Below are 144,179 nucleotides of genomic sequence, written 5' to 3'. Positions count from 1 at the left end.
TTTGAAGAGTAAGGAGGTAAATATATTATCTGTCATAATTTTTATATTTTTTCCTTAAATTATGTTTATAATGTACTTAAATTTATAAGTAAAGTATATGATTTTTAATGTAGAGTTTCTGAATTTCATGTTACCAACTTTCTCACAAGAAACCCAACAACAGAAATGATTCTAGTGTCTGGCAGATAGCAAATGCTATTTAAGTATTAGCTATAAGAATAATTCTCATTGTGATGATGGAGGAAATTGTGACAGAGAGGTATATGTATATATAATGAACTCAAGGTCACACAGCTGAAACTGTTGAATCTAAGTATAAACTCAAGTGGATAAATTCTTAATTATTAAGACTTACATAAAGTCTTACTTGAGACTCTAAATTCAAGGAGTCCTAGTTCCCTTTAGGGAGAAATGGTACTTAAAAATCAAGATCTCAGGGCGCCTGGGTGGCTCAGTGGGTTAAGCCGCTGCCTTCGGCTCAGGTCATGATCTCAGGGTCCTGGGATCGAGTCCCACATCGGGCTCTCTGCTCAGCAGGGAGCCTGCTTCCCTCTCTCTCTCTCTCTGCCTGCCTCTCTGTCTACTTGTGATCTCTCTCTGTCAAATAAATAAATAAAATCTTTAAGAAAAAAAAAATCAAGATCTCAGCTCAAGAGGTACATATTGCTAATGTTGTGTCATTGCTTCTAGGTTCTTCCAGGATCTTCCAGGTCTTTCTAAAGAGCTAGGACACACACACATTCTCTTGCACAGTTCTTCCTCACTTTCACATTGAATGTTTATATCTTCTTTCTTTCACACGGAGTCTTCTGGTTCTTGAGAATATCAGTATATTTACATATGTGCCCTATTCTGCACCAGACACATGGAAGTTTTGTATTTAACAACAGCCATACTGCAACAGTAAACTAAATACAGTTGACCCTTGAACAACACAGTTTGAAGTGTGCAGATCCACTTGTACACAGGATTTTTTTAAATATAGTTATAGTACTATAAATGTATTTTCAATTCCTAATGATTTTCCCAGTATTTTCTTTCCTCTAGCTTACTTTAAGAGTACAGTATATAATAGATAAAACCTACAAAATATATGTTGATTGACTGTTGATGTTATTGGTAAGGCTTCCAGTCAACAGTAGGCCATTAGTAGTTAAGTGTTTGGGGGAGTCAGTAATTATATGATTTTTGACTATACAGGGGATCAGTGCCCAACACCTCATGTTATTTAAGGGTTGTGTGTAATTCCTTCCTGCTTATTTTTATGCTAAGACTATCTACCACTAAGTATGTTCTGTCAGAGGACTGTGTCCAAAAGTTACTTGAGTTTATTATATTTCTTATATTTGTTACTAATTTGAAATGAAGTTTGGCTTATTTGTTTTTGTTTAGATGCAACTGGAGTGACTATTTTAGCCTTTATAATTTTATTCTTGAATATGTGAAATGCTAATATGGTTCAAAAGTCAAACCCTAAAAAGTTAAACTCAGTGAATTCTCACTCCCAGCACTATCCCATTAATAACATTACTTCCCACTCTCTCTGAATAATGATTTTTTATTATCTTAACTTAGTTTCCTAGTCTCCTTACCACAAAAATAGCAAGTACATACATTGCCTTCTGATCTCTTTTTCTTTCTTACAAAACAGTGGATATGAAACATTATTTACACTTTATATTTTTCACCTAGTATGTCTCAGAAACCATTCCATAGTGGTTTATAGAGATTCCACACACATTTGTTTAGACTTCCATAGAAATACATTATGTTAGGTTTTTTCACTATTTTGTTACACAAATAATAACTCAAGTGAATAAGTTTGTTTATGTGATGTTTTGTATCTGTTGTCATATCTTAAGTTAAACACTAGAAGTGGGATTGTGCCACTTGGCCCTCGCACTAGCAATGTATGAGAAGGTCTCTCTCCCCACAGTTTTGCCAGCAGAGTGTAGCAACAGACTTTTGAATTTTTATGCACTTCATAGGTGAAAAAGGGTATCTTGTGGTAGTTTTAACTTGCATTTCTCTTATAAGATTGAAAATGAGTGTACTTTAATACATTTAAGGATGTTTTGCATATCATTTTTTCTATTAGCTGATCATTAATTTGCCCTTTTTTACTGAAGTATAATTAACATGCTATATCATACTTGTTTTAGGTGTACATCACAGTGGTTTGATATTTTTGTACATGTCAAAAGGATCTCCACGGTAAGTCTAGTTACCTCTGTCAGCATTCAAAATTATTACAATATAATTACTATATTCCTTATGCTGCATATTATGTCCACATGACATATGTATTTTATAACTGGAAGTTTGTACCTCTTAGTTCTTTTCACCTATTTTGTCTGCCCCCCAACCAATAGTTCATTTCCTGTATCTGTAAGCCTGTTTCCGTTTTGTTTTGTTTTGTTTTGATTTGGTTTGGTTTAGATTCCACATATAAGAGAAATAATACAGTATTTGTCCTTCTTTTACTTATTTCACCTAGCATAATGCCCTTTATGTCCATCTGTATCTCTTCATGCTGTCCCAAATGGCAAGATTTCTTTCTCTTTTATGACTGAGTAATATCACACCTTCTTTATCCATTTATCTGTCAGTGGATACTTAGGTGATGCTTTCCTGTCTTGGCTATTGTAAAAAAATTCTGCAATAAACATAGGGGTTTATATATCTCTTTGCATATGTCTCTTTGAATTAGTGTTTCATTTTCTTTGGATAAATACCCATAAGTGGAATTGCTGGATTATATGGTCATTCTATTTTTAATTTTTTGAGGACCCTCCATACTGTTTTCCCAGGTGGCTGCACCAATTTGCATTTCCATCAACAATGTATGAGCACTGCCTTCTCCATATCCTCACCAACACTTGTTATTTCTTGTTTTTGATAATAACCATTCTTACAGGTGTGAAATTGTGGTTTTGATTTTGATTTCCCTGATGGTTAGTGATGTGGAACATCTTTTCATGTGTCTGTTGGCCATCTGTAGGTCTTCTTTGGAAAAGTGTCTACTTAAGTATTCTCCAAAATTCTTAATTTTTTAAAATATTAATTTGTATAAGTTTTTAGTATTTTAAGTATTAAACTCTTATCAGATGTGTGATTTGCAAACATCTTCTTCCATTCAATAGGTTGCTTTTTGCTTCATTGATGAATTTTTTCACTGTGCAAAAGTTATTTAGTTTGATATAATCCCTTTTATTTGTTTTAGCTTTTGTTGCTCTTGCCTGAGAAAATTGGTCGAAAAAAAAAATATCTAGACCAATGTCAGAAAATTTACTGCCTGTGTTTTCTTCTAGGAGTTTTATGGCTTTAGGCCTTATACTCAAGCCTTTAATACATTTTGAATTTATTTTTGTATATGGTATAAGACAGTGGCCTAGTTTCATTCTTTTGCATATTGCTGTCCAGTTTTTCCAGCACCATATGTTGAAGAGACTATCTTTTCCCTATTGTATATTCTTATCTCCTCTGTCATAGAGTAATTAACCATACACACTTGGGGTTATTTCTGTGCTCTCTATTCTCTATGTGTCTGTTTTCATGCTTATATCATTGCTGTTTTGGTTACTATGACTTTATAGTATAATATGAATTCAGGGAGACAAGAGCTTCAACTTTGTTCTTTCTCAAGATTGCTTTAGCTTTTTAGGGTTTTTGTTTATTTGTTTGTTTGTTTTTTGTGGTTCCATACACATTTTATGATTCTTTGTTGTAGTTCTATGGAAAATGCCATTGGTATTTTGATAGAAGGTGAATTTAATCTGTAGATTACTTTGAGTAGTATAAACACTTAAATGATATTAATTCTTCCAGTGCATGAGCATGGTATATCTTTATGGCTTTCATGTTGTCTTCAATTTCTTTCATTAATGTCTTATAGTTTTTAGTGTATGGATCTTTCACCTCTTTTTTTATAGTCCTAACTATTTTATTCTTTTGATACAACTGTAAATAGGATTGTTTCCTTGATTTCCCTTTCTGATAGCTCTTTATTAGTGTATAGAAATGCAACCAATTTCTGTATGTTAATTTTGTATCCTGCAACTTTATTGAGTTTATTTATTAGTTTTAAATGTTTTCAGTGGAAAGTTTATGACTTTATATATATTATATATATATTATTCTGTCATATGCAAATAATGACAACTTTATTTTCTTTTTTTTCTGATTTGGATGACATTTATTTCTTTTTCTTTTCTAACCGCTATGGCTAGGAATTTCAATACTACATTGAATGAAAGTGGCAAGGATGTACATCTTTGTCTCTAATCTTAGGGGAAAAGTTTTCATGTTTTTACCTTTGAGTATAATGCAAGCTGTGGGCTTATAACATATGGCCTTTATTATGTTGAGATACATTCATTCTATATCCACTTTGTTGAGAGTTTTTATCATAAATGGATGTTCAATTTTGTCAAATGCACTTTCTGAATCTATTGGAATAATTGTATAGTTTTTATCCTTTACTTTGTTAATGTGGTAAATCACATTGATTGATTTACAGATGTTGAACCATCCTTGCATCCTTGGAACAAATCCTATGTGATTATGATGTATGATTCTTTTATTGTATTGCTGAATTTGATTTGATAAAATTTTATTGATATTTTTACATCTATGTTCATCAGGGATATTGACCTTTTTTGTTGTTTTCTTTTTTTGTTTGTTTGTTTGTTTTGCTTTGTTTTGTTCAGTGTCTTAGTCTGGTTTTGGTATTGGGGTAATGTTGGCCTTGTAAAATAAGTTTGGAAGTATCCCTTCCTCCTGAATATTTTGAAATAAGTTGAGAATGATAGATAACAACTTTTAAGTGTTTTATAAAATTCATCTGTGAAGCTGTCTCCTTCTGGATTGTTTTGGGGGGAATTTTTAAATTACCAGTTCAATTTCATTACTTATAATCAGTCTATTCAGATTTTCTATTTCTTTGTGATTCAGTCTTAGAAAGTCTTATTTTTATAGCAATTTATACATTTCTTCTATGCTTTCTAATTTGTTGGCATAGTAGTAGTTGTCTCTTTAGATCCTTTGTATTTCTGTGATGTCAATTTTAACTACTTTTTTCATTTCTGATGTTATTTATTTCTAAATAATTTTCTTCTCTTGATGAGTCTGACTAGTTTAATTGAGCATTAATTTGTCCCTTTAATAAATTGAGGATTTGGTCTTTTTATTTTCCAGTTTTTAAGAGTCTGTTATATATTAGTCCTTTATCTCTGATATATGTTACAAATATTTTTTTTCCTGTTTTTCAGTTTTCTTGTGACTTTGTTCATGTTATTTTTCCATATGATAGTTTTCTTTTTCAATGTAATTGAATTTATCAACATTTTCTCTTATTGCATCTGGGTTTTGAGTCATAATTAGGAAGATTTTCCCAACTTAAGTTTATAAAAATGTGTTTTCTTCTAATAATTATATTAACAATGACTATTTAAAAATGGAGCAAGCCTTATTAATAATACAGTTGGCATTTCAAATGTAACTCAGGAATGTCCAAGGAAAACAGGGACTTATAGTCTTTTGTTTATAGGGACTATCTCATTTTAAACTATAGAGTTAACAGGTGTATAATTTGCCTTTTTCTCTTACTTAACTTTAGGTTAAAGTTATAGCTGTTCTGCTTTCTCAGTCTAAAACAATTTATCATTCCCTTATAAATGACAGTACTACACTATTAAGCAAAAGTTTGCTGTATTTTCAGATATTATTATACTGCAGGACAAATATGTATTAAGCATATTCTACCTCCTTAAAGCTTCATTCATTAAAGAAGAGGTGCAGCATGCATTTAGTCTGCCAAGGTTGACCTCCAGATCTTCATTTTTACTTAATCACTAGCAATTATACTCTGTAAAAAGAAATTATTAATCATTTTTAATTTTTCTAAATGGCAGAGATTCTGTATTATTCTTGAAGTTCTTCTATAATTGTCATTGATTAAAAAAAAAAAAGTAAACGTTACCATCCACGTTAGAACCAAATCAATTTCAGTGGAGGGAAGGAAATTAATCCCTAATGTAAGTTTAATTTGTACTGGTCTTACCTATGCTATTTCAATTAATTCTTCAGAAAGCTTAATATAGTTTACATTACCATCCTCATTTAAGGGCAGAAACAGAGATCCAAAAGTTAACTCATCTACCTAAAGGCAGAAAGAAATGAAGTGAGTATATAAACTCAAGAATGCATCACTCCAAAGACTTATTTTTCCACAATACTTTGTGGTTTCAAATGAGAAACAAATTGCTAAGTTTTCTTGGAATTTCTCAGAGTATAGTATTTTTACTTGTTTGACAATCATATGTTAACAATGTAGCTAGCTGTAAGCTCCCGTGCCGCCCAAATTATCACTCTACTTCACACACAATTTAAAGATGAACCCCATATTCCAGTGAAATGAAGCACAGCAAATCACAGAAAATAAATTCCTATGCAGTCATGCTGATAATCCTCCCAGATCAGCTTTCAAGTGGGTGTTGGCTATTCCTGTGTGCAAGGATATATGCCTCCTTCATTTAGATTTTCCCCCCATTTTGTTGTCATCTTTACAAGAGATGTGTGTTCTTGGGATATGGAGTTTCTTTAAAGGTTTTTTCAGTAGACCATTGAGGGATGGATTCGCTTCTTCTCAGGGTCTGAGAAATTAAAGGACATGCATAGCCTCAGGCCCTCATTTTGAAAGCACTATCCATTCCTTATAAAATGACAAAAGCAGCAGCAAAGCCAACCTTTTATTTTCCCACCTTGGACTTCGATCTATTTAGTAATGCCATGACATTTCTATCAGGTTTCCTCCATAAGGCCCTTTCAGAACACAAATAAAAGAATGAATACAGGAGCTGAGCTTTCCCCCATTCAACTTTCAGCTCTGTTAGCTTTCAATACCAGAAATGTATTTAAAACTGGATAAGGTTTGTTAACTCTTATATACCACTGTCACTCATCCAGATAGAAAAGAATAAAACTATATATGTGATAAGATTTGCAATTCAAATCAAACCATTTCACTTTGAAAATATAGAGTGTTGTGGTTTGAGGAAGACAGACAGGGAAGGCAAGAATAAAGTTACAGATTTACCTTTGGTAATAATATAGTTGATGTTCATGAATTAGATATATAAATTTGTATATTCTTTAGCAAATATTATAGTAAAGGTTTTCCAACCAAGTTATATTTTAGAGAAAAAAAATAAGTATATCTCTGAACAAATTCAGATTTTCAAAACCATGAAAGCCAAAGAAAGCTGCTTTAGAAATTTTCAAAATATTTGTGTATTTTAAGTCAGATGTTATAGGCCTCATCCATATTTCATACGCCTTAGGAAATTCCTTAAAGAAGCAGACAAAGAGAACTGAATAGGAATAATTATGATCTTTTAATACTCAAACCACAACAAAACAAGACAAACTCCTTTCATAACAATTCAGCTAAATTTCATTGCCTGTCACTCAGATAGCATTATTTTAATAATTCCATAAGAAGCTTATTCCAATGACTTCAACTTATTTTTAACTTGAAAAATAAACTCAACACTTTTTAAAATAACATTGTCATCAGAATGCATTGGATTAATTTAAAATGAACTTAAGGATTTTTCTGAAATGAAAACATAATAATAAATGCTTCTAAGTTCTGTGCTTTGAGTAGTGATTGTGTGATATATCACAGGTCTTTAGGAAAAAATGTGATAGCAAAGGAAATAATATGAATTCAGCATATGTCTACTGCATAAATGTACTTAGGCAAGTTTCAGTAGTGGAAAATAAGTTCCATCACCCCCACCCCCTATTCATTTAGAGATGAATCAGATAAAAGTAATAGAGAAAAGCTTTGGCACTGTTATGCTACACCTCCGGAATATAAGACCTGACCGATATGGGTGGTCCATAAGCAGTCAGCTTTGTGCTGGTGACTTTTCCCAACTCAACTTGATTTGCCTAGCAGTGGAACACCTGAATCAAGCAGAGCCAATCAGAGTCTTTCTCCCAAAGGTTTGGTGTTTTGATTTGCAGAACAATATCTAGGCTCTGATTTGTGGCTAAAACAGTCCTATGATCCTTCTATGAAACAAACATACAGGAAATTCCACGGCCAAGATCTCTAAAATAACTCGTATTCCAACCCTTTCTGAAGCTTAGTAGATGGGCTCATCTTTGGATTCTGTGAGGTTACTCAATATCCTTTTAATAATTTTCCTAATTATATTACCCCAAATTAGTTTCTGTTAACTGTGAGCCACAGAATCTTAACAGAAAGTCTCCCTGTTTAACCTTTTCCTGGTATACCTCTTTATTTTTAATAGCAAAACTTTATAGAATCTGCATACCTCTCAATATAATGTTTTAGGTGATTATAGAGAAAAAAATATATGTTCATTTCCAAATTATACACATTTTTAAAAATATTTATTTATTTATTTACTTTAGAGAGGGAGTGAGCAAGCAGGGGGGAGCAGTGGAAGGAAAGACAGAAAATCTCAAGCAGACTCCCTGTTGAGTGTAGAGCTAGATGCGGGGCTCAATCTCATAATCCTGAGATCGTGACCTGAACTGAAACCAATAGTCCCATGCTACCCAACTGACCCACCCAGTGCCCCTATGTTTTTAAGAAAATTATGTATAAGAAAAAATTCTAGAATTACCTTCTAAATTTACCTGATAGACTATTAGAGTTACGTGTAGAGATTTTGAGAAGCACATCTAACGTCAAAAATGGAACTGTGCATCTGAAATGTAGCTAGTATTGAGAGAGGTCATTATTCTATATGAAGCTATGTTAATTAATGTTCCAGAAGTAATGTTTTAGGTATTTACCATTCTAATGCAGAACTAACTCCTAGTGTTTTAGTTCCATGTCTGGAAACTGGTTAAAAGTTTTGCCTGATATATGAATTATACATTTTTTTCAGTTAAAAAAAAAAAAGTGGAAAATAGTTTCTATCCTCCACCCCTCTGCCTCCCCCACCCAACCCCCAGTCAGGAATTGCTTAGTAAACTTGAAGAGGAAATTCCCATCCCTGAAGTTGCCTGCAGATACTGGAAGTTTCAGTCTGTTGTATGAGATGACACAAGCACAAAGTTGAAAGTGGTGTGCCCCAAAAGAAAGGTAAAGGATAAAGGTACGACGACTCACAGGAACCACAGGAAATGAGACCTGACATCATGTAAGAGATGTTTGTAGCAAATCAAAAAGGTCAAGAGTTGAGACAAACATTTTGAAGCTTTTTGCATAGAGATGATAAATAAAAGATTGCCAAAAAAAGAGATTTTGTTAGAGAAAAGATAGTGTCCTTTGATAATAATTTTTTTAAAAGGTTTTATTTGTTTATCTGAGAGAGAGAGAGAGAGAGAGAGAGAATGGGCACAATGAGGGCAAGGAGCAGAGGAAGAAGGATGAGCAGACTCTGCACTGAGCTCTGAGCCTGAAATGGGGCTGGATCACATAATCCTGAGATTAAAACCTAATCTGAAATCAAGAGTCAGACACTTAACTGACTAACACACCCAGGAGCCCCAAGATAATGTTTTTTGAGAAGGCTTTTGGATATATTTAGTATTATGATGAGAGCAGGTCTTTCAAATCATATGGTAGCACATGTATGATGTTCAGTTTTCTTAGGAAATGACCAAGACCTTTTATAAAATTCCCCTTCCAATGTTCAGCTGGAAATTAGACTATAATTTTTCAAGAAACTTTTATGATTATTTTTTTCAATTGTGCCTTCTATAAGAAATATGAAGAAATATGAAAAAGAAAGTTTAAGGTCATATAAGGAAGGAATTTGACAATATTTTCCAGAGAAGTTTGAGTCTAGAACATTTTCTTTTCTTTTTTTTTTTTTAATTTTATTTATTTCTTTGACAGAGAGAGAGAGAGGGAACACAAGCAGGTAAAGGGGTGGGAGAGGGAGAAGCAGGCTTCTCACTAAGCAGGGAGCCCAATGTGAGACTTGATCCCAGGACTCTGGGATCATGACCTGAGCCAAAGGCAGACGCTTAACAACTGAGCCACCCAGGGGCCCTCTACTTTCTTAGGGAAACCTATCAATGGAATGCTCACATAAGCAAAAAGATCATTATGACTCATTTTGAAAAGCATAGAGATAAACATAAACCTCTAGACCACTTGAAGTAAAGTAGTTTCCATACCAGAATGACTAGAATGTAATCTGTGAAGAATTTTAACATATCTAAAGAAGGAATATAACAAATAAAAAAAATCTAAAAGAGGAGGTTTATTTAGGAAGAGAACCTTGGAAAATGATTACAGATATAAATATTGGTATGCTCCATCCCTTCTTAAACCTGTCCAGGAAGAAGCTAGCCTGATCATGCCCAAGAATGAAATCCATTCCTGATGGTTCATATCCGTAACTAAAGGACCCATGTATTGCGTTGTTTTAACCTGATGTAATTTAACGTTTTAAATCATATACCAATCTTTCCTAATCATATTTTACAATCACCAAACAGCATTTTGATTTTGATTCATAGCGTTTTGAAATAATAGAAAATATATGTCCCCATTTCCTGCTAATACTAATAATTGGTATTTGACCCCAGTTCCTGACACAGAGATCCAAAACCATTGTAATTTCCTGAGCGATAGGAAACTCCTATCAGAACTCTTAAATCCTTTGCAATTTCTTGGGTGATAGGAACATCTTTGTTGTAATGAGGTAACTCTTGGCAGGCTCCTGGATATGGGCTGGTTACTAGAAAGAACAAAATTAGAAGCCTGGAACTCTCATCCCTCCCTACCTTTCCTCTTCCACCGCTCCTCACCCCCACCTGGACCCCCAGTCCAGAGGGCTGGGAAATGAGTCAACTGTGAGTCAATCATGCGAGATGACATGATAAAGCCTCCTTAAAATCCTAAATGTATGGTGTTTGGAGAGATTCTGGGTTGGTGAAGATATTCACATGCTGGGAAGGTAGTGCATCCCAACTCCAGAGGGACATAAGCTCCTACCCTTGGGACTCTTCCAGAACTTGCCCTTTGTAGCTCTTTATGTGGATGTTTATCTGTGCCCTTTGTCATATCCTTTATAATTTTAAAAGCCAGTAAATATAAGTGTTTTCCTGTTTATAAACCAGTAAATATAAGTGTTTTCTCTGAGCCTTTCTAGCCAATTATCAACCCCAAGGAGGGGTTCATGGAAACCATAATTTATAGCCAGTTGGTCAGAAGTACAAGGGACAACCTGGAATTTGTGACTGAAGCGTGAAGTGGGGGCAGTCTTATGGGACTAAGCCCTTTGCTTGCGGCACCTAATGCTAACTCCAAGGTAGATAGTGTCATCTATACATAGTACTGAACTGAATTGAATTTTAGGACACCAAGCTGATATTAGAATCGGTCAGTGTATGGAAAAGAAAATATATCTGGTCACAGAAGTGTTCTGAATAAATAGTAGAGGAGAAACACAAGAGTTTTTCCTAATAAGCCTATAAGGATAAAAATGGCCTAACTAGGGGTTATAAGGGTCAAATCTTTTAGTAGTTATATTTATTCTTAAAAATGAATGTAGGAGTGACTTGATTATCTGTTTACCATCTTCTACCATTTCAGAGAATTATAAAAATGTAAAATTCTAAAAGATAAAAGAAAATTGTTAGAGTCACATGGAAAGACAATATGGTCTGGAAAATAATACAGCCAAAAATATATAAATGAACAAAAATTCAACCACATGGCCCATGTAGCTGACAGAAGTAAGGATGTAACATCATGGCACAAGGATGTGATCAAAACAAAACAAAGTACAGTCATTTTTATATCAAAAGAGTAAGCAAACTGGTTGTTTGGAATATCTGTTTTTGTTTTATTTGTTTTTCTGTTTCTAAGATCTGGAGTCAATTTCTCTCATGTATTATAATAAAGAGGAAACTCTCATCTGAGAGAACAGGTCTTTTTAGCATCCCTAAAGTAGGTATTCTAGGGAGGAAGTTCATAGGATGCATTCTTCTGAGGTGACTCAGCATAGGTCCTTAGAATAATGTTGGTGCAAGACACAATAAAATGAATCTATAGGGGTGCTTGGGTGGCTCAGTGGGTTAAAGCCTCTGCCTTTGGCTCAGGGTCCTGGGATGGAGCCCCCCCACTCCCCCCCCCCCCCCCCCCCCCCGCATCTGCCTCTCTGCTCAGCAGGGAGCCTGCTTCCTCCTCTCTCTCTGCCTGCCTCTCTGCCTATTTGTGATCTCTGTCAAATAAATAAATAAGATCTTTAAAAAAATGAATCTATAATGATTTGAAAGACTGTTGCCCATATATGTTTTTCTCAGTTTATTCTTGTAAAAAGTATAAAATTTGTATTTCTAGAAAAAATTCTAGAAAGATTCTCTATACTTGTTGTTTTCAACAAAACAGTTGAAATTATAATCTCTGAAAATTAACTAGAGTGAGTCAATACTCTGTTTTTAATTAAATGCACTTAAATTTTTTGATAATGCAGAGTGAAGTTTCCTTTATGAAGACTAAAATCTTAATTTCAGAATTTGATGCAATGTGTTTAAGTTATTATGATTTACTTTTATGGTAGATACTGCTAGTAATCATCAATATTTAGTTTCTTTTTCCTTTTCAGATATAAGTGAAGACGTACTTTCCAGTCCTTTTACAGTTAGGTGGGCAGTGTGACCAGTTTAGGCCGTTGAAATATGAACAAACATATAAGGCACTTCTTGGATAAGGCGGTATAACCACCTGTAGAGTTCTTAGGTTCCTCTCTTCCTTCTTCCTCTACTATAACACAAGTGTTGATTTCAATATTGAAATAGCAAAGTCACTAGGATAGAGTCAAAACATCCTAGATCCTGGTTACTCATAGCAGAAAGCTGCTATGGAGAGTCTAGACCTATGGTGGATTATATGTGAGTGACAAATTTTTATTGTGTTAACCACTAAAATTTGGAAGCTGTATGTCACCGCAACAAAATCTAGCTTTAGCTTGTCAAGACACTTGACTGCTTCTCTTTTAATTATTATTTTAAATAACAGGTACTAAATTGACATTCTTGTTTTGTTCTTTGTATGTTTTACCAAGACACTAAACATTCATTCAGTGCTTTTTGTATGCCAGGCAGTTAACTGAGGAGAAAAAGGTAATTTCTGATTTTGGGTGATCACAACCACCTAAATAGGAAAAAAACAAAACAAAAAACAAAAATACACACACACACACACACACACACGTATATATGTATATTTAAATGTAATTAAAATTCAATTTGGCGAAAAAAATGATAGAGACATGCAAAAATTCATTATGGGAATTCTGAGGAAGGATGACTAATTCTGAGGAAGTAAATGTGGTATCCCTTGCTATTTGAACTTGAAGTTGGCATTTTGTAGACTAGTAGACTCACATTATATATACCGCGTGCCCAAAACAAATAACTATAATATGCAGTAGTGGGTATTCTAAATTATAAGTTGTAAATTCACATAAAACCAAATTCTATTTTTTAAATTTTCATAAAATAAAATAAAAAGCCCACTAAAAGGTTCTGCTCCTAATTTCCATCTGCTGGTGAGGGACAGGTTTCCTCACACCAAACAAGCAATTCTCCAGACACCAGCAGGCTGTCCTACAGTTTGATTCAATTCTGACACTATTTACCTGAAAAGGAATCTGCCCCTTCCTCCACCAACTTCAGATGTGAATTACAAGTCCAGATTGTGACCTGTGCTTCTGACTATCTGGATATAGACTGGAAGTTCCAATGAACCCCTCTTTGGATTCCATTAATTTGCTAGAACAGTTCACAGAACTCAGAGAAACATTTTACCTGCTAGAATACCAATTTATTATAGGAAGATATAGCTCAAGAACAGCCAGATAAAAAACACACAGGGTAAAGTATGGGAAAATGGTGTGGAGCATCCATATGCTTTCAGGGTATGATACTTCCCCCAGATCATCACATGTTCAACAACCCCTAAATCTCTCCAAACCCCATCTTTTTTTGTTTTTATGGACACTTGATTGCACAGGCATGATTGAGTAAATAACTGGCCACTAGAAACCAATACAACTTCTAGCCCCTTCCCCCTCCCCAGAGGTCAAGTGGTTGGGTTGAAAGTTCCAGCCTTCTAACCACATTGTTGGTTCTCCTGACAACCAGCCCCATCCTTAGAGAGGGTCCAAAATTCACTTAACATATTAACATAACAAAAGAAAACTTTCTTGATCTCAACACTTAGGAAATTCTAAGGGTTTAGGAGCTCTGTGCCAGGAACAATGGGTGAAAACCAAATATCTGTTTCACAATATCACAACCACTAAACCTCCTGTATGGGGCTATTTGTGGCCATGCACCTAAGCTCTAATGAAAAGAAGTGTTAACAAAAATGATGTATATAAATTCTGGATTATACCGTTAAAAAAACTTGCTTGTCCACCATTTCTCATTGCAATAGATTAGCATAAAGATACAGTGTTGGTAAGCCATCTTTACCAGGACAATGATAAAATATCATAGGATATGTCAGAGTCACAGATGGAATATGCCTTGGTCCCTAGGTGGAGAAGGTTTGTCCTTACCACCTGAGCTGTTCATCATCTCAGATCCTTATGTAGGATAGCCTGTTCCTCTTCTTCCTTCTTGGGAGTGGGCTTACCCACAGAGAAAATATTATTTGTCCTAATCAGTTAGTCAGGGAAGACCGAGGTTTCCCAGCCTTGCTTATGTAAGCAGGTATAAGCCTGAAGTTCAATATTTAGAAATACTTGCCCACAGCAGTGAGCCCCTCCCTCAAAAAACTAGGTTTTTCATCTATTTAATAAGAATATATGTGGGTTTTCCCTTTCTGAAACTCCAGTTGCAACTTTTGTTAAGTGTGAACATCATTATGATCCTACACCAACAAATATTTCCATCAACCCCATTTTCCTCCTCTGGAAAAGTAAGGGGTGACTTTGAGAAAATAATCAAATGTGAATACATACAATGAAATTGTCAGTGAACATACATATAATTTTTATTACATGTAAAACATACAATATTCAACATATAGAAAATTATGCAACAAACATGAAATTCAGGGCTGATGCTTAGCAGAACTGGAAGACAAAAATGACCCTGACTGGTTGTAATGGAATTCTTTTTTCAGCCCATAGTGTCTGAAGTTACTTTTTTATGACCCCATTAATATTGCTTTGTAATAAGAGTTGAAAGAAGACTTATTCAGTTGATGCCTGTTTGCATTATAGAACCTGATTTGCATAAAAGGATGTAATAGTGCTCCCCACTCCCAATATAAAAGCCATTATTCTATATTAGGAGAGACTTTTCAACTCAAATCTCCAACTAAAAGCACACATTTACATATACAACTCTTTCTATTTTCTTGTTTCACATTTCCCTTACTTCCCGTAAGATAAGAATAATATTTTTCTAGGACTGATGTACTGTAGCTACAGTTCTTTTATATAATACTAAGAATTTCATTTATTAAATATTTGGCTTGGAGTTTTTCAATCATTACCATTTTTGAATCAACAAAAGAATATAGCTATGTTTCCTTCTCAGGTGTTGCATTTGAAGATAGGTTTGTCCTCAGAGCAATAATAGATGTTATAGTTATGGAAATGAGAGATGATGGGGAATAATAAATACTTACTATAATATAAATATGAAGTTTCTGATTATTTTACTCTTTAATACCAGAAACATATTTTTAGGTAGTGCAAAAGAAAACACTATTTTTATTCCCTACAGAATAATGTTACCGTATTTCTTTTCTACTGTAACATGAACAGATAACATAAATGTAACTACTTTACAGTAATATATTATTTTTTGTGTGTGAGGCTGTGCAATATAAAATCCTACTTACATATATTCAGCTGTCTACATTCTTTTCTGAAAGCCATTTATCCAGAGCTCAAAAGCATTTAGTAAGCACTACTATTCCATAGACACTGGCCTGTACACTGAAGATGTAGCTTTGAATAAGAAAGTAGAATTCACATTTCTCCTGGAATTTATTTTCTGAGAGAATATGGGAAGCTAACGAACTTACTACAGATAAGGAAAAATGGTATAAATAAAATAAAACAAGGTTCCAGAGCCAACAGATAGCTATGCTAGGTGAGATAGGCTTAGGAAATACTTTCTGAGGAAGAGATATTTGGGCTGAGACCTGTATGATGAAAGACAGGCAGCTATGAGAAAATCTCTGGGAAATGCATTCCAGGCACAGAGAACAGCGAGTATAAACACTCTTAGGATAAACTTATACCTGTGAGGAAATCAAGGAAGTCCAATAGGGGATGCATCGCAGCTGAAGTGGGGATGATGAGGTCAGATAAATAGGCATGGAGCAGACCAAGGAAGAGAGTTTATATACTATAGATTCTGGATTTTATTCAGTCTCTCAAAGTACATCAGTGGTATGTCCTAAAGTATAGTTTTAAAGTTTCATTCTGGATACTAAGGAGAAATATATAAAAATATGCCAGTAATAAAAGCAAATATTGCATATATGAGAATAGACTTTCACTGTGCTCAATATAGAGGAACAGAAAGTGGTTTTAGCCCATACCTCTAAAACAGTGGAAAAAAACTAGACAAAATGTATGAAACAATGGTTTTCAAGACATTGAACATGAGGTAATGAAGGTCAGTAATCCCTGAGAGGTAATACAGTAAGCTCTATAATTGCTCACGGTGAGTTTACAGTCTCTAGAGAGTTTCCAGGTTGCAGTACAGAAGGGAGAGCAGGAGGCATAGGGGATTCCATGGATTAAGGAGACAGGGCTGAGTCAGGGGGAGAACAAGCTCCTTACAACTAGCAGGGCAGAGTACAGAGGAGCACAAAGCTGGATAGAGAGAAAACTCTCTCTCTCTTGAGGATACACTCAAGGATTCAACAGAGTACAGATCAGTGTATGCAAGAGAGGAGGCTATAGAACCACCTCAAAGGATTTGAAATAACATTAGCCAGCCCTCAAGGGGAACTAAAAACAGTGCTGCTTTGTTGTTGTTGTTGTTTATTTCAAGTTTTTATTCAAATACTAATTAGTTAACATATAGTGTAATATAGGTTTCTGGAGAAAAGTTTAGTGATTCATCATTTACATACAACACCCCGTGCTTATCACAACAAATGCCTCCCTTAATCCCCATCACCCTTTTAGCCCTTCCCCCACCCAACTCCCTTCCAGTAAACCTCAGTTTGTTTTCTATAGTTTAAAAGGAGAGGGGGGCACTATTATCACAGTCAAATAGGAAAACTTCATTTTTAACATGGAGTAGAGTGCTCAGAAAGTGTTCTGTCATACAGTAATTTCCCAGGGCTGTAGCAACAAAATTCCACAGACTGTGTGGTTTAAATAAGAGAAACCTATTGTCTTACAGATCTGTAAGTTTTAAGTCTGAAATCAAGGTGTTGGCAGAGTTGGCTCCTTCTGAGGGTTGTGAGGGAGAATCTGTGCCATATCACCTTCCTAACTTCTGTTACCTCAGGTGTTCCTTGACTCAGAACAGGGGAACAACAATCTCTGCCTTTACTATAACACGGCTATCTTATTCCTATGTGTGTCTGTATCCAAACTTCTCTTTTTTATAATGGTTATCAGTCATATTAGTGCCTACAATAGTGACCTCATTTTCACTTGTTTAAATCTACAAAGACCATTCTTTCCCACTGATGTCACATACCCACAACGATATCTTTTTTAGAAGGGACACAATCAAACCTCACTAAAATGGGAATGATTAGCTTTAGAAGAAATGCTACTCCCGTTCTATATAAAAAAATCTTAAAAGAAATGTCAGAAAGAATCAAACTGTTTCCAAGTACCTTAACTGTGTCTCAGAACAAAATTCAAGAATATGTAAAGGGAAATAAAAAAAAAAAATCTAGCACCAAACAAGGTTAAATTTACAATGTCTGGTGTCCAGTGAAAATTACCAGTCATGAAAAAAATGCAGGAAAATATGAAATACACCAAGGAGAAAAATTAAATATTTGAAACCAACGCAGAGCTGACACAGATATTAGAATTAATAGACAAGAATATTAAAATAGGCATTATAATTTTACTACATAATTATAAGAACCTAGAAGATTGAACATGCTAAGCAGAGAGTTGCAAGATATATATGTGTGGGTGTGTGTGTATATGTATATATTCTTATAGATACATATCTATATCCTTATACATTTTATTCTCTGGAGATTGACTTCATTAATGGCATTTTGTTATTTTTTATTTTGTTTTTGTGTCATTTAGCAATAGATTCTTGGTGCTGTCCTTAGTATGATCACAATGTTTTGTGTGTTCTCAGCACAGAAATATTATGATATATATTCTGTTTGAGTAAATACGTATAGTGTTATTCTTATATATTATGCATTATTATAATGAAGACATTTTGAGCAAAATGGATACTTGATAAAACTATGTGGAGAAAGTTATGATGCCATTTGCTGTCATCAAGTTCTAGATAGTATATAAAACTTCATGATATATGAATATAAGAGATGATATAGCTTCAATAAATCCATAGTAACTTCAGAGAAAATCACTCATCATATATTAACAAACTATATATTTGCTTTTTACATTATAAAATGATATTCATTTTAGAATATATGGAAAAGCTATTTAAACACAGTATCATTATATAAGTTGCATGTTTAGATTATTTTAATTTAATATTATCCCATGAGAATTATTCATACCATCACCATTTAGTTTTCTTTAAAAAAAAAACATTTTATTCATTTACTTACTTGGGAGAGAGAAAGTGCATGCAAGCAGGGTGTGAGAGGATCAGAGGGAGAGGAGAGGATCAGAGGGAGAGGGACAAACAGAATCTGCACTGTGTATGCAGCCTGATATGGGCTGGATCCCACGACCCTGAGATCATGACCTGAGTGGAAGTTAAGAGTCATATGCCCAACCAACTGCCCTCCCCATTTAATTTTCTTTAAAAACATGTTTTCAAATGGTTGCATAATATTTCATTATGTAATCTATATTAAAATAAAATGTTTTTACTATTGGAGATCTTGGAATTTTGGACAATGATTTCTCTTAAACAAGTACTTAAGTCTTTTTTTTTTTAAGTATTTTATTTATTTATTTGACAGAGAGAGGGAAAGAGCACAAGCAGGGGGAACAGCAGGAAGGAGAAGGAGAAGCTGGCGTCCTGCTAAGAAGGGAGCCCGTAGTGGGGCTGGATCCCCGGGTCCTGGGATCTTGACTTGAGCCAAAGGCAGATGCTTAACCATCTGAGCCACCCAGGTTCCCCAAGTCTCTTTATAGAATTATTTTGAGATTGTGCAAAGCACCAAATGTAAAAATCTATCAGTATAAAACAGCATATTGAAGACTATATATAACTACTGCATATTTTTAAAGTATTGACAAATACATTAGCAACATTTGTCTAGTTTATTTGGACAATGCATACTACAGAAAAGTCCCACATAGTAGAGATAATTTTAAGCATTCATTAGATTAATACAGCTACGTTTAACACCATCCTCTGAAAGATAATGTCCTGATCATTTTCAATAAAAAAACACAAAACTTGTTGCATGTGGAAGAAAATAAAAACTAAGGCTTTTAACCTATAACAAGATCTGAGAGCTTGGGCTTAATTTCAGATGTACCATTTTCATTTTATGATGAATTTCTGGGCCATATTCAGACTGTATGATTTGTCAGGGCAAGCTTTACTTGGGTCACCTATCCATCTCTCCTAAGGAACAAATGCATGCCTGGAGCTGTTTCTCACAAGGTATATAGTTCTGTCTTATGACCTTGCTGCAGATCCCAGGGGCCTGCACTGTGTCCTCTTGTTTGCTCTAGGTGCCATAGTGCATCTTTTCCCACCACAGGGATCTATACATGATAGGGTCTGCTCAACTGTTTGGCCCAAGAGCCTGGGCTGTTTGCACTGTATCCTGAACCAGCTCCGGAGCTTTGTACTACTTTGGGACCAGCTCAAATTTGGCAGCCTTCCATTTGACCTAGTATATGGGCTAGGGCAGTATTCCTAGGTATATGATTTCAAGATTCGAAGAAGCCTACTAGGCACCGGGCTTCCTTCTTTGTGCTAGGGGATGTAAGATGCAATAATTTTCCTCTTATTTTGGGGGTATATCTGGGCAAGCCTTGACTATTGCACTCTTAAATTTCACTAAACTGGCATACCTCTGAATCTTCATAGGTCTTAACATTCAATTCATGAAGCATATATGTCTTACCAAGCTCTCTGACATACTAGTCATCTCTTGCTTGTTCTGCCCAGTTGGTATGGTATCATCAATATAACTGATCAGTGGGATACCCTGGCGATATTCAGGTGGTTCAGCTCTCTTTTTACTGTTTAGTGACGGAGGGCAGAGCATTAACACAGCTCTGAGAAAGACTGTAAATATGCTGTGTTTGGCACAACAGCAGCAATTACAGATGCTCCTTGACTAAGCCTGTAGTAGTCTAAAATCATTCTTAAGGATCTCTATAGTTTCTCCAGGGGCCAGACTGGCGAATTAAATGCAGTTATGATTGAGACCATCACCTCTTAATTCTTCATGGCATTAATAGCAGTGTTAATTTCTGCCATCCCACCTGCTTCTCTACCCCTGAGATGCAATATTCCTTTTTATTTACTATCTTGGCTGGGGGAGGGCAGTTTCATGGGTTTCCACTTGGCCTTACCTACTATGATTACTCTTCCCTATAGGCTAAGGATGTGGGGAATTATTCTAATGCAGAGTAGAAGAATTCAAATTTTACCCTTGGGTGTTGTAGAAAAGAACATTTGGTCAGTCCTAGTTGTCCACTGTGACCTGGACTTTAGCTAGGACTCCCTTTATTACAGGGTTCCAATAAACAACCACTTCATGCCATGATGATACCTTAATGTCCACTCACACCTCAGTTCTCCAGCTGTTTCCGTATTCCTCCTACCTCACTGTACAGTGACCTGAGAAAATGGCCATAGCTCCCTTTGAGGGAAGGACTGGGGGAATCATTACAGCCCGAAATTGCTGTGAGGTTCTTTCTTCCAGGGAGGAGGCCCCTTTGTTAATCAATGGGTTCCAGATTTGAAAACTGCCTCAGGGAAATGAACAAGAGCTCCTTACTTTTTATTGAGGCAATTGCCCTCATCTCTCTGCTCCTGCATCTTTGCCTTTTTTGGTTATAGATGCTAAGCAGCGCCCTTTTTGACAGCTCATCTGTTTTGTCCCTGGGGATACTATGCTCTATTAACCATCTCCACAACTCCCTGAAGATAACATCCCCTTGGTGTGTCTCCACTGACCTTGCCTTGCCCTTATTATAATTGCAGCCTCCTGCCTTCTGGTGATTAAATAGTGCCACCTGGCTTCTGCTGGTGGGGAGCATCTTCTGGGTGGAAGTTAATGAGCTCAGCTCTGTGACAGCTGATACTACCTTCAGCCTCAGCCTGCAGAAGCAAGCTGCCAGTGAACTTCTTAACGATCTTCAACTTTGTCACTGTAATGAGGTGTATCTCAGCCCTCACCAGATCATGCCTAAGGCCCAGGTGAATGGTATGTCTTTGGATCCCCCCTATGGATGGGTCAGGTAGGTCTCCTTGCCTTTTACATATGTTCATTCTAGCATATCCATTGTCCTGAGCCCCTTTATTCCTTTCTCTGACATCTGTTAACGTAACTCAGGCATTTCCACTTCACTGAGCACAGGCCTTGTTTTTTCCAAGACTCTGAAAATCACCCTATTAGGGAATTTTCTTCATTCCCTGGGGTGCTAAACTCTGTGTCCCCAAAACAATGAACTCAAGTGAATTCTTTTTTGTCTGTCCCACATTCTAGCCCCCTTAATTAACTATCCTCAAATTCCAAACCTAGGAGTATTTTCTTGGCTCCTGCTTGTACAAAATAACAAATGCTTAAAACTCTTTGGTTATATAGTCTGTTTCACCACTTATGAGGCCCAGCACCTCTCCAGACAGGTTAGGAAGGGTTGTAGCACTGGAGGAAGCCAGAAAAGGTATTAGGAGAAGCTCCTGAGGGGTTTCATCTGTTACATGGCAGGGGGCAGAGAGGTGGGAGGGCGACCTGTACCATCATCAGCGTGGTAGAAATACTAGCTCTTAACAAGAGAAGGGTGGGCCATCTCTGTAAACCTAGGGGGGGTCTGAGGGTTCTGCAGAGCCAACATCCCCAGGTGCATACATCCAAACCTCCCCATCTCATGTTGCAGGTTCCCACATTTTCCCTAGCAAGGCTTTGACCTTTGCATGACACTTCGGCTGAGTCTATTAGCCAGAGTTCTCTAGGGGAACAGAACCAGTAGGACATATATCCATATCTGTCTATATGTGTAGAGAAGTTTATTATGACAAAATCGACTCATGCAATTATGAAAGAAGAGAAGTCCCACCATCTGCTGTCTGCAGGCTGGAGACACAGGAAAGCCGGTTAATTTATTTTGAGTCCTGAGATCCAGGCAAGCCAATGATCTAGATTCCAGTACAGGTATGAAAGCCTGGCACCAGAAAGCTGAGTACAGGGAATCAACATCTCAGCTGAAGCAATTAGGCAGGAAGGGGCAAAATACTCCTTCTTCCATCTTTTGTTCTGTTCAAGCCCGCAACAGATTGAATGATGCCCACTCACACTTGGAAGACAAGTGCTAATCTCTTTCAGGAGCATCCTCACAGACACACCCAGAAATAATGTGTAATCTGTGGCCAATCTAGCTGACATACAAAAGGAATCCTTCATAATTGCATGAGTTGATTTGTGACTATATCTGCATTCATCATATTTCATTGCTTGTGCTGTTAACAGATTATACTCAATCACCACAAATAATCAGCTCACTGCAATGTCTCCTAAACATTCTCCTTAATTCCTCTTCTCCCCCAACCCCAATCTATTCTCAACATAGAAGCCAGAAGGAATCTGTAAAGTCAGATCATGTTCTTCTATCAAATTTCCCTAATATCTTCTCATCTCAGTAGCCAAAGTCTTACAATACTCTATGAGGACTTACACGATGTGATTGTCCATTACATCTCTGAACTCATCCCCTAGGATACTTTTTCTCACTCTGTTTCTGTTGTATTTTCTTCTTTGCATATTCTTGATAATGTCAGGCATCCACCTTAAGAATTAGCACCAGCTGTTTCCTCTGTATGGAATATCCTCCCCCCATAAATCTAACGGACTAATGCCCTTATTCCCTTCAAATATTTGCTCAAATGTCACCTTTCAAAGGGATACACCCTGACACTCCATTCAGAATTGCAACACTACTATCCTCATTAGCTTGTTTCATCTTTTTCCCATAAAGCTTCTCATCCTCTAACATATGACATACTATTAATCGATTATTACTATTCTTTATTTGCTGCCTACTCTCCAGAGAATATAATCTCTAAAGATGACATTTAATATGAAATGTGAATGACAAGAAGAAAATGCATTATAGGTACAAGTGCTAATGTTAAATCCTTAGAGAAAAGTGGGCTAGATGTTTTTGAGGAGCCAAAGAAGGTCAACATAATGGCAATTTAGTAGGACAAGTTTTGCTCAGGAGTGAGAGGGTTCCTAGAATGTGAGATGTTTTCAGGTTTAAGATCAGAACAGTCTCCGGCAGGCCTTGGTCTTGGTCACTGTGATGGGTAGAATTCTAAGATAACCCCCAAGAGTCTCACCCCGTGGTATACATGCACCTTTTCTCAGTTATTCAATCAAGCACTAAAGTAGGTGCTGCTGTGAACTCCCTACTCAGTGGACTCTAAGGAAAAGAGAGTATCTTAGATGGACCTGACCTAGCTAGATGGGCCTTTTAAAAGAATCTAGAGTGATTTCAAGAAGGGCACGTTTTCCTCTGAACCTGAAAGCAAGCAAGCAAGCAGCTATGTTATGAACTGCTTATGTGTGGATAGGAGCTGAGAGTGGCTTCTAGCAGCTGTGAGCAACACTATGTACCAGCCAGCTAGAAATGGGGAATTAAGTCCTAAAATCAAAGAGTCTAAATTCTGCCAACAATTTAAATGAATTTGATAGAGGGCTTAAGCTCCAGATGAGAACACAGCCCTCACTGACACCTTGATTTCAGCCTTGTGAAGACCTGACCAGCGAGCCTCATTATGCCATGCTGAGACCTCTGACCTACTGAATCTGTAAGGTAAGAAATGGATATTATTTTAAGTAGTTAAGTTTGTGATAACTTATTACACTGTAGTAGAAAACTAATACAGTGTCCTGAAGCAAGGAGGAGTTTTTAAGAGAAATTCAGAGGAAAGGCAGGCTCTAGATCATTATAGCTTTTTGTTTTGCTTCCTTTTTTAAGTCAGAAGAAGGAGTTTGATTTTATTCTCAGTGCTATGAGAAGATAAAAGATTATTTTAAAAAGAGAGGTGCAAGATGAAATATTTTTTCTGACATGCCCATGACCCCTGGATCCTTAAAAATACTACTGATGTGGCAGACCCTGAATCTTCATCAAGTTTATCTGTCTCATCTCTGTAATACATATGTCTCAACAAAGCCCCTAGTAGTGGGTCAATGTGATGTTCTGTCCATGTGGTTCAGATCTCTTTGGACTATGTTATGACACACCACTTGGAAGTTGATGCAGCCCTGAGGTAAAACTGTAAATGTATTCTTTTTTTTTTTTTTTTTAAGAGTTTATTTATTTATTTGACAGAGAGAGATCACAAGTAGACAGAGAGGCAGGCAAAGAGAGAGAGGGAAGCAGGCTCCCTGCCGAGCAGAGAGCCCGATGCGGGACTCGATCCCAGGACCCCGGGATCATGACCTGAGCCGAAGTCAGCAGCTTAACCCACTGAGCCACCCAGGTGCCCTGTAAATGTATTCTGTTGTCAGTTCCATGTGATTATGAAGTTTTAGTGAGACTCATTTACTGATAGTGTTATAGATAGCAAAGAATACATTCACCAAATCAGTGGTTATATGCCATGTCCAGAAGACTTTTTAATCTACTCTAGAAAATATACTATACCTGGCAAGGTGTCCGCAGTTGGAGCTATTACTTGGTTAAGTTTGTTGTGATCTATTTTAATTCTATAGTATCTTTCTAATTCATGTAGGGAATAGACTGGTGAACTAGAGGTGTATAGGGACCTACACTCCAGAATTTTTAAAATCCTTAATGGTGATGTGAATTTCTATCACTCTCCTCCTCCTTCAAGGCGATACTGTTTTTGATATATTCTGGCTGAGGGTGGGTTTGGGCAGTTTCAGAAGCTTGCCACTCACTTTCAGTTGTCTGTTAATTGATCTCAGCTTTTTGTTATCTTCTTGCAAAACATACATTCAATTTTATTTTTCTTAATTTTACCGTTTTCTCCATATGTTTCAAATAACTGACAGATTGTGCATTCCTTTCCACTGACATATTATTCTGATTCACAAGTGAATTTTTGAAAACTTGAGCCAATACCTTGTGCCAGGGACTATCCTGTGCTTACCTATCACAGGTGACAAGTCTTTGATGCCTGTTGGTGGCAAATGATCCAGCTCTGAGACCCATCTGATTGCCTGCTTTCTTGGACCACTCTTATTATCAACTGTCACAAGTTGGGTCTATAGTAATCAGACTCTGAGATGAAGTTAAATGTGCAGATGTTTTCTAGGGAACCATCCTAGAAATTAATACTTTTAGAAACTGGGTAAAAGAAGGGTTGGGCAGAGGAAGAAGATGAGCAGTAACAAAGGTCTGACAACTTAACCCTACCCACTCAGAGCTCTGAAGATACAGAGGGCTCTTTAGAATGTCCATCAAAGCAGCTATCGTTGATTACTGCACGTTACCGCTGAGTGAGTCCTCAGGAAGCAGAGGTTTGTTTGATCTTTACATCAGTCATTTTAACGACTCAGCAGTTCAAATGGCTGTGTATTTTTACTCTTTACTCCAGCAGTCATTGGATATAGTTCACTCTGGCAATAATGTGACCTGGGATAAGGCAGCTCTCCATAGCTGAGACAATCTGTAAAAGGGTTGACAACTGAAGAATGTCTACTAATAGCAGTCCCTGCAGCCAGGGCAACAAATTCTTCCATGAAATGGGATTTTGAAAGTATTTCTCCGTACCCATCAAAACAACTGTCATTATCATAGCTTACCAATGAATACTAACTGAGGTTTTTTTGTTTGTTTGTTTTGTTTTCCCCATCTTCACGAATCAGTCATTTTAATGAACAATAAGTATAAAACAAAGAAGGGTTGACTCGGTGATCTTCAGGTCTCAGTCCAACTGGTACAAGGTGTGTTGAGTTATGAGTAACCACACCTTGGTCATTACCACAGGACCCAGCACTTCTAATCCTGATGTGAGGTGTGGTGATGTGTGCAAGGGATGGTTCTCTGTGTGACCTGTTATGCTCATGGCAGTTTCTGATGATAAGCCTGAGTCTCAGGAGCTAGGGAGCCCCTCACTTGAGGTGTCTGAGAACCAGAAGGTTCTACCAAGTGCCTCCTACATAGAGTCTCCTCAGTCAGACTTGGCTTGGGGTCCAGGAGGCTGGGAGAGCAGCTGGTGTGCTTTTCTGCCTTCTTAGTGTGCTTCTGCTGACTCTTGACAAACTTTGTCTTGATTATGAAGCTGAGGCTGCACTTGGCTCATTTGAAGGACCACTTCCTGGTGTGGAGCTGCAGGTGGTTGATCAGGTATAGCACTTCTCACAATCAGGACATTGGAGGAGACACTCACCTATATGCAGGGTGTAGAGGCTTTGGGGAGCCAGAAGCACACAAAGCTCTTCCTGTGATCCTGGGTACCAGTGGCTCTGACCCTTATCAAAATGTGCAGTTGCTTGGCAAGGTGCCCCACCCTGTGTGCAGTGCTTCCTATATTTCATATCCAGGTGCAGTAGTGGGCAGGGGGTGGAGGCGAGAAGGCCTCTGCTCGATAGCCTTGTGGCAAAGAGGATGGCAGAAGGAGTCACCATCAAAGTTTTCCAAAACTGAGCAGCTGTGGGTGTGTGGGCACCACAAGCAGTGGGTGTGGGAGTAGGGGTTTCTCCAGGGGGGCATCTGACTGAGGTAGTTACAACTGTATGGCTTCTGAAAGTCTTATCAGCAAAGCTTTCTGGAGTCAGTGCCATGAGGAGGGCCTCTTTGGGCCCCAGGGGTCACTCTGGTAGCTCAGCTGTGGAGCTTGTCCTGGGGAAGAGGCATGTAGGGGGAAAAGTGACTGTAGCCACTGTGTTCACATGCCTCATTACCTGATTATCCTCTGGCACAAAGTCTCACTACTCTCTACTCACTACTCTCTCACTACTCAGAGGTTCTTTTTCTTCTCAGAAAGTATGCACTTTGGGGGCTTGAGCTATTGCTCACACCCACTACCAGTATCTTTTAGCATATTAATCTCTGCACGGAGTTCTCAATATTCTTGAACCTCTCTCCCATAAAGAAAGGAAATAGCATTCCCCCTAAAACCCAGGTCTTTCAAAGTGGGAGGGGCATAGAAAAGCTGACTGAACTTGATTAGGCACAAGCCTTTAATGTCTGTCTACCACAGCCCTCTCAACACACTGATTCTCTGAGCGGACAGGCTTCATTTTAGCTCATACCTGTATAGTTGGGCATGTGTTCCTATGTGTACTTATGTGTGAGGGTTAAGTGGGTGTTCCATCCATAGCTCATTTTGACATCCTGGCCTCACCCTTCTATCAGCTGAACCAAATCTGCCTGGCTTCTCTCCCTGTCCCCTGATGGAGATTAGGCTCTTATATGGTCTGGTTTTGCAAACTGCTCTCCTGCCATCTCCCCAGTATGTTCATATACCAGTGTATTCTCTCTTGTTTGTTGTAGAGCTAAAACTCTATTTGTGAGTTCAGTGCTTACTATTTTTTTTTAATTATGGCAGTTTGAAATCAAAGACTATGACCAGATACCTGAGTTACATGTTCTCCAATATTTCATGTTAGTTATGAGTCCTAAAGATTTTTTGGCATATATGTAGGCTTGTTTGTCCAGAGTAAAGGCAGGAACACTAGAGGGAACTATTGTCTGATTTCAAAGATTAGGATATTAAAACTGTATTCATATACTAGCCATTAAAATGTATACAAGGCAAACTATTGTTAATCTAAAATACATTTTGAGGATCTGTCATTTCACTGTGATATTGGTAAAACTTTTAACCAAATGAGATGAATGGAAGAGTCTCTGTTCTGTGCTTGGTTGTGATCTACTCTCTTCTCTCTGTCCACTTAACTATTTTTACACTGTGCTAGTTTGTGCCAGAATGGGATATTCAGTGGATCAGATGTTTTATGCTAACTACTAAAGCTTATTTTCTCTGACAGTAACTACCTCAACATTAGATGCAAAGAACAGAATTTTTCTCACCTGAGTTTCTGTTATTCTAATAACATTTATTCCTAATTTGCTAATATAGGTATTTCTGATGGGCTTCAAGAAGATCTATGGCCTATTTCTTCCTTGTAATTTCTCTTCTACTATGAAGTAGAAAAGAGCTCTGGGCATGGGGAAAAAAACACTGAAGCTGTAATTATAAATCTCTATGTAAACAAGAGTTTTTTCCCTTGTTATTAAGTAGATTTGAAAAATAAATATAATACTGATAAAGGGGTGCTCTACAATGATCAAAATAATCCACTATATATGAATAGTTATTGAACTGTAGGGAAGAATCCCCTGGAGTGTTTATTTAAGAAGACATAGTTTTTTTTTGTTTTGTTTTTTTCTTTTAATCTATTTCTCAAGACTCCAATTTAGTAGGATTGGGTGGGGTTCAAGAATTGGTGTTTTTATCAATCATGCAAGATAATTTTGAAGCAAGCGGTGAGCAGTCATCACTTGGAGAGTTATGACAAAAAGCTTTTATGTACATAAATTGGCTGATATTGTTAGAAGAAAGGAATCTTGGCAAACAGCTGTGTATAACATCATAATCTCAAAGATGATAAACTAGAATCTCGGAGTCTTTCACCTTGAAGTCACTGCCAGAACCCAAGCCAATGCTCTTTCCATCATCACCTTGTAACTAGCATGTCATCAAATAGACAAGGTTGGTTTGACAGAAATCAGATTCCAAAACGTTACTGAATTCAGTAAATTTTACTGTGATTCTCATGATAAAGTTGAATCCTTTGCACTTTGATTACTATGTGGTTGTATTGATATAAACAACATCAATTCTTAATTTTCTAAGAGCTACTTTGATAGGCAGAAATATCATTACATGTCTCAGTGCTTTGCATGTGAAAAAGATCTTGTCGTATACATTCTTTAGTACCTCTTGGAGATGTGAATGGAAGTGCCTGACTTGCGACATGAAAGCTTGAGATAATATATAGATGTAAGACTCCAACCACATCAACCCAAATCTATTTGGATTGTATATATCCTCTCCAGAGATTCTAAAGAATTTTTAAAAGATGAAAAGACAATTTATCCCTCTTTTCAACTTATATCCTGGTAGATACTGTGGTTTCTTTGGATAGACACTGAAATATAGTTTTAACATATGGCCCATATGCGTTTCTAATTAAAATGTTCAATGTCAAGTACTAAAGAGTCTTCTTCCCATAAATTACTTTGCATTTTTCTGGTTTTCCAAGCTGAGAATTTTTGGAAAATATCATTTGAGTATGTACTTTCATTGGGGAATCATACTTTTGGCCCAAAGTTCTTATTGATGTTAATTCTTGGCTTATACTAAAAGTAGGAAAGTCTAATTTGCTTTGCAGTACTATTTATGAATCTGGGAGAAAAAATGTAGGCAGTAAACCTTGATGGCATGATAAAGTAGGGAACACAGTAAGCAGAATGCAGTAAAACAATATAAAAAAGGCAAACTGGACTATTTTAGAATTTAAAAAATCATGAAATTATGATTTAGTGTTAAATCTGATTGTTGACTTCCCTATTTAAAATTTGATGTAAAATCTTAACATCCTTCTAATTTAGCTGTGAGTTTGCAACCTTTTATACCTCCTATCTTTTCAATCTGGCGACCTCCAAAGAAAACATACCAACAAAATTCTTATAACTATATAATTCTTTCAGAAAAGTACCCTTTTCTTTCTTTTGTTTACAATTTGTATGCATATAAAAATTGCAGTGGTAACTTTGAGTGTAAATTGTAATGCAAATTCTTGGTAATCATCATAAAAATTTTTGTTTTACTTAAGCAACTGTAGTCCACCAAAGGGAGAGAAGAATGGGAATGGAGCAAGGAGTGACAAGGTTTAGGAATGTGGTAAGAGATCATCTGAAGCATGAAAATGGGGGAGCAAAGGCAGGGCAGTCAGGAAGGAGCAATGGCCCAAAGATGTAGTGAAAACTGTTTCTCATTCATTACTTACAGTAAAATTGAATTTGAAGTTTTAATTTTTTAAAGTTTGTTAATGTCCGCCAATTAAGAGTAACATTAAATTTTTCTCTTGCATCTGACTGAGAATATAGGTGTCTGTCTTAGCTTTGAATTTTGACAAACAGAAACGTGATTCTCTTTCCTCTTCACTTTATCCTATCCTATTCCAGGGGTCAGTTTAAATGCCACTTCCTGAATTCCTAAAATAGGTAATGTTCCCCATTATATATACCTATTGTGCGATATATTTTTGTGGCATAGTTTATCGTATTTCCTTTAAATTAATTGCTTAATGACTGTTCTTTATGCCTAAATTGTAAGTCATCAGAAGGCACTTTACCAAACAGAGTAGGTGATTAATATTTGTTGCATTGTCTCTACGGGGGTGCTCCTCCCTCTTTTCTGAGGACTGCTCTTTCCTACCTGGGCAGATATTTCAAATATTACAATCCTGTAATTCATTTGTTTGTTTCTTTGCGGTGTTTGTTGTTGTTGTTTAGACCAACTTGTTTAAAAAAATGCGTGCTACAGAAATAGTCTTCCTTTTTTAAAAAAGATTTATTTATTAGACAGTGTGTACACACATGTGTGAATGCAGGGAGGGGCAGAGGAAAGGATCTTCAAGCAGACTTCCTGTGAGCAGGGAGCCCATTGCAGGGCTCAATGCCTGGACCCTGAGATCATGACTTGAGCCGAAATCAAGAGAATCAGACACTTAACAGCCTGAGCCACTCAGGTGCTCCCAAAAGGAAAATCTTGGTAGCTTATTATAGGCTGTTACCAAAAAATGCTATAATGCCAGGAAGGGATCTTTGCATGTTGGAAGAGAGTACTCACTTATGGAAGACAAAGAAGAGGGAAGAGGAAGAACTAGAAAGACATAAGAACTGGCTGCATTCATAACCCTAGGAAGGAGCAGTTAAAAAAAAAAAAAAGTATGCTGTTAAAAATGGAGGAGGGAGTCTTGTGCTCTCTTCAGAAAGAAAATACTTCTTGTGGTAATTGATAACTAATTATTTTTGTGATTATACTAGCAAACTTCAAGGAGAAGGAAAGCTTTCTGCCACTATCAAATACAGAAAAGAAAAATAGCTTTCAAATTTACCCCTCATAATACAGACTATTTAGAAAACTTGTCCTGGGCCTATGACTTTGGTACTACAAGTTTAGCCAGGCCTTTTCCCTTCCTTAATTTTGACCCTGACTTGAATTTCCTTAATAATCTCATATTCTTCTTCTTCTTCTTCTTTTTTTTTTTTTCGTTTCTATCATGTTTATCCATTATGTTTATTTATTCCACATTTTCTTTTTAAATTTCTTGGAGAAAATGACACAGATAATTTAATGTTAAATGTTTATATATTTGCTTTGAATTAAGTACAAGTTTTCCTTTTCCCTTTTGCTCATATTGAGTGAGATCCACGACCAAACCAAGTTTTGAAATTGTGTGTAATCTTTCAAAGAAGAGGAACCAAAGTAAAGGCTATTAATCTTGCATACTGAAATCTGAGTGACAAAATGCCCTATTTTCCAAGGTGATAAATTTTTCACCTTTATAACTCTACCTCTAATTATAATTTAAATGGAAAAACCAAATCCTCAAAAATGAAAAATCAAATCAAATGAAATTCATCGTAAAATAAAGGTTGGTGGAACTGTGTCTTTATATTAAGATTCTTTATAAAAATCATACTATTTGTTGACTATTTTTCTCATTTATTTCTGGGGGGGCAATAGTTTTTTCTTTGCATATTACCATGAGGAAAAAAGTACTTTGTAAGATTTCCTTCATTTAACACAATTTTTTAAAATTATGGTTATATTTCATGCCCATAACTCAGCACAATCCTATGGCTCAAAAAAAAAAAAAAAAAAAAAAGAAAAAAGAAAAAGAGAATGGGTGGATAAATGAGTGTATTCAATGGCAGAAAATGTAATGTAAAGTTTTTTTAATTTTTTCAGCTAGAAATATTTTTGAAGTATGAAATTAACTGTTGACCACTGACAAATTTTGACAGTTCCTACTTACTGTATGTGGAAGGAAACTTGCCACAAAAAATACTATAAAATAACCAGGTTATGGAGAAAAAATAATTGAGGCCCAGATTTTGTAAATAATATGTCAAAACTTCCTTGCTTGGTGGATGGCATGGTAGAAAGGAAATGTAACTTGGAGGTAGATAAAACTGAATTTTAATATTCCTCTGCCAATTTCTAGATCTGAAGTTGTAGAAGATACTTAATATTGGTTTCCACATTAGCAAAACTCAGTAATATGTAACTGTTATATCAAATTTAAATGAGAAAATGTGTATAAAACCACATAGTACATTGCCTACAGAGAATAAACCATTTTCCCACATTGCCTGAGTTTAACTACTCTGCTGCCAAAAGGATGAGCAAAAAGGTTTATCTTCTCAGTATACTGAAGAACTTTGTAGGATGAGTATACAGGAGAGATAGGAGAGAACAGTTGTGGTAATAAATTATTTCCTCAACAGTTAGTGTAGGGTCATCTGGGTGGCTCAGTTGGTTAAGCCTTTGCTTTTTGCTCAGGGCATGATCCCAGCATCCTGGGATTGAGCCTTTGGTCCAGCTCTCCGCTCAGTCAGGAGCCTGCTTCTCCCTCTCCCTCTGCCCGCTGCTCTACCTACTTGTGTTCTCTCTCTCTCCATGTCAAACAAATAAGATCTTTAAAAACAAACAAAAAATGATCATTGAGCTCATTTACAGCGACACTCCATAGCCAATAGAGCACTGCTGGTATAGAGCTGCTGCTTGTGCCTCGAGTATGGGGCCCTGCTTGCTTATTAACTTTATGCACCAAGTAAGGACACAAAGCCTGAGGATACCACAGTCTGACTGCTCACACTTCACACTCACCATGTATTTAGAACCACTGAAGTCATCTCCCGATCTGCTTCACCAAACGCATCAACATCAAGTAAAATGTGCTTGATAAATTCAGTGATAATTTGAAAGCTGTGTCGAAAGCACATTTTGCTGAAATGGAAATACTAATAAAACCGTGGACTCAGAAGGAGTCCATTATCCTCCTCACCAAGTTTGCAGAGAAATTGCCTCTCGTTAGTTCCCATTCCCTGGTGGATTCCGGCTATTTTTACAACTGGGTTTAAACAAAGCGTCTAGGACTACCTGCCAAGGAGGAGCAGGCACTGTGTTCAAGGGGTTTGCTCATCACATGAGGTAATGGCACATCTGTTTGGACCATTTGAGCTGAGATAGCAGATGCTGCTGCAAACTGGATATTTGGAGAAACAACAACAAAAATAAAGTGAAAGCTACATTGAAACAGTCCCCCTTCAGTGCAGATGCGCAGGCTGCTGCCAAAGACGTGCAGAGAGCTGTCTGCACATCCCAGCCATGGTGGGGCAGCTCTGATGCATCACAGATCTCTTCAGCTAGTTGGAAGTAGTTGAATTTTTTTTTTAATGTAACAGATTCCTTACAACATTAGAACATTGGAAATGATAGTCTTAACTGGTGTAACTTCTGGCAAATGGCAAAGTGTGCTTTGTGGCTCTGTTCAACAAAAAATGGTTATACAATCCAGGCTAATGTTGAAAATTGCCAGATATCATTCCACCTCTATCTAGTCTTCACGGACCTAACCTCTCTGGGCAGTTCATGTCCTATAGCTGGGTGCTTTTCAAACACACAACAACCTATTTATCATTAGTTTTTAATCTGTCTCTCAGACTGTCCAATGAAGCAATCTGTTCTAGTGGTCAGACTGTGCATTTGGGCTTATTTTTATTTAGTATTTTTATTAGTTAGATCAACTCAAATTGTGTATTTTAAAATACGTTTTTTAGTATAAACTTTTCTTGGGAGCATCAGAGGAGATAGTCAAAATAGGTTTTCATTAATGAGGACTATTTTTGGTGTCTGTAAAAAAACCAGTACTACCAGGCAGCTGCTATGCATAGGGTAACTTTACAACTGTGTTTGCCTTGGTAATCCCTATTGTTACCACTTATCCTGGGATTCTATTGAGCTTGTTACTGTCTCTAGATTTTTCAATCTTAAAGTACTAATTTTATTAAAATAAACTTGGATGGTTTTGGCAAAGAACATTGTTCTTTGAATTTCTGTTACAGTTTCAGCTGGTAATTTTGAAAGGATTGGCAGTAAACAGAGTTCTTATTTTAACATGTATGTAAATGTGAAAGTTGACCAGTCTCCCTGTCTCCCCCACCCCCCAAGGCCCCCATCCTCCTTCCATAGCCCTTTGTAGATATAAAGTAACTAAACTTGTCTTTCCAAAGAAACACGAAATGTTTGCTGATAAAATGAAGTGCTCTCAGCTGTACATGGCTAGAGACAGCTAGCTAACTCTGTGATACTCAGTGGTGGCTAAGAAGTGTTTTTTGTTTGGTGACCTGTTTTTATTTTATTAGGAAGGAAACAACTGAGGACCCCAGCCGCCTGCCAAGCACTCCTGCTGTGAAAACAACAAAAATCCAGTTATCACATCTAATGCTTCCAAGTAGATTCCTTCCTCCTTAGACCACATTGTACTGCTTATTTTTAGCATCACCAAAAATGTGTCATATATTGACAGTGAAGCAGGACATATTCTTATCTAGTACTTCCACATATTCCCCAAATATAGACAACCTGCAGTTCCTTGCTGCTGCAGGAACCCTATAAAGTATGGGGAGGGAACATTTGTTACAAAAAAATATTATAATCAACAAGGTGTAGTCACCCAACACCTTAGAGCTTCCCCTAAGTATGGGGAGCTCCCTCCCCATACTTAGGAGAAAAGGACCCCTTGAACTAATATCCCTTCCCCTTCACAATGATTGAGCCTAGGAAATTTGTCTAATAGCTATAAAAATATGTGCATCTATTGGTGGGTTGGTGGGAGGTAGGCAGTTCCAGAGAAGCCCCTCATTGGTGGGTTGAGGAAGAGATGGATTAAGAAAGGTTGAGGTAGCTAGGGATTTGTGCTCTTGTAGGAAGACTGGAAACCAGACCGTTAGCTGTCATGGTAGCCTTTTAGTCAAGTGTGACCCAGGGTGAGAAAGTTACAACCTGGATGCCATCACAGTGCTTAATCCTTCCCCAGCACAGGGTTGCTATGGTGAGGACTTTGTGTTCATTAAAGTGGTCCATTCTTGAGGCTGGGATCATTGAAGAGCATGAGCAAGGGGGTAAGTGGTCCCATCCAGATGCCTGGGGAGTAAAAGCCAGCACACCCAGTAATAAAGGATCCAAGATAAAGGGCCTGGGCTGCCAAGACACTCAGTATTTAATTTCTAAAAGATATAAGGGCATTCCCTAAGAAGATGAAGATGTGCTATTGCCTAAGAAATCATGAAAGTGTCAGCATGCCAGTAATCATAGTGATGGGAAGTGTTGGAAATTATAGGTTAAGTATATAAGAAATATGTGATAAATGGGGGTTGAGCAGTTCTGTCAAGCTTACAAAGAATACTCTTGAGTATTTTTGTTATAGTCATATGGTTATATGTTGTATAAGGCAAGCCTATAATTGTGTATATGTATGTACATGTCTTTGCATATAACTATGTGTAGTGTGTGTATGTATATGTGTGTGTGTGTGTGTGTATGTATGTATCATAACTTTACAACTGGGTCTGCTCTAATAATCCTTATTTTTGCTAATTATCCTGGTATTTAATTTGTCATTTGTCCTAGATTTTCAGTCTTAATGAAGTATTAATTTGAATTAAAATAGGCTTGCTAACTACCATATTGTTCTTGAGCTTCTGTCATAGCTTCAGCTGGTATAGTACATGAGATGCACAGGCAATAAACAAAGTTCTTATTTTAACATGTAGTTAAATAAATATATATAAGTTGATCAGTCCTCCCCATCCTCCTTTGCAATATGTGTGTATGTATTACTTACTAACATTTTTAATGTTGTCATAAATCCTTTCCACAATAAGATGCTTAAAATCTAAATTCCTGTGTAATGAAAAACTTAATAATGAAATTCAGTTTTTCAAGAAAGTTGATGGTGATTTCTATAACTTGACAAAATATTTGTTGACATTAATCAACCAGTATAGGGGCTACAGTGACAATGCCAAAATCAGGATGCTTCCTAAGAGGCACAAGACAGTGTTTTAAATGTTAGTAATTATTTAGGGAAGATCATAGCAACAATTCAATATGGCCTACTGCAGAGGGTTTATTTATTTATTTATTTATTTTAAAGATTTTATTTATTTAAGATAGAGACCAAGAGAGCAGGAGCAGGAGAGCAAAGAGAGAGGGAGAAGCAGGCTCCCTGCTCAGCCATGTGGGACTTGATCCTAGAAAAATGGGATCATGACTTGAGCCAAAGGCAGACCTTGACTGAGCCCCCCAGGTGCCCCCAGAGATAATATTTAAATAGCATTTTGTCTGTCTGACTTTTGGTGTAGATCAAATGACAATTAAAAAAAAGTATTCATTTTGTATTTAGAGGTTTTTGTTTGCTTTTTGTTTTGTTTTTAGAGAGTGTGTGCATGCAGGAAGTTGGGGGGCAAGGAGAGGGTAGAAGGGGAGAGAGAATCTCAAGCAGTTTCCATGCCCAGCACGGAGCCCATGGTGGAGCTCAATCTCACAACCCTGAGATCATGACCTGAGCCAAAATCAAGAGTTGGTCGCTTAATCCACTGAGCTAGCCAGGTACCCCACTCAAAGTTGTTTTTTATGTGTGGATATACAGAAATTGATGCAAGAGTTGTGAACTCATTAACAGAAGAACTTGCAAAGTTTTTTTTTTTTTTTTTAAGATTTTATTTATTTATTTGAAACAGAGAGAGAGATCACAAGTATGCAGAGAGGCAGGCATAGAGAGAGGAGAAAGCAGGCTCCCCGCTGAGCAGAGAGCCCGATGCGGGCCTCGATCCCAGGACCCTGAGATCATGACCTGAGCCGAAGGCAGAGGCTTAACCCACTGAGCCACCCAGGCGCCCAAGAACTTGCAAAGTTTTAAATCTGCAAAATCAGATCAATAATTCAAACAATAACTTAAATTTTCCCATTCCAAATCATAGAGTCAAATCTCTACTTCTGGAGGACCACTCTACTGACTGATATATGACATTATTATATGTGCTATTATAAATTCAATTAAGGATTTCACATTAGGATAAATTACATGTGTTTGCAATGATAGTGCAAGTATGTAGATGGCAGAGTGAGTATAGCATGTGTAAGAAAATCATGTTCTTAATTGGAAAACTCGGACCTGGTTTCAGTGAACATATAATTTATAATTTTTTAAAACAAGTTGTAATATTCTACCAGTCAGAAAAGGCTTTAGTTGTCAAAATGTATAAATATTATATAAACATTAGGCCAAGACAAAAATATGACAAAAGCTTGGCCTAATGTTTATATAATATTTATGCATTTTGACAACTAAAGCCTTTTCTGACTGGTAGAATATTACAACTTGTTTTAAAAAATTATAAATTATATGTTCACTGATAAATGTTCACTGATAAATTATATGTTCACTTGGTAAGCATAGTTGTTTAAAAAAATGTGGAAGGCTCATCTCTTGTGAAGTAGTAAATGATTCCATCACATTGGAAAAATGTGTTTGCAGTTTCTAATAAGTTAAGCACTTGCCCTCTGACTCAGTAATTCCAATCTAAGTATATATCTAAGAGATATAAATGAATGTAATACGTTCCCTAAAAGACTTACAAAATAATATTTACAGTAGCTTTATTCTTAAAGGCTGAAACTGCAAACAACTTAAATGTCAGTCAAGAGAATGGATAAAAACAAAAATGTGATCCATCATACAAAAAAATTCCTTTCTGCAATTAAAAAAAGATGAGTGCATGATGCAGGTAACAATATGAATGAATGTCACACACATAATCCTGAATGGAGGGAACCAAACATAAAAAAATACATACAGACAGACATAAAAGAGTATGATTTCCTTGTTACGAAGCTCAAGAACAGGTAGCACTAATCTATGGTGATATAAATAATTCAGCAGAGTATCCGCCTTTGGTTTGAAAGGGCAGTTGACTAGGAATAGGCAAAGTGGGTGATGGTAATATTCTATATCTTGATGAGGAGGGTACATATAGGGGATACATATGACAATATTGAGATGTATAATTGATAGTGGCACATTTTCCTGTATGCACATTATTCCTCATGAAAATAAAACATTAAATGCTCGATAAATGTTTGTTATAGTAAAATGTATTTACATCATTTGATAAAAATTCTATAGTTAACACATAATGCTACATTAGTTTTAGGTGTATGACATAGTGATTCAACAAGTCTATATACTATGCAATGATCACTGTAAGTAAAGCTGCCATCTGTCCCCATAGAGTGCCACTACAGTATCATCAGCTGTAGTTCCAGTGTTGTACCTTTTCTCCCTATGACTTATTTCCATAACTGCAAGCCTGTATCTCCCCCTCCCTTTCACCTATTTTGCCTAGCCCTTTCCTCTCTGGCTACCATTAGTTCTCTATATTTATAGGTCTGTTTCTGCCTTTTGTTTATTTGGAGGCTTTATTTTTTAGATTTCACACATAAGTGAAATCACATAGTATTTGTCTTTCTCTGCCTGACTTGTTTCACTTAGCATAATGCCCTCCAAGCCCATCCACATTGTTGCCAATGGCAAGAGCTCAACCTTTTCTATGGGTAATAGTCTGGTAATAGTTGTGTGTGTGTGTGTGCGTGCGTACGCACGTGCATGAGCACACATGCACAAGCATACCACATCTTCTTTATCCATTATCACTGGACACTTGGGTTGCTGTCATATTTTGACTACTGTAAATAATGCTGCAATAAACCTAGGGGTACATATATCTTTTGAATTAGTGTTTTCATTTTCCTTGGGCAAATACCCAGAGGTGGAATTACTGGATCATATGGTAGATCTACTTTTAATTTTTTTAAGATTTTATTTATTTATTTGTTGGAGACAGAGAGACAGAGAAAGAGGGAGAGATGGGCAGCACAGACAGAGGGAGCAGCAGACAGAGGTAGAACAGACACTCTGCTAAGCAAGGAGCCCGATGTAGGACTCCATCCCAGTACTCTGGGATCACAACCTGAGCCAAAGGCAAATGCTTAACTGACTGAGCCATCCAGGCATCTCTATTTTTAAGTTTTTGAGAAAACTGCAAATTGTTGTCCACAGTGGCCGTACCAGTTTACACTCCCACCAATGGTGCATGAGCATTCTTTTTTCTCCACATCCTTGCCAACATTTGTTATTTCTTTTTGATTCCAGCCATTCTGACAGGTGTAAGGTCATATCTCATTATGATTCTGATTTGCATTTTCCTAATGATTAGTGATATTGAGCATCTTTTCATGTATTTCTTGGTTATCTGTGTATCTTTGGGAAAATTTCTACTCAGGTATTCTGCCCATTTTTAATCAGAACATTTGATCTTTTTTTTTTTTTTTTTGGTGCTACATAAGTTCTTTATATTTTTTATATTAACCCCTTATTGGATCTATCATTTACAAATGTCTTCTCCCATTCAGTAGGTTGCCTTTTTGTTTTCTGGTTTTTTTTTTTTTTTTTTTTTTTTTTTTTTTTTTTTTTTTTTGTGGTTTCTTTCACTGTGCAAAATCTTTTTATTTTGGTGTAGTCCCAATTGTTTATTTTTGCTTTGTGTCCCTTGCCTGAGGAGACATACCTAGAAAAATGTGCTAAGGCCCCTGTCAAGTAAATTACTGCCTATGTTTCCTTCTGAAAGTTTTGTGGTTTCATGTCTCACATTTAGGTCTTTAATCCATTTTGAGTTTATTTTTGTGTGTGGTATAAGAAAGTAGTCCAGTTTTATTCTTTTGTGTGTGGCTGTCCAGTTTTCCCAGCACCACTTATTGAAGGAACTATCTTTTCTCTATTGTATATTCTTGTCTAGAAGTAATATATTCTTCAACTAGTAGTGACATCATTAATGGTAAGTGGCTATGAAACTTATTAAAATACATAAACATATTAAAGAGATAACTAATTTTCTTATTTTGATTAAAATAAAAATAGGTTTTTAAAATCTTACTTTAGTGTGCATAGATACATGCACCCTTAATTTGGAATTAGTTTTAAAATAAGACTATTTTTAACACCAACAATATAGTAAATACCTTCTCAATATTTCAAAAGTGCATAATATTAATTTTTAAAAAGTCTCATTTTACTCTTTTTTTTTGAGTCCTACTGTATATTTTATTTATTTTTTTTAATTTTTTATTTTTTCAGCATAACAGTATTCATTATTTTTGCACCACACCCAGTGCTCCATGCAATCCGTGCCCTCTACAATACCCACCACCTGGTGCCCCCAACCTCCCACCCCCCCACCCCTTCAAAATTCTCAGATCGTTTTTCAGAGTCCATAGTCTCTCATGGTTCACCTCCCCTTCCAATTTCCCTCAACTCCCTTCTCCTCTCCATCTCCCCTTGTCCTCCATGCTATTTGTTATGCTCCACAAATTAAAAAGTCTCATTTTACTCTTAAAAGTATCCTGCACTTTTAAGTGGACAGTAAATTATATAGTTACCTTATTTTTATATATCATCATTTGAAATGTCTAGATTCCATGAGATAAATATATATTCTACTTGTTAGAAAATTAATGCTCACAGAGGATAAATAACTTGCCAAAAGCTGTAAGGTATTTGTTGTCAGTTGGAGTAGGGGTGGTGGGGAATATTGACTCTACTAAACCTTGATCACTGTGTTCCTTCAAACTGCATGCTTACTTGATTGATTAATGAACTTTCCAAGAGGCATTTATTTAAGAACGACAAGATGCTCTTCCCTACCCTAGGCTGCAGAGCTACAAAAGTACCAAAATATAAGTGTTTCCTAGGAGAAGCTCGGAGTCTAGGGAGGGAGACATAGAGTAACTTACAAGATGAGGGTTTTGTGCTCCAGGTATGGACAAAGATTATGGGTACACATTAGAAGAGCTGTCTAATATTTGTGGAAAATAGGGTTTGGAAAATAAGTGATGTTTAAGTGATATATTTTTGTCTCCACATTATTTTCTTTTTTACAGTGAGATATAACATAGAAATTAAAGATCGCATTAAAAATGTATGTACACTTAAAAGATAATTATAGAGAAAATACCTAACTACCACTGAAGTTAATGAATCCCAAAAGTCTTTAGGATCCCAACCCTTATATTGACTCCCACAAAAATCATTTTGTTTTTAAAATAGTTTTAACATCTATGTATACCTCACTAAAAATATGGCTTTCCTTTGCCTGCTTTTGAACATTTCTTAGATGGAATTGTATAGTGATAGTGTCCTTTTGTTAGACATTGCCATGCCCTTTGGGAAAGACATGGGGAAATACCTACTAATTTCACCTTGTAACCCTGGAACAATCTGAAGGGCAACAAAGGAATATCTTCTCACCACCTTCAGATGAAGGTTGAAATGAGAGAAACACAGTATTACTATGAATTATCACCATTACCATCCATGAGTATTTGTTGGAATTGTATCAGGCCCTAATGAAGAGACACCTTGTAGTGTAGATAATATGCAGGCTTGGCTCAAAATAGATGGTTGTATATTGTGGAGAAATTCACCATTTTAATTTCCAAAGGATTTACTTCTAGGTACAGCTGCCTTAGTAACACTAAGAGACACCTAATGCTAACTAACTATGCATAAACATTTTTAAGAGTTTTAAATTTTATAACTAGGTAAACCAGTGTGAAATTTTGAGGTAAGAGAAGGTTTTTGGTTAGTCCATGAAATGTTGTTTTTTTGTTGTTTTTTTTTTTGGCCAGAATAGAGCAAACTGAACATCTTTTCTCTTTTCATTGTGAATAGCAGAGCCCTTGTTACCTCTCGGTGTTTATAAGTCTGAAGGTACAGAAATACAGAGTGGGAGATAATTAGCCAGGCCAAGTCAAATCAGAACAGAGTTAATGCCTTCAGTGCATGTGTTCAAGGATCTCTATTAACTTTTCATAAGTTAAGAATATACCGACATATATACATACAGGCTTGACTGACTACATGTAAAACTATACTTGTATTTGATATTTGATTGACTTTATTAGAATTCTTATAATTGCCTCACTCAGACTTAACAAGGGTATCCATCAACTCAGTAGATACTCTGTCTTTCTAAGAACATTGCAGAATTTTATGATAGAAATTTTAATTTTAAAATGCCATTGTTAAAATTTTTCTGGGACCTTGGAAAGACCCTAACTACAGTGGACAAATTGCCGTATGTGTTAAAAAAAAAAAAAATCTTTGCTAGAAATTAAGTATGTGTGAATCTAAAAGACAAGCAGAAGTATACTCAGCTTATGAAGGAATGTTATGCATGTCAGCTAAGAAGAAAATAACAAATAATGTATGTGTTATTGTTTAAATAATTACTGGCATTGGAGTTTCTCACATCTGCCTAGTTCACAAGGGAAAGATAGGATCTTGTAAAAGCCATAAAATTAACATAAAATGTGATTTTATGAATAATTTCTTCTTTAGAAGACTTATTTCAGTCAGAGCTGAAACACGATATGGGACTACTCTGAAGATATGAAGGGATTCTTAAGATCATCAACCAAAAATAAGATATCCTCAACATTTAACCATAATGTGTTTTCTTTTTGGTTTCTTTTATGCACACTACTTGGACATCTAAATGGAGCAGGAATTCCATTCTCTTAGAAATATAAAGTTCCTGTTACACAGCTGCCTCCATTAGGACCTTGAGTTGGCCTGTGTATTCCCAACAACTGTTTTCATTTGTTTTTCACTGTGATCCAGCTGAACGTAATTGTATCAAATAATGGGTGACCTAAAAAAAAAATCACTATGCAATTTTCAGAGAGTGCCCAAGAGAACAAAACTATAGATAAGAACTACAATATAATTTCAAAAATGGTTTTCTGGAATGCTTTGCCTTTCATATCTGGGAGCCTTGTTAGAATTTGGGAGCTCACCTTTCTCTATCACCAGTCTTCATGTGCTTATTGTTTGATCAACTGATTGGTAAACATCATACCTTACATGAATTTGTATGTTCTGGCAAAATGTGTTCTTTTTAAACTTCAAAGTATTGTCATTACTGTCACTATAATGCATTGGTTCCTTGATTCCATATTTCTAACTCCTCAGCTCCACCCCACCTCAACACACACTTTTTTTTTTTTGTAATTGTCAACATATACATTTAGCCGTATCATATGTGTGTGTGTGTGTTTATCCTTTGAATGATAACTGCAGTCCTTGAAATCATCCAGTTAGCATATAGTAGTAACAAAATTACAAAACATCTGCAAAACAAAGTTTTCTATTTCATTATCATTTAAATCTTAAACTATGATAACAAGGCAATTTATATTATACTTTCCCCTACTAAGCTCTTGTTTCCTTCCCTACTATTACTTATTCCTGGAAATGTTTTGCCCCAAAGTACAAAAATATATTATGAAATTACCTCAGTGGTATACAGCCAACAAATTAATATATGCAAATTGAGAACTACCTAACCAGGTAAGGGAAAGTGGTATGAATTTCAGAAGAGGTAAGAGCCATAACATTGGTTTGAGTTGTGATTCCACTATTTACCAGTGCCTACCTCATATGTTTTAAGGTTAAAATAGGATAATCAGCTCATACTCCAAATTTTTGTTTACCACCCCAAATTCCTTATGCACCTAGGCATGAGAAAAGCCTGCTTTTAAAAAAAGATAGCTGCATTTTAAGATTTGCCTTTGAAATCCTTTAGTAAAGTTTACTAAAATGAATTCCAAGTGTACCCAAAAATACAATGAGGCAAAAATATAAAGAGGTTGTCAATCCTTTTTCCCTCAGTTAGAACAAGGTATTTATTATTAACACAAATGCAAACCATTGTGTTACTACTTTTAAAAACCTATTTCTAAACTTTCCCCTCTCCCATATTGAGCAAAGCCAATAAATAAAAAGTTCCTAGTTAACAGATCTCAGTGTGCGTGACAAAGATTGTCAAAGTATGTGAACCAGCCCTACTACAATGGTGTAACCACTCTATAGGTATTGTTGCTTGACCTTGCTTACAAAGAAAGTCCATTCCTAAGAGAAAAAGAACCTCTTATATTTACTGCTCAAGACTGGACTTGGAAAGATATTTGAAATGAAATGTGTATGGAAAAAAAGTAAATTATCATTATCTTTGGTCATTTTTAAGGCATAGGAAAATCAAATCCCATTCTGGAAAGGATTAAATCCCGATTGGAAAGTGACTGAAAATAATACAATTAAAGATTAAAAAAAACCCAAACTTCTAAAGATGGAAAAATAGGTAATTGATTAAATAGAGGCAAAGAGGAATGAAGCAAAAGGAAAATATCATGAAGTCAGGAGTGAGGCATGATGGTCATTGGCATCATCCAAAAAATAGTTTTGGCTCTTCCATAGGTATATGGTAGGATTGCATTTTTCATACTTCCTTGAAGTTAGTTATGGACAGATGAATTAATTTGGTCAATGAAATATGAATACAAGTAACATGTGTTGTTTGAGAGAAAGCTTTAAGAACCACTGAGTATTTTTCCATTCTTTCTTTCCTTCTGTCATGGTGACCAACAATTGTGATGCTGAATGTTCTATGATTCTATTTCTAAAATGAAGATACCTAGTTGTAGACCTGCAGCATGAATGGAAAACAAACTTTTGCTCATTTAAGCCACTGTGATTTGAGATTTTTACCATAGCAAAATCTAGCCTAACCTAATACATAGGGTTTTATACAAAATCCATGGCATGAAATCCTTTTATGACTTAATAGAGATGGTTTAAAAAAAATTGACTCTGTGTTTTCTACCCCACTTATCAGCAGCAGTTGGGTCCTTGTGGTCATAAGTGACCCAATTCCATAAATCTCATTCTTAGGATCTGCTTCCAAGAACCACTTCTAGTAATAATTGTGGTAGGCTTGGTAGTCCCAGAAGCTGGCCATGAGATGAGAGTTTGGATGAAAGACAGCTTTTTGGGGTAGTTTGTCCCAGAAGGCATTTGTAGAGGGGTGGGGGAAATGAGGTAGTTTAGGGATGATATCCAATACTGTGAGCACTCAAAGATCCATCTGTCTGGGTCCTTCTGTTGAAACTGTTCTGAGTGCAACTCAAAATTTTTCTTCCCGAGAACTGTAGAAGCTGAGGTATTCATCTACCAATGTCTTACTGTAATTGGCTGAGAACTGCTCTTGGGTATTGTCTCCTTGGCATTGTGAAGGCTAGTAAAGATTGGTTTTCAGAAAAAGCCCTCAGAATCACAAGTTCTTCACCTAGGAAGGTGAAGGCTTAGAGTATAGATTGATCATAGATTGGATATGGGCCATGTACCAAAGTTAGTGTATATTTCTGATAATATTTATTTCTAATATTTTTTAAATTTTAAATCAACACTCTGAAAAATTGTGTTGCAGCTATGGCTCTTTGATTCTGTTTTGTGTTTTTGTGTGTGATTGTCTAGAGGGTAAGTTATAATTCTTCAGCCCCACATTCAAGGCACCTCACAACCTGGACTCAATCTATCAACCTAAAATTATCTCCCATTTTTGGTATATATTTCTTATTCTAAATAATCTGTTATTTTACTAAGCCAGTTTCTTCATGGCTGTTAGTATCATTCCCTGTAATGAATGAAATGGCCTGCCCATATTTATCAGCTTGCCCAAAGTCCATGGATTTTTTTTAAGATCTTCCTGTGAATATTCAGACCCATAGTTGAACGTGAATATTCAGACCCATAGTTGAACATCTCTTATTTTCTGAAATTTAAATTCTGGGTTATATATTTTACCCATTTGAGTACCTAGTGGCAAATTAGAACTTTTATAACCTTTTCTTTTAAAATGATTATACATGCCTGGAAACCAAAGAGAACATTTTATTTCTTTTGATTTTCTCCTAATGTCTTGCCTAGCTTTGTAGCCCAATAAGAACATAATATGTAGAAGAATAATTGAATGAATAAGTGATAGCATGATTTAGAGGTTTCTGAGGGCCATTGACTTTCCTAAATCCATAAGCAGCTCCCTAATTTTTTGACTGAAATAGCCAGTTATATTTTTCTTTGATTAAAAAAAAATACCAACTGTGTCTGTATCTCATAATTACATAGGGAGCTTAAAAAACAAAAACAAAAACAAAAAACTACCACTACCACTACCACTACCAATTAGTAGTGGCCTCATCCTTGAACTATTGAATCAGGGATGGAGAAATTTAGGAATCTGTAAAATGGGGATAACAGTACATATCAAAAATTTGGAGGACACAGTTAATCAATGGTGATTGCTATTTCAGTTTTAATGTTACAAATGCCAAACTAACTCTCTTTAAGCAAAGCTTAGAAATACCCACATTTTACAACCTTTACAGACATTTCTTATGATACAACATTTAAGAACCTTTATACCGGGGGGAGGGGGAGGAGTCAAGATGGCGGAGAAGTAGCAGGCTGAGACTACTTCGGGTAGCGGGAGATCAGCTAAATAGCTTATCTAAAGATTGCAAACACCTACAAATCCAACGGGAGATTGAAGAGAAGAAGAACAGCAATTCCAGAAACAGAAAATCAACCACTTTCTGCAAGGTAGGACTGGCGGAGAAGTGAATCCAAAGCGACGGGAAGATCGAACGCGGGGGGAGGGGCCGGCTCCCGGCGAGGGCGGAGCAACGGAGCAAAATCAGGACTTTTAAAAGTCTGTTCCGCTGAGGGACATCGCTCCAGAGGCTTAACTGGGGTGAAGCCCAGGCGGGGTAAGCGCGGCCTCAGGTCCCGCAGGGTCGCAGAAGGATCGGGGGTGTCTCAGTGTCGCAGAGCTTACCGGTATTAGAACGGGGAAGCCGGCTGCAGAGACAGAGCCGAGGAGTGACTCTCAGCTCAGGGTTGCCTTGAACCGGTCGCAGGCTCGGTCAGCTCGGAGCACGGCCGGAGGCCAGGGTGACGGGAGTCATTTGGCGCTGTTCTCTGAGGGCGCACTGAGGAGTGGGGCCCCGGGCTCTCGGCTCCTCCGGGCTGGAGACCGGGAGGCCGCCATCTTTATTCCCGTCCTCCGGACTCTACGGAAAGTGCTCAGGGAACAAAAGCTCCCGAAAGCGAACCCGAGCGGATGACTCAGCGCGGCCCCGGGTAAGGGCGGTGCAACTCCGCCTGGGGCAAAGACGCTTGAGAATCACTACAACAGGCCCCTCCCCCAGAAGATCAACGGGAAACCCAGCCAGGACCAAGTTCACCTACCAAGGAGAACGGCGGAATTCCAGAGGAGAAGAAAGCAAAGCACAGAACTCATGGCTTTCTCCCCATGATTTTTTAGCCTTGCAGTTAATTTAATTTTTTTTTCTTTTTCAATTTTTTTTCTTTTTCTCTTCTTCTGCTAAATTTTTTTTAACTTTTACCGTTTTCTTTTTTTTAACGTTTTTTAAATAGTTTATCTAATATATATATATTTTTCCTCTTTTTATATTTTTTCTTTATCGGCTTTCTTTTTTTTAATAGTTTTTTTTTTCTTTCTTTCTGAACCCCCTTTTATCCCCTTTCTCCCCCCTCACAATTCAGGATCTCTTCTGATTTGGCTAAAGCATATTTTCCTGGGGTTGTTGCCACCCTTTTAGTATTTTACTTGCTCCTTCATAAACTCTTATCTGGACAAAATGACAAGGCGGAAAAATTACAACAAAAAAAAGAACAAGAGGCAATACCAAAGGCTAGGGACCTAATCAATACAGACATTGGTAATATGTCAGATATAGAGTTCAGAATGACGATTCTCAAGGTTCTAGCCGGGCTTGAAAAAGGCATGGAAGATATTAAAGCAACCCTCTCGGGAGATATAAAAGCGCTTTCTGGAGAAATAAAAGAACTAAAATCTAACCAAGTTGAAATCAAGCTATTAATGAGGTGCATTCAAAAATGGAGGCTCTCACTGCTAGGATAAATGAGGCAGAAGAAAGAATCAGCGATGTAGAAGACCAAATGACAGAGAATAAAGAAGCTGAGCAAAAGAGGGACAAACAGCTACTGGACCACGAGGGGAGAATTCGAGAGATAAGTGACACCATAAGACGAAACAACATTAGAATAATTGGGATTCCAGAAGAAGAGGAAACAGAGGGGAGCAGAAGGTATATTGGAGAGAATTATTGGAGAGAATTTCCCCAATATGGCAAAGGGAACAAGCATCAAAATCCAGGAGGTTCAGAGAACCCCCCTCAAAATCAATAAGAATAGGTCCACACCCCGTCACCTAATAGTAAAATTGACAAGTCTTAGTGACAAAGAAAAGATCCTGAAAGCAGCCCGGGAAAAGAAGTCTGTAACGTACAATGGTAAAAATATTAGATTGGCAGCAGACTTATCCACAGAGACCTGGCAGGCCAGAAAGAGCTGGCATGATATATTCAGAGTACTAAATGAGAAAAACATGCAGCCAAGAATACTATATCCAGCTAGGCTATCATTGAAAATAGACGGAGAGATTAAAAGCTTCCAGGACAAACAAAAACTGAAAGAATTTGCAAATACCAAACCAGCTCTACAGGAAATATTGAAAGTGGTCCTCTAAGCAAAGAGAGACCCTCAAAGTAGTAGATCAGAAAGAAACAGAGACAATATACAATAACAGTCACCTTACAGGCAATACAATGGCACTAAATTCATATCTCTCAATACTTACCCTGAATGTTAATGGGCTAAATGCCCCAATCAAAAGACACAGGGTATCAGAATGGATAAAAAAACAAAAACCATCTATATGTTGCCTACAAGAAACTCATCTTACACCCGAAGACACCTCCAGGTTTAAAGTGAGGGGGTGGAAAAGAATTTACCATGCTAATGGACATCAGAAGAAAGCAGGAGTGGCAATCCTTATATCAGATCAATTAGATTTTAAGCCAAAGATTATAATAAGAGATGAGGAAGGACACTATATCATACTCAAAGGAACTATCCAACAAGAAGATCTAACAATTTTAAATATCTATGCCCCTAACGTGGGAGCAGCCAACTATATAAACCAATTAATAACAAAATCAAAGAAACACATCGACAAGAATACAATAATAGTAGGGGATTTTAACACTCCCCTCACTGAAATGGACAGATCATCCAAGCAAAAGATCAACAAGGAAATCAAGGCCTTAAATGACACACTGGACCAGATGGACATCACAGATATATTCAGAACATTTCATCCCAAAGCAACAGAATACACATTCTTCTCTAGTGCACATGGAACATTCTCCAGAATAGATCACATTCTTGGTCCTAAATCAAGTCTCAACCGGTATCAAAAGATTGGGATCATTCCCTGCATATTTTCAGACCACAATGCTCTAAAGCTAGAACTCAATAACAAGAGGAAATTTGGAAAGAACCCAAATACATGGAGACTAAACAGCATCCTTCTAAAGAATGAATGGGTCAACCAGGAAATCAAAGAAGAATTGAAAAAATTTATGGAAACAAATGATAATGAAAACACAACAGTTCAGAATCTGTGGGACACAACAAAGGCAGTCCTGAGAGGAAAATATATAGCGGTACAAGCCTTTCTCAAGAAACAAGAAAGGTCTCAGGTACACAACCTAACCCTACACCTAAAGGAGCTGGAGAAAGAACAAGGAAGAAACCCTAAACCCAGCAGGAGAAGAGAAATCATAAAGATCAGAGCAGAAATCAATGAAATAGAAACCAAAAAAACAATAGAACAAATCAACGAAACTAGGAGCTGGTTCTTTGAAAGAATTAATAAGATTGATAAACCCCTGGCCAGACTTATCAAAAAGAAAAGAGAGAGGACCCAAATAAATAAAATCATGAATGAAAGAGGAGAGATCACAACGAACACCAAAGAAATACAGACAATTATAAGAACATACTATGAGCAACTCTACGCCAACAAATTTGACAATCTGGAAGAAATGGATGCATTCCTAGAGACATATAAACTACCACAACTGAACCAGGAAGAAATAGCCTGAACAGACCCATAACCAGTAAGGAGATTGAAACAGTCATCAAAAATCTCCAAACAAACAAAAGCCCAGGGCCAGACGGCTTCCTGGGGGAATTCTACCAAACATTTAAAGAAGAACTAATTCCTATTCTCCTGAAACTGTTCCAAAAAATAGCAATAGAAGGAAAACTTCCAAACTCATTTTATGAGGCCAGCATCACCTTGATCCAAAAACCAGACAAGGATCCCAACAAAAAAGAGAACTACAGACCAATATCCTTGATGAACACAGATGCAAAAATTCTCGCCAAAATACTAGCCAATAGGATTCAACAGTACGTTAAAAGGATTATTCACCACGACCAAGTGGGATTTATTCCAGGGCTGCAAGGCTGGTTCAACATCCGCAAATCAATCAATGTGATACAACACATTAATAAAAGAAAGAACAAGAACCATATGATACTCTCCATAGATGCTGAAAAAGCATTTGACAAAGTACAGCATCCCTTCCTGATCAAAACTCTTCAAAGTGTAGGGATAGACGGCACATACCTCAATATTATCAAAGCCATCTATGAAAAACCCACCGCAAATATCATTCTCAGTGGAGAAAAACTGAAAGCTTTTCCGCTAAGGTCAGGAACACGACAGGGATGTCCTTTATCACCACTGCTATTCAACATAGTACTAGAAGTCCTAGCCTCAGCAATCAGACAACAAAAGGAAATTAAAGGCATCCAAATCGGCAAAGAAGAAGTCAAACTTTCACTCTTCGCAGATGATATGATACTCTATGTGGAAAACCCAAAAGACTCCACTCCAAAACTGCTAGAACTTGTACAGGAATTCAGTAAAGTGTCAGGATATAAAATCAATGCACAGAAATCAGTTGCATTTCTCTACACCAACAACAAGACAGAAGAAAGAGAAATTAAGGAGTCCATCCCATTTTCAATTGCACCCAAAACTATAAGATACCTAGGAATAAACCTAACCAAAGAGACTAAGAATCTATACTCAGAAAACTATAAAGTACTCATGAAAGAAATTGAGGAAGACACAAAGAAATGGAAAAATGTTCCATGCTCCTGGATTGGAAGAATAAATATTGTGAAAATGTCTATGCTACCTAAAGCAATCTACACATTTAATGCAATTCCTATCAAAGTACCATCCATTTTTTTCAAAGAAATGGAACAAATAATCCTAAAATTTATATGGAACCAGAAAAGACCTCGAATAGCCAAAGGAATATTGAAAAAGAAAGCCAAAGTTGGTGTCATCACAATTCCGGACTTCAAGCTCTATTACAAAGCTGTCATCATCAAGACAGCATGGTACTGGCACAAAAACAGACACATAGATCAATGGAACAGAATAGAGAGCCCAGAAATGGACCCTCAACTCTATGGTCAACTAATCTTTGACAAAGCAGGAAAGAATGTCCAATGGAACAAAGACAGCCTCTTCAATAAATGGTGTTGGGAAAATTGGACAGCCACATGCAGAAAAATGAAATTGGATCATTTCCTTACACCACACACGAAAATAGACTCAAAATGGATGAAGGATCTCAATGTGAGAAAGGAATCCATCAAAATCCTCGAGGAGAACACAGGCAGCAACCTCTTCGACGTCAGCCGCAGCAACATCTTCCTAGGAATATCACCAAAGGCAAGGGAAGCAAGGGCAAAAATGAACTTTTGGGATTTTATCAAGATCAAAAGCTTTTGCACAGCAAAGGAAACAGTGAACAAAACCAAAAGACAACTGACAGAATGGGAGAAGATATTTGCAAATGACATATCAGATAAAGGGCTAGTGTCCAAAATCTATAAAGAACTTAGCAAACTCAACACCCAAAGAACAAATAATCCAATCAAGAAATGGGCAGAGGACATGAACAGACATTTCTGCAAAGAAGACATCCAGATGGCCAACAGACACATGAAAAAGTGCTCCATATCACTCGGCATCAGGGAAATACAAATCAAAACCACCATGAGATATCACCTCACACCAGTCAGAATGGCTAAAATTAACAAGTCAGGAAATGACAGATGCTGGCGAGGATGCGGAGAAAGGGGAACCCTCCTACACTGTTGGTGGGGATGCAAGCTGGTGCAACCACTCTGGAAAACAGCATGGAGGTTCCTCAAAATGTTGAAAATAGAACTACCCTATGACCCTGCAATTGCACTGCTGGGTATTTACCCTAAAGATACAAACATAGTGATCCGAAGGGGCACATGCACCCGAATGTTTATAGCAGCAATGTCTACAATAGCCAAACTATGGAAAGAACCTAGATGTCCATCTACAGACGAATGGATAAAGAAGATGCGGTATATATACACAATGGAATACTATGCAGCCATCAAAATAAATGTAATCTTGCCATTTGCGACGACGTAGATGGAACTAGAGGGTATCATGCTTAGCGAAATAAGTCAATCGGAGAAAGACAACTATCATATGATCTCCCTGATATGAGGGAGAGGAGATGCATCATGGGGGGTCGAGGGGGTAGGAGAAGAGTAAATGAAACAAGATGGGATTGGAGGGAGACAAACCATAAGTGACTCTTAATCTCACAAAACAAACTGAGGGTTGATGGGGGGAGGGGGTTGGGAGAGGGGGTGGGGTTATCGATATCGGGGAGGGTATGTGCTATGGTGAGTGTTGTGAAGTGTGTAAACCTGGCGATTCGCAGACCTGTACCCCTGGGGATAAAAATATATGTTTATAAAGCTGTAAAAAAAAAAAAAAAAGAAAGAAAGGATGAATCCCCAAGTTTTGTAGCAACATGGACGGGACTGGAAGAGATTATGCTGAGTGAAATAAGTCAAGCAGAGAGAGTCAATTATCATATGGTTTCACTTATTTGTGGAGCATAACAAATAGCATGGAGGACAAGGGGAGATGGAGAGGAGAAGGGAGTTGAGGGAAATTGGAAGGGGAGGTGAACCATGAGAGACTATGGACTCTGAAAAACGATCTGAGAATTTTGAAGGGGTGGGGGGTGGGAGGTTGGGGGCACCAGGTGGTGGGTATTGTAGAGGGCACGGATTGCATGGAGCACTGGGTGTGGTGCAAAAATAATGAATACTGTTATGCTGAAAAAAATAAAAAAATTAAAAAAAAAAAAAAAGAACCTTTATACCATACCTGAGCACATGTTATTGAACACTGTAAGGATTGTTTTTCTTGACTTGTCTTTTGTGGAGTTTTATGTTACCTCTTCTGTTAAACGTTCTTAATCCTAACCATCAACTTAATTTTATTTCCCTCAAAGAAAGTAAATTTCATCTTCCTCCCTGCCCATCTCATACTCCATATGCCTTTCTTATAATAATTCTCAGTGTATTTTGCTGCATGGTGTCTTTCTCAGCATTGCATCATAAATCCCTGAAGTGCAGTAAGAAAGTTTTCTTTATTATCCATCTTCATATACAATTCCTAGAATATGGCCACTTAAATCTTTAATCCCACTCAGTTTCCTCACTCCTAGAACATAAAAAGCTAGAAAAAGCCAACATTAGCTCTCCTCCACTCATTTCCTCTATCTTCAAATATACACCACTTAATCTCTTTATTCTAATTGTTCATGTATTAAGGAAGAAAAGTTGAGATGATTCCAAATGAAATAATTTATTTTACTGTAGATTCTACTCCTTCCTGGCAATCTTAGATTTTTGCCACATCAGAAATAGTGTTTTTTATACCTAAAATATTTTTTATTTTTTTCATTGTATTCCTTCATATATTTCCTTTCTCTAAACATTTCAAATATGATCACATTTCTCTCTCTCACACACACACAGACACACACATAGACTTTATAGACCACGGATGGCCCTTGCATTTCTTTCAAAGTTCTTTCCAAACTTTTTTTCTGTCTTCAAATTAACTAATATTCTTGATTACACTTCTTGTATTTATTCCAGAGCCCCAGTTCTCATTAGATTGTAGCTATTTAACTTCACATTTAAATTATTTAAAATTATATGAAATTAAAAATTCAGCTTATCAGTCATACTGTTTTTCAAATGCTTAATAGCTAAATGTGGCCAGTGACTGCTATATTGGACAGTGCAGATAGAGAATTTCCATTATCACAGAAGATTCTTAGAAAGCATTGAGTAAGACCAATTTTTATGTGACATTTCATGAATGAAAAATTTGCCCTTAAGGTGAAATATGCATTTATTATTGAATACAGACTACATTGTTCTAGAATTAATTTTCCAGAAACATATTTTCACAAATATGAAAACATTCATATTACATCAAATTTATTTAAACAAGGAAGAATATTTGTGTATGTGTTTCTTTATGTAGGAGCACATTGTGGAAAATCTCATTGTAAAACTTCTAAAATGTATTATTAAGCAATTATTTTGAAATCCGAAAAGGGACAATTGTAGAAAACAAAATTGAAATGATTAAAGGTAATGATATGTAAAGGTAAGGTATGTAATGCTCACATAGTGGAAGGTAAACTTGGTATAATTGTTTGTTAGAATGTTTCTAGAATTCCTGATTATTTGAAAAAAAAAAATACAAAGGACTACCTAAAGAACAGGACTCAATTTCCCTTGCCATATGATATCAATGTAGTAATGTTTTTTTAAATAAAACATTAAATAAAAGAAGGCCTGACATTTTTGAAGAGTAAATTATATTATTGAAAATATTAGTCCTTTGAAAAATCTAAAGGTTATATTAATAAATTATGCACGTTCTTCAATTAAGTTTGACATGGCATAAGACACATGTATAATTGATGTTCATTAAGATTAAAACAAAATGTAAATATCAAACCTTCGAACACTGGGTATTCAGTCTCCTCGGGCATTAAGCTCAAGTAAATCCCATTACTTTTTAATGTCCTTTTACAAAAGATTGTATTATGTGTTTTTGTCAAATCATGTTCCTGTGTTTGAAAAAGCCTGTATCACATCTAGCCACTATATAGGCCACATATATACCACAAGTTTTGCCAATATTAGTGGTAATGTAAGTGAATGATTGGCTCTGTTTAACCCAAATCTCATTAATATGTTATATTAATAATTAATATTATATTAGCTAACTATTTAATAATTTAAAGTATACTACTAATGAAGTAGAAATGTTAGATGGGGTTTTGGTGGAATAAAAATGAGAGGAAAGCAGAGCTTCCACAAGATAGGTTAAAAAAAAAAAAAGATAGGTTAAAAAAATACAATAGCAGAAGATGGATCTCTTAAACTATTTTCTGAGAAAATATATTTTTTTAATTCCTTATGTTATGGATGATTTACTTTTATAAAGGAACTTTAAGAATAGGCTATTTCATTCCCCAGCGTTTTACAATTCTGTCTCATGTTTTGGTATGTGTGAATGTTTTCTAGTTGCAAATATCAGAGGTCACCTCAAGCCAGTTTAAACAGACCAACAAAGAAATCTTTAAGGATGTTAAGTTTTTGTTTGTGAAGTTTTTAAGTGAAATTTAAATACAGAAATGCAACCTGGCATTACTGACCGGACATAGAGCTAGGGACCAGAACAAAACCCCATATGGAGTGTAAAATGTACACCCCCTGATTCTCATCTATGTCCTTTCTCTCACTGATGCTTAATTTTCTCCCTACAGTTGAGTTTTCTCTGTTACTTGATTCACATGGCAGAAAATGGCTAACCCCAGATCCCAAGTTATTAGATCTCCACCATTCAAGAGATCGGCCTGTTAAATATCCTACTTAAACTTCCTGGTTATTTAATCTCTCATGAGTGAGTCACCAATCCATCTTTCAGGACAGGAGATATCTTGAAGGGAGTTTGGACTATCTACCTAAAGTGTGATATAGTTTCTTACTTAAATGCCTTTGTTTACTAGCCAGCCCTAACTGGCTATTGGGAAGCTGTAGCCTTCCTTATTTTATAAGTAAAGGAATAGCATATGGGCATCAGACTAGGACATTGAAGCACCTAATATTTTGATCTTTAAGTCTCCTTAATGCCCAAGAAGATAGGTCAAAGTGGGCTAGAGCATGTAAGCTATCTGACCCTCTCAGATATGCTCACTCTGAGATATACTTCTAATTGGTTTGTACAGTCACTTGTGAAACTTGCCACAAGATATCTGAGTACAGAAGAAGGTTGATTCATTAAAAGAGAGGATGGACTAATTCAGTTTACAACTTCTGCTAAAGATTTTTCAGAAATTCCTGGGATTCAGTCCTGGGGCTGACTCCCTGCTCAGCAGAGAGTTTCCTTCTCCCTCTCGCTCTGCCTGATGCCCCCACACCCCCACCCTCGGCTTCTGCCCTCTCTCTCTGTATCAAATAAATAACATCTTAAAAAAAAAAAGATTTTTCAGAAATTGTTCTTCCAGTGTTCAGTCTTTATCCTTCCAAACATACTGGCTTGAGTTACATTTTGCTTCAATTGTGTTTCATCTGTGCAAATGAAAAACTGATCATCAGTGATTAGACAAACTTGGTGGAATTTGGCTGGATTCCAAGCAGCCATTTTTAGGCCAATATGCAACAGCACATGCATATCACTCTGGGTTTCATTGGAGAACAGATCAGATTTCTTATTTGCTCATTAGTTTTTGGTGCAAACTATTTTGAAACCGGGCAGAGATTTCTATTCTAAGCTATTTTTAATTAAAATATGTTTCTGTACCCCTTCTGTCTATTTAAACATACCTTCTAACCTTTTACTACCTGAATCTGGAAAACAGGCCATAAAACATTAAATATGAGAAAGCTGGGAAATGTAACACACTATAAATGCATGAAGGTAGGAGTTCAAAATGTGTGGACATAAAGATTTTATTTCTTTACATAAGGTTTAAATGAAGAGTCTGTTGTATAAATCTTTGCTTTTAAAGTGGACTATCATTCTGAAGAAAGAAGAAAGGAATGTTTGATTATTAAGAAGAAAACATTATACCTTAAGAATAATTTAAAAGAATGGCTACTCACACATAGCTTGAAACTCTCCATTTTTCCCCCAGGGACAGTGCAAGTGTAGTAAATATTTTCAAAACTATTGTAATAATATTTAAGTTATCTGAGAGTTATACATCTTATATGAATTATTTTGTTAGGGCGTTTTGTTCACCATTTTATGTTTTACAATGTGTATTAAGACATAATTTAAGTTTTCTCTTCTATAAGTTTTATGTTTCATTATCATCTTGTATTTGTAAATGAGGAACCTATGACTAGGAGAGGAAAAAATGTCTTACAAGAGGCCACACAGACAGAATGTCTCCTGTCACCAAACTTATTTAACTTGATTAAACAGTGCCATGATGTTTTAAATGACAGAATCCTGAGTTATTATTACTATATGTGCATCTGAAAGAACTTTAACATTAACTAAAATATTTTATGATGTTTTCATAAAACTGTAGCACTTCCAGTGATAATAGTAGTATTGAGAAAACACTAACTGATAGCATATTAGAAAAATACTCCAGGATCATGTGCCACCTATGATTCATGCTGGACCGTGCACAGAACTAAAAACCAAGGTGCAGAAGCCCAAGAAGCCAAAACCAAACAAACTAATGTAAGCAGGTTAGAAAATTGATGCTAATTGATGAGCTGGATTTAACTGTGCATGCATTTGAATGAGCATCTAAATACAGCCTTTCAAAGGAAAGACTTAAGTTTGAGATCACAGAACTATTTCAGGAAATTCAGGTGAAATATATTTATACAAATCTATCACACACAGTAAAGTAGATAACGATAGATGAAAGAAGGATTTGCAATAAGTAAATCATCCCCAAAGCCCTAGCATTTCTCTTATGTATGGATATACACCATTTAGGACAGTAAAACATGGTTTTTAAAATCAAATATAAAGAAGAATGTACTTACAATTTGGTTTAGATTTTTCCCTCCGACTCTTGGGTGAGCCCACTGACTACACTAAAAAGAGGATTAATCGCATCTTCTAGTGAAAATCTAGTGAAAAGCTCACAACAGTTTTCCAGATAATAGCCTATGATTGACCAGAGGAGCAGGACTGGCCTGCCGGCTTGTGAAATCTAAGTATCTCCTGCGTCAAATTAGAAACCACTATCTGCTCACAGATGTATAAATAAAATGAGGTTTGTAAAATCATTTTATGCACCTCAAAGCACTATACAAATTGAAGCTATTGTTTTTAGTTAACTGTGATATGGCAATATATTAGAAATTAAGTTTTTCTAGTGATCTCTTCAAGAATATATCATTATAATCTCATGAATAAATGCAATAATTTTTAGTTATTCATTCTGAGTCCACTAAGTATTCTTATTTTTTGGTCTTTAAGAGGTTTTTATTTTTGCAATTGCCAGTCTAAAAACTATGCCACCAATATAATTAAAAATAAATGAATATATGTCATACTGTTTTTACAATAATGTTCACTTTAAATGTGTCTTTGTCTCAGAAACTTGTGATTCTTTTTTAATTTAGCAAGCTATCACAGAAGTCACTAGTGACAGTGCTTTCCCTAAAATGTTAGCTTAAACATGAGCTTTTTCATGGCCCTCTATATTATCACTGTCTATACTGTACTCATACATCTATTTCACCTTTCCATTTTCACTAAGTTTCCAAGTTTAGATATATTTTCATACAAGGTGGTTTTATTTGAATTTTCTTCATAACAGTTAAGCTCTGTAAATAAAATGAATCATGAACATACACAATAAGTGTCACATTTGATGTTGCCATTTTAAGGACAACTTTCCCTGAGGAAATTTGCTAGTCATTGATGAAAGATACTAGTAGAAATTATGATAGTAATAACATTTACATTATACATTGATTCTCCAAAACTCGGGATTGTCTCAAAATAACTGTTTTCTTCCATAATTTCTTTCAAATGCATGACAGACTGATAGGTGATGGGAGGAGTGTATAAGGTCTAGAAGGCAACAGAGGCTTTTTAAATATGACAGTACCTTTAAAATATGGTCAAATTACTAGATAAAATGTAACTATATCAGTTGTGGCTTTAAAATTCTAGATAAAACAATAAATATTTGAACCTAAGGTCTAAGTTCTTTTTTTTTTTTAAAGATTTTATTTATTTATTTGACAGAGAGAAATCACAAGTAGGCAGAGAGGCAGGCAGAGAGAGAGAGGAGGAAGCAGGCTTCCCGCTGAGCAGAAAGCCCGATGTGGGGCTCGAACCCAGGACCTGGGATCATGACCTGAGCCGAAGGCAGCGGCTTAACCCACTGAGCCACCCAGGCGCCCTAAGGTCTAAGTTCTTAATTTTAATCATTAAAAAAATCTCCCCTAGTTAATCAGAAAGTGTCTTGTCCATAGCAGGTGCTCAATAAATGTGGGAGGAACTAATTCTCTTCACCAATAACCAGAACAAATTCAGGATTATTAACTAGCCCCACTGAACTGCCCACTAGATGGCAGTACCACACAGAGAAGAATTTGGAATTTTCTTGGCAGAAAAACTGTATTTATGCCAAAACCTGTTTTGTTGTGTTTTTTACAACAACAAAAAGCTTTAAGAATTTTGAAGCTCAAACCACTTCAGCTTTCAATTTTTTGTTGTAATTTGTTAGTTTTTGTTTTAATTTTTAAGTAGTTTTGACAATTAAAAAATTATAATCTCCCTGGAAAATAGCATATTCTTGGGTTCATGTCACTTGCAGGAAATCATTGCATGTGGCAACACTTCCAGGGAGAGAGAAAGTGTGAGCAAACCAAACACTGAAGGAACTTTCCTAGTTCGTCATGATGCAACTACTTGTAGTGGGGTTATTCTGTTAAAGGCAAGCATATTGGAAATATATGAAGCACAGAGAGCATTATGGTTGCCATCAGTCATAACCAGTATCCATGATGGAAGGAAGCCCAGACAAGTGATATTGAACAGAACATCGTAATTCACTTTTAGTATTCAATAAATCTTGATAAAAAGACATTAACCCCAATATGTGGCATTGTAGTTAAAGTGTATCATAGTTAAAGTTGAGGATCTATCTAGGGATAGAAGAAAATTATTCATGGCCCGTATTTATCATTTCAAATTTAGCTTTCTAAAAGCAAATAAATATGAGAAAAGAATTGTGCTTTTTTAAAATAAGTTAGATGTGATACTTAAATATGTTAGTGGTTTAAATTTTTTTCTTATGTTTTCCAAAGGTTAATAACTGAGACAATTTGTAAATTTACTCAAACTTACTTTATATATTTTTTTCCACACTTACTTTTGAGTGGCACCAGGGACTAGCATTAGAGGTTAATCACCAGCTAATGTTTGAGCCTAGTTGATTTGCCACCATTGCATATCAGCACAACTTTCTAATTCTTTGTATTAGTTATCTATTGCCTCATAACAAACTACTCTAAAACTAAGCTGAGTAAAACACCAAACTTTATTATTTCAAAATATCTGTGGGTTAGGAAATAGCATGACTTAGTTAGCTGCCTCTGTCTCAGTCTTGTATGAAGCTGCAATCAAGGTATTTATAGAGGTCATTCATGTGTCTAGGGACAGTCCTCAGGTCCTTACTGGTTAATTGGCCTGAGACATCCGTGTGAACATCTCTGTAGGACCATTTACCGTATAACAACCTACCCCATAGATTGGATTCTAAGACATGGCTATACTGATAGAAAGTGAGCAAGCAAGATAGATATCCTGGTTGTTTTATAGCCCTATCTAAAAAATGGCATCCCATCACTTTTGCCTTATTTTATGCTTTAGAAGAGAATCACTAGGTCTAGCCCACTCTTCAAAGACAGAGATTATATAAGGCATTAATTACCAGTAGGCAGAGATCCTCGAGGGCCATTTTAGAAGCTTTCTATGATTTACTGATTTTGCGACAACTGTCAGAATCATAAAGTGTGCATTTCTTCTGAAAAAAGATCCTTACAAATACAATGAGTAATACATTACATCAGTAATAGTGATGAAGATGAAAATTTTAAAATGTTGGACAATTAAACAGTGAAATGCCAAATAATATGGTGGTCATGATTTATGAGATTACTATTAGTAAAGAAAAAGAAATAAGGTATATAAAGTTATTTCAGTGAATAGTGTAGAAAGCACAGCATTTGCTAATCATGAGAAATATTCATGGTTAGAGAAACTTGAAAATAGTTGATTTTGGGTAAGATTAAACACTGAAAATGTATTAATCAATTACATGGACCAATTAGAATCCTTCCAGACTATCAACATGATCTGATTTGTACTTTGCAAAATTTGTCACACCTTAAGGAAATGACACTAATGTCATTTAAGGGATTTTTGAAATTATTATAAATTAAAATAATAAATATTTAACTTTATTATTAATATTTAAATAGACATGTTTTTATAGACAGTACATTTCTTATTTTAGCAGTGTAAGATTTTGTTTAAAAGAGAAGGGTTTCTCTTTAACATATCCCAAATAACACTTTTATCATGTATGTATCTCCTCAAAGTATCTTTCTTATTACTTTATTAAATTGGAAAAATGAATTTAAAATTTCAGGTCAATTTCTTCCATAAATTGCATATTGTAATACAAGAAAGTATGACAATAGATATTTATAACTTAAAATTCAAAGATCTTGTTTTTAAAAGGCAAAATCCATATAAATGATACATGAATATATATTTTCTTTGTTGGTACCAGGAAAGTAAACTTTAGAAATTTTTTTCTCCACTCAGAAAAACAGAATATGCAACTGAACATAAAAAATAGGGTACAAAATATTACAAAATATGATATTTTGTAATATCAAAAACCTCTCATCTCAAAGTATACTAATACTGTAGTATATTTGAACATAATTTGTATTATTAAAATGAAAATAAGTTAATGATGGAAACACTGGTAATTTTGAAAACACTAAAATTTATTAAATATTTGTAGTGTTCCCAGAACATTAAATACTTACTTCACTTACTTTCTATGCAAAGTCATTGGGAAGACTAAATGAGATCACTAATGATCATCCCACCTCAGTTTTACGAACAGGGAAAATGATACTCAGAGTCATGAAGTGGCTTTATCCGAGGTCACTAGTTAGGATTAAAAACTCAAGTCTTACTCAAAAAACTTGAGCTCTTTCATGGTTTCATGGTTTTGAATTTGTCAAAACTTTTTTTTTTTTAAAGATTTTATTTATTTATTTGACAGAGAGAAAGAACGCAAGTAGGCAGAGAGGCAGGCAGAGAGAGAGAGGGGGAAGCAGGCTCCCTGCTGAGCAGAGAGCCCGATGTGAGGCTGGATCCCAGGACCCTGAGATCATGATCAGAGCTGAAGGCAGAGGCTTTAACCCACTGAGCCACCCAAGAGCCCGTAAATGTGTCAAAAATTCTTAACAAACATCATTTACTCTTTACAAATTTGAATCAGGATATTAGCCGCTTAATCGCAGTGAAAAAGTTATGTACAAAATAAAATGATCTAAATGGAGTTTGGATGGATAAACACTCAGCTTCTTCCTCAAATTTTGTAAAAAATTGATTTGTACCTACAATGAAATCTTCAGCCTTTCTTTGAAAGACATATACAAAGAAAATAATAGAATAAGGAACTGCTTTGGCCTATAGAAATTTTAAACATAAAAATCATAATAATGTAAGAAACCCCTCTGGACCTACCCAACTTCAACAACTATGGATATTATACTATTGTTGTTTCATTTATAGCCTTCACCCACTTGAATATTATTTTTATAGTTTTTTTAAAAGACTTTTTTACTTATTTGAGAGAGCACAAGCAGGGGTAGGGGCAGAGGGAGAGAGACAAGCAGACTCCAGGCTGTGTGTGGAGACAAAGGTGGAGCTCCAGGTAGGGCTGAGGCAGGGCTGAGTCCCATGACTCAGGAGATCATGACCTGAGCCAAAGTCAGATGTTTAACTAATTGAGCCACCCAGGCATGCCTTATTTCTGTAGTTTCTAAGGTGATATGTATGTCCAATGCCATGGGACACATAAATCTATTGAGACCTAGAACTTTTCCACCACCTGGAAGTTTTCTTCATCTCCTTGCCCAGTCTGTTCCTTTCCCGCTGCTTTCTAATTACTTCTCCCCCAGAATATCTTTATTCATTCTAGCACTTCATATAAATGGAATTATAGAGATTGTGCTCTTTTGTAGCTGGTTTCTTTCTCCTGGTATAAAGTCTATGAATTTTATCAGTATCTTTTCCTCCTCTCTACTACAATTTTATCCAACTTTATGGACAAATAGTTGAATAGCATTGTGTAAGCTTAAGGTGTACAATGCCATGATTTGATATAGTTATAAATTGCAAAATGAATACCAAGATAAGGTCATTTAACAAGATATCCATCACCTCATGTAGTTACCTTTTTTGTGTGTGATGAGAATGTTTAATATCTACTCTTTTAGCAATTTATCTACTCTTAATTTTATCAAATGGAACCTTACACAGAGCAGATGGTTTTTTTTTTATTTTTTTTTTAATTTTATTTTTTATAAACATATAATATATTTTTATCCCCAGGGGTACAGGTCTGTGAATCACCAGGTTTACACACTTCACAGCACTCACCATAGCACATACCCTCCCCAGTGTCCATAATCCCACCCCTCTACCAATCCCCCTCCCCCCATCAACCCTCAGTTTGTTTTGTGAGAAGAGCAGATGTTTTAACACTAATGAAGTCTAATTTATGATTTTTTCTCTTTTATGACTGCTGCTTTCCTTAAGAAATAATTGCCTAGTCCAGATTTAAAGATATTTTCCTGTGTTTCCTTCTAGTTTTACAGTTTCAGCTTTTACATTTAGGTCCAATCCATCACAAGCTAATTTTTTCTTGCAAAGTGTGATGTAAGGGACTTTCCCCATTTTGAATTACTTTGATGTTTTGTTAAAAATTAATCAATCATATTAGTGTTCATAGTTTGGGACTCTGCATTCTGTTCCATGTGTCTTGTCTGTCTTTTTTGCCAGTAGTACATTTTTCTTTTTTACATAGCCTTCTAGCAAACATTAAAATCAGGTAGTATACTTTTATAATTTTAAAATAATTTTCTTTAAAAAATTATTTTGGTTATACTTGGCTATTTCTATTTTCATATCAATTATAGAACTTTTTAAATTTCTTTAAAAATGCTGCTTGGGTTGGGCGCCTGGGTGGCTCAGTGGGTTAAGCCGCTGCCTTCGGCTCAGGTCATGATCTCAGGGTCCTGGGATCGAGTCCCACATCAGGCTCTCTGCTCAGCAGGGAGCCTGCTTCCCTCTCTCTCTCTCTCTCTCTCCCTGCCTCTCTGTCTACTTGTGATCTCTCTCTGTCAAATAAATAAATAAATAAATCTAAAAAAAAAATGCTACTTGGGGGCTCCTGGATGGCTCAGTCAGTTAAGCATCAAACTCTTGATTTCAGCTCAGTTCATGATCTCAGGGATGTGAGATGGAGCACCATGTTGGGCTCCATGCTGGGCATGGAGCTTGCTAAGGATTGTCTCCCTTCCTCTCTTTCTGACTCTCCCCCCATCTAAAAATGCTTCTTGGAATTTACTATAGTTAATATGTGACATAGATATTCAACTAATGTTGAATATTTCATTTGCATAACTTTTTAAACCTTATTTCTGACATCAGTGAACTTATTTCTGTATGTTCAAAATCAATTTATTAGGTGCTGTCACATCTATTAAACTTAAAGACAGTGATCCAAATAAGGCATATTATGTGAATTTATTGTTTATATCTGAATACTTCAAATTTCATAATAGTTTTAGAGATAATTGAAATGAACATATTCGTCAAAAGCAAGCTGCATATTATTCAACACATTTTAGAACTCCCTTTCATCAAACTTATATACAATTTTCAATAATGATGGAAAAGCCACCATTATATATATAAAGATCTGCTTGAGCACAATGAAGTCTTGAGTGTTTCCTATAAAATATGTATGGATTTAAAATCAATTGTTTGTAAAGAACTCAGTTCCATTGATGATTTCTGTTGGAACATTATCCAAACTGATATTGAAGTGATATATCTTTAAAGTGGTTATTTCTTATATGATACCTACAGAAATTATGCTTCTATTTTACATGAGAAATTATGCTGAAATTCATGTGCCTATAATAGAAGCTGATAGGATGATAGAAATAGAGACAAACTTTAAATACAATTATAAATTAAAGTCTCCTTCTGGAAGGAGACTTTTTTTCTGAAAAAAGTCTCCTTTCAGAAGAACACAGACCTTCCATTCATGGGAGAGAGTCTATGAAACTGTTTGACGTCATCAACCAAAAATGCTCAAATTCAGGAGTTGAATGAGAAATCTTGCATTCATCTGTCTCTGCTTTTTCACCTGCTTTCTCTATTAGCTGCTGCTTCTTCTTTCCTAAACTCTTAATGTTAAGTGTCCCATGGTTCAGTCCCTGGATTCTCATTTGTATTTTCACCCATTCCCCTGACTTTAAATACTATCTTTATGCCAGTAACTCCGTGTTTCAATTTACTTATTTCGTTTTATTTTATGTTACTGTATCTTACTGGTTGTTTTAAGTGTACAATATTCATTGTAGCTTATCACAGTTTACTTTTGAATAGGATACCACCTCACATATGGTGTAAGAAACAGCCATACTCTTCCATTTATCCTTTCCTGTCCTTTATATTATTGGTGCCAGACGTTTTACACTTCATATGTTAAAAAATACACAAGTGATTCTTAATTTACCCTACACTATACATTATCTTTACAGAGATTTAAACATGTGAGAAAAAGTCTTTTGCAGGTACCCATATATTTGTCATTTCTAGCAGACTTCTTTCCTCTGTATGAATCCAGATTTCCATGTGGTATTATATTCTGTCAGATATTATATATCTAAATAACTTCTTTAACATCTTTCTTTAAAACAGTCTACTCTAGTAAGTTATCTCAACTTTTGTCTAGAAGTATTTAATCTTAATTTTTGCTTTTTGCTGAATATAGATTTCTAATTTGATAGTGTTTTCCTTTTTTTTTTTTTTTCCCATTTATTCATTCTTTTATTCTTTTGGTCAGTACAAGTTTTCTTGAATACTGATACTGAACCAGCATTAGGAGTAGAGAGATATGTATCCTTTTAATTATATAAAGATGTGCCTTTTTATTTTTTTCTAGCAAGAAGACTGTAATTTTTATCTTTGTTCTCTAGTGTGTCTATTCTGTGGTGGGTTAACAGGCATCCATATCCTTGGTTCTCAATGCTTTGATTGTGACATGCCTTAGAGTTGCTTTCATTAAGTGTATTCTGCTTGGATATTTTGTGCCTTTTGAAACTGCAGGTTTAAATTCTTCTTCAAATTAGAAAGGTGTAGGTCTTCATTTCTTTAAATATTTTCTGTTGTCTTGTCCTAGAAGTTCAGTTATAGGTTAGTTACATTACACTTGATACTGGCCCACAGGTCTCTGATATACTATTTATGTCCTATTTAATCTTTTTATCCTCTCTGAGAATTATCTTGAATAGTTGTTATGACTGTGTCTTTAAGTTCACTGGTCTCTCTCTCTCTCTTTTTTTTAAGATCTTATTTATTTATTTGACAGAGATTACAAGCAGGCAGAGAGGCAGGCAGAGAGAGAGGAGGAAGCAGGCTCCCCGCGGAGCAGAGAGCCCAATGTGGGCTCAATCCCAGGACCCTGGGATCATGACCTGAGCTGAAAGCAGAGGCTTTAACCCACTGAGCCACCCAGGCACCCCAAGTTCACTGGTCTTTCCTTCTGCAATGTCTAATCTGCTATTAATTACATTCAGTGTATTTTTCACATGAGTTATTTTTCATCTCCATAAGTTTCATTTGGGCTTTTTAAATGTCTTTCCTTTATCATCATGTATGTAATTTATTCAATCTTCTTGATCATAAGGATCATATTTATAACTGCTATCTTGTAAAGTCATTTTCTCCTAATTATAATTTCTTTGTCATTTCTGGTTTTGTTTTGATTGGTTGAGTTTTTTCCTCTGAGGTATGTTTCTGTGTGTGAAAGATAATTTTTAATTGCATGCGAAACATTGTAAATGTGGGATGTTGGGTATTGGATTTTACTATTTCTTTAAATGATTTTAGATTTTTTTTTTTTCTGGAAAGCAGTTAAGTTACTTGAGATTAATTTGTCCCTATTATAACTTGTCTCTTATCTTCATTAAGATGAACCTAAAACATTCTTAGCTGGAAGTTAATATACCCAAGCTATTAAGATGGTACCCTTCACAGAACCCTTCTTCATGCCCCATGAATTGGAAGATCTTTCTATTCTCCTTTTTTTTGTTGTTTTTAAAGAAATTATTTTAAGCAATCTCCACACCCAATATGGGGCATGAACTCCCCAAGATCAGGGGTTGCATGCTCCACTGACTGAGCCAGCCAGGTGCCCCAAGAGCTTTCTATTCTGATTGGTGTCAAAACAAGTTATTCTCCACCCTATTGAACTCCTAGAATTATTCAGCTTATTTTCCAGTGGTTCTTTTCCCACCTTGGGTAGTTTTCTTATATGCAAATTAGGTTTGATTGGACTCCTCTGCAGATTTTTGGAACTCTTGCTGTCATTGTGACTCCCTCTCCTGTCACACAAATCCTTTTCTTTTACACCTCTGATCTCTTCTTCTACTCAGTGAGACCACTGGGCAACATTCGGATTCTCCTTTCTCAGAAACTGCCTCCAAGAAATGAACTTTGGCTTCTTATTCCTTTGGATAGCTTTCTGTGTGAGAAACAATAGGATTCTTAAGATAATTCTCAACTTTGTTAGGTGTAATATTCAAAAGAGGACCATAGATTATTCAAGAGTTACTAGCTATTGGCCATAGAAGGTAGGAAAAAAGGAATATAGATTGAAATTATATTTGTAAAAATTTTGCATGTGTAGTGATGGTAATAATCTCTTGATAGGTATTTGGAATACACAAATGCGTAGACTGAAACTTAGCAAATGTACAGCTTAGATTTCTGCAATTTACTGTTATGTAAATTTTATATAAAGTGAAAAACTATAAATAATATTAAATTACATGTAATAATATGCTGAAACATTTAATAGCTAGTTACAGATACCTGCAATTTAATTTGCAACAAAAAATAAGATTGATGAATGGATAGACAGATGAAAAAGCATGTGATAAAACAAGTGTAGTAAAATGTTAATGACAAAACATAGGGGATGAATTTGAGGATGTTCCCTCTAAAATTCTTTTCATTTTGTTATGTTTTGGAAATTTTTTTCATAAGGACATGTTAAATAAACTGAATATACACCTATTTCTTGCATGGAAAAATATGGCAAAACAGCATAAGAGATAAAATACCAGGAGCTAAGAAGGAAGGAACCAGACAAAGATTTCCTGGCATGTTTCTTTTATTTTAAAATATTTCACAGATCTATGAAGTGAAAATTAGCCAAGACTCAGGGGAAAATTTGTGGGTGTCTGCGGGTGTTTGCAGGAACTTATGAATACAACTGAACATCTGCAAAAATATTTTCTATTCACTGTATACCATTCACAGATATATTTTCAATGGGTAAGACAATTTGCAAAAACTAGTATGAAGGGAAATTCTTGGCACCTAAGTGCTTTAGTCTCTTTTGAATACAATATGGTTAAATGATTCTACTTACTGTATTTCAAAATGTGTTGGTACAGTGTAATGCATACTTTTCCTTCCGGGATTATGCAATGTAAAGAGATGGCTAAAAGAAATGAGTCATGCTTTGTCAGAAATAACAAATAAATGATAGAACTTAACTTTGCATATTTATTATTTTTATCTGAATATCCCAGAAAATTTTATTTAAAAAGTTTTATTTGTACAGAATCTTCTATAATTATAGATGGTAGTGGTTATCAGTTCTGAACAAGTTTACTTAATTGTGAGTTCTGGCTCTGTACTTACCAGCTAGAAATCTTTTTTATGCCTTCAGTTTTTTTTACCTATAAAACATATGTAGTAATAATAGTAATCTCCTAGATTGTTTTGAGGAATAAGCATTCATAGTAGAGCCTGAGACATAGTGAGTGCTCAAGACATGTCGTTAACATTATGAAACCAAGGCTTACAGCTAGAAGAGCTTGATCAGATAATCTCTTCACATATTTAGAGATCATCCAGCTGAAACAGACTCAAAATTCTAGTTCTTCTGACTACTCTAACCATGGAAAGTATTATATTAAAACGAGACCCACAAGATCTTGAAGAATGAATAAATAAAAGCTAAATCGGTGTCAGGTTGCTTAAAGGAGTCCCAAAGAGTTCTAAAATACGACTTCTTAAAATAATTCCAGGACCCCCTCCATGATATTGTTGGCTAACTACTTTGGGATGGGGTTTGAATTTCACTATGTTCTTTACTACCTCTAGGTTTCCTTGCTCTGAGGCAATCTAGGGAAGAGTTATGTGGAGAACAATGAAATAATGTTCCAAAAGAGCAAATAACTAATGAGGAAATAATGAGTGAGTAAAAATTATTAGTTTATTTCAATGTGAGTATTGTGATGATTACATTTTCCCAATCTATATACTGCACTTTATGTTTTTAAAAATATGTCAACCTTATAAGACATTGATTCCTTATAGTAAAACAAAATGTTATTTAAACACATGTATATCCCACCTGTTGAGATTTATTAATTATGAGTATAGCTTCTGAGGCAAAATTCATGCTATTGTGAAAAGTTTCCTTAATATTACTCTCTTCCCTGATATTGTGTGCATAAAATACCATTGCAATACTACATTGATTAGCAAGAGCCAATCCATACCCATCTCATAAACATAGTCAGCTGCCTTTGAGATTTCTTTGGAAAACAGTAATCAAAAGAGGATTGGAAAGAATAAAATCTTGACTCACGGAATCATTAAAATTAGGCCTGGTGTTGGCCTAACACCATCTTTGACTTATATGGGTCACATATGCATGGGTAGTGTCTTTGTACACTTCCTCTTTTGGAAGGGAAATTAAGACTCAGTTTGTATGGACACACGTTCTGTAGAGTTTTGACACAGAAATCTAATAGAACCTGCGCTTGGTGAGTGCTTTACTCATTTGTTAGTTACATTTATGCTGTAACTCTTTCCCCCACTCCCATATTGAGTCTGGGTTATCATTTTTGGATACTGAAGAAGTATCTCTTAGAGTTATAAGAAACACATTTTTTTTTTTAAACTCAGCAGGGATTTCTATTTAAGAATGTAAGGCAATAGGAAAGAAAATGTCATCATGAGTTTTTGGGTACATTACTAATCATCTAATTGAATTTTAATGGGGAGAGGAAAAAGCCTAGGGGTTATAATGAAAGCATTTTTTCACTCATTTATATTTATCATTCAAATGAGGTCTAGTAATAATATGCAGCAAAAAGTCTGAGTCATTCTTAGCTTCTGGAAGGATTAGAACAGCCACAGTTATTATCCCACTAACCCTTTATGTCACGTCCATCACAATACCAAGCAATCTATGTTCAAATGTATCTATTAAGTCACTATCAAAATGATATGAAAGTTTAGGCATACTACATCTTGTAAACACTAATTTTGAGGTTATTTTGTCCCACAAAAGAAATTTTGATCTCTTATCATGAAAAAATTCTGAAATAAAACTGCTTAGGATATGACAGTTTATATAATATGCACTTTTTCAAAAGCTAATAAAATAATAGTATAATTCCTAACAAAACACTGAGTTTACAGAAAAATTATTAGGTAATTTTTTGCCCCTATTATAAGAAAATATATTTTTAAGTGATACTTATTAAAAATATTGCAAAGGCAGTTAACTATTATAGGTTGTATTACAGTTTACTGTATATTCTATGATAATCCTGGCAGGAGGAACCTTTTCCCCACCACACTGAGGTAAGACTCAGCCACTGATGCTTTGACCAAAAATGGTGAATGGAGGTTATGTGTGTCTTCTGAGTAGAAGCTTTTAGAGCTAACATGTAGTTCATCATGACTCTTTCCCTTGTGATATGAGGACTGGATGTTTCAGAAGATCCTGGTCTGGGTGCTAGGGTCTCTGCATTAGGATTAAAAAAAAGAGAGCAATGTCTACCCAAGTCAAGTGGGCAAAAAAGAAATACTTTTTTTTTTTTTTTTTTTTTTTTTTAGAGAGAGAGATTACAAGTAGGCAGAGAGGCAGGCAGAGAGAGAGGGGGGAAGCAGGCTCCCTGATGAGCAGAGAGCCCGATGCGGGGCTCGATCCCAGGACCCTGAGATCACGACCTGGGCCAAAGGCAGAGGCTCAACCCACTGAGCTACCCAGGCGCCCCAAGAAACTACATTTTTTAAGTGATTGAGATTTTGACCTTTTTTTGTTATCACAATATCATTAAGTCTATGATTAATATACATAACTAATACACAAAATATATTCAGCTATACCAAACACATCTATGTGATTTTATAATACAGTGATAGTTTTAACATTATGAAATTACATAGGTTAGAAAATTATATCAGTGAGGCCAAAGTCATGGAAAGTCAACTTAACAGAATTAGTTGATTTTATGTAAGCATGATAGAATCTCTATTATAGGACAATATACTTGTCTTTTATGCCTAGATGGTCATAGAGCAAATTTGATGTACTGGTCACAAGATGACAAAATGAGAATGCGTACTTATCTCTCTGAAAACTTTAAATCTACAACATAAATAAAAACCAATACTTTGATATTGGTGAGCTAACTTAAGAAAAAGCTAGATGTAAATTATCAGAGGAACGAGTTGAAACCAAGAGTTGGACACTTAACCAACTGAGTCCCCCAGGCAGTCCCCTGTGCCTTTCAAAGAAATGAATTCATTATACCTATAGTAAAGTGAGCATCTTGGGATGCCACTTACTCCCAGGAAGCATAGTTACCAGTGTTTAGATCTTATATAATAGATTTATTTTTAACATTCCTATTTACTTGAATCATGGGGAAAAGTATTTTTTTTTTTTAAGATTTTATTTTTAAGTTGTTTCTATACTCAGTCTGGAGCTTGAACTCATTACCCTGAGAGCAAGAGACACATGCTCTACCAGCTAGCCAGCCAGGTGCCCAGGAGACACCCTTTTCTGTCCACCTTATATTCCATTTTTTTTAGTGTAACATTCACAAACTCATTTCTGTTTTTGTTTGTTTGTTTTTTTAACTCTACAGGTACATATTATTGAGTTCCTATAATTCTATCAGTGAGAAAACCATATACTCCCAGAATAGAGACTGTATTTCCCCTTTTGTCTGTGCTGACGATATTACCCTTAGTTACTCTGGAGGCAGTGAGCTCTGAATTTTAAGGAGAAGGTCACCTCTAAAGTATTTGGCTTAGATGAAGTCATTGAACGGTCTCTGGCATGATCAAGCTATTATCCTCCAGCAAGGGAGGAGGGATTGCCTGTGGTGGAATAATAAGAGTAAATATAGGGGCTCAGAGCTCTATTGTATCACATACATATGTACTTTTTGGGTCTCAGGAGTCTACCTATTTCTTCTCAAGGCCCTGATTTTATCATAGAAGACTATTTAAGGTTGTACATTCAGTTCCATTTGTACTTTTGTCACCCTTAAGATTAAATTATTTGCCAGATTTTTAGCATCTGGATTTAGCATCCATTTTCTGAGTTGGTAATGGTCTAACTTTGGCTGGTGGTCATTCTCCTTCTTCAGTGCTTCTGGCAGTTAGCAAGACCAGCCAACTCCACAAAAGTTTTTAATAAATGTATGTCCATACTTTCAAATACTAATATTATATGAATCAGTGCTATTACTTTAAGCTATATTTCATCCCAATCTACTGCAAGATAAAATTAGTCTTAATAATTGTAGTATTTCAACATGACAGGAGTTGTCATCATCCCATTTGTTTGTTTGGGTTCTTTGTTGCTTTCTGCCTATTGAATAATATATTTCTAGAATACCATTACAAGCAACTATTTTCTGTGTCTACTTTGTTATTCAAAGCAGAGCTTAAAAAATACTTTGGATGCAAGTAGTATATCTGGAAGGTTATCCTAGAAAGCAGAAGTGAGAGGAACAGGAGATTAAGAAAGGAGGAAAAGATATATAAGAGTTTATTTTCAGTTCTGTTCTGGTGGCAAGAGACCTCAATTCTACTGGAATTTCCTGAAAATGGTCCAGAATATCTCCCAGAAACCTCACTAAATTACAGAAGACATGACCATTTATCTGGTGGCTTCAATATCCTATTGGTTGAGGCATTCCCCTGGAAACATGGATTTTCCCCATATGTTGGCAGTGCTATCCAAGATGATATATTTGTAGGTAATACGACTATAAATTCATATAGATTTCCTTAATCACGAAGTTGGTGTAAAAAATTTAAATATGGTACAATATTAAAAAGTAACTTATTGGTGTTTCATTTGAAAAATAAACTGAATTTTCATTTATTAAATTGAAATAAAATTATTTGATTTATAAACACACTAAATATTCAGTTTTAGGATAATAATTAACATCAGTAGGATAATAGCTAGCTATTTTATAATGACTTTACCAGCTTATTCCTGCCCTATCAGGATGTGACAGAACTGGATTTTTCTGTTCTCAATCTCCTTTTGTCTTTCTGGTTTTTTGAATGAACATGGACTTAAAAAAAACAGATTTTATTTATTTATTTGAGACAGAGTGCATGAGCAGGAGGGAGAGGCATAGAGGGAGAGAGAAGCAGGCTCCCCACTGAGCAGGGAGCCTGATGCATGGCTCAGTCCCAGGATCCTGAGATCATGACCTGAACCAAAGGCAGATGTTTAACCAACCGAGCCACGCAGGTCCCCCTAAACAAGGACTTTACTTTAATAGAAGTATTTATCCTTTGCTTTCCCTTGGCAAGACATAAATATTGTGTTCTTTAACCTATTATAATTTTCCACTCCTGCCTTCCTAGAATGAAGCCTGTTTCAAGTCTGTCTGGACTTGAACTCTGTACAAGAAGAAGGAAACAGACCAAAGAGAGAACATATTTCTGTATATCAATTTGAGGCTTCCATTTATGTATGAATGACAACCCAGTGTATACAGAAAAGCTTGGACCTTCTTCTGGGTCTTGTGTGCTTGTGATATACTCACCTTAAGATTATCCCCCCCGGGGCACCTGGGTGGCTCAGTGGGTTAAGCCTCTGTCTTCGGCTCAGGTCATGATCTCAGGGTCCTGGGATCGAGCCCCACATCAGGCTCTCTGCTCAGCAGGGAGCCTGCTTCCTCCTCTCTCTCTGCCTGCCTCTCTGCCGCTTGTGATCTCTGTCTGTCAAATAAATTAAAAAAATCTTTAAAAAAATTAAAAAAAAAAGATTATTCCCCCTCCCCCAGGTAAGAACTGTACCTGTATATCTTTTCAGAATTTATATCACATAATGTATTTGGAACGTTACCTTTCAGGATTTTGATATTGGTATGATTGTGTTGCATGCCTAAATCAACATTCAGTGTAGAAACAAGCTAGATACCCTCCCTACATCATCCCACCCAAACTGTCACTGGAATGATTTCTAAGACTAGGAATTAGTCGATGGTAAACAGATGTGGTATAGGAATAACCTCTCATAAGGTTGATATAAGAAAAATACCATGGGGATGGATGTGTTAAACAGACTAGAACCCTTGAAGTGGTTGGATAAGGGAAAGTGAGCTAAAGTTAAAAATGCATTATTTCAATCAGAGCATTTGGACTATGTGGTACTATTTGAATTTATATGGTGACCCACAGTAAATATGTAGTTCAATCTATCCAGGGACTGTTGTCTATGAAAAAATGTTTTTCTGCACTGAATAATCTGAAATTTTAATGTACAGTTGGATTGCTGCAATTTTGGGGAAATATATGAGGAATATTGCATATTGATGGGATGATCTTTGCCAACATGAAAATCTAATGCACTATCACAATGATGATTTGATTGGGCAAGTAGTCAACCTGTGCTGGATGTTAACATATTGCATGGAAGGAAAACCTGCCCTTTCTTTTTTTTAAGGTTCCCTGACAGGCGTCATAATTAAATTGACATAAGCCAGATTAACAGGACAAAAATAAATTTTTATTTTGTATATAAAGGAGTTCATAGAAATCTGAGACTTAAAGAAGGGACCAAAGCAAGTAGCTTTTATATCTTTTAGATAATTTGTGAAGAATTGGAGAAATACGTTGGGAATTTGGGAAGCAAATTAGTAAAGAATGTTTGTTTATACAGTCTTCTTGGCCCTGAATTTCCTATCTCTGGTGATAAAGATGCCTCTTCCAACAGGTGCAGGAAGGATACCCTTCACATAGTGAATTTATTTCATGCTTTCAGAGGGACAAAGGAGTGGGTCAGAGGTCCACTTGCACTGACTGTTCCTTAACTAATTTTAATTCAAAATAATTAATATGCCAAAGTGGGATATTTGGGGGCACCCTGCCCTGAATCCTATCACCCTATCAATATCAAAAACTCAAATCTTATTTAAGCATATGGAACCTGTGAGAGGGGAGAAAAAAAATTCAAATAAAAAATTAAACACAGAAAAGAATTTTTCCTTCTTCCTTTCTTTTTCTTTCTTCCTCTCTCTTTTAAGAAAAGAAGTTTTCAAAGATAATTGTCAGGATCAGAAAGCTAATAGATGTTGTTGAAAGAGTGTGCTAGATCTAAGAGATTTTGTCCAGAGTTGTTTCACAAATTGAAATCAGTTTTGTCTGTGTTTATGGTTCTCATGGGATGGAATCCAGCAAGCCCAGGAAGTCAATCACAGACTTTCCTCACTAATTAGGAACATAAAGAGGAGAATACAGCATACTAAGGTAAGATAAATTAAAGGAGAAGCTACAGGGAAGGAGAAAAGTTTGAGTGGGAAGTGGATTTTGAAAATGAGAGGTATGTCTTCTTTGGAGAAGTGTCTGCTCATGTCTTCTGCCCATTTTTTTGACGTGATTATCTGTTTTGTGTGTGTTGAGTTTGAGGAGTTCTTTTTAGATCTTGGATATCATCATTAGCCATCAGGGAGATTCAAATCAAAACCACACTGAGATACCACTTTACACCAGTTAGAATGGCCAAAATTAACAAGAAAATAAACAACAAGTGTTAGAGAAGATGTAGAGAAAGGGGAGCCCTTCCTCACTGTTGGTGGGAATACTAGTTGGTGCAGCCACTTTGGAAAACAGTGTGGAGATTCCTTCAGAAATTAAAAATAGAGTACCCTATGACTCTGCAATTGCACTACTGGGTATTTACCCCAAAGATACTGATGTAGTGAAAAGAAGGTCCACCTGTACCCCAATGTTCATAGCAGCAATGGCCACAGTCGCCCAAATGTGGAAAAAAACCAAGATGCTCTTCAATGGACTGGTGAATGGATAAAGAAGGATAAAGAAGATATGGTCCACATATACAATGGAGTATTTTGGCTCCATCAGAAAGGCTGAATACTCAACTTTTGCATCAACATGGATGGGACTGGAAGAGATTATGCCGAGTGAAATAAGTCAAGCAGAGAAAGTGAATTATCATATGGTTTCACTTACTTGTGGAGAATAAGGAATAACATGGAAGACATTGGGAGATGGAGAGAAATGAGCAGGGGGAATCAGAGTGGGGAGACAAACCATGAAAGACTGTGGACTCTGAGAAACAAACTGAGGGTTTTGGGGGGGAGAGGGGTGGGGAGTTGGGTGAGTCTGGTGGTGGGTGTTACAGAGGGCATGTATTGCATGGAGCACTTGGTGTGGTGCATAAACAGTGAATCTTGGAACACTGAAAAAGAAAATAAAAAACCAAAAGACAAAATTATAAAAAAAGAAAATGAGAAGTAGATTGAACCTTTGAATATAATTCTATAGAAAACAGTAAGAGCTAATTATATAAGGAAACATATTAAAGAGCTTTTGATCAATTAAATTTTATCTTAGTATCAGGATCCATTAACATTTCTACTTATGTTGATATATAAGAAATTTGAAAAATATTAAATGTAGGTTAGAGGACTTTATTAGTTAAGATCCTGGCAGGAAACAAAAGGCATATTTAGCCTCATTTAAAGAGGTTTGGGAAGGGCTAAGGGAACCACTAAGGGATGTTGAGATAGCAAGGAAATAGGAACAGTGGAAAACCATTACTGCAACTAAGACAAAAGTAATAATACAAGAAAACAGGGTTACCAGAGCCTATGAAACCTCAAGCCATTGAAGGGAACACTCATGATGTCTCTGACCTCCTGTTCTCTTATCTTCTGCCAAAACTTTCATTGGCTGACCCCAATTTGAAGTCAGAGGGCAGTGAAACTAAGTATTCTTTGTGTTCACACTTGTCATCTCAAGTCACAAAGCAGCAATTACCCCCATGCTAAAAAAAAAAAAAAAAAAAAAAAAAAAGAAAAGAAAGAAAAAAAGAAAAGAAAAGAAAAAGAAGGAGTGGGGAATGAATTAGAGGAGAAAATGAAAAATAAGTATTATAATGAGATGGAACAAAAGGGATCAAGATTGGTGGAAATACTTCTCCAAATACTAGGATCCTCAAATGTTTTCCTATTTCCTAATGTTAAGAGTCACAGTGGGGTCTATGGAAGAAATATTACTAGATAAGGCTGACTAGAAAATCATCTTTTTTGGGGCGCCTGGGTGGCTCAGTGGGTTAAAGGCTCTGCGTTTAGCTCGGGTCATGATCTGAGGGTCCTGGGATCGAGCCCCACATCGGGCTCTCTGCTCAGCAGGGAGCCTGCTTCCTCTTCTCTCTCTCTGCCTGCCTCCCTGCCTACTTATGATCTCTGTCTGTCAAAAAAATAAATAAACAAATAAATAAATAAATAAATAAGAAAATCATATTTTTCTTTCTAGGTTTAACCTGTTGGAGAGAAAAAATGCCTCAGGGCATTATCTTGAGCTTCACTTTCTTCTAGATACCAATGGAAAGGGTGTTTGGGGAATCTGATATATTTTGAAATCTTGGTATATTTAGAAAATAGTCTAGAGAACTTTGGGGAAAAAAAAACATTAAAATGTATCCTTATGTTAACAATTTGCCTTAAAGAAGTAAGGTTGAAATCTTTGGTTGACAAGTTCTGTTGCACTGCTCTGATATTTTTGTAGAATATACTCTTTCTTGACAGCAGGTAAAATCAAATTTAGAAATTTCTTCCACTACTCTCTTTGGTCTACCAAATACAGACAACTAAAGATCTTTTTGAGGTCTCGTATGTGGTACAGGGTGTTCCATACATCAAACCTCTCACAATTTTGTTTTTGAGATGTCACTAGAATCTCAGTCTGGCTTTGTCAGGGAAATCCTTGGTAGGTCCACTGGGACTGTTGATACTGGAGATGTGAGAGAAGCAGGCCTGAAATAATTACTAATAATTATTACTAATAATTCCCTAATAACTAGGGAAGCAAGTTCTCAAAGTATTCTGTATCTCAATTCGAATTTCACTTCAAGTGTGTGTGTGTGTTTGTGTGTGTGTGTGTGTGTGTGTGTGTGTGTGTGTGTGTGTGTGTTGGTATAATATAAAATAAATACAGTATTTGTTTTTTTTTAACCTGTTCCCAGCTCAGAAGTTCTAAAATGCCTGAGATCTTCTCAGTGCTGAGTGTGTTTTGTATGCTAATGAGATGCCTGTGGTTTCTGGCAGGAGCTGGTCACCAAAAGACCAAGCCTTAATCAGTGGATTAGCGCTTTCAGCCTCACCTTCTGACCTCCAGGGAAGGGAGAGGGACTGGAATTGAGGCTAACAACCTATTGACAATGATTTAATTAGTCATGGCCATATCATGAAACCTCCAGAAAAGCACTAAAGATTAGGGTTCAAAGGGATTCTGAGTTGGTGAACATATAAAGGGTGATATGCTCTGAGAAGACATAAAATTTCTGTACCCCTCCCTTCCTTCACATATCTTGTCCTATACATCTTTTCCATTTGGCTATTCCTGTATTGTATCCTTTATAATTAATGAGTACATGTAAGTGATTCAGCGAGTCACTCTAGTGAATTATAGAACTTTAGAAAGTTTGTGGAAACTCCTGATTTATAGCTAGTTGGTGGGAAGTACAGGTGTCTCTCCATTCTTCCTTACCACTTTTGACTGGTACCTGAAGTGGGGGTAGCCTTGTAGGACTGATCCTTTAACCTGTGGGGTCTATGCTAATTTTGCGCATTTATGTCAGAATTGAAATTAATTGTTGGATGCCCAGTTGGTGTCAGATAATCACACAATTTGGTGTTAGAAAAAAAAAAAGACATCATATATGTAAACAATTATTGAGATATACACTTAAATCAATGCACTTCACATATTTAATGTTTGTACTGTACTTAAACTAAAAATTTCTTTTTTTTTTTTAAACTTTATTTTTTTTTTTAAAGATTTTATTTATTTATCAGAGAGAGAGAGGAAGAGAGAGCGAGCATAGGCATACAGAGTGGCAGGCAGAGGCAGAGGGAGAAGCAGGCTCCCTGCCGAGCAAGGAGCCCGATGTGGGACTCGATCCCAGGACCCTGGGATCATGACCTGAGCCGAAGGCAGCTGCTTAACCAACTGAGCCACCCAGGCGTCCCAAACTAAAAATTTCTTTAAGAAGCTTGGATCCTAGCTGGGATCCCTTACAGTACCCCTTATGGTAGTTTTTGCAAATGTGCATGAACTTTTAAATTACTCACTGACACCAAGAAGAATCTTAGGATCCATGTAATTTTACTAGAACTCTGGGCAATATAGACTTACAGTCTTTATTATCAGGATTTATTTGAGAAATAAGCTATAGACTTTTTTTTTAAATGAATTTTATCATTGAAGTAAACTCTTGATAGGTAAATTCCTTGATTGTACCTTCCTTTCATCTTCACTAGTATTTTCTCTTCTTCATCTCTAAATGTTGGTGTCTCTGGGTTTTGACCCTGGTCTTTTATTCTCTATATAATCTTAATGTGGGTAAAAGTTTACATCATATCTATATGGTGATGATTCTCAGATTTGTTTTATAATCCTGAATACTCCACTGAACTACATACTTATATATTTCCTATTCTGCATCTCCATTTAGATGTCTAATAAATATTCAATACATCCGAAACAGAGCTCTGTATGACCCATTGATAAGCCTATTATTCCTCTTTTACATTTTAGCAAATGGTGGCAACACTTGTTGCTCTGGAAAAATCCTAGAAACCAGTGTTTTTTTTTCCCTCTCATTTTATTGTAACTGTATAAAATGTAAGTTCTATAACTATCTTCAAAATATGTTAATCTTCAAAAGATGACCACATTTATTATCTTCGATTCTTCTTTTTTTTTAATTTTTTTTAATTTTATTTTTTATAAACATATATTTTTATCCCCAGGGGTACAGGTCTGTGAATCGCCAGGTTTACACACTTCACAGCACTCACCATAGCACATACCCTCCCCAATGTCCATAATCCCAACCCCCCTCCCCCCATCAACCCTCAGTTTGTTTTGTGAGATTAAGAGTCACTTATGGTTTGTCTCCCTCCCAATCCCATCTTGTTTCATTTACTCTTCTTCTACCCCCTTAACCCCCCTTGTTGCATCTTCGATTCTTCTATGTCTGATGGCACTAGTCCAAGCCATCATCATTTCTCTTTTTCTTTTCTTTTCTTTTTCTTTCTTTCTTTTTTTTTTTTTTTTGTGGTAGAAGATTTGGGAGATTTTTTTTTTTATTAATCATTTTTTAAAATTTATTTTCAACATAACAGTATTCATTGTTTTTGTACCACACCCAGTGCTCCATGCAATTCGTGCCCTCTCTAATACCCACCACCTGGTTCCTCCAACCTCCCACCCCCCCACCTCTTCAAACCCTTCAGATTGTTTTTCAGAGTCCATAGTCTCTCATTGTTCACCTCCCCTTCCAATTTCCCCCAACTCCCTTCTCCTAAATCCCCATGTCCCCATGCTATTTGTTATGTTCCACAAATAAGTGAAACCATATGATAATTGACTCTCTCTGCTTGACTTATTTCACTCAGCATCATCTCTTCCAGTCCCGTCCATGTTGCTACAAAAGTTGGGTATTCATCCTTTCTGATGGAGGCATAATACTCCATAGTGTATATGGACCACATCTTTTGCTTTTCTAAGAAAACATGACTTTTGTGCCTCCAGTCTTGCCCTCCACAGGCAATTTTTCTCAAAGCAATAAAAATAGATTTTTAAAAACATACACTAATTTCGACATTCACTTGGTTTACACACTTCTAATTAGCTTAGCAACTCACTCAGAATAAGATGCAGACTGACCAATGAGATCTTCATGCCCCTCTCACTACAATTGTCTCCTGACTTTTCAACTCAGTTACTACATTCTAGCTACAATATCTTTCTACTCATCTTGCAAGTTTGTACTCACTTCAAGATGTTCTTCCTGCTCTTTGCTCATTATGCTTTATTGTCCTATCTTAACACTGTTCACATTCCATTTCATCCAGAATTTTGCTTTTTTAAAATATTTTCATAAGTTTTTTATTAACATATAATGTATTATTTGTTTCAAGGGTACAGGTCTGTATATCATCAGTCTAACACAATTCACAACATTCACCATAGCACATACCCTTCCCAGTGTCCATCGCCCAGCCACCTTATCCCTCCTCCCACCTCAGTTTGAGTCGTGAGATTAAGAGTCTCATGGTTTTTCTCCCTCCCTGATCCCATCTTGTTTCATTTTTCCTTCCCTTCCCTTCACAACACCCCACCCAGCCTCACAAATTCCTCATATCAGAGAGATCATATGATAATTGTCTTTCTCTGATTCACTTATTTCACTTAGCCTAATCCATCTAGTTCTATCCACATCATTGCAAATGGCAAGACTTTTTTTTTTTTGATGGCTGCATAGTATTACATATATATATATATATATGTATATATATACACACATTTATTTTACATATATGTGTGTATATATGTAAAATGTGCAGGATATATACACACACACATATATATGTATGTATGTATGTATATGTGTATACATATATATGTGTGTGTGTATATATATATATATCCTGCACATTTTCTTTATCCACTTCATTTCTTTCTTATCCATTCCATTTCTTTTTTTTTTTTAAGATTTTATTTATCTACTTGACAGAGAGAGATCACAAGTAGATGGAGAGGCAGGCAGTGAGAGAGAGAGGGAAGCAGGATCTCTGCCGAGCAGAGAACGCGATGCAGGACTCGATCCCAGGACCCTGAGATCATGACCCGAGCCGAAGGCAGCGGCTCAACCCACTGAGCCACCCAGGCGCCCATTATCCATTCCATTTCTTTATCCATTCATCTCTTGATGGACATCTAGGCTCTTTTCATAGTTTGTCTATTGTGGACACTGATGCTATAAACATTCAGATGCCTGTGTCCCTTCGGATCACTACGTTTGTATCTTTAGGGTAAATACCCAGTAGTGCGATTGCTAGGTCATAGGGTAACTCTATTTTCAAATTTTTGAGGATCCTCCATACTGTTTTCCAGAGTGGCTGCACCAGCTTAGATTCCCACCAACAGTGTAGGAGGGTTCCCCTTTCTCCACAACCTCACCAACACCTGTCGTTTCCTGACTTGTTGATTTCAGCCATTCCGACTGGTGTGAGGTGGTATCTCATTGTGGTTTTGATTTGTATTTCCCTGGTGCTGAGCGATATTGAGCATTTTTTCACGTGTCTGTTGGCCATGTGAATGTCTTCTTTGCAAAAATATCTGTTCATGTCCTCTGCCCATTTCTTGATTGGATTATTTGTTCTTTGGGTGTTGAGTTTGATAAGTTCTTTATAGATTTTGGATACTAGCCCTTTATCTGATATGTCATTTGTGAATATCTTCCATTCTGTCAGTTGTGTTTTGGTTTTGTTGACTGTTTCCTTTGCTGTGCAAAAGCTTTTGATATTGATGAAGTCCCAATAGCTCATTTTTACCCTTTCTTCCCTTGCCTTTGGCTATGATTCTAGGAAGAAGTTGCTGCAGCCAAGGTTGAAGAGGTTGCTTTCTGTGTTCTTCTCAATAATTTTTTTTTAAAGATTCTATTTATTTATTTGACAGACAGAGATCACAAGTAGACAGAGAGGCAGGCAGAGAGAGAGGGAAGCAGGCTCCCTGCTGAGCAGAGAGCCCGATGTGGGACTCGATCCCAGGACCCTGAGATCATGACCTGAGCCGAAGGCAGCGGCTTAACCCACTGAGCCACCCAGGTGCCCTCTCCTCAAGAATTTTGATGGATTCCTGTCTCACATTGAGGTCATTTATCCATTTGGAGTCTATTTTTGTGTTTGGTATAAAGAAATGGTCCAGTTTCATTCTTCTGCAAGTGGCTGTCCCAATTTTCCCAATACCATTTGTTCAAGAGGCTGTCTTTTTTCCATTGGACATCCTTTCCTGCTTTGTCAAAGATCAGTTGACCATAGAGTTGGGGGTCTATTTTTGGCTCTCTGTTCTGTTCCATTGATCTATGTGTCTGTTTTTGTGCCAGTACCATACTGTCTTGATGATGACAGCTTTGTAACAGAGCTTGAAGTCTAGAATTGTGATGCCACCAACTTTGGCTTTCTTTTTCAACATTCCTCTGGCTATTCAAGGTCTTTTCTGGTTCCATAAAAGTTTTAGGGTTATTTGTTCCATTTCTTTGGAAAAAATTGATGGTATTTTGATAGGGATTGCATTAAATGTGTAGATTGCTTTAGGTACCATAGACATTTCACAATATTTATTCTCCCAATCCATGAACATGGAATACTTTTCCATTTCTTAGTGTCTTCTTCAATTTTTTTCATGAGTACTTCATAGTTTTCTGAGTACAAATTCTTTGCTTCCTCAGTTATGTTTATTCCTAGGTATCTTATGGTTTGGGGTGCAATTGTAAATGGCATTGACTCCTTAATTTCTCTTTCTTTTGTCTTGGTGGTGTATAGAAATGCAACTGATTTCTGTGCATTGATCTTATATCCTGACACTTTACTGAATTCATGTATGAGTTCTAGCAGTTTTGGAGTGGAATCTTGGGTTTTTCACATAAAGTATATTATCATCTGCAAAGAGTGAGAGTTTGTCTTCTTCTTTGCTGATTCAAATGCCCTTTACTTCCTCTTGTTGTATGATTGCTGAGGCTAGTGATCTCTCTTTTTTCATTCATGATTTTATTAATTAGGTCCTTTCTCTTTTCTTTTTGATAAGTCTGGCCAGGGGTTTATCAATCTTATTAATTCTTTCAAAGAACCAGCTCCTGGTTTCATTGATCTGTTCTACTGTTCTTTTGGTTTCTATTTCATTGAATTTTACTCTGATCTTTATTATTTCACTTCTTCTGCTGGGTTTAGGTTTTATTTGTTGTTCTTTCCCCAGATCCTTTAGGTGTAGGGTTAGGTTGTGTATTTGAGACCTTTCTTGTTTCTTGAGAACAGCTTGTATTGCTATATAATTTCCTCTCAGGACTGCCTTTGCTGTATCCCACAGATTGTGAACACTTGTGTTTTCATTTTCATTTGTTTCCATGAATTTTTTCAGTTCTTACTTAATTTCCTGGTTGACCCATTCATTCTTTAGTAGGATGCTCTTTAGTCTCCCTTCTTTCCAACTTTCCTCTTGTGAGTGAGTTCTAGTTTCAGAGCACTGTGGTCTGAAAACATGCCAGGAATGATCCCAATCTTTTGGTCCCAGTTGAGATCTGATTTGTGGCCCAGGATGTGATCTATTCTGGAGAATGTTCCATGTGCACTAGAGAACAATGTGTATTCTGTTGTTTTGGGATGGAATGTTCTAAATATATCTGTGATGTCCATCTGGTCCAACGTATCATTTAAAGCCTTTATTTCCTTGTTGATCTTTCCTAGATGATCTGTCCTTTTCAGTAAGAGGGGTGTTAAAGTCCCCTACTATTATTGTATTATTGTCAATGTATTTCTCTGATTTTGTTATTAATTAGTTTATATAATTGGCTGCTCCCATATTGGGGGCATAGATATTTAAAATTGTTAGATCTTTTTTTTTTTTAAAGATTTTATTTATTTATTTGACAGAGAGATCACAAGCAGATGGAGAGGCAGGCAGAGAGAGAGAGAGAGAGGGAAGCAGGCTCCCTGCTGAGCAGAGAGCCCGATGCGGGCCTCGATCCCAGGACCCTAAGATCATGACCTGAGCCGAAGGCAGCGGCTTAACCCACTGAGCCACCCAGGCGCCCAAAATTGTTAGATCTTCTTGTTGGACAGACCCTTTATGTATGATACAGTGTCCTTCCTCATCTCTTATTATAGTCTTTGTCTTAAAATCTAATTTATCTGATAGAAGGATTGCTACCCCAGCTTTCTTTGATGTCCATTAGCATAGCATATTGTCTTCCACCCCCTCACTTTCAATCTGGAGGTGTCTTTGTGTCTAAAATGAGTTTCTTGTAGACAGCATATCAATGGGTCTTGTTGTTGTTGTTTTTTTCTAATATCCACTGACACTCTGTGTCCTTTGATTGGGGCATTTAGCCCATTTACATTCAGAGTAACTACTGAAAGATATGAATTTAATGTCATTATATTTCCTGTAAGGTGACTATTATTGTATATTGTTTCTGTTCCTTCCTGGTATGTTACTTTTAGGCTCTCTCTCCCTTTCAACATTTCCTGTAAGGCTGCTTTGGTGTTTGCAAATTCTTTTAGTTTTTGTTTGTCTTGGAAGGTTTTTATCTTTCCTTCTATTTTCAATGACACACTAGCTGGGTATAGTATTTTTGGCTGCATATTTTTCCTCATTTAGTGCTCTGAATATATCATGCTAGTCCTTTCTGGCCTGCTATGTCTCTGTGGTTAAGTCTGCTGTCAATCTAATATTTATAACATTGTATGTGAGAAACCTCTTGTCCAGAGCTGCTTTCAGGATTTTCTCCTTGTCACTGAAACTTGTATGTTTTACTATTAGATGATGGGGTATTGTCCTATTTTTATTGATTTTGAGGGGGGATTCTATGCCTCCTGGATTTTGATGCTTGTTCCCTTCCCCAAATTAGGGAAATTCTGTATTATAATTTGCTCCAATATGCCTTCTGCCTTTCTCTGTCTTTTTTCTTCTTCTGGGGTCCCAATTATTCTAATATTGTTTCATCTTATGGTATCACTTATCTCTCGAATTCTCCCCTTGTGCTCCAGTAGTTGGTTGTCTCTCTTTTGCTTAGCTTCTTTATTCCCCATCATTTGATCTTCTATATCACTAATTCTCTCTTCTGCCACATTTATCCTAGAACTAAGAGCCTCCATTTTTTATTGCTCTTCATTAATAGCTTTTTTTATTTCAACTTGGTTAGATTTTAGTTCTTTTATTTCTCCAGAAAGGGATTTTATTTCTCCAGAAAAGAACTCTCTTGTATCTTCTATGCTTTTTTCAATCCCAGGTAGTACATTGATAATCATCATTCTGAAATCTGATTCTGACATCTTACTAATGTCCATATTGATTAGGTCGCTAGGTGTCGGTACAGTCTCTTGTTATTTTTTTGAAGTGAGTTTTTTCACTTTGTCATTTGTTTGAAATAAGAATAAGTGAATGAGAGAACAAAATACTAAAAGGTTAGCAATGACCCCAGAGAAATATAAACTAACTGAAAGAAGAGACCTGAAACTGGGGGGACAAGAAAGGAGAAAAAAAATTATATATACACATATAAAAAAATTATATATACACACATATATAACCACATATATGTAACATATATATTGAATATAATGTGTTATATAATATAATATATAACATATATATAACATATGTATATATATACATATATATACATATATACATATAATATATATAACATATATATATACATATATATAATATAATGTGTTATATATAATATATAACATATAATATATAACAATATAATAATAATATAATATAATGTGTTATATTCAATATATATGTTATATATTATATTCATTATATATATACATTTATTTATATACATTATAATGTATATAATATACATTAGTATATACAATATATAATGTACATATATATACACACACAAAAATATATAATGTATAAAATATAATGTATATATGATTAGACTGGTGAATAGAACAGAGCCACAAACTTGATTTTGGATGTATTTTGGCCTGTTAGAAGAAACTGCCTTGAAAGAAAAAAAAAAAAAAATATATATATATATATATATATATATATATATACACATAAAATAAGGGTAAACATGATGAAGAAATGGAATATGACTGTAAAGATGAAAATTAAAAAAGATTCTGGGGTGCCTAGGTGGCTCAGTGGGTTAGGCCTCTGCCTTCAGCTCAGGTCATGATCTCAGGGACCTGGGATCAAGTCCCACATCGTGCTCTCTTCTATGCAGGGAGTCTGCTTCCTCCTCCTCTCTCTCTCTCTCTCTGCCTGCCTCTCTGCCTACTTGTGATCTCTCTCTGTCAAATAAATAAATTCTTTAAAAAAAAAGATTCTAAAAAAGGAATTGATAAGAAGTTATTTGAAAAAAGAAGATAAGAAGTTGGTTGAGAAAAGAAAAAAAAATAAGGAAATAAAGGAGAGAATGTGATCAGGCTGGAGACTAGAACAAAGCCATATGCTAGCTTTAGGGTATATTTTGATTTTTTAGAAGTACTATATCCCAAAATTTTAAAGAAAGATAAATTTATATGTATACAAAAAATTAGGTTATATACAGTGAAGGGATAGAATATGACTATTAACAATGAAAATTAATAAAGATTTTTAAAAAGGTATTGAGAAAATAAAATAGTTTAAAAAGGTTAAAATATGAAAGAGGAAAATTTAAAAATAGAATAAGAAAAAAATAAAATAAAAAAATTAACTTTAAAGACTAAAGAATCATGGGGAAAATGCCATGAATTCTATGTGGTGGATTCCCCTAGCTCTGGAACCTGCAGTTCTCATTTATCATTGAACTTGGTCTTGGCTGGATGTTCTTGTTGGTCTTCTTGGGGAGGGGTATGTTGCAGTGATTCTCAAATGTCTTTGCCCAAGATGGAATTGCACTGCCCTCGCCAGGGGCCAGGCTAAGTAATCTGCTTTGTTTTGCTTTCTGTAGCTTTTGTTTCCTGAACGCCTTCTGTACAGCTTTGGAGGAGGAGAATGAAGACAGCATCTTCCCAATCTTCAGCCCCATTGGAGCCAAGAGCTTGAGGCCCCCTCCTCAGTGCACCCTCAGAGAAAAGCAGTCAATCATACCTATTTCCCTGGTCTTCAGCCACACTCTGTGCTCACCCAGTCTATGGCCAAGCATTTCTGTTTCTGGTGCACGACCCCATTTGTACTTTCCAAATCCAGCAGATTCCTGCAGCATGCTCCTGCACTGCTTCTCCTGGAGGAGGAAGGGGGTCTCCCTGGATCTGCCAATTGTGGGTTCCTCTTCAAAGAGCAAGTGACCCAGCTGTGCCTCAGATCATGGTTTAAGGTAACCCCAAGTTGAGAGCTCTCTTCTCAGCTCTGTCTCTGCAGCTGGCTTCCCTGCTCCAATACCTAGGTGCTCTGCCACACTCAGGCACCCCCGGTTTTTTTGTCACCCCATGTGTCCTGAGTCCACTGTCCCTGCGAGGACTTCACCCTCTGCTGAGCCTCTGAAGTGATGTTGCTCAGTGGAGCAAACTTCTAAAATTTCCAATTTTGTGCTCTGCTGCTCTCTCACTGGTCGGGAGCCAGCCTCTTCCCCCATGGTCTCTCTTCCTGTGTATCACCGTGGATTCACTTCTCCACATGTCCTACCTTCCAGAAAATGGTCACTTTTCTGTTCCTAGAAATGCTGCTATTCTTCTCTTCGGTCTCCTGTTAAGTTTGTACTTATTCAGAATGGTTTGATAGCTATCAAGCTGAATTCCTGGGACCTGACAATATTTAGGTCTCCTATTCCTCCACCATCTTGCCAACCCAGAATTTTGCTTTAATGTTCCCTTTACTGACCAACCATTGTGATAACTTCTATCATTCTCTAATCTCCCTTGCATTTTTTTAAAGATTTTATTCATTTGAGAAAGAGAGCATACATGAGTGGGGAGTGCAAAAGGGGAGGAAGAAGCAGGCTCCCTGCTTAGCTGGTAGCAGGACATGGGGCTTGATCCCAGGACTCTAAGATCATGAACCAAACCAACATCAGACACTTAACTGACCAAGCTACCCAGGTGCCCCTCACTTCTTTTTTATACCATGTAACAAAACTAGATATTTTTGTTTTTATATATATATTTTTCACTTTTCTGTTTGTATGACTCTAAGCCAGAGAGGACAAGGGATTTGTCTGATTTTCCACTGAATCTCTAGAAATTAAAAAAAAAATGCTTATGTGTAGAAACTCAATATATGTTTGCAGAAGTAATCAATGAAGTTCAGGGAGATTGTATAGAATGATAAAAACTCCTCACTATATCCATACAGAAACCAAAGGGATGACTTTAAAACCTCTTTAGTTATTAGGGTTTTGGTATTAATTAGAGTTAAGAATCTGAAATGGTTTCTTGGATATTCTAGCTTCTTAGATGCAGGCATTTCTAGTGAGGAGGTGTTAGACATGTTGCATAAAACATATACAGGGGTGCCTGGGTGGCTCAGTGGTTTAAAGCCTCTGCCTTTGGCTCAGGTCATGATCCCAGGGTCCTGGGATCAAGCCCCGCACTGGTCTCTTTGCTCAGCAGGGAGCCTGCTTCCTCCTCTCTCTCTCTGCCTGCTTCTCTGCTTACTTGTGATCTCTGTCTCTGTCAAATAAATAAATGAAATATTTTAAAAGAAGAGTGGAAATAATACATGAGACTGAAGAAAAAGGCATTAAATATTTGGAAAATATGTATGGAGAATAGTTGACACAAATCTCTGCTTACAGTCTACCCCTCAGACAGAAAAAAGACAAAATGAAAAAACAGAGAAACTAGAGTGTTTTTCTTGTTGTTTATGTTTTAGGTTCCACATATAAGTGATATCATGAAATTGGTCTTTTTCAGTTTATTTCACCTAGCATAACACCCTCTAGATCCATCCATGTGTTGTAAATGGCAAGATTTCATTGTTTTTATGGATCATATTCCATTATGTGTATATACAAATCATTTGGACACCTAGGCTGCTTCCATGTCTTTGCTATTGTAAATATTGCTGCTATAAATGATAGAGGTGTATGTAGCTTTTTCAGTGTTGTTTTCTTCAGGTAAATACCCAGAATTAGAATTACTAGATTATATGGTACTTCTAGTTTGAGTTTTTTGAGGAACCTCCATACTGTTTTTCATATTATACATACCTACATAATTTCAGTATACATTTTCACCAATAGTGCAAGAGCTTTCTCTTCATTTCCTTACCAACACTATTCCTTATGTTCTTATTTTAGCCATTATGATATATGTGAGGCAATATCTAATTGTGGTTTTGATTTATAGTCCCCTAATTAATGATGTTGAACTTCTTTTCATATGTCTCTTGGCCATCTGCAGGTCTTCTTTGGAAAAATGTCATTCAGGTCTTTTGCCCATTTTTTAATTTCATTTTTTAATTATTTGGACTCTTTCTTTATTTCTTTCTCTCTTTCTTCCTTTTTTTTTTTTTTTTTTTTTTGGATGTTGAGTTGTAAATATAAAGAACAAATTGGTGGTTGCCAAGGGGAGGAATGTGGGATGGGTGAAATGAGTGAAAGGGATTAAGAGGTACAGACTTCCAATTATAAAATAAATAAATCATGGGGATGAAAAGCACAGCATAGGTGATATATTGAATAATATTTTAATGTACTGATGTGAGCATTTTACATATAATTCTTGAGATATTATTTTGTACAACTAAGACAAATTTAATATGTATCAACTATACCTCACTTAAAGATTTAAAACAATTACTCTCCAAAAAAAGTGAGACTAATCTAAACTAAATCCAAAGAGAAATGCTTCTTCATTTAAATTTAATGAATATTTTGGCAAAATCTAGGTGACTATTTAAAAGTTCAGGTTCTCTTATTTTGGGATCTGGCAATGTTGTGGGAAGGTTTTTATACACTCACAGCAGTAGTGATGTCCACCAGCAAACAAATCATACCTACATAAACATTTATTTTTATTACTTTGTTATTAAACATGAATGAACAACCTAGGATAGCCATTCATTTTAAGAAAGCAGGAACATAAAAGAGAATGATAGAAATAATAGAAAAATATGACATTGGGGAAGTAAATATTTTAGGGAGAGAAGAGACTATTAAGATAACAGCAAAACAGCAGACAAAAATTCTTACAAATAAAATATTTCTGGCATGCCTGGTGGCTCAGTGGTAAAGTGTCTGCCTTCAGTTCAGGTCATGGTTTCAAGGTCCCAAGATTGAGCCCCATGTTAGGCTCCCTTCTCAGCCAGGGAATCTGCTTTTCCTTCTCTCTCTGCCCCTTCCCCCACTCATGCTATCTCTTTCTCTCTCTCTCAAATAAATAAATAAAATATTAAAAACAAAATAAAACCCAAATTTTCCCTAATAAGTCTAATTAATCTGAGAGATTTTTCCTTTAAAAATATAGAATAGAATAAAAGAGATCAGAGAATAAGGCAAATTTCATGGAAATTAAATGCATGAATGTTGCAATTAAACGAAATAAACCACAAGCAACTTAAACAATAAGAAATTGATAGATCAAGTCACCAACTTTATGAAGAGTAGGGCAGAAAGATGCAGTAAATATGAGAGAAAATATAAAACATGGATATGATTAATTCATGAGGTCTGTTGGTTCACAGCCCTCCAGGAAGTCCCATGATGTAATCTGAAATTGGCCTCTTAGAGGGCAGGGAGAGGCCAAAGAAAGAAGTGTGTCACTCCAGGTTGTTAGGTAGCTGTTTTAGTGAGCAAGGAAACCTACCTATGAGTCTTGTCTTGGGCAACAGAGGGACAAATGGATCCCTACAACCCTCTAAATCTTAAAAGTTAAATCTTAAAATCTTAGAAAGAACTCTTAACTGGGTTCAGTCTGGCATATGATGCAGGTGTTAACACCACATCCTTATCTCAAGGCTATGTCTATGGAGTAGTTCCTGGGAGTGGGGAAAGCAAGTGAAAACCACATCCCAAAGGCAGGTAGGGGGTGAAGAGCTTCTGGGTGCCCAGATCCAGTTCACAGGTCAATCAGTGGTCACATCTTTTTGATGACTTTCCCTAACAAGTCCAAAATTAGAATAGCAGGAGTTCCAAAAAGAATAAATAAAATGGAGAAGGGTGCCCCATTTTATATTCCCACCATTAGTATGAAAGGGTTCCAAATTCTCCACGTCACCTAAAGGTATCTTTAAAAAAATTATTCTGACAGCTATGAAGTGATGATATCTCATTATGGTTTTGAAATGCAATTTCCTGATGATTAGCAATGCTTAGTACTTTTTCATATACCTGTTGGTCATTTGTATGTCTTTGGGGAAAAATATATTCAAATCCTTTGCCTATTTTAAATTTGTTTGTTTGTTTGTTTTTGTTTTATTTTGTTTTTGCTATTGAGTTGCAGAAGTTCTTTTTGTATTTTTTTTCTTTAAAATAATTTATTAGTTTCTGCACAAAATACAAGAATCACAAGGGCAGTACCTATGACCCTTTAGCTATTCTTCCCAGATATGCATAAGGCAATACCTTTGTACAGCAACAGGCTTGGCCCCCAACATCTCATACCCTAACAGCTGAAGAATATAGCCCTAACCAAATAAATATTTAGACATATCCCATTCACAGTGCAGGGTTCCCCTCCAATCATATTTCAGATATCTTTTGCAAATAGTGAAACTGTACTAGTTGTTCCAACCGCAGATTTCTCAAAACTCTCATGAATGAGTAGTCACAAGCAATTAGGTTTCAAAGCTCTTAGAGCTGGTTAAACTTTTTAGAAGTCCTTTCTTAACAACAGGTACTAAGACCCTTTCTGTGTTTCTAGCATTCTAAGCCCCAGTTGGCCTATAGGTACCTGGACAGCAGGCCCTGGAAGTCCCCCATATCCTAGGGCAGATGGAGGAAGTGTGATGCCTCCATTTTTTCCCCCAAGATTGCTATGGCTATCTAAGTCTTCTGTGGTAAAAATGCCATTGGAATTTTGATGGTAATAGCATCAAATCTGTGGATTGCTTTGGGGAGTATGGGCATTTTAACAATATTTAAGACTTTCAATCCAGGAACACAGGATGTCTTTCCATTTATTTTTGTGTCTTTAATTTTTTTCATCAAAGTAGTTTTCAGCATACGAGTCTTTTATTCTTTGCTTATGTTCTTTCTTGAGTATTATATTCTTTTTGATGCTATTATATTACAATATTTCTTTCTTTTTTGAATAGTTCATTGTTTGTGTATAGAACACAAGTGATTTTCATACATAAGTTTGTGTTCTGCAACCTTACTGAATTAGTTCATTTGCTATAACAGTTTTTTTTGGTACAGTCTTTAGAATTATGTATAAGTAAAATGATGTCACCTATAAGCAGATAATTTTATTTCTTCCTTCCTGATTTGAATGCCTTCTATTTCTTTTTCTTGCCTCATTATTCTAGCTTGGACTTACATTTGTACTTTTGAAATACTAGAAGCATCTTTATGTGTTAGATAAGATTTCATTTTAGCAGATTTTTTAAAAAGAGTCTATATTAAATGAAAATGCACTTTGATTCAAGGGGGGAAAATTAAAAACCCAAAACTTCTTTCAGTTTATTCAAAATAAAAATACACATAGATTATGCAAATATAGGATTACCATTTCTGTCATGTAAATTGATCCATTATGTTCTATATAAATTTTTTGGTCAAATGAGCATGACTTAAAATGAAGAGTATCTTGAGATGAGATTGCAAGATATTTTTTATCCTCAGTAATCAGTAATCAGGTATGAATATTTCTTATATTTTCCATATTTAAACACTTAAATAGTAGATTATGATGAAAGAAATTGTATAGCATATGCCTGAGAATTATATAAATGAATGATGGTAACAAGTAACAGCGTGGCTAGAGGTGTTCAGACTGACATGAACACGCTCACCTGATCACAGAACTTAGATGTGTCTGCTCTGCATCTTTTCATCTGCCCTCAAGTGATTCTTACGTGGATGGAAATAACATTGATAAAATTTGTTTTTAATTGTTAGAAAAATAAATATTGAAAATGGAGAGCTGGGGTGCCTGAGTGGCTCAGTTGGTTAAGTGTCTGCCTTCTGCTCAGGTCATGATCCCAGGGTCCTGGGGTTGAGCTCTGCATTGAGCTCCCTGATCAATGGGGAGTCTGCTTCTCCCTCTCCTTCTGCCTGCTCTTCCTTCTGCTGTGCTCTCTCCTGTCAAATAAATAAAATCTTAAAAAAAAAAAAGGAGAGCTGCTCCATGTTCATAGCCAGTCTGTGAATCCTGAACACTAGAAGTGAAAAAATCCAGTCACTGTAAAGATTTTAGAGAAACCATTTTCCTTTATCTATCAAAGATGCTGATAGTCTTCACACATACATCATTGTGATTAATTTATTAGCATAGATTGTATTACTCAATATCTCATCTTTTATTGGCTAAATTATCTGAGATATTATTTTAAACTTAATTGTGATCTTTGAAAACCTTTGGTATTTATTCAGGCTCCACACATCCTGAGATTGGGCTTCCACTGGGATGATATGTGGCAGTTGTGGTGCCTCAGGTCTTATTCTGTCATTCTTTATTCCAATCCTGATGGAATTGGAATAAAGTGCAGCCCAGGCCACCCCCTCCGTGTCCCTCCATTGAGATCCACACTTACTTCCCACTCCCCATACACATATAGTTCACCCTGTAGACTCCAATTGCACCCTATTTATCTTTCTGGGAAACCCCACACTCTGGCTACCTGGACCACTTCCTGCCCAGGCCCTCTGGACATCTCTTATGATATTCAAAAGAAAGAAAATCCAACACTAAGTCCAATGTGTTCATTAAACTTAATAGCAGTAATCACTTCATTATATGTGTGTGTGTGTGTATGATACATGATATGTGCATATATCATATATATATATATTTACTATATTTTAAATTTATTTTTATATCATTATTTTTAAAGTTCAGAATTTATAATATGTGGGTCAGAGCTTTTCCCAAAATCAAGTTTACAAATTTTCAGTTGGCCTATGAGGCTGATAAAGATACTTTTTGTTCAGTTTGATTTCTGAGCAGACTTCATTCAAGTTCTCAGTGGTCATCTGATCAAATGGAATTAGGTTCTTCCTCTTCCTCAGCTCTTTTTAATCCTGGACTTTCAGGGAGACAAAAACTCAGCACAACTTTTCATATCTTCTTTTTCTTCAGCATCCACCTGGACAGTGTATTTATTCTCTGACACAGGAAACTCCAGGACACTAAACTAAAAGACCTACTTTAAAGAAAAAAAGGCAAAGATAGGACTGTGCTTCTAGATTTTCTTTGGCCTTTCTTCAAACTAAGGAAGAAAAAGGAAGAAGCAGCTATGTAGGCTGTAGCTTTACTGAAACTATAAAACCATTTAATGGCATTTTTATCAAATTGAAAGAGATCATTCTTAACTCTTGAAAATGTTAGAAATAGCTTTTCATTCTTTAAATTCTTCTTGGCAGCATATTTCAATGTTTCTTGTTCGGTGTTTTGTTATTTTTCACAAATACACAACTAATGAATATTTTTTCAGTTAAGTTCTAGTGAATGTTAGCCACCTACAACTCTTAGAAACTGCCAAAGGTGACAAGGAAAGTTATTCAGGATGTGTTTTATGAGAAAGCCTGTTACTTTTATCATGAATATATAAATGTTAGCACAGAACTTAAGTTTGGCTTTATAATATTAAAAAATGATTAGTTCATGTTTATGCTGATAGGAAGAATGAAATAACAATTGAGCCAAATATAATTTATGAATGTTATAATGGGATCTTGATAGTGAATTTTTGATGACTTTGGTCATAATAGCTGTATTTGTCCAGTAATTATTCTTAGAAGCTTTTAAGTACTTCACAGAAAAGATTTCACTCATCTTTATAATATCCATTTTCTAAGAGGATATCTGAGTGGAGATATAAGGCAAGAATGCAAGTTTCTTAGTAAATCAAAAGAGAAGCAAGGAGAGTTACATATATTCCAAGTGACCCATCATAACAGTACAGCTGTGTCCCTGAATGTAACATGTGCATGGAAACAGTTTGCCACATGCTTTTAGAATTCTTCAAAAGATTATACCAAGCATTAATATTGCCAAAGGCCCCAGGCATTGGCAAAAGCTCTCTCCATTTGTTATCCCATATGTGATATTGTTTGTGTCTTGGTATGTTTAAAACTGGAAAATTTTGTTTATGGGATTTTTAATGTGTATGCATGATTTTAAGCAAGTATTTTGCATTCTGTTACTTAGAATAGCCTGTAAATATCCAAATAGATATAAGAAGTTTGAAGTTGGGGCGCCTGGGTGGCTCAGTGGGTTAAGCCGCTGCCTTCGGCTCAGGTCATGATCTCAGGTCATGGGATCGAGTCCCGCATCGGGCTCTCTGCTCAGCAAGAAGCCTGCTTCCCTCTCTCTCTCTGCCTGCCTCTCTGTATACTTGTGATCTCTCTGTCAAATAAATAAATAAAATCTTTAAAAAAAAAAAAAAAGAAGTTTGAAGTTTACAAAAACGTTCCAAATATTACAGTTACCTTTAAAAGAGAATCAAATTTACAAGCTTTAGGATGAAGAGCAGGATCCTTTCCCCTAATGGTTTATTTATTAAAGGACCTGGAAATGTTCTTGTGTGACACACGAATAGAAACATAATATATTGACATTGGATACAAATTCCTTAAGAAGCACTAAATAAGAGCTTTATTCATTCACCTATTCAGCAAATTTTCAACTCCTACAAGGTACTGTGAAAATCAGTAATTCAATTTTCAGATCTTAAGTGCTCTAAGAAATAGAGCTAGTAAAACATCACTGTTTTTCAACAGAAACATTAAAAATTTTCGACAGGTTGAGGACTACTAGTCAGGTCTTCTTTTTTTTTTTTTTTTTAAAAGACTGCTTGAGCTAGTCTTTAGCTTTTTTTTTTTTTTAAAGATTTTATTTATTTATTTGACAGAGAGAGATCACAAGTAGACAAAGAGGCAGGCAGAGAGGGAAGCAGGCTCCCTGCTGAGCAAAGAGCCCGATGCAGGACTCGATCCCAGGACCCTGAGATCATGACCTGAGCCAAAGGCAGCGGCTTAACCCACTGAGCCACCCAGGCGCCCGCTAGTCAGGTCTTCTGTAGGATGTTGTTCAGTTGGGATTTGTCTGATTTTTTCTCTGGATTAGACTGGGGTTATGGGTTTTAGGGGAGACTACAGAGGTACAGTGTCATTCTCAACAAATATATTAAGAGTATATACTATCAGTATGATTTATCACTGTCTATGTTAGCTATCATCACTTAGCTGGAGGTAGTGTTTGTTAAGTTTACCACAGTAAGTTAGTCTTTTTTTTTTTATTAATTTTTTATTTTTTCAGCATAACAGTATTCATTATTTTTGCACCACAACCAGTGCTCCATGCAATCCGTGCCCTCTACCATACCCACCACCTGGTGCCCCCAACCTCCCACCCCCCACCCCTTCAAAATTCTCAGATCGTTTTTCAGAGTCCATAGTCTCTCATGGTTCACCTCCCCTTCCAATTTCCCTCAACTCCCTTCTCCTCTCCATCTCCCCTTGTCCTCCATGCTATTTGTTATGCTCCACAAATAAGTGAAACCATATGATAATTGACTCTCTCTGCTTGACTTATTTCACTCAGCATCATCTCTTCCAGTCCCGTCCATGTTGCTACAAAACTTGGGTATTCATCCTTTCTTTTTTCTTTTTCTTTTTTTTTTTACAGCTTTATAAACATATATTTTTATCCCCAGGGGTACAGGTCTGCGAATCGCCAGGTTTACACACTTCACAGCACTCACCATAGCACATACCCTCCCCAATATCCATAACCCCACCCCCCTCTCCCAACCCCCTCCCCCCATCAACCCTCAGTTTGTTTTGTGAATTAAGAGTCACTTATGGTTTGTCTCCCTCCCAATCCCATCTTGTTTCATTTACTCTTCTCCTACCCCCTCAACCCCCCATGTTGCATCTCCTCTCCCTCATATCAGGGAGATCATATGATAGTTGTCTTTCTCCGATTGACTTATTTCGCTAAGCATGATACCCTCTAGTTCCATCCACGTCGTCGCAAATGGCAAGATTTCATTTCTTTTGATGGCTGCAAAGAACAAAGAATCCAATCAAGAAATGGGCAGAGGACATGAACAGACATTTCTGCAAAGAAGACATCCAGATGGCCAACAGACACATGAAAAAGTGCTCCATATCACTCGGCATCAGGGAAATACAAATCAAAACCACAATGAGATATCACCTCACACCAGTCAGAATGGCTAAAATGAACAAGTCAGGAAATGACAGATGCTGGCGAGGATGCGGAGAAAGGGGAACCCTCCTACACTGTTGGTGGGAATGCAAGCTGGTGCAACCACTCTGGAAAACAGCATGGAGGTTCCTCAAAATGTTGAAAATAGAACTACCCTATGACCCAGCAATTGCACTGCTGGGTATTTACCCTAAAGATACAAACGTAGTGATCCGAAGGGGCACGTGCACCCGAGTGTTTATAGCAGCAATGTCTACAATAGCCAAACTATGGAAAGAACCTAGATGTCCATCCACAGACGAATGGATAAAGAAGATGTGGTATATATACACAATGGAATACTATGTAAGTTAGTCTTTTTATCCCCTTATCTTTTCCTAGTCCTTTTTGAAAAAGCACTTTCTGGAGTGATAAGGAGTTATGTTCTTCCTACTTGAGGGTAGAATACCTATACAAATTAGTAGAAAATTCTGTATAGGAGATATATTGATTGTCCCTTATTTATTCAATCATTTATTTATATCATTATAGCCTCATGGCAAGGAAAGTCTGAGAAATTTTCAGTCAAGAGAACTCTAAGAAGACATGACAACTAAATGTGATGTGATATCCTGGATAGGATCCTGTAAAAGAAAAAGCATGCTAGAGAAAAACTGGGTATCTAAATAAAGTATGGATTTTAGTTATTTATAATGTATCAGTATTGGTTCATTAATTATGATGTATATCAAGTATACCATACTCATATAAGATGTTAATATTAGGGGCAACTGGATAAATCTTTGTATCATCTTTGCAATAATTCTGAAATCTAAAGCTGTTCAAAATTTAAAATCTTGTTAAATAAAAATTATCAAGAACTGGGAATCAAAGTCATGCAGTTTTAGTGGAAATGTGAATCACCATTCTGTCAGTAACTATCAAAATGTTAATATGCACATATTCTTTTGTACATAAGACTCGTTTCTAGAAATCTGTTAAGTAGAAACAAAAGCAAAATGCAAGTGTGCCATTGCATCATTTTTTGGTAATAGTCATAACAAAATATAAAAAACAAAACAATTTAAAACAGTCTGCCTAATTATTCAGCAAGGAGTAATGGTTGAAGGAACTGTGATACAGAATGTAGCCATTCTCTGCACAAATCCATTCTCTGGAAAATATAATGAAATAATATATGTATATATCTTATTTTAAAATAACCGAATAATTTTTAAGGAATCTCCACGGTTTTCCAAAGTGGCTGCACCAACTTGCATTCCCACCAACAGTGTAAGAGAGTTTCCCTTTCTCCACATCCTCTCCAACACTTGCCATTTCCTGTCCTGACAATTTTGGCCATTCTAACTGGTCTAAGATTGGTATTTTTTTTTTAAATTTTTTTTTTAAATTTTTTTTTAAGATTTTTATTTATTTATTTGACAGAGAGAGATCACAAGTAGACGGAGAGGCAGGCAGAGAGAGAGAGATAGGGAAGCAGGCTCCCTGCCGAGCAGAGAGCCCGATGCGGGACTCGATCCCAACACCCTGAGATCATGACCTGAGCCGAAGACAGCGGCTTAACCCACTGAGCCACCCAGGCGCCCTAAGATTGGTATCTTAATGAGGTTTTGATTTGAATCTCCCTGATGGCTAATGATGATGAACATTTTTTCATGTGTCTGTTAGCCATTTGTATGTCTTCTTTGGAGAACTGTCTGTTCATGTCTTCTGCCATTTTTTGACATGATTATCTATTTTTTTAGTGTTGAGTTTGAGGAGTTCTTTATAGATCTTGGATATCAGCCCTTTGTCTGTAGTGTCATTTGTGAATATCTTCTTCCATTCCATGGGTTGCCTCTTTTGTTGACTATTTCCTTTGCTGTGCAGAAGCTTTTTATCTTGACGAAGTCCTATGACCCTGCAATTGCACTACTGGGTATTTACCCCAAAGATACAGATGTAGTGAAAAGAAGAGCCATCTGTACCTCAATGTTCATGGCAGCAATGGCCATGGTTGCTAAACTGTGGGAGCCAGGATGCCCTTCAGCAGACGAATGGATAAAGAAGATATGGTCCTTATATACAATGGAATATTACACCTCCATCAGAAAGAATGAATACCCAACTTTTGCATCAACATAGATGGGACTTGAGGAGATTATGCTGAGTGAAATAAATTAAGCAGAGAAAGTGAATTATCATATAGTTTCACGTACTTGTGGAACATAAGGAATAACATGGAGAACATTAGGAGAAGGAAAGGAAAAGTGAATTGGGGTAAATCAGAGGGGGAGATAAAGCATGGGAGACTATGGACTCTGAGAAACAGACTGGGGGTTTTGAAAGGGAGGGGGCTGAGAGGATGGGTTAGCCTGGTGGTGGGTATTAAGGAGGGTACATATTGCATGGAGTACTGGGTGTGGTGCATAAGCAATGAATCTTGGAACACTGAAAAAATAAAAAATTTAAAAAACCCTTAAAGTAAAATAAAATAAAATAAAATAACCAAAAAGAAGAAGGTGTTATTATGGAATCCTACAAACTGAACTATTACCAGTAGTTACTTGAGAAAAGTATAATTGGAGGGGTGCCTGGGTGGCTCAGTGGGTTAAGCCGCTGCCTTCGGCTCAGGTCATGATCTCAGGGTCCTGGGATCGAGCCCTGCGTTGGGCTCTCTGCTCAGCAGGAAGCCTGTTCCTCCTCTCTCTCTGCCTGCCTCTCTGCCTGCTTGTGATCTCTCTCTCTGTCAAATAAATAAATAAATAAATAAATCTTTAAAAAAAAAGAAAAGTATAATTGGAGTGGGTATTATTAATATTTATATTAACATCTCTTTTTTTGTTTGAATTTGAACAGTCCTCATTGATTTCTTTTGTAATAAATATATAACTTTTTTAAGAAGCGAAGGATTCCTTCATTTACAGATACTTTATTGTTTTTATAGCAGTTATACTATAATTTTTAATATACCTCTAGTCAAACTCAGTTCAAATTATCATAATTTAATTAATTGGAAATTATAAAATAATTCTAGGGCCCCTATTTAAATTTAAGGGAATTAGGTGTGATTTAGATATTAACTTTTTCACTCATTTAATAGTTCTCTAGTATGTGCCTCCTGTGTTCCTGTTATTAATGCTTGCCTGGGATTGAAAGGTGAATAGAATATCACACTTTCAAGGCTTGTGTAGTTGGGGAGATAGATGACTAATCAATAAAACACTATAGTAAATGATCACCTTTACTTTTAAAAGTTCTGTAAGTAATATTGAAAATGAGGTAGGATGCTATGATTGTAAGACACTTAGTTTAATAGGAAGAAGTTTGGAGATATGTAGAATGAATTAAATTTATAAAGTTAAGAAAGGTTCACATCTCAGAAATCTAAATTGCTGTGTCTTGAATGGCCATCAAGTTTTATCTCCGCTTTTAAATGACAGTGGTTTTCTGCAGAAAGCATTGAGAGGGATGCTTACACTGAGTATATCCTCAAAGGCACCCAATTTGATAGGAGTGACAGGCTTTCTGCATATTTACCTGACATTCAGAGGTTTTTCAATGTAGTTCTGATTTTTATCCAGTACTGTTTAATAAGCTATTAGACTTTAATTATCACCTATATTGTTAATTCAAGATGATTATTTTCCTCCTTTAAGAGGTATAAAAAACTAATTAAAATAACTTATGAGGAAGGTAGAGGGAATTTATAGGCATGTATGTATATGTGTTCACATGCTTTAAGAAGTTTTTTGATTGAGAATAGTAAACTAAATTTGGATAACTCAGCTCAATAGTTTAAACCACAAACACTTTGAAATGTAGATTACAAAGGAGTATAAACCAAAACAAATAAAAAAGCACAACTCTCAAATATAATAATCAGTCAGGCCTGTACTCATCAGAGAAATGACCATTAACTGTACATGTAACATGTAGCAATTTTGACCCTTCTGTATTCAGAATATATAATGAAAGAATGTCAAAGTATATTACTACATTTATTCACAAGGATCATTTTATGGTTCTGGAATGTAATCAACTGGTGCCTAAAAGACATACATAGTGATGGCTAAGAATTAGGCCACTAATACATAATTAGGAAAAATCTGATGATGGCTGTAGATGGTGTATAGGATATTATGAAATGTAATACACAACTAGAAGATGTACAAGTGCAAATTCTTTGTTATCTAGAAACCAACTAAGTAGGATGTAAATTATCTATGTCTCTAAATATGGTAAAGGATGTTTCTGCATACATTACTATGTGTGTGTACAGAAACAGATGCAGACATTCTCTTTATGAGAGAGACTTTTTTTCAAAAATATACCTGTGAGGCAGAGATTTATTGGCCAATATGTATTAAGCCTCGTGCTCTTTTAAGATTTATTTATTTTATTTTATTTTTTAAGATTTTATTCATTTATTTGACAGACAAGTAGGCAGAGAGGCAGGCAAAGAGAGAGCGTGGAAGAGGCAGGCTACCCGCTGAGCAGAGAACCTGATGCGGGGCTCAATCCCAGGACACTGGGATCATGACCTGAGCGGAAGGCAGAGGCTTTAACCCACTGAGCCACCCAGGTGCCCCAATTTATTTATTTTAGAAAGAGAGAGAAAACAAACAAAAGGAGGGACAGAAGGAAAAATAGATAATTCTCAAGCAGACTCCCTGTTGAATACAGAGCCCAATGTAGGGCCTGATCCCAAGACTTGACATCACAACCTGAGCTGAAATCAAGAGTCAGATGCCAACAAACTGACCCATGCAGGCACCTCAAGACTTATACTCTTTTTTTTTTTTAAGATTTTATTTATTTATTTGACAGAGAGAGAGAGAGATCACAAGTAGGCAGAGAGGCAGGCAGAGAGAGAGAGGGGGAAGCAGGCTCCCTGCTGAACAGAGAGCCTGATGTGGGGCTTGATCCCAGGACCCTGAGACCATGACCTGAGCCTAAGGCAGAGGCTTAACCCTCTGAGCCACCCGGCACCCCCCAAGACTCATACTCTTAAGCAAGAATGCAAGATGTAACGAATGATAACCCAAGACTCAAAGGATTAACTGGACTCTGTTATTCAAAAGGAGAGGAGGTAGATTTTATATATTTTAATAAAAATAAGTTATAAGTAATTAATCTAAAATCCTTATTTCTTTAAAAATTACATAATCTAAGTCCTTTGAAAGTTTAATTGTAGACTCCATTAAAAAAAATCTTTAAAATAGTAACACATTTCTTCTGTTACAGAAAAATAAATGGGTTAATATTCTAATCTAATATTGTTAGAAACAAAAATTTTTACATTGATGGTAATTAGCCAATTGTCCAGCTAGTCAAATATTTAATAATGAAATAAAAATACAGCTAATTTATTTTGTATGTCCTGAAAACAAAAGCACATATGAAAAATTGAATAAAGGAGGAAAAAATGAATGTTTACCACGTGTCAGTTCAAAAGGTGTTAATATTTATTACATGTAAACAGTGTAAACATTTATGTTAATAGCTATTTACAATGTTTATTAATATGCATTAACAATAATGATGTAAGTTACATAAAAATTATATATATAAACATCACATGATGATTTACTGGAGACATTATCAAATCTTCATGAATAAAACCAGGTGAATAGAAACTGTTTTGTATACTTACATTAGTGTGTCTCTTTCAAGTATTAAATGACATGAGCTAATGATTTGAATAACATCCCAAAATAGAAGTCATGTAATTTTATTTTCTTGAGCTATTTTTCCCATGAATTTGTCGATTTTCTCACAAAAACATCTGATTAGAGACAGATGATAGATGGATAGGAAGGTAGGTAGGTAGATAGATAATCTTGGGTATATAGTTATTTTATTCCCAGACTTTATTCAAAGTTATCTTTTATTTCTGGCTGCCATAAAATTTCTATGCATTTTGATTTCTCCAATTACAATATTGGAGATCACACTAGCAGATTAATTTATCTTTTTAGAGAAATCCCTCTAGAGACCTTTCCAAATCCATCTATCCTATTCTCAAAGAGGATTAAGGCAACAGTCATTCAGGATTGTTTTTCACCAGAGAAGAGTCTAGTAGCAACTGAGATTCAGAGATCTTCCTGAGAGATCTCAGGGTTATTTCCATGTGGTAGCTTTTATGTTCTGGTTTCCTATCATAAGCAGTCCATGCTTTTTCCTGGCTGATGAATGTTTTCATTACCTTATTAATTACCTCTTTCCTTGTACATTGGCATTTGCCTTCTTATATTTTAGTGTATTTAATCTTTGATATTCTGCCCGGGTTTTTATGCTTCATTGTTGCCTTGGGATTGCCATGCTACCTAGCCCAGTGCTGGTCTATTGAGTGTGTCAGTGATAAAAATGCACAGGTAGGCAACCTAACATAACCTTAAGGCATTTTGTGGACAAAATTAGTAAAGCGATTATTTTTTATTGTTTTTGTTATGTTTGCTTCTTTCGATCCTATAGAATGGAATAATGCTGCTTAGATTTATATCTAAATTTTAATTTATGAAGTCTGCCACTAAATTATTCAGAGCAGTCCCAGAATATGTTTGGATATATTCCATTTTTTAAAAAATCAATGATTTTTCTGAGAAAAAATCATGTGTTATGGTACATAATGTGTATATTTTAATATTTAATCATAGTAAAAATGTACATCATTGGAAGAAGAGTGGGTAAAATAGCATGAAAAGTGGAAGAACTCTAGAAAATTGAGAGTTTTTTTTTTTTTTTTTTTTTTGGTTGGCAGACATGAAAGCAGGATTGTCAGGAAAATGAAGTGAAGCTAGAATTTAGGACAATGATGCAATGCTAATTAGTGAGTTTTACATAGATAGAAAGAAATGGGAAAGAGGACAGGGTACCCATAATTGTGCTTTGTTTAACTTAGCCATTTGGTTAGCCAGAGCTTTTACAACTAGTTCTTTTATAGCATGATATCTTTATGCAACTGTCCTTTTCTTTTTTTGGATTTGGTTGCTTTTGTACACGTTTCAAATGTTTTTGATCAAATGTATATACAGCCCAATGTGTTTTCCGTGAAAGCACTGCCCTTTGACTAAGGAGAGCCTTAAATTAGCTTTCACCAAGAATAAAGGTAAGGGAAGAGGGATGGGAGGATGATAGGAGACAGGATGCTGGCTATGTCTTCAACAGTTTAAAAGAGATTTGAAGTGAGATGACATGACCATTGAAAGCCTGTTGGCTGCTCAAAGAAAGTGCCTCTGCATAGTAGAAAGATTAGTAAAATACCAAAGATTCATGTGTAGCATGGTTATAATCGCTACTCCTTTTTTCCCCAGTTGGATGAAGTAAAAAGTGAAGTTCCTGCACAAATTCAGTGCCCTTGTCTCATTGAATGCTGGCAGTGACCTGCACAGATAGGATTTCACATTCATACATACAAACGGGCTGGTCTCCCCTGTTATCCTAGTGTTCCATGGTTATGATCTAAGCCCTTCTGCTTCTCCCACAACATAAACCTTTCTTCTTTGGAAAAAAAAAATAAAATAAAAGGGGCTGAGCTAGTGGGGGTAGAATATATTACTTCATTCTGTTTGAGGCCTTCTGATGACTCAAGATTAACTAGACCACTGAATAATCTCATTTAGCTAAACAGGCATGCAGCTCAAATTGGATCATTCTGTTTTGTTCAGCACAGGAAGAGATAGGAACAAAACACTTAGAAAGTACAAGTAGTATTAATTGAAATAATAATCATTAAAACAATCTCAACAGGATAATCTAATGTTTTTTTGTTAAACTTGGGACTCTGATAATAAGAAGAAAGGAATTTTATTTGTAAATTTGAATTTTATATTATCCTTGTGGGTGATATTATATTATATTATATATAATGTAATTTTATAAGATATTCATAATGTCTGTATTTGATAATTGCATATTTGCGCAACATAGCAAAGGGAAAGAATAATATGATCAATTCATCTTTGACAAAGCAGGCAGGAATATCCAATGTGAAAGACTCTTCAACAAATGGTGTTGGGAAAACTGGTCAGTTTCATGCAAAAGAATGAAACTGGACTACTTTCTTACACCATGCACAAAAATAAACTGAAAATGGATTAAAGACTTAAATGTGAGTCCTGGAACCATAAAAATCCCAGAAGAGAGCAAAGGCAATAACTTCTCTGACATTGGTTGTAGCAACTATTTTCTAGAGATGTTTCCTGGGGCAAAGGAAATAGAAATAGACTATTCGTACTTCATCAAAACAAAAACCTTCTGCACAGCAAAGGAAACAATCAACAAAACTAAAAGGCAAACTACAGAATGGGAGACAATATTTGTAAATGACTTATCTGATAAAGGGTCAGTATCCAAAATATATAAAGAACTTATAACTCAATACCCAAAAAACAAATAATCCAATTAAAAAATGGGCAGAAGACTAATAGACATTTCTACAAAGAAGACATCCAGGTGGCTAACAAACACATGAAAAGATGCTCAACATCACTCATCATAGGGAAAATGCAAATCAAAATCACAATGAGATATCACCTCACACCTTTCAGAATGGCCAAAAAACAAAGCAAAACAAAACAAAACAAAAAAAAACCCCACAAGAAACAAGAACTTTTATCAAGGATAAGGTTGACTTTAATTAATTAAATATATGTATTGTAAGGGCTAAGACAACCACTAAATTTTCCTAAAAGAATGATAAGTCCAAAGGAGTGATAAAATAGAATAATGAATATTGTTCAATTAAGCCAAAAGAAAAAAAAAATTAAAACAGGAAAAAAATGAAGAGATGGAACAAATAGGAAACAGCTATATAGATGATCAATTTTAGCCATATATATCAAAATGATTTTAAGTCTTAATGGCCTAAACATACAAATTAAGAGGCAGAGATTGTCATATTGTATTAAAATAAGAGCTCAAACTATACAATGTACACACAAAACTGTCTTCAAATATGAAGGTATAAATAGGGTAAAAGTTAAGAGGATGGCAAAAACTATACCATGCAAACCCCAGCCAAAAACAAAACTAGAATACCTATATTAAAATCAAATAAAATACAATTCAGAACAAGGAATAAAAATAGGGATGAATAGGGTCACTGAATAATAATAAAGGAGTCAATTTTTCCAAGACACGACTTAACAATTGTCAGTGATTTTCACCTAACATCAGAAATTCAAAGTATATCAAAAGGAAAGACAGAACTGGAAAAAAAAAAACTGAAATATACACAGTTGTAGAGGATTTGACACTCCAGTATCATTAGCTGATAGAACAAATACATAGAAAGTTAGTAAGCATGTAGAAAACCTGAATAACGCTATTAATCATTTGACCTAATTTAAGATTTATATAACACTACATACCCAACAAAACAGAAAATGGCTTATTCTCAAATGCATGTTGAACTTTCAGCAAGATAGACTGTATTCTGGTCCATAAAACAAATCTCAAATGAAAAAAATATGTAAAATATGTTTATAGTAGAAAACTGAATTTGATTAGAAATTGGTAACAAAATATGTATCTGAAAAATTGCTGGATATTTGGAAATTAAAAAACACACTCCTAAATACATAGATCAAATAGGAAGATTCAAGGGAATTTAAATAATGAAAATAAAATTTCAACATGAAAATTTAGGAGAATGAAAATAAAAATTCGACATATGAAAATTTGGGAGGCAGAGTTAATGTAATAGACCAGTGATTTAAACTTCCAGTTTTAAGGACTGCTTTGCTTAAATTACAAATGTATGGGGATTTGTTTTGTTTTGTTTATTTTTGTTGCAGTTCAGGGATGTTATCATATTCTCTGTGATTTAAGTGTAATTACTGAGAATCGTATTATGAACCAACATATTTCAATTATATATCTGTATGCATTTGAAAGAAACATATACTTTTCATTTATTTGATTAACTGGGTCAAATGTAATTATCATGCTATTTATTCTATATACTTACTGCTTTATTGCCTGCTTATTCTACCACTTAATAAGTAGTTTATTAAATATCCATGATGACATATTTAGTTATTTCTTCTTTGACACTATTTTGGGGCAATGCACTTGTCCTTCTCAAGTTCAAAATTAGACATTTCAAGGTCTATTCTCACAGTTTTCCTCATTAGATCCTCAAATTCATGCTACTTCATGCTTTTGAGTTATTGACATTATTCTGTGATAGATTTTTGAGGAGGAAGGCAGCAACTCTAGTTCTTGTCAGAGACTAGAAGTGAAGTCCATATGTTTATTTTTATGCATTTCCCAAGAACTCATAATTAGTTATGTTACATATAACTATACACACATATATGTGTGTGTATTTATGTATATGCACACAGAAGTATTGGCATGGAGTTTTATGTGTATAACATACTATCCTGGCTTATGTTATTTTTCATAAAACAATGTTACTTTTTAACCTTTATTTGGTGTCCTGCTGAATGTTTTTATAGGAAAACTAACGAAATATAAGACCGAATTTTCAAAGACTATCACTTAAACTTGTGATTGGCTCAATGCCTTTCCATAAGTAGATGTTTCCTTGAATTGTGAAGCAATAATTGGACACTGGAGAGCTATTATTTGTGGAGCCTCTAAGTAAATTTTGTTTTAATGCAAAGCCAAAATGGAGTGCTGGTAAAGGGTATCTGGAAATACGGCTCAGTGTTTGTAGTGGTTTTGTATGGAAAACACATTTCCTTTGCACTAGGACATAGCATCTAAAAAGTTGGCGATCTGTATAATCCTTGATACTTCTGGATAATGTCATAATCAGAGATAAAGGAACATAAGTGCATTAACATCTCCAAAGCAGAGCACTGTTTCTTACCTTTTAAAGTTTATTTTTCTGACATTTTATTGTATAAGATTTTATTGCAGTGTAAAGCCCATATTTAGGAGGAATAATTTAGGGAATATATTACCAGTTGTGGACTTTTTCAGAAAAATTTGAAACAAAGTTACTAACTGATTTAGAATTGGGAATTTTATATGTTGTGGCTACTTCCCCTTTCCTAGCAAAATAGTTTGGAAATACATCAGGATGATATCTGAAGAATGATGCTGAGGTCAGTGCACTGTGGTGTGTCCTTTCTGGATGCCTGACAGTAAATTTTAGGGATCTGAGGGTCTGAAAAATGTTCAAAAATAAAGGTGATAAGAGACAAAGTTAGTGTGTTGGAAATGTTTCAACAAGAACTTGTCAGGATGTGGTTCTAAAGATGGAAAACAGAGGGAAAAATACACAAGGCCTGCACAGGGTTGTTTTTTGTTGTTGTTGTTGTTGTTTGTAAACATGTGTGCATTCAGTGTCTTTTTTGTTTTGTTTTGTTTGTTTTTTTAAGCATGATTTCTTGGTTGGCTGTGAATTCCAAAACATTTTCAAAAGATTTCCACTTAGGGGCGCCTGGGTGGCTCAGTGGGTTAAGCTGCTGCCTTCGGCTCAGGTCATGATCCCAGGGTCCTGGGATCGAGTCCCACATCGGGCTCACTGCTCAGAAGGGAGCCTGCTTCCTTTCCTGCCTCTCTGCCTACTTGTGATCTCTCTCTGTCAAATAAATAAATAAATCTTAAAAAAAAAAAGATTTCCACTTATCTTGTTTTTACATATATAATATATATTATAATATAATAAAATAATAATAAAATAATAAAATTATATATGATTATATATAATATATATTATATATCTATATCTATATCTATATCTATATCTATATCTATATCTGTATTTCCCAGAAACATATCACTAAAATTTTCCTTACACTGCTCATCCCAAGATGTGAGCACCGGGTGTTATACACAACTAATGAATCATTGAGCACTACAACAAAAACTTATGATGTATTATATGCTGGCTAACTGAACATAATAAAAAAAATTCCTCATAGTTGGTACTTTTTTAATGTGCTTTCTGTGTTTTACTTGAAAAACTTTATCTCATTGTATTTTGGGCAGCTAGGGATTGAAATCCTGTCTTCTATGCTTTAAAGCCTATCTGAGGTTGGTAAAAAACATCTGGACAGTTTTATTACTTTATTTTCTCTCATCTTCTCTTTCCTACTTGTCTTACCTCCAGGATGTTCAAATTAAATACCTGGTGCTAAGGTTTCTTTTATGCTCAAATTTAACAAAATATTTTTTTTTTCCTGTAGACTTGTGTGTCACTAGCAAATAGTAACAGTAGATTCATTTTTAGCATTGTTATGTCAATATGGATTTTTTTGAAGATTTTATTTATTTATTAGAGATGAGAGAGAGCATGAGCTGTGGAAGAGGGAGATAGAGAGGGAGAGGCAGACTCCCTATTACAGGGAGCCTGATTCAGGGCTCAATCCCAGGACTCTGGGATCATGACCTGAGCCAAAGGCAGACACTTAACTGACTGAGCCACCCACTCATCCCATCCATATGGCTCTATTTAAAAAGTGGGTATAGGAGGTGAACCATGAGAGACTATGGACTCTGAAAAACAATCTGAGGGGTTTGAAGAGGCGGCGGGTGAGAGGTTGGGGGAACCAGGTGGTGGGTATTAGAGAGGGCACGGATTGCATGGAGCACTGGGTGTGGTGCAAAAACAAGGAATACTGTTATGCTGAAAATTAAAAAAAAAATTGGAAAACAAACAAAGCAAAACAAAACTATAATTTAGTGTTTGCTCATCTATTTAGACATAGTAAATAAGACCTATGAAAATCGACATAGTTTCAATGCATTTTTCCATCCAGATGTGTCTATTCTCTCTTTTTTTTAAGGCTTCTCATTTGATGGCACTTCAATAAAGGTCATCACTCAGTTAAAAAAAAAAAAAAGTGGGTATAGTCATTGGTAGGACAGCTTTGGTAAATTAGTGGGAACTCTCTTTTTTTAAAATTATTTTTTAAAGATTTTATTTATTTATTTGACAGACAGATCACAAGTAGGCAGAGAGGCAGGCAGAGAGAGAGTAGGAAGCAGGCCCCCTGCTGAGCAGAGAGCCCAATGCTGGGCTCGATCCCAGGATCCTGGGATCATGACCTGAGCTGAAGGCAGAGGCTCCTGGGATCATGACCTGAGCTGAAGGCAGAGGCTTTAACCCACTGAGCCACCCAGGTGCCCCTAGAAACTCTCTTTTATTCACTGATATTAACTAGTGAGATACATGTTTTTCACTGATTACTTGGAGCCTTTTTGTATATATCTAAACTCTCCAAAAGGGGCAAAGGGGTTACATGCTTAATAAATGTGACAAATATGCATATTTCGGATCATAAAACAAATGTTTTTGTATAAAGTTGCTCACTAGAGATACTGACACAAATTTCTTCAGTTTTTGCTACACTAGAAATAAAAGCCCCAAATTATGACCAACTGCCCAATTCCTGGGACCATGTTATGTGTAGTGTGATTAGTGTAAAGCCTCTCTTTCTTTCATACATGCTGGGAGTTATAGAAAAAATGGTGCTTTTTCCTTTGCAACTTTATATTTATTTATTTATTTTAAAGATTTTATTTATTTGCCAGAGAGAGTGTGCATGAGAGAGGGAGAGTTAAGAGTGCACAAGCAGGGGGAGCAGCAGGCAGAGGGAGAAGCGGACTCCCTGCTGAGCAGGGAGCCAGATGAAGGACTAGATCCCAGGATCCTGGGATCATGACCTGAGTCAAAGGCAGACACTTAACTGACTGAGCCACCCAGGTGCCCTGTTACTCTTTTTCAAGACTGCTTCGATTGGGTCTTTTGTTGTTCCATACGAGTTTTAGTATTATTTGTTCTAGTTCTGTGAAAAATGTTGTTGGTATCTTGATAGGGATTGGAATAAACCTGTAGATTGCTTTGGGTATTATGGACATTTTAACAGTATTTGTTCTTCCAGTACATGAGCATGGACTATATTTCCATTTGTTTGTGTCATCTTCAATTTCTTTCATCAGTGTTTTGTAGTTTTTGGCATGTAGATCTTTTATCTTCTTTGTTGGGTTATTCCTAAGTATTTATTATTTCAGTGCAATTATAAATGGGATTACTTTTCTCTTAATTTCTCTTTCTGTTCCTTCATTATTAGTGTATACAAATGCAAACCACTTTCTGTCTACTGATTTTGTATCTTCTGATTTTTGCGTCATTTCATCTGCAAATAGTGAGCTTTACTTCTTTCTTATTAATTTGGATACTTTTATTTCCTTTTGTTGTCTGATTGCTATGGCTAGAGCTCCCATTACTATGCTGAATGAAAGTGGTGAGAATGGACACCCTTATCCTATCCTGATCTTAGAGGGAAAGCTCTCATTTTTCCCTCATTGAGGATGATGTTAGCTGTGGGTTTTCATATATGACCTTTATTATGTTAATGTATGTTCCCTCTAACCCTACTTTGTTGAAGGTTTTTTTTTTTATTTATTTTCAGCATAACAGTATTCATTGTTTTTTCATCACACCCAGTGCTCCATGTAATCCGTGCACTCTCTAATACCCACCACCTGGTTCCCCCAACCTTCCACCCCCCACTCCTTCAAAACCCCTCAGATTGTTTTTCAGAGTCCATAGTCTCTCATGGATCACCTCCCCTTCCAATTTCCCCCAACTCCCTTCTCCTCTCTAACTCCCCTTGTCCTCCATGCTATTTGTTATGCTCCACAAATAAGTGAAACCATATGATAATTGACTCTCTCTGCTTGACTTATTTCACTCAGCATAATCTCTTCCAGTCCCGTCCATGTTGCTACAAAAGTTGGGTATTCATCCTTTCTGATGGAGGCATAATACTCCACAGTATATATGACCACATCTTCTTTATCCATTCATCTGTTGAAGGGCATCTTGGTTCTTTCCACAGTTTGGCGACTGTGGCCATTGCTGCTATAAACATTGGGGTACAGATGGCCCTTCTTTTCACTACATCTGTATCTTTGGGGTAAATACCCAGTAGTGCAATTGCAGGGTCATAGGGAAGCTCTATTTTTAATTTATTGAGGAATCTCCACACTGTTCTCCAAAGAGGCTGCACCAACTTGCATTCCCACCAAGAGTGTAAGAGGGTTCCCCTTTCTCCACATCCCCTCCAACACATGTTGTTTCCTGTCTTGCTAATTTTGGCCATTCTAACTGGTGTAAGGTGATATCTCAATGTGGCTTTAATTTGAATCTCCCTGATGGCTAGTGATGATGAACATTTTTTCATGTGTCTGGTAGCCATTTGTATGTCTTCATTGGAGAAGTGTCTATTCATATCTTCTGCCCATTTTTTGATATGATTATCTGTTTTGTGTGTGTTAAGTTTGAGGAGGTCTTTATAGATCCTAGATATCAGTCTTTTGTCTGTACTATCATTTGCAAATATCTTCTCCCATTCCGTGGGTTGCCTCTTTGTTTTCTTGACTGTTTCCTTTGCTGTGCAGAAGCTTTTGATTTTGATGAAGTCCCAAAAGTTTATTTTCGCTTTAGTTTCCTTTGCCTTTGGAGACATATCTTGAAAGAAGTTGCTGTGGCTGATATCGAAGAGATTACTGCCTATGTTCTCCTCTAGGATTCTGATGGATTCTTGTCTTATGTTGAGGTCTTTTATCCATTTTGAGTTTATCTTTGTGTACAGAGTAAAAGAATGGTCGAGTTTCATTCTTCTACATATAGCTGCCCAGTTTTCCCAGCACCATTTATTGAAGAGACTGTCTTTTTTCCACGGTATATTTTTTCCTGTTTTGTTGAAGATTATTTGACCATAGAGTTGAGGGTCCATATCTGGGCTCTCTACTCTGTTCCACTGGTATATGTCTCTGTTTTTATGCCAGTACCATGCTGTCTTGGTAATCACAGCTTTTTTTTTTTTTTTTTTTTTTTTTTTTTATAAACATATAATATATTTTTATCCCAGGGGTACAGGTCTGTGAATCGACAGGTTTACACACTTCACAGCACTCACCATAGTACATACCCTCCCCAATGTCCATAAACACAGCCCCCTCTCCCAACCCCCCTCCCCCCATCAACCCTCAGTTTGTTTGTGAGATTAAGAGTCACTTATGGTTTGTCTCCCTCCCAATCCCATCTTGTTTCATTTACTCTTCTCCTACCCCCTTAACCCCCCATGTTGCATCTCCTCTCCCTCATATCAGGGAGATATATCAGGGAGATAGTTGTCTTTCTCCAATTGACTTATTTCGCTAAGCATGATACCTTCTAGTTCCATCCAAGTCGTCGCAAATGGCAAGATTTCATTTCTTTTGATGGCTGCATAGTATTCCATTGTGTATATATACCACATTTTCTTTATCCATTCATCTGTGGATGGACATCTAGGTTCTTTCCATAGTTTGGCTATTGTAGACATTGCTGCTATAAACATTTGGGTGCACGTGCCCCTTCGGATCACTACGTTTGTATCTTTAGGGTCAATACTCAGTAGTGCAATTGCTGGGTCCTAGGGTAGCTCTATTTTCAACATTTTGAGGAATCTCCATGCTGTTTTCCAGAGTGGTTGCACCAGCTTGCATCCCCACCAACAGCGTAGGAGGGTTCCCCATTCTCCGCATCCTTGCCAGCATCTGTCATTTCCTGACTTGTTAATTTTAGCCATTCTGACTGGTGTGAGGTGATCTCTCATTGTGGTTTTGATTTGTATTTCCCTGATGCCGAGTGATGTGGAGCACTTTTTCATATGTCTGTTGGCCATCTGGATGTCTTCTTTGCAGAAATGTCTGTTCATGTCTTTTGCCCATTTCTTGATTGGATTATTTGTTCTTTGGGTGTTGGGTTTGCTAAGTTCTTTATAGATTTTGGACACAAGCCCTTTATCAGATATGTCATTTGCAAATATCTTCTCCCATTCTGTCAGTTGTCTTTTGGTTTTGTTAACTGTTTCCTTTGCTGTGCAAAAGCTTTTGATCTTGATAAAATCCCAGTAGTTCATTTTTGCCCTTGCTTCCCTTGCCTTTGGCGATGTTCCTAGGAAGATGTTGCTGCAGCTGAGGTCGAAGAGGTTGCTGCCTGTGTTCTCCTCAAGGATTTTGATGGATTTCTTTCTCACATTGAGGTCCTTCATCCATTTGGAGTCTATTTTCATGTGTGGTGTAAGGAAATGATCCAATTTCATTTTTCTGCATGTGGCTGTCCAATTTTCCCAACACCATTTATTGAAGAGGCTGTCTGTTTTCCATTGGACATTCTTTCCTGCTTTGTCAAAGATTAGTTGACCATAGAGTTGAGGGTCCATTTCTGGGCTCTCTATTCTGTTCCATTGATCTATGTGTCTGTTTTTGTGCCAGTACCATGCTGTCTTGATGATGACAGCTTTGTAATAGAGCTTGAAGTCCGGAATTGGGATGCCACCAACTTTGGCTTTCTTTTTCAATATTCCTTTGGCTATTCGAGGTCTTTTCTGGTTCCATATAAATTTTAGGATTATTTGTTCCATTTCTTTGAAAAAAATGGATGGTACTTTGATAGGAACTGCATTAAATGTGTAGATTGCTTTAGGTAGCATAGACATTTTCAATATTTATTCTTCCAATCCAGGAGCATGGAACATTTTTCCATTTCTTTGTGTCTTCCTCAATTTCTTTCATGAGTACTTTATAGTTTTCTGTGTATAGATTCTTAGTCTCTTTGGTTAGGTTTATTCTTAGGTATCTTATAGTTTTGGGTGCAATTGTAAATGGGATGGATTCCTTAATTTCTCTTTCTTCTGTCTTGTTGTTGGTGGAGAGAAATGCAACTGATTTCTGTGCATTGATTTTATATCCTGACACTTTACTGAATTCCTGTACAAGTTCTAGCAGTTTTGGAGTGGAGTCTTTTGGGTTTTCCACATATAGTATCATATCATCTGTGAAGAATGATAGTTTGACTTCTTCTTTGCCGATATGGATGCCTTTAATTTCCTTTTGTTGTCTGATTGCTGAGGCTAGGACTTCTAGTACTATGTTGAATAGCAGTGGTGATAACGGACATCCCTACTGTGTTCCTGACCTTAGCGGAAAAGCTTTCAGTTTTTCTCCATTGAGAATGATATTTGCTGTGGGTTTTTCATAGATGGCTTTGATAATATTGAGGAATGTGCCGTCTATCCCTACACTTTGAAGAGTTTTGATCAGGAAGGGATGCTGTACTTTGTCAAATGCTTTTTCAGCGTCTATTGAGTGTATCATATGGTTCATGTTCTTTCTTTTATTAATGTGTTGTATCACATTGATTGATTTGTGGATGTTGAACCAGACTTGCAGCCCTGGAATAAATCCCACTTGGTCGTGGTGAATAATCCTTTTAAATTACTGTTGAATCCTATTGGCTAGTATTTTGTTGAGAATTTTTGCATCAGTGTTCATCAAGGATATTGGTCTGTAGTTCTCTTTTTTGATGGGATCCTTGTCTGGTTTTGGGATCAAGGTGATGCTGGCCTCATAAAATGAGTTTGGAAGTTTTCCTTCCATTTCTATTTTTTGGAACAGTTCAGGAGAATAGGAATTAGTTCTTCTTTAAATGTTTGGTAGAATTCCCCCAGGAAGCCATCTGGCCCTGGGCTTATGTTTGTTTGGAGATTTTTGATGACTGTTTCAATCTCCTTACTGGTTATGGGTCTGTTCAGGCTTTCTATTTCTTCCTGGTTCAGTTGTGGTAGTTTAAATGTCTCTAGGAATGCAACCATTTCTTCAGATTGTCAAATTTGTTGGCGTAGAGTTGCTCATAGTATGTTCTTATAATTGCTTGTATTTCTTTGGTGTTCATTGTGATCTCTCCTCTTTCATTCATGATTTTATTTATTTGGGTCCTTTCCCTTTTCTTTTTGATGAGTCTGCCCAGGGGTTTATCAGTCTTGTTAATTCTTTCAAAGAAACAGCTCCTAGTTTCATTGATTTGTTCTATTGTTTTTTTTTTTTTTTTTTTTTGGTTTCTATTTCATTGATTTCTGCTCTGATCTTTATGATTTCTCTTCTCCTGCTGGGTTTAGGGTTTCTTTCTTGTTCTTTCTCCAGCTCCTTTAGGTGTAGGGTTAGGTTGTGTACCTGAGACCTTTCTTGTTTCTTGAGAAAGGCTTGTACCGCTATATAGTTTCCTCTCAGGACTGCCTTTGTTGTGTCCCACAGATTTTGAACCATTGTGTTTTCATTATCATTTGTTTACATGAATTTTTTCAATTCTTCTTTAATTTCCTGGTTGACCCATTCATTCTTTGGAAGGATGCTGTTTAGTCTCCATGTATTTGCGTTCTTTCCAAATTTCCTCCTGTGATTGAGTTCTAGCTACAGAGCATTGTGGTCTGAAAATATGCAGGGAATGATCCCAATCTTTTCATACCGGTTGAGACCTGATTTAGGACCGAGGATGCGATCTATTCTGGAGAATGTTCCATGTGCACTAGAGAAGAATGTGTATTCTGTTGCTTTGGGATGAAATGTTCTGAATATATCTGTGATGTCCATCTGGTCCAGTGTGTCATTTAAGGCCTTTATTTCCTTGTTGATCTTTTGCTTGGATGATCTGTCCATTTCAGAGGGGAGTGTTAAAGTCCCCTATGATTATTGTATTATTATTGTATTATTCTTTGATTTTGTTATTAATTGGTTTATATAGTTGGCTGCTCCCACGTTAGGGGCATAGATATTTAAAATTGTTAGATCTTCTTGTTGGACAGATCCTTTGAGTATGATATAGTGTCCTTCCTCATCTCTTATTATAGGCTTTGGCTTAAAATCTAATTGATCTGATATAAGGATTGCCACTTCTGCTTCCTTCAGATGTCCATTAGCATGGTAAATTCTTTTCCACCCCCTCACTTTAAATCTGGAGGTGTCTTCAGGTTTAAGATGATTTTCTTGTAGGCAACATATAGATGGGTTTTGTTTTTTTATCCATTCTGTTACCCTGTGTCTTTTGATTAGGACATTTAGCCCAATAACATTCAGGGTAACTATTGAGAGATTTGAATTTAGTGCCATTGTATTGCCTGTAAGGTGACTGTGACTGTATATTGTCTCTGTTCCTTTCTGATCTACTACTTTTAGGGTCTCTCTTTGCTTAGAGGACCCCTTTCAATATTTTCTGTAGAGCTGGTTTGGTGTTTGCAAATTCTTTCAGTTTTTGTTTGTCCTGGAAACTTTTAATCTCTCCTTCTATTTTCAATGATAGCCTAGCTGGATATAGTATTCTTGGCTGCATGTTTTTCTCCTTGAGTGCTCTGAATATATCATGCCAGCTCTTTCTGGCCTGCCAGGTCTCTGTGGATAAGTCTGCTGCCAATCTAATATTTTTACCATTGTATGTTACAGACTTCTTTTCCCGGGCTGCTTTCTGGATTTTCTCTTTGTCACTAAGACTTAGGTGACAGGGTGTGGACCTATTCTTATTGATTTTGAGGGGGGTTCTCTGCACCTCCTGGATTTTGATGCTTGTTCCCTTTGCCATATTGGGGAAATTCTCTCCAATAATTCTCTCCAATATACCTTCTGCTCCCCTCTCTCTTTCTTCTTCTTTTGGAATCCCAATTATTCTAATGTTGTTTCGTCTTATGGTGTCACTTATCTCTTGAATTCTGCCCTCGTGGTCCAGTGGCTGTTTGTCCCTCTTTTGCTCAGCTTCTTTATTCTCTGTCATTTGGTCTTCCATATCGCTAATTCTCTCTTCTGCCTCATTTATCCTAGCAATGAGAGCCTCCATTTTTTATTGCACCTCATTAATAACTTTTTTGATTTCAACGTGGTTAGATTTTAGTTCTTTTATTTCTCCAGAAAGGGCTTTTATATCTCCCAAGAGGGTTTCTCTAATATCCTCCATGCCTTTTTTGAGCCTGGCTAGAACCTTGAGAATCTTCATTCTGAACTCTAGATCTGACATATTACCAATGTCTGTATTGATTATGTACCTAGCCTTTGGTACTTACTGCCTCTTGTTCTTTTTTTTGTGGTGAATTTTTCTGCCTTGTCATTTTGTCCAGATAAGAGTATATGAAGGAGCAAGTAAAATACTAAAAGGGTGGCAAAGACCCCAGGAAAATATGGTTTAACCAAATAAGAAGAGATCCCAGATCGTGAGGGGGGAGAAAGGGGATAAAATGAGGTTCAGCAAAAAAAAAGAAACAATTATAAAAAGAAAATGAATAAAGAAAAAAAAATATATATATATATTAGATAAACTAGTTTAAAAACGTTAAAAAAAGAAAAGGGTAAAATTAAAAAAAATTTAGCAGAAGAAGAGAGGAAAAAAAATTGAAAAATAATTTAATTAATTGCAAGTTTAAGAAACATGAGGAGAAAGCCATGAGTTCCGTGTTTTGCTTTCTCCTCCTCTGGAATTCTGCTGCTCTCCTTGGTATTGAAACTGCCCTCCTTGGTAGGTGAACTTGGTCCTGGCTGGATTTCTTGTTGATCTTCTGGGGGAGGGGCCTGTTGTAGTGATTCTCAAGTGTCTTTGCCCCAGGCGGAGTTGCACTGCCCTTACCTGGGCCGGTTTGAGTAATCCGCTCGGGTTTGCTTTCAGGAGCTTTTGTTCCCTGAGCACTTTCCGTCGAGTAGTGGAGGACGGGAATGAAGATGGCGGCCTCCCAGTCTCTGAGCCGGAGGATCTGAGAGCTCGGGGCCCCACTCCTCAGTGAGCCTCGGAGAACAGCGCCCATTTACTCCCGTCTCCCTGGCTTCCGCCCACGCTCCAAGCTCATGGAGCCTGTGACTGGTTCAAGGTAACCCCAAGCTGTGAGCTCACTCCTCGGCTCTGTCTCTGTAGCCAGCTTCCCCGTTCTAATACCTGCAAGCTCTGGGACACTCAGACACCCCTGATCCTTCTGTGACCCTGTGGGACCTGAGGCCACACTGACCCCACATGGGCTTACCCTGGTTTAGCCTCTGGAGCAATGTCCCTCTGTGGAACAGACTTTTAAAGGTCCCGATTTTGTGCTTTGTTGCTCTGCCTCTTGCCGGGAGCCGGCCCCTCCCCCCACAATCTATCTTCCCATAGCTTTGGATTCACTTCCCCACCAGTCCTACCTTTCAGAAAGTGGTTGATTTTCTGTTTCTAGTATTGCTGTTCTTCTTCTCTTCGATCTCCCATTGGATTTGTAGGTGTTTGCAATCTTTAGATAAGTTATCTAGCTGATCTCCTGCTACCTGAAGTAGTCTCAGCCTGCTACTTCTCCGCCATCTTGACTCCTCCCCCCATTTTCATTTTATCAATATCACAGACATAAACTCAAAAAGGAGAGCCATTTTGACCCCTGTGTTCCCAGCCTTATGCCTTACTTGTCACCAATGGATTCATTATTCTTTTCATTTGCTTATTTCACTGTTTCATGCATTTACCTTCTTTTCCACTCCTATTCACAGGGGAGGACTTCACAAATGGATATTTGCACTACAGAATACATTTCTGACTTCCAGGTTTTTTTTTTTTTTTAATGTCGATAAAGTATATTGTTAGCTGAATCTGAAAGCCATGTTATCTTCATAGCATTATTCTCTATAAGAACAATTATACATCCCTTTCTCCCCTTTCTGTAATGAGTTAAAACTCACTGAAATCATCATGATCCACCATAATCCAGCTCTACACATTCAATATTATTTTCCCCAAAAGATCATGTAGACTTGCATCTAAGTAGGAGATCTGATATCTTTATTTTTTTAAAAGATTTATTGATTTTTTTTTGAGATAGAGAGAGCAGGTAAGCAGGGGGAGGAGCAGAGCAAGAAAGATAAGCAGACTCTTCATTGAGTGCAGAACCCCTCTCGGGCTTCACTGCATGACCCATGAGATCATGGCCTGAGATCATTTCAATCATGAGTTGGAAGCTTAACCTACTTAACCCAGGTGCCCCTTATATCTTTACTTATTATTTTTAAACTCATAGAGTATCAGGAAATATGCCTGTTAGCATCTTTTCCAACACTACAGAACCTAAAGAAAAACATCTATAAATAAATTACAATCCTTTCTTTTAAGATTTGATTTTTAAGTAATCTCTACACCCAATGTGGGGCTTGAAAACATAGCCCTGAAATCAGGATTTGAATGCTCTACTGAGTGAGCTAGCCAAGCACCCCAAAATTACAGTTCTTTTTTGAAAATTTTTACTCCTATTTATCAAATACCAGTTCAGGTAGTGACTATATTGAGTTAAAAATATAAAGTAACTTTAGCCATCATTTAGTTGGTGTCATACATTCAAAATACACAGATTCAAAAGTATTAATTTCCTAGTATGTGTCAGGCACTATTCTAATCACTAGAAATATAAAGGTAAAGAAGACATACCAAAGTATAGTTTCCTGTTGCCATCTACTCTATCAAAGACTGAGCCTTGAAATAGATTGCTGATTTCATATGTGTGTGTTTTCATGTATATATACACACATACAAATATATATATGTCACATACATATATTTTTTTCTTGAGTCTAAAAAGAAATTTCTCAAAGGACAGGTTTTTTGTTTTGTTTTTAGTTTATTTCATCCATTTTACTGACCGTGTACATTTCATTTACCAAGATCAGCATTTTTTCATAAAAAAATCATCAGTTGTCTCTTTACTTAATTCCATATGTTGAAATCATAAGTGCATATTACTTTTAAATTCTTCATTCTTATTAACTATTCTTTATAAAATTGTCATAACAACTAAAGTATTGTGCATTAGTTACATGACTTGAAATATATAACAGGAAGATGTAAATGAATTCAAACACATAAATGGAAGCTGCTCTAGACTGGCACAAAAAAATAAGAATTTGAATCTATGTCAACATTAAATTTCATTTGGATTTCTAAATTCATTATGGAGAAAGATATAATACTTATTCAAATAACTTGTTTGGGAGATATTCTTCCTTATCCTATTCCCATTTGGAATAAAACCAAATACAGTACTCATCCCAACCATTATGGAATCCTCACACATTTTTAAACTTAAACTGCTTCCAAGCTGATCCATCCACTCTTGGCCATCCATTTCAGGTTCTGTGACTCCTATCCAGATCTTTTTCCCTGGCCACTTACTTTGTGGACTGAGCTAAAATTTTAAAAATTCAATTTATTAAATAGATTTTACTTTAGTTCTCTCTGCTTCTTGGTACCAAAGAAAATAATTTTACCTCTCTCTCCCAAATTAAACACAGTCAGAGTCTTACCCTATCTTTGCTCCCCAAGAGGGCAAGACACTCACACAATTGATGAAGATCCTGTTGGTATGAAACCAGAAGAGCCTCCCAGGTAAAGTCTGAAACTGACCCCTGTATACAGAGGACAAGTAGAGACTGAGGAAAGAATCAGACCACTCCAAGCTGGTATGTGGCAGGTTTAATGAGCAAGAGAACTTGTCTGTGGCAGGATAGACACAGACAGGCTGATCTCCATAACTGCCTGCCAGAATCATTTTTTTTTTAAGATTTTATTTATTTGACAGAGAAAGAGAGTACAAGCAGGGGGAGCAGCTGAGGGAGAGGGAGAAGCAGACTCCCCCTGAACAAAGAGCCAGATGTAGGGCTCCATCCCCAGACCCCGATATCAAGACTCTTGCTTAAGGCAGATGCTTAACTGATTGAGCCACCTGGGCACCCCTGCCTGTCAGAATCTTAAAAATTTATATAGGGAACTTGTCTAGGTTCAGTTATGTATGTCATACACATGTCTTAATAACATATTGCTTTCTTAAGGCTCCATCCTTGAAATTGATTCCCACTATGAGAATGGTGGGCAGATCATAATTTTCTAGGGCATGGGAGGAGGTAAAGAACTTCTGGGTCCAGCCTGAGGGTTAACTTGTGTCATGTCCTCTCCATAATATCCTTTACTAGATAGCAAAAAGATTAATTTTATACTTCATAAGGGAATCATTGCATTCTTAATTTACTGGATATGCCTCTTACAATTAAGTAATTAGAAAAGTATTATTAAGTACAAAGGAAACTTATCAAATCCTTATTAACTTTTTCATTCAATGTAGACCTTTCAAGAAGTCTGTATTTTTTTTAAAGATTTTATTTATTTATTTGATAGACAAAGATTACAAGTATGCAGAGAGGCAGGCAGAGAGAGAGAGGGGAAAGCAGCCTCCCTGCTGAGCAGAGAGCCTGATGCGGGGCTCCATCCCAGGACCCTGAAACCATGACCTGAGCCAAAGGCAAAGGCTTAACCCACTGAGCCACCCAGGTGCCCCAAGAAGTCTGTATTTTTTAAATCACAGATGTTTTTGACATAAATGTGGACATTGATAATGTCGATAGAAGTGACAAAACCATATAATGCTCTCTAGGATCTATTTATTCAACTGAAGAAAAACAAAACAAAACAAAATAATTAGTCAAACCATAGGAAAGAATATCTAAATAATTATAATCTTATGACTCTAGTTCAATATTAGTTAATATTTTCAGTCTTTTAAAGTATTTCTAAATGTTACCAAATTTTATTTAGAGTTAAATTATAGCCCTCAATAAAGATTCATTGATACTTTTATGTAGGCTGAGGACACTAAAACACAGAAAAATGTTCTAAATTATAAGCAAGTTTATAATCTAATCTGGGAAGTAGAACATATATTTTTTTAAAAAAGTAAAACCACCAAAAGGACTATTCATCATGTCCATGATGATTTTAAAAACAAATGATAGAGCTATTCCTAGAGCAAGCATTGTAGAGGGTTCATCTGGGCAGAAAAAGAAAGACCTCATTTAGATTTTGAAATGAGCCTTGAAGGAACAATTATCCACAGATTTTTTTAAGAGAGAGAGAGAGAGAGAGAGAGAGAGAGAGAGAGAGAATTTTAAGTAGTAGAAACTGCTCTGTATAATAGCTAAATCTTTGAGATGCTAATCAAAACAGACTTGAACATCACTAATTTATGAGTTGAGTTCTCCCTCTCTACTAATTTGAATATATATTTTGAAAATATGAGTTGACCATCTCAGTTTTACCCAGATGGGTCTCATTTCATCAGATCAGTGTCTATCCTGACATATATTGTTGAGTTATCTGCTTTACTGAAGCAGAAACGTAACAAAAATTTCAAATTGTTTCTGTTATTTTAAACTCTTAGAATCCATTGAATACAGAGGAAGTAAATGAAGCTTGATGTTTAAGTTTAAAAAAACAAAACTGGCTGTTTGATATCTCATTTTCTGATGCTACCTCTCTCTTTCATTGTCATTATATAATGACTCATTCCTTTCCACTTCCCTTCAGGGCTTTTAGTAAGCTTGATGAACATAAGAAGGTTGACAGAAGTAAAAAAAAAAATTTTTTTTTTTTGATAAAAGTGATGTGCTTATACAATATTATAATGTGGGATACGTGTACTTCTTGAAGAAAATTCATAAGAAACTAGTCAAATCTCAGGCTGATTTTCAATCTGAACAGTCAATGCTAATGCTATGCTTGAAATATCTGTCATAATCAAACAGTGGGAATCAGGAATAAGATTGAAAATAGTCATTAAATTACACAGTAGTATGTGGTTATGACTTAAAATAACTACTATTAGTTCATTCCAAGTCTACGTTTAAAAAATTCTTTAATCATCTAAGTTCTCACATTAACTCCTAATTTCTGAACAGTGTTGGATAAGAGGTTAAGAAAAATACATGCTGACAAAATTGAAGCATCCTCTATATATGATGTAACTTGCAAGATAAAAAGAAGATAAATACAATGTTTTTTGGGGGGTAGTGATGGGAATTTCTATAATTAGAGCTCATGGTTGTATAACTCTATGAATATACTAAAACCCTTCAAACTATAAACTTTAAAAAGAATGAATTTGGTAATACATTAATTGTATTTCATTAAAGCTATTAGAGAAGAAGACAGAAGGAAAAGGAGAAGAAAAATAAAAAGAAGAATGACCACCACCACTAGTATATCCAGTTTCTGGTTAATTTTAAATGATGAGCCTAACATAAGGATACCACAACCTGTCTGGGTCCAATTACAAAGTTTCACCACTATGATGTCTTTCCCCCCTCTTAGTCACATTTAATCCCTAATGAAGAAGTATTTTATTGGGTTAGTTGATTACTATCTATAGGAGTAGCTCTTGCTAGATACAAGGGATATGGCCTACAAGTAAGAATAAAAAATGAAAAAGACCAAAAGCAAGTCTAAAAACAAAACAAAACAAAACAAAAAAACAATCTGCTGATACTCTTAGGGCAACAAACTATGGCCTAAATCCAGACTGCCATCTGTTTTTGCAAATAAAGTTTTATTGGAACATGGCCAGAGTCATCTCTCTCTGAATTACTTAACTACTTTTGTACTACAGTTCCATAGGTCAGTAATTAGGGCACAGACTTCATGGCCCACAAAGCTTACATATTTCTATTTATCCCTTACAGAAAAAGTTTGCCAATTCTTGGTATAATTATTTGAAGCAGTTTATACTGAATAAAATATACTTATTTTTTACATAAATTGTCATATCTTCATAACGCATACTCAGTTCTTGTCATTTTTTTTCTAAATCCTTTCTAAAGGACTTGGGACTTTTCATTTATCAGTTAGTGGCTTAACAAGAAGTTAACGAGTAAATAGCAACAAAATCCCAATTATCCTAAAGTTCATTATTTATAATTCAACTTTTCTTCATTTTGCTTCAAATAATGTCTAAGCAATGCTTAAAATTTTGAACTATACTCAGTTACACTCTCTCAAGGTTGTATCCCTCCAGTGTCCTCTCCAGTAACTGTAAGGCTTCCATAACCTCAACTATAAGCATTCTCCCCTGACTGGAGTGCCCATCCCCACACTCTCTCCCTCCCAAGACTCTACCCCAGCAGTCCCCAACCTCCCCAGTCCCAACCTCTGACTCACTCAGATTTCAGGATATCTTACATATTCATACCCCCTTACCATCCTGCTAACCCTTGAAGACATTGTTGGGATCTAGTCTGAAGTTTCCACAAGCCCATTTGGAAGTATAGCAGAACAAAAGTATTAAGTGCCTTTCTGTTTCATATGGAGGATGTGTGAAAATGATGCCACTTTGATTGACCAGGTTAACAACAGAGTAACCAGGTTACTGATGTTTTTTCTTCATAGAAGTTTTTAGTTCTTGTTTAGTTAACATGGAAGCTGAATTTAGAGAAAATATCACTATCTCAGATCGAGAGAGGGAACAGAAGAGGAAGTACTTGTTCAAGGTCTCACTGCCAGGAAATGGCAGAGTAGGTGCAAGGACTTCCTAGATCAGCACGAAGTTTTCTCTGACGTACAGTTTTTATTAAATTCTTTATTTAGGATTTTGTAATCACAATTTAAAAGTTACTTGTTCTTACCTCTTTCAAATGAAAATAAAATTATCACTCTATATAATTTTGTTTATCACTCTACAGGCAATCTTAATTTATAAAGCAACTTCAAAACTTAGTTTATTACCATATTCTCAAAATGACTCTCCAAAAGCTATTATCTACCTACTTTTAGGTTCTATTTTAAATATGATATATTTATACATCACTTGACATTTTACATAGAAATACACAAAATTTTTCAAACACTGAGACATTCCCTTTGCATCTAGAGAAAGTTTTTGCTCTTATAGTCAATTTGTATATAACCCTGTCTTTTTGTTCCTCTGAGGGAGGAAAAAAAAAAAAGCTAGTTAGCTTCTTATAAAAAAATTAAAACTCTTTTGCACAGAAAATATTAGGTAAATGTATTTTAAACTAAACTACTCACATATTTTACTTAGTATGTTACTGTACATTTTGTAATCAGTATTTTAGTGTTTCTTATTTGTATTAGCAATTTTTCAGATATGTTTTTAAATTCACAGAAGTTCTATTAACCTTTTGTGAAAGGTTAATTGAGGGAAGAATATCTATTCACAATAATATTCACTTGAGTCAAGAAGTTTGAAGGAAGAAAATGACATAATAAATAATGTTCTTTGAAGAAAAATACTGCATGAAGTCTATGATGTATTTGATCGCAATTGGATTAATTGGGTTTTAACAGTGATTTCCCTGAGTTCAAATGTAGCTCAAAAATTAAGGAGTCTGTTGCTTGAATAATCTAGTATTTAAAAAATCTTTTTTTGTCAGTTTTCAGAAATGGAAAAGAAACCTAATTTATAGTGATCAGACATGAGCTCTGTTTGGGACTATATTGGTGCACAGCTATCTTGTAATTTAAAATCCTGGTTTGTACACATTTTGAAGACCAATTAGGCAAATATATAGAGTTCACATAAAGTGTTATAAGAATTTATTTGTTATATGATGCTTTAACATGGCCACAATAACAAAGTGTATGCATAGATGACTACTGCAATTGTTTTAGGCATGTTAATTTTTCTTTCATAACTTACACTGAAAAAATACACATACACACATACATGCACACACACACACGGGACATATGTAAACACATGATGTATACATGTATACATTTATAAGAGAAAGTTTTTCAAATGATCTGAGTAAATGTAATTTAGATGACACAATGCAATTTTATTTTTATTTATTTATTTATTTATTTTTATTTTATTTTTTTTAAAGATTTTATTTATTTATTTGACAGACAGAGATTACAAGCAGGCAGAGAGACAGTCAGAGAGAGGAGGAAGCAGGCTCCCTGCTGAGCAGAGAGCCCAACGTGGGGCTCGATCCCAGGACCCTGGGATCATGACCTGAGCTGAAGGCAGAGGCTTTAACCCACTGAGCCACCCAGGCGCCCCCACAATGCAATTTTAAAACAGAAAGAGAACAAAGGCAAAGAAAGGAGCCCCAGCATATCACTTGGTATATATAATGCAATTTGAAGATATTTAATTTTCTAAATCATTCAAAACACATGATCAACTAGAGAGCTGCTAGAGATTTTCCAATGTATTATTTTCTGTTTCCAAATATTCCAAACCTTTTCAACTATTTTTATCACAATGATTTTTAAAAATTATAGTGATAACAATTAGTGTTTACTGAGAACATGCAATGTGTTAGACTTAAGTAAATCACATACATTTTCTGATTTTACTTTCAAAGCAAATCTTAGATGCAAATAATTTTGGCATCCCATTTAAAGATGGGCAAACTGCACTACATAGAAAAGATACATAATTTTCGTGCTGGGACAGAATTATAAAATCTTTTCTAGAAATGTGAGGTGGATAAGGGAGGAGGAAGATATAGGGCTAGATACTTTCAAAGAGAATGTATAAATGCAAGACAGGCATGGAAACCCATGGTAATTTAGGTATTTTATTTGATGTGATTTGGGGAATGGATAAGTTCATAAACACACATAACAGAATTATGCATTAGGGTTTCTTAGAAGTTAAGAGATATTTTTTTTTCATCTCTTTCACATCATCATTCCCACACATACTTCATTTTCCAGTAAAGTAAGTAAGGCAACTAAAATTTGGGAAAACTGTCTAAGATCATGCAAATGACCACCTGCACATCTGTGTGGGAACATACTTTTCCTGCCTGCCCTGGCAGTTCTTTAAAGTACTTTAGTTTAGGCCTAGAAATCAATCAGGTCTGAAACATCTTCAAGGCAAGCACCAATCAGCAGATTCCCCATCAACCTAAAAAAGCACCTGGGAGATCCACATTGTCACAGAATTATATAAGTCATTTGGAAATGTGTTTTAATGAGGTGCTTGTCCTATGGGAAGAAGGCTTGATTCTAATTAAAGATGAAGTCAAGATATTTTTTTGCAGTTTCATTTAATGATGATTTGGGGAGGTCTTTTCAATTATAAAACCTACATGACTCTGCAACTGGACAAACTTTAGGCAGAATTTGCAGTATTAAAAATATGTTCTTAAATGGATATTAAGGAAATTTTTATCTTACTTTGTGAGAAGAGTGTTCTCAAACAGAAAGTTTTAGTGTTGATAGAAACATGCATTCTAAATTTATCAAATTACTGGAATTTGGAGATTTAAAGATCCAAACCACTGAGTTGTTACAATGGCTGATAAATGATAGCTGAAGAAGTCACTTTAGAATCTCTTCCATTGAAGTAGAAGCTTGAGCTGTGCAAATGTACAAAAATATTTATCTGACTCTCTTACCCTGCTTCTATATTTACCCTAGAAATGGCTTTTCAAAATTTATACTATTCTAGAGCCAAAGATGATTTTAAGATAATGAGTTCAAAAAGTTTCAAGTTCATTTCTAACTTTAGAAGCTATTATATTTGTACCATTAGTAAAATATTTTTCTCTGGAAAAAGCAGCCCTGCTTTCATAATGTCCTTAACTTTAATAATTATTGAAATGTATAATATTCTAGAAAATGTGGGTCTTTTGTTATACCTCCCCTATATCATGACACACATTTTCAATTTTGTTATTGAAAAAAAAAAAAGAATTAAGAAAAAGCTCCAGAGAATATCTAATTATCATACAGGTAATTTTACTAGATTAATATCAGTCCCATGCCAATTCTGTAATTCTTAACTCCATAAAGTATCTGGGCCAATTTTAACACTTATCTAACAGACACATGAAAAAATGCTCAATATCACTCACCATCAGGGAAATACAGATCAGAACCACAATGAGATACCATGTCACACCAGTCAGAATGGCTAAAATTAACAACGCAGGAAACAACAGATGTTGGTAAGGATATGGAGAAAAGGGAAACCTCTTACACTGTTGGTGGGAATTCTGGAAAACAGTATGCAGGTACCTCAAAAAGTTAAAAATAGAACTACCCTACAACCCACCAATTGCACTACTAGGTATTTATCCAAAAGATACAAACATAATGGTTCAAAGGGGCACATGCACCTTGTATTTATAACAGCAATGTCCACAATAACCAACCTATGGAAAGAACCCAGATATCCATGAACAGATGAATGGATAAAGAAAATGTGATATCAGAAAGAATTAAATCTGTCCATTTGCAATGACATGGATGGAACTAGAGGGTATTATGCTGAGTGAAGTAAGTCAGTCAAAGAAAGACAAATACCATATAATTTCATTCATATGTGGAATTTAAGAAATAAAACAAATATAGGGGAAAGGAAGGAAAAATAAAATAAGATAAAAACAGAGAGAGGCAAACTATAAGAGGTTCTTAACTATAGGGAACAAACTGAGAATTGCTAGAGGGGAGGATGGTGGGGTATGAGGTAATTAGGTGATGGGCATTAAGGAGGGCACTTGATGTAATGAACACTGAGTGTTATAAGCAACTGATAAATCATTAATAATATACTATATGTTAACTAACTTGAATTTAAATTAAAAAATAATTTATGAAAAAATGGAGTCTCTCAATAATTCATTTCAAAATTATAGCACATATGCTGCTGATTGAACATCTACTAATTGCCAAGCAGCAGACACTGTGACAGCCATTGGAGAAAGAGAAGTATCTATGACTCAGTTCCTCTACTCAAGGAGTTTAAAACCTAGTGAAGGCTTATAAAGAAATAACTGTAATTTTCATTAAAGTATCATACTCCTAGAGGGTCACAAGAAGATATTTATAAATTTTAATAAGGGAAATTAGGGAAAGCTTCTTAGAAGCAATGTGTAACACAAAAACTGAGTAGGATTTTTCAGGAAGAACAAAAGACAAAAATACAGACACAATAGGGTAGGTAATTTCTTATGGCTTTTTAATTCAATGTGTTTATGGGAGTACAGTATAACAACAAACTAAATTTTAAAATGGTGGGGCACAAATCATACTAATAAATATGTACGTCACTCTCTGAGTAGTAGGAATATAAAGATGACAGGACAAAATTAGATTGCCTCTGTAGAAAGATAAGCACTGAAATGAGAAGATTGCTTCTGGTGTTTTAGGGAAATCTGCAGAAAGAGAATCTAATGTAAAGGCCCATGGAGATGAAAAGAATGAGATCTGAGTTTGACTTGTTAAGTTTGGCTTCACGGGTGTGAGGAGTTCAACATAGCATGGTATATGGATGAAATAATTTTATTTTTTTCAATAATTGCTACCAAAGCTTTGTTAAATACCCTACTTTGCTGGGTAGAAAGGAAAATTATGCTACCAATCAATGACATTTAAGTCTATTCCAATAACTCTCCTGTCATTTCTAGCTTAAAATTTCAAAACTTCATTTAGGCCATTCAAAATGTCTTCTCAAAGAGCCCATGTCAAAATGTCAGCAAATACAATGAATGAGCTGTTATCTGCAGAAACACCTGGGGACGGGGAATATTTCTTGGCACCTTGAAGGTAAACTTTCTCAGTTATAGTAGAGTGTAATGCTATTCTTTGATGTGACCTATCAAAAGGCAATTGCATGCATACTGATGATTTTAGATAATAGGATTTTCAGATATGGAATAAAAATATATGCATTTAAAATTACAAATAAAATTATAAGTTAAAAAATAAAAGTTATGAAGGAATATGAGAAAATTTGAAGGAGACCAGACTGATTTCTATAAATGAAGCAAAGTTAACTAGAAACTTGATTCAATGTATATATTAATTAAGGTTTAATAAGAAATGGAGAATGACTATAACTGCTGGTAAATAGAAATTTATTATAGGAAGTATATCCTATACAAATATGGAAGGTGCCAGGGAAGTGAAAGTCTGCAAGTTGATGTTTAATGACAAAGCATTACCTGAAGTACAAGTGAGTTCCCAGGAAACCCAAACATTAAGCATATCCAGGCACTAAGTTGGAGACACAAAATGGGAGACCACAGAGTAAATTCCCACGTCTTGTGATTCTATAGTTAAGCATCTTTTGGTGGCTGGCCTTGCATCAGTGTTAGCAGGGCCAGTATCTGGGAAAACAAACTGTACAATAAAAAGAAAACAAACTGGGACCCACTATCTACTTACATGTCTATCTGAGACTTATCTGACCATGTAACTTAACTGACCATGTAACTGAGAATGATGGCCACTGCTTGACTTCCACTCTTCCAATGTCCTTCATGCATGTTTCTTTTTTGGCTAGCTCTAATTCATACCACAAAATCTGGCTATGCCAACTTTAAAGCATTTTTATAATCCTCTTTTAACCATATGTAAATCTGCAAAATAGGTGTCATCAAAATTATGGTTCCACCTACTTTTCTGCAATTCTCTGTCCTCAAACATGAATACACTAACACTTAGGTAAAAGAGATTACAAAGTTTCTCACTTCATCCACCTTGAGGAAGGCCATTCTTCTAGCTGAATCACCCTCCTTCTTTGATAGTCTATAACTCAAATACTGAGATATGTTAGCTGCTCTTAACATATTTTATGTAGATAGTGAAAGAATGAGAGATAAAAAAAGAAAAAAAAACTAGGTAATACCCACACACATGTATTCACATCAAGAAAATAAATAACTATAAAACTTGTTTTTTCCCCCTACAACTGGTCACATGATCGTAAGTACTATTTAAACATTGTTCTCTTTATCATCAGAAAGTATCTGATGGAGGGGTGCCTGGGTGGCTCAGTGGGTTAAAGCCTCTGCTTTCAGCTTAGGTCATGATCCCAGGGTCCTGGGATCGAGCCCCACATCAGGCTCTCTGTTCTGCTTCCCCCTCTCTCTCTGCCTGCCTCTCTGCCTACTTGTGATCTCTGTCTGTCAAATAAATAAATAAAATCTTAAAAAAAAAGAAAGAAAGCATCTGATGGGCTAATGATTCATTGCTTGTTACATTTATCCAAAGCTTCATTCTTTTTTTTTTTTAAGCTTTATTTATTTATTTGGGGGATGGGTAGAGGGCGAGTGAGTCTTATGCAGATTCCATGTAGATTGTGAAGCCTAATGAGGGGCTCAATCTCACAACCCTGAGATCACAACCTGAGGCAAAACCAAGAGTCAGACACTTAACCAACTGCACAACCCAGGCACTCCCAAACCTTCATTCTTGAAGTCTGCACCAGCAACAGTCTCATCTCTATCTGGTTGTTTTTATTTTTCTATTGAAACTTATCACATAATAAATATCACATGATAAAAATATGGATGAACTAAGAGGTCTCCCAAAAAGTCCCTTGTGTTCCAGACTCAGTCCTCCTTGTCACCAGAAATGAAACTGGATGTATTAACAACCCACTCTGTCCTTGATAATCAGGATCACCTCTTCTAAAAAGTAACTTTCTTTTTTGTTTATTGGTTCAGTGGCATGATAAACCCAAAGTGGTTAGGTGGCAGTTTCAGTTTATAATTTAGTGGAACTATTGCTTTGTCCCTTTGTGAATGTCCCTTGAAAACTAACACTTGTAAACTATCATAACTCAAAGATACAAACCCAGGAAACCAAATTTTTGCTAGGAAACATTAGGGGTAATTGTGATAGAATTATTCCCTTTTCCTGGTCCCATAAATCCTGGTTTTGAAAAAAACAGTGTCATATTTATTTGCTCATTTAGAAGATAGGCCACATTTTAAAGGACATTATCTCAAACAACATAAAGCTTTTCACCTGAAGTCATATACTGTGTCTTCAAGAGGCAATTAAACTATTCTATCGGGCTAACTGCTTTAGGTGATGAGGAACATAAGCCAGTGAATTACAAGAGTATGAGCTCATTTCTAAAATTCATTTACTTTAAAATAAGTTCCCTGATCAGAAGCAATGCTCTGTGGTTATAAACAAAGATTTTTTAAGTTCATGATTGGTAATTTTGGCAGAAGTATTGTGAGAAGAAAAGCTATATCCATTATCCATAGTAACTGTCTACTTCAGTGAGAATAAGACACTGTCCCTTTTATCATAGAGGTGTTCCAGTGTAATCAACCTGCCACACATAGTGGGATCAACTTTGATCACTTTTGATGGCATATGGGCACTCAGCTATGTTTTTTTTTTGTTGTTTGTTTTGTTTTTTTGGTATTATTATTATTATTATTATTATTATTTTTTGCCTTGTTGAGTAAAGATCCATGTTTCTGAACCAGTATAATAAACTCAAGAAATAAGCTTACTTAATATGACCATTAAGCAAGAACAAGGGTGGCTAAAGCAAGAGTCAGACTGACATCCCCTGGACAGCTCATCTTAATGAGCTGATCAGTAAGAGTCTTTTCAACTGTTCTGAAAAGCATTTTGCTTCATGAAATAAAATTACATTTAACCTTGCCCATTTAAAAAAGACCATCCACAATTACCTTCCTCAGACTACCTTGTCACTAATTTTCCAATTGTGTTTTTCCTGTCTTCAACCATCCAGCCAAATCATTACCTACTGCCAATAAATCACTTAAGTCTGTATTTTTGTCTGTCTCTCATTACAAATGAAATAAACAATAGATCCTTTACTCAAAACTTTGCCATTCTGACAGTTTCTTTCACTACTTCTTTTGGGGCCACCCGTGAGGCAACAGTGCAGAATTTACCCAATTTAAGGCGAAGCCAGCATAACTATGCAGAACCATCATTAAACTGTGCCTGATTTTTTTTTTCTCCTTTCTCAGCCAACTAGTCGTAGGGAAGTTTCCATGAAGCTATATACATTGATGGAGGAGACAGTGAAGCAGGAGATATAATGAGGAACATGGTAGGAAACACACTTGTTCACATAATTTACTTAGGGTTTTTGGTTCTGCTCAAAGCTAATCTCATTTATGTCACCCCATACGCATGCCCAACTGTATGGTTCATAGGTATATCACACACATTTCACGATAAGTCTCTCAGATCTCAAGGAAATTTGGTGACACTGTTTAAATGTTCAGTTTATACTAAATCCCGGTAGTAAGAGATAAGTTTGTGGTTTTGTTTTGTTTTTGTTTCCATTTTCCTCAAAAGAATAATAGGGCTTTTCTATAAAACCTAAGGTCTGCGTTATTATTGACATATAGTTCCAGCCAAAGGCTCCACAAAGGATCTCTATTGGTCACTGATATCTCAAGCATAGTTGTATCTGTTGAGAAATACATGAACAGAGTCTCACTGATTGGATTTTGAAGTCCCAGAAAGAAAGAAGAGAGAGAGAAAGGAGCTGGGAAATATATATATATATATATATATATACACACACACACACACACACATATATATTTGTTTACATATATGTATATACTTTTTACATATATTTAATATTATATATTGTATATTAGTTATATAATATATATCATATTGTATAATATATATACAATATGTGTGTGTGTCTATATATATATATATATATATATATATATATATAAATTAAGGCTAAAAGTTCCCAATTTGGGAGAAAGACATAAATTTACAGATTCAAGATGCTTGATGACCACTAAAACATAAATTTTTAAAAAAGAAAAACATATCACATCATATTATGATAACCAGAAAAACCAAAAATCATTACTTCTTAACATATAGAGGAACAATCATTCAAATGACTAAAGAGTTCTTATCTTTAAGAATTCTGAAGGGCCTGAAAGGCTGAAGGAAGTCACACTGGGGAGAGCACAAAAGTCCCAATGTAAATTTCATTCCAATCCTTGGGTGATTTCTAAAATGTTTGCACATAAGACAAGAACCCAAGGAACTTCACAGAAAACAGTATTTCGAAGGTTAACTAACCTGAACAGAGAATTTAATAATCACAAGGTAGGGGAGAAATAATTTAGAGTCCTGCTCAGTTAGACTGGCTTAATAAACACATCACATTTTCCACTGAAACCCTAGAAGGTATATGCCTCAGGAACAAGAACTATACAACTAAGGGACATGGTATAGAATTAAGGACATATCTAGCCAAAAAAGTTGAAAACCAAGCCTCCACAAGATCATGGTGATCCAGTTATATCATTCTGAGCTGGAGCAAAACTAACTACTATCTGGAAAAAAATAAAAAAATATTCCAGAGTCTCTATAATGCATCATCTACAAGTCTGGTATATAAAAGAAAACTTAATATGCATGCCAAAGAGCAAAATAGTGTGACTCATAACCAAAAATAAAAATATACTATAACTATATAATTATAATACAATGTAATACAATACAAGTAGACCCATGGACCAATCAGTAGCCCAGGAGTTTAAAATGACTCTGTGGGGGTGCCTGGATGGCTCAGTCTTTAAGCATCTGCCTTCAGCTCAGGTCATGATCCCAGGGTCCTGGGATCGAGTCCCGCATCAGGGTCCCTGTTCAGAGGGAAGCCTGCTTCTCCCTCTCCTACTCCCCTTGCTTGTGTTCCCTCTCTTGCTGTGTCTCTCTCTGTCAAATTAATAAATAAAATCTTTAAAAAATAAAAATAACAGTAAAATAAAATGACTGTGTAAATATATAACAAAAATATATGTAATCTTAGGTTAAGTATAAATAATTACCTTTCCTGATAGGGAAAACAAAAACCAAAAAACAAAACCCAGAAAGAGTCTAGCTCTCAGAAAAAACTTTAAGATAACTTCACATACTTTCTATACAATCTCTAAGGAAAAACAACAGAAGATCTTTCATTAGAATTCTAATTTTTCTACACTGTATGCTTTTCACAAAGATTTAATTTGTGTCATTTATGTTACAATATTAGATAGATTCCAAAACCATCTACAACCCTGAAGACAGTTTGCTCTAATTTCCACAAACATGTGCAATATGTTTAAGGGCATGCATTAAAACCATGAAATCCATTATTTTCCTATGCCATAAAATATTCCATATGTCTTAATAATGGAAAGTATATTAATAATAACACTCTAATTCTAAGATCACTTTGCCATTTGCTGACTTTGACTCATTAACTGAGCAATACAAGATTGATTCCCCTAGTGCTATAGCCTTATTTTAAACCCAATATATTAAAACTGTGGCATTCTGATAATTCTTTCAGAAATATCATTTATAACAAAAACATTGACAAGACAGATTCAAACAAAAAACTAAATGGATTAGATAGATTAAAAAGGTATATGGATAGTTGAAGAATAAAACTAAATATCATCCCTATTTACTAGCAATTGTCACAGTAAAAATATTGGGATAAAATTTTTCGTTAGCATTAGCAGGCAGTCTTCTATTTAGATATAAAGTTCATGAAAACTCTGTTATGACAAATGAAGAAAGTTATAAATTTTAGTGGAAAATTTAAAATATCAATAAATGGATAGACATACCATGTTCTTAGCTACAAATATTAAGTGCTATGGAAAATCTATATTCACCAAGTTAATTTATAAATTTAACATATTTCACATTTAAATTTGAATGGAATTTTTAATTTACATAAAATAATTAAACATATAAAAGGGTATAAGCAAGCAAGAATATTCAATTTTATTCTGAAGATGAGTAAAATTGTTAGAGAAAAAGATGAAGTAAGATTTACCTCCTATTATTATCTACTTTAAATATTTAAAACCAAGTTACACCATGTCAATAGAGAAATACATATCAACAGAGAAAGATTGTGAGTTTATAAACAGACCCAATTTTTTGATAAATGATTACCAAATAATGAGTAAATTTTGAGAAAAAAAAGAATAAGTAAATTCTGAAAAGTCAAAATGAATAAATCCCATTAAAAAATCTTGATAGAGGGGCGGGGATGTCTCAGTCAGTTAAGTGGCTGCCTTCAGCTCAGGTCATCATCCCAGGTCCTGCAATCAAGCCCTGTATCAAGCTTCCTGCTCAGTGGGGAGGCTGATTCTCCCTCTGACCCTACCCATGCTCATGTTCTCTCTCTCTCTCTCTATCTCATAAAAATCTTTTTAAAAAATCTTGATAGTGATATAAGGGGGAAAATACACATAGTAACTATAAAAGATTTCTAAAGAGGGGAAAATTTATATTTTTAAGAGGGGATAGTTTTTAAAAAGTTAAAAACTCAAATAACAGAACATAGAAATGAAGTTATAATTCTTAACTTGAAGAAGAAAGAAAATATATCTTGTTTTGTGAATCCAAGTAAAATAGTAACAATAATTGATTGAAGAACAGCCAATGTATATTTTTGAACTTCATTAAAATAAAAAAGAATATTTTAGTCAGCTAGACCATAGCCTTGGGAGGATATATATTTATGTATGTATATGTGAGGTATATATACTAATATATGTTTTATTATGTATTATATTAATAAACCACTAAGGAAGAATAATAATAATAAATGTCTTATTGAATGATTTTCAAAGACAAATAAAATAATAAATATTAAAATAAAAAATTTTGTAAAGTATTCTTGTTTTTAATAATTATTAACCATTTTTAAATGTTTGAAAAATTTCCAAGGGAAAAACGGCTATGGCAAAGTCTTATATGAAATATACTGCTGAGATAATAATGAAAAGATAGCTTGATATAGCTAGCCAAGGCTAAGTCTGAGTTAAATGCTATGTGTGAGCAAATTTTTATGTAATGATTAGATGAGTTATGAGAGGTACATATTGAAATGCAACTGGAAAAGCATTTCTAAATCAGGAACATGAAAATGTGAGAATGAGATAGGTATAAGACCAGGGAGTGCAACATACCTCAATATTTCCACAATTTTTTTAAAGCATAATCATTATGAAATTGTGAAGTATGCAAAATGTTGAGTAGAAATTCAATCTTTTGCTCTTAAGCTGACAGAGGAGTAGGAAGACCCTGAGCTTGCCTTCTCTCTGAAACAGAGCTAAATAGTCAAATTATTCTGAATACCCATGAAGTCAATTGGAGGTCTGAGAGAAAAAAAACTCCAAGTCTACAAGTAGAAAAGTGACTGTCTTTTGGAAGATAGGAGTTGCAGAAGTTCACTTGAGAGATACATGGCTGTGGATGTGGCGGAGGGGAGGGAGCCTGCTTACACAGGCTACTGCAAGGTATTAGAAGTGATAAAACACAAAATCTGAACTTTTAAGTTCATTATCATGGGGGACATGCCAGGATTAAAGGTGCTCAGGTGAAAAAAAAGGGCAGAATGTCAGGGGGTCTGAGGATCCTCTAGGTTGCAGGAAGAATAGACAGTGCCAAGATGTTGCACTGTTCTCAGGCACAGAAGCCAGGAAGCTGGCAGAGAGCAGTGGGTCCTGGTGCTGGCTTTCTACTATAAACTGCAAACTGCCTCAATCAAGTATCCACTTTCTTGGGACCGGCCAGCAAGTATGGCAAAACCCTCCTCCAGAGGAAGAGAGTGAGTCCCTGTTGCGGTGTCCCTGAAGTTTGGAGTTTTGAAACTCAGTTACACACCTGAGAAAAAAAGGCTCAGACACAAGCAGGGTGAACACAGGCATCAGACAGAAATGGGGAAAACAAATAGGGTGTTGAAGGCTTTTCTGTGAGAGCTCATTTAGAAGTAGAGAGCCCAAAATTTCAGCTCCAAGGCTAGAGATCAGGGCTATTCATCTCACCTATCAGAGTGTAAAGCCTTTAGTGAGCAAAGCAGTGTCACCTAATAGAAGCTGGAGCCACATACACCAAGCAAGCCCCACCCACCCTGGGCCCTGGAGATATATCTCCACTGAAACAAGTCCACTTGAGAATCAGCACAGGAATCATTTCTCAGCCTTATGGCTAAGATCAAGTGGAGAATCAGCACAGGAGGCCCCTCCCCCCAAACAACTAGCTCACAGTTTATTAATTGTGGAATGCTGCAAAGCTTTACCTCTATGAGAAATAAGATCGAGCTTCATTTTTATCTTTACTCTTTATTTCTTTTATTTCTATTATTTTTTCATTTATTTTCTTATATTTTCCAATTCCTTTTTTATTGTTTATCATTAATTTATAAAAATTTATATATTTACTTTTCATATATGTATTTTTTTTTGTCTACTGTCATTTTATTTTTTTTTGGGGGGGGGTCTAGATTCTTTTAACAAGCAGACCAAAACACACCCCAGGATCTAGGTGAGGTTTTTTCCCCTTTTTTCTTATTTTTTTGCTTTTATTGTTTGTTTGTTTTCTATTTGTTTTGTTGTTCTTTTTTCTCTTTTTTTTTTCTTTCCTGGACAAAATGATTACACAGGAGAATTTACTGTCAAAAGAAAAAAAGAACATGAGGTAGAACTCACAGACAGGGATTTAATTAATACAAAAATAAGAAAGATGTCTGAATTAGAATTTAAAACAACATTTTCAAGCCAGGCTTGAAAAAAACATAGAAGACACTAGAGAATCCCTTACTTTGGAGAGAAAAGAACTAAAATCTAGTCAGGCCAAAATTTAAATTCCTATAACTGAGATGCAAACACAAATGGAGGCCATAAAATGAGGATAAAAATAAGGATAGACAAAGCAGAGGGGCAAATCAGTGATATAGAAGATAAAATTATGTAAACAAATGAAGCCAAAAAGAATAGAGAAAGAAAGTTCTGGGCCACTTGGAGAACTCAGCAACTTAGTAAAACATAGTAACATTCATATGCTAGGAGTCCCAGAAGATGAAGAGAAAGAGAAAGGGGCAGAAGATTTATTCAAACAAATTATAGCTGAAAACTTCCCTAATCTGGGGAAGGACACAGACATCAAACTCCAAAAATCACAGAGAACTCCCATTAAATTCAACAAAGCCAGCCATTGCCAAAGCATATTATAGTCAAATTCACAAAATACACATGTATACAAGTAAATATATATATATATATACAAGTAAAGAATTCTGAAAGCAACCAGGGAAAAAAAGTCCTTAACCTACAATGGAAGAGAGATCAGATTTGCAGCAGATCTGTCCATAGAGACCTGGCAGGCCAGAAAGGAGTGGAAGGAAATATTCAATGTGCTGAATGGGAAAAATATGCAGGCAAGAATTCTTTATCGAGCAAGGCTGTCATTCAAAATAGGAGAGAGAGAGTTTCCCAGACAAACAAAAACTAAAGGAGTTCTTGACCACTAAGCCGGCCCTGCAAGAAATTTTAAGGAGGACTCTTGGAGTGAATAAAAAAATGACCAAAGATGAGAAAGGACCAGAGAACATCACCAGAAACATCAACTCTATAGGTAACACAAAGGCACTAAATTTATGTCTCTCAAAAATCACTCTGAATGTAAATGGACTAAATGTGCTAATCAAAAGACAAAGGGTATCAGAATGAATAATTAAAAAAAAAAGATCCATCTGTATGCTACCTATAAGATACTCATTTTTAGACCTAAAGACGCCCACAGATTAAAAGTGAGAAGATGGAGAACCATCTATCATGCTAATGGATGTCAAAAGAAAGCCAAAGTAGCCATACTTATATCAGACAAACTAGATTTTAAAACAAAGATTGTAACAGGAGATAAAATAGGATATTATATTGTAATTAAGAGGTCTACCCATCAAGAAGATATAACAATTATAAATATTTATGCCACCACCTGGGAGCACCCAAATATATAAATCAATTAATAACAAACATAAAGAAACTCATTGATGACAATACAATAACAGTAGGAGACTTTAACACCCCACTTACAGCAATGGACAGATCATCTAAGTAGAAAATCAACAAGGAAGCAATGGCTTTTTATGACACAGTGGACTAGATGAACTTAATAGATATACTGAGAACATTTCATCCTAAAGCAGGAGAATACACACTCTTCTCAGGCACACATGAAACATTCTCCAGAATAGATCACATAATGGATCACAAATCAGCCCTTAATAAGCCAAAAAATTGAGATCATACCATGCATATTTTCAGACCACAATGCTATAAAACTGTAAGATGACCACAAGAAAAAATTTGGAAAAACCTCAAATACATGGAGGTTAAAGAACACTCTACTGAAGAAAGAATGGTTCAACCAGGAAATTAAAGAAGAATTAAAAATATATGGATGCAAATGAAAGTAAAAGCAAGACAGCCCAAAACCTTTGGGATGCAGCAAAAGCAGTCCTAAGAGGAAAGTATATTATACTACAGCCCTACCTCAAGAAGCAGGAAAGTTTCAAATACACAACCCAATCTTATACCTAAAGGAGCTAGAAAGGAACAGCAAATAAAGCCTAAAGCCAGCAAATAAAGCTTAAAGCCAGCATTACTATTTAACACAGTACTGGAAGCCTTAGCCTCTGCAATCAGAAAACAAAAAGAAATAATATGCATCCAAATTGGCAAGGAATAAGTCAAACATTCACTATTTGCAGATGAGGTGATACTCTATGTAGAAAATCCAAATGACTTAAAAAAAAAAAAGCTGGAACTTATACATGAATTTGGCAATGTTGCAGAATGTAAAATCAATGTACAGAGATCCTGGGTGACTCAGTTGTTAAGTATCTGCCTTTTGCTCAGGTCATGATCCTAGAGTCCTGGGATTGAGCCCCACCTCAGGTCTCCAGCTCAGCAGGGAGACTGCTTCTTCCTCTCCTCCCTGCTCATGCTCTCTCTCACTATCTCTGTTGGTCTATCTCTCAAATAAATAAATAAATAAAATCTTTAAAATATATAAATAAATAAAATAAAATAAAATCAATATACAGAAATCTGTTGCATTTGTATACACCAATAATGAAGCAGCAGAAAAATAAATCAAGGAATTAATCTCATTTACAATTGCACCATAAACAATAAGATATCTAAGAATAAATCTAACTAAAGAAGTAAAAGATCTATAATCTGTATAATCTGAAAACTATAGAACACATATGAAAGAAATTGAAGAGGATACAAAGAAATGGAAAAGCATACCATGCTCATGGGTTGAAAGAACAAACATTGTTAAAATGTCTATCCTACCATAGCAATCTATACATATAATGCAATCCCCATCAAACTATCACCCGCATTTTTCACAGAACTAGAACAAATAATCCTAAAATTTGTATGGAACCACAAAAGACCCTGAACAGTCAAAACAATTCTGAAAAAGAGAAACAAAACTGGTAGCATCATGATTCTATATTTCAAGCTATATTACAAAGCTATAGTCATCAAGACAGTATGGTACTGGCACAAAAATATATAGATCAATGGAACAGAGTAGAGAATCCAAAAATGGACCCACACCTATATGGTCAACTAATCTTTGACAAAACAGTAAAGAATATCGAGTGACAAAAAGGACAATCTCTTCAACAAATGCTGTTGGGAGACCTAGACAGCAATATGTAGAAGAATGAAAATGGACCACTTTCTTACACCATACACAAACATAAATTCAAAATTGTTGAAAGTCCTTAATGTGAGACAGGAAACCATCAAAATCCTAGAGGAGAATACAGGTAGAAACCTCTTTGACTCCAACCATAGCAACTTCTTACTAGACACATCACCACAGGTGAGTGAAACAAAACAAAAATGAACTATTGAGACTTCATCAAGATAAAAAGCTTTTGCAGAGCAAAGGAAACAACCTATAAAACTAAAAGGCAGCTGACAGAATGGGAGAAGATATTTGCAAATGACATATCTGACAAAGGGTTAGTATTCAAAATCTACAAAGAATTTATCAAACACAACACCCAAAAAATAAATAACCCAGTTAAGAAATGGACAGAAGACAATAGACGCTTTTCCAAAAAAGACATCCAGATGGTAACAGACACATGAAAAGATGCTCAATATCACTCATCAGGGAAATACATATCAAAACCATTATGAGATATCATCTCACACCTGTCAGAATGGATAAAATCAACAATACAAGAAAAAACAGGTGTTGGCAAGGATGTGGAGGAGGGGGAACCCTCTTGCACTTTTGCTGGTAAAACAAACTGGTGCAGCCACTTTGGAGAACAGTATGGACATTTTT

This window comes from Lutra lutra, chromosome 2, assembly GCF_902655055.1.
Source record: "Lutra lutra chromosome 2, mLutLut1.2, whole genome shotgun sequence".
NCBI lineage: Eukaryota > Metazoa > Chordata > Mammalia > Carnivora > Mustelidae > Lutra > Lutra lutra.
Note: the sequence above shows the minus strand (reverse complement) of the source record.